The sequence below is a fragment of the Cricetulus griseus genome, chromosome 4, assembly GCF_003668045.3.
Source record: "Cricetulus griseus strain 17A/GY chromosome 4, alternate assembly CriGri-PICRH-1.0, whole genome shotgun sequence".
NCBI classification, from domain to species: domain Eukaryota; kingdom Metazoa; phylum Chordata; class Mammalia; order Rodentia; family Cricetidae; genus Cricetulus; species Cricetulus griseus.
Window position 1 is genome coordinate 161,682,665 of NC_048597.1, and position 144,179 is coordinate 161,826,843.

A 144,179-nucleotide genomic window follows, 5' to 3' on the forward strand; every position below is an offset into this window, starting at 1 on the left:
GGAGAAAGAAGAAGAACAAGAGTGACAGAAACAGACTGGATCAGTCAAAGTTAGGCAGTGACAGACCCACAACAGAGAAGGGAACAAAAGAGGCTTAAAATACTCAGGGACAGGCAGCCAGCAGCAGTGACAAATACTCATCAAGACAGCCACACATTTCCACTGGGAAGTGTCCTGAGGATCCACTGATTGTGCCTGAGGGGACCATTCGTCCAGCATCCTGGGGAACTGCTGTGAACCATGGTTGGAAGCAGAGCCTGGGTAGCGGCTAATGGAATCTGATGGTTGGGAATGATCCGAGCTGCACAGTGAAGCAGCTTAGATGGCTGACTAAGGAGGACATCATCTCTGCAGTCTTTGGACTCCCTGGAGGTGAACTGTCTGGTCACTGGTGCCTGGTGGAAATGTTGCCTTTGGAACGGTGTGGCTGAGTTTGGACAAGTGGATTTAGTTTTTCTGGAAGCTTCTTTGTGATCTGTGAAGGCAGAAGGATAGTGTTTGGTATGGGACAGCTTTACTGTTATCAGGGTCCTAGCTGCTCTTTCAGTGACTCCTTCTCAGCCTGGGGGAATTTGTACAAGGTTGTAGTTTGGGGATCTGGCTACTCATTTGCATTGAATGGATTGTTCATGACCCCATTATGGTTTAAACATGGAATGTTTCCCGTGGGTGCGTATGTTGAAACCTTGTTCCCTAATCAGCTCTGTTTTGGGAGACACTGGAAACACAAGAAGGTGGGGGCTACCTGGAGGAAGCTGGCTGCAGAGGGAATACATTTGAAGGTCACATAGCCCTTGATCCCATTCTGTGTCTCAGCTTTTGTTCTTGTCCACCATGAGGATGAAGAACTTTGAAACTAAGTGACCATGAACAAAACTCTCTGAAACCATGAGCTAGGATAAATATTTCTTATTAAGCTGTTTCTGTGGGCATTTTTACACAGCAATGAGAAAAATAACTAATGCTGACTCCAACCCTCCAGACACAGGGGTGACGCAAATTGACCTTCTTCCTTACGGGGAAGGGAGGCTAATAGGCCTTCTTTATGATGGCTTGGGATGAAATTCTTCATAGGTCTATTTTGATCATGGGTTGTGTTGAATGGAATTTGGACAAGTGAGACATTAACAAAATAATCTGAAACTTGGTTGTATACATCTTAACAAAGTTAATATTCAATCTAACATTTGTTCTAGATTCAAAGGGGAGGAGACTACATCTTGAGAGCTGGTTATGAGCCAGGCACTCTGCATCCATGCTTTCAGATAGCTACCTGGTTCTCCTTTTGTGGACTGATTAACTGAGGTTCACAGGGGTTGAACTCCTTGCCCTTTGTTTCAAACCTAAAGGAAGTATTATGGCACATGCTGCCAATGCTCTGGTGGTCCATTCAGAGGGTACAGCACATAAGGCTATGTGTGGCTGTTTAACACAAGTGGTGAAGGTGCAATATACTTTTGGTTTTCTCTACCATGATTCTAAATTCAAGTTTCAGCGCATCCCCTCTGCCTTAAAAACACACAAAACATGAAAAGAAGAGGCCAACCAGAAGTCAACTGATACAAACTCAAGATGAACATATCTGTGGGCTAGAACTAGAACACACAAGCAAGCTTCTGAACCTGAGGCTGAAAAGCTACAGCTGAGAAGGGGGAATGGGCACCATGCTCACTGTGAGAAGATTGGAGCCAAATGTTCCTCTCCTTGCAACAAGGATGAAAATATGGTCATTGACTAATTATCACCTGTGGTTCTCAGACTCGGGGGTGCCTCAGAATAATCAGAGGCCCCAGGAAAGCACAGATTTCTGGGCTCCACCACAGAGTATCTGGTTCAGCAGGAAGACCTAAGGCTGGGTCAAAAGGTACATCTCAAGCTTCCAAGAAGCTGATCATGCTACTCCAAATATAATCTAAGAAGCACTGATGCAGGTGGCTGAGCAGGTGCAGTACTTGCTCTGCAGGCTCCAGTTCTTGATACCCAGCATAATGGCATAATCCAGGCATTGTGGTCCCTGCCTATAATCCCAACCTATAATACCCTGGTGAAGGTAGGAAGGCCAAAAGTGCAAGGTCATCCTAAGTTGTACATTAAGTTCCAGCTATCCTGAGCTACTTGAAACTGTCATAGGAACAAACAAAAATGAGAAAAGAACAAATAAACAGCAACAAAGGAGATGCCCAATGAACACAAGTGTACTTTCTTTCAAAATTAATTATCTTAGACATTTCATTTCATTACAGTTACAGAAACCTGCCTAATACAAATTACATTGGGGGCGGGGAATAGCTCAGTGGTAGTGTAGAATGCTTGTCTAGCATGTTCAAGATCCTAGGTCCAATCTCCAGAACTAAAGGAACAAATACATATGAAACATAATGAATTTCATTTTCAAATTTAAACTTGAGACCCATCTTCAATATAACTAGCACAGTATATGCTGATATTCCAAAACCTGCAAATAGTGAAACTTAAAACACTCTTGCCTCCAAGTGTAAAGGATGCTCAACCTTCATTTTCTGTCACAGCTTTTCAACTCGGTCACTGATGGTCAAAAGCAGAAAATGGCAGGATGTAAATTAATATACACATCTGTTTTCAATGAAACTTTATTATTCAATAAAATAAAAGCAGCAAATCTGCCCTGGTGATGTTGCTTTGTATATTCCTGCTGAAGATACCAGGAGCAAAAAAAAAAAAAACATGAAAGGAGGAGTATTTGTCATTATTCTGTTACACATTTTACTGCCAATGTGTTTCAGAGAAGACTAGACCTATTAAGTGATTTAGATATATTTAAGATTATATAAACATGCTTACTGAAAAAAATCAAGGATAATCATTAAAATTTTAAAGTATGTATCTTTTGTGCTGCCACAAGGTAGAAATAAAATACAGAGGAGAAGATGGAGAAGGGGAGATCGCATGAATGTAATTCTGTGTTGTATCTAACCCAATTCATGTCAGGAAAGCATATTAGAAAGAAGACTGGATATTGAGCTGTAACTTTTCCGGGGGCTTAGTAAGGCCACAGGAAGCAGGAACTATTCAGAAAATGAATAGTATGAATCCTAGCTCACACTCAGTAGTGGCTATAATGTGCTGAGGACCAGACAGGAGCTCAAACTCTTCAACTGCCATTCAATTCTACCTAGGCATCTATATAATATAATATAAGGCATTTATACGAGACACAGGGGATATAAAATAAATGTCATAAGCCTTCTGTCAAGAAGCTTATTGTCCAGAGGTCAGCCAGTAAGCACTAGTGATACCCAGGATGTGATCCACCAAGCAGGACAGGCTCTTGCTGACACTGGGACACTTGCTCTCAGAACACAATTCTTACTCCTGTCAACTCATTAGCTGAGAGAAATTCCTAGAGAAACTTTCCCAAACCTCCACTCCTGATCAAGCTCAGGAGCTTGTCTAGTCTGCTGGACTGGTGTCACTTGGGCTCTGGTTTCCACCTTAGGTCAGACTGTGAGATCCTAACCGTCTTGTCTATCCCTCTCTTCTGACTTTGCACTTGAGTAAAACCACAGCACATTTGGACTCTGAACATACCAACATAGGGATCTTGAACACTAATCTTACACCCACTCACCACCACACACTCAAATGGATAATTTCTATTTCACTTCTAGGATTCGGCCCAGCCAACACATCACTAGATGTCTACCCCATTACCACCAGCTGCCCACTCAAACCAAGTTAGATAATACCTCTCAGCCGCTCCCAAACATCCTGTGCTTCCTTATCCTGGCACCTGTGACAGCTAATGTTAATTGGCAGCTTGACTAGATTAAGAATCGCCATGTGTTGTGTGACTTTTCCTGGGGAGACATGAACAAATGTCTAGTCATCCTAGATAGGTCACCAATGACAGATGAAAGGAATGATTCCACCCAACTCTGGCTTGGAGAACCAATGAGTTTATTGGAACTGCCCAGAAGAACGAAGATGACTCAAAGACAGCTGCATCTTGGAAAAGCCCACACCATTATGGATGTCCACTCATGAATGCTGCCTCCTTAACACATCCCTACAGGCTCCCCTCCCCAGCAATTGCTACTGCTAATAGAACCCTGGGGAGGAATCTTGTGAACCTTGCAAATTTTGAACATGTTCCATTTACTTCCTGAATCTCATGAGCTTCCCTCTTCCCTCTAAGAGAGAAGATTTCAATTTAGAGAAATCCTATGTAACATGATGGAAGCACATCCCTAGGTGTCTATGAGGCTATGTTTAGGGAAGCTCAACTGTAGAAAGAAGACCCACCCTGAATGGGAATGGCCCCATTCCACAGGCTAGGGTCCTGGGCTGAACACAAAGGAGCAAGTTAGGAGAGCATCCACATTCATCTCTCTTGTTTCTGACTGGGATATAATGTGACCTGATAATGTTGTTGCCTGATACTATAATGGACTGATAACAAAATTAACCATTCATCCCTTAAATTGCTTCTTGTCAGGTATTTGTCCTAGCAACAAGAAAAATAACTAATATAGTCCATAAGACATTTTATCTAAAATGCTGTTTCCTTGCCTGTGCCTCATATTAAGCTCCCTAAGGGCAGAAATTTTCAGTTCCCTGTTACATTCCCAGTATCAGGATTAGTTAATGCTCAGAAACACTGGATGAATAAGAGACATGAGTGAGGCATTCAACCATAAACCTCAGTTCAAGGGAGAAAAAATAAGGTTTGACATTCAGAAGCTGAATTGGTTTAGAGATTTAAAATTCAGCTTAAATGAAATCAAGGAAACATCACAAAATTACATACTAATTGTATGCTTGTTATGTAGCACGTTGCCAGGTAGAGTTGATGGTACCAAAACTCCCATAATCCTCTGGTTCTTCCTGAGGAAGATTCAGACATAAAGAGAAGAAGGGGTAGATTATAGGTATTATCTATCGGAAGGTGGCAGAGGAGCAAAGTCGGAGCCAAGTGCAGTCAGTCCTACAGAATTAGCACAGAAAGGCTCACTCCTCAGTAGACATTTTGTATATGTGCTGGTGTAATTTAGTATCAGCCTTAACAAGTCTGTGAATTTTTAAAATTTCAACTTTAGTTTGTTCTTTGAAATTTTCATGCATGTATACAGTCTATCTTGATCAAACCTACAACCCCCCTTCACCTTTCCCTAGGACCCCCATCATAACTTTCTTTCATCCATGTGTCCTCTTTTGATAATATCCATTTGTTTGTTTCTTAGTTCACTGAGTCCAGTTAATGCTGTCCCACGTGTGCCTAGGTATTAGGTCGTCTACTGGGGTGTAAGGATCCTACCAGTGGCTTCATTCCTAAAAAAATAAAAAAGTAATTCTCCCTCTGTAGCCATCAACTGTTACAAATCTGCTTTTAGATGTGATTCATTCTTGTGTAAGGTAATTATAGAAACTGTAAGGCAACAAGAAAAACACTGACATAGACAGTCCTCATGGTAAGAATACTTGGGAGGCCTCTTTGCATGAATGTGAAGCACATAGAAGCTTCCAGAGAGGGTTGGCCAAGAGTCTTGAGTCTTCAACACATGCACTCTGTGAGTTGTACTCACCAGTTTATTTTTGGCAGCCTCCATGCCTTCCACAGGTATTTCCTTCTTAGTTGATTCAACCACATCATAGAATGTGTCTTCTGATATTTTAAGCAGTTAGTAAAATGAAGGACCACTATTATATGGGTGAGTAATATAAGGCTGGTATAGATGAAGAAATGACTCTTCCAGGTTCCTGATTCTGCCCCAGCTTAGTGTTTGCTGGGAGGAGACAGAATATTTCATCAAAAGTCCATTGACAGAACTGTCAGAACTGTACATCGAAGGACAACTTTTATGCTTGTTTTCTCCATCATCCCTCAATGCAATGATCCCATGCTTACATCTTGAAGGATGTACAGAAAGGAGTGGAGGGGTGGCTTAGTGCAGCTAAGGATCTTGATCTAGGCCTTTTCTGGTTTGGAGATGGAAGTTGGTCAGAAAAAGAGGAGCCTGTATTTGAAAGCCTTGGCCCCATTTGCCCCCACAGTACCTCCTACTAAAGGCCTAAATTCACCATCATCAAAGGTGGGAGGAGAGGGCGAGATGTCTGCAGAATGGATGACAGTTTTCATGTTGTTTGGAAATGCATTTTCTCTAGCATGTGTACCTCAAGTCCTGGCTAGGACTCTGTTCCAGCACCCTCCATTCCTGCCTGAGTTGCGTGTTCAGTTGACTCTTCTACAGCCTGTGGTGTTATTATCAACGTCAGTCAGATTTCAAGTGATGCCCCCACACTGCTTCTGACATAGGAAGTGTTTTACTCATCTCTTGGTTCCTCCTGGAGGCACCCAGTTCCCAATCTGGGCTCTCCAGGCTCACACACAAGCCTAGAGAACAGCAGACCCCTTTGCCAAGATGTCTGAGCCTACACACATCCTCTGGCTCTTCCACTTCTGTGTATGCTTTCTCCATTTTCATATCCCTTCCTTGTCTAAAAAGCACGATGCATCCACCTTGCCAGGTTCTATGTCCTTGGTACTCATTTTTCTGTCTCAACTCCTCTTATCCCATCAGTTGTCACCCTTCCCCACTAAATATTCCTTCCTGTATGTCTGCCAAAATGGTCACAGTATGCCTACTGGACAGCAAAGCAAAAACAAAACTACAAGGCAGCCAACAGAAGACACCTGACTGTTTTTCTTTTGCTCCTTTCTCTCAACTTCCTTTGCTAGTCTGGTCCCCTCTGCCCCTGCTTCCGTGTGTCTCATGTGTTCCCTTCTCGTTGCCAGTCGGCACACAGAGCTTCTTCATTCTCATCAGCAGCACATTTGCCTTGTTCCCAGATTTCTGTTTCTACTACTAAAGAAAAAGTGCCTCTGCCAGCTACCCATTTCTGTATTGACCACTTCTAGCTAACTGCTTTTCTCGTGGATTTGTCTGGGACACTCAGATGTCACCGTTGATAATGCTAATTACAGTAATCCCTCTTAGCCTTTGACTGCGAAGACCTTTGCTATCTACTGAGGCCACTGAAACCTGCCCTGCTTCACCAGTTCACAGATACCACTCTCTACCGTGGCCAATGATCTGTGATTTTCCAAATCCAAGGACTAATCATTAGTCCTCATCTTACTGAATCTTGCTACTTCAGTCTGTAGGCCAGCTCCCCCTACCATGGCAAACTCTCCTCGAAATCTCTGGATCTCTGTTTTGTGCCTTTCTCCCTACTTCTTGAAAGGCTGGTGCCCTCTTGTAATTTAGTTCTCTCCTTCCTCCCCCATACCAATTTCTATGCCCACCAATGATGAGCTCACTTAACAAGGTTTTGACAGGTTGCTTCCAAATTTGTATGCCCAAGCCCAGCCTCTCCTCTGAAGTTCCTTCAAGACATCTCCTTCTTGTCTTAGAAACAACTTGACATGTAGAGAAAACACTTTATATTCCCTCTCAAACATGTCTCTCTTCATTCTCTCTCCTGGCTTCCCCATCCATGCAGGCTCTGTGTCACAACCTGAGAATGCTAGCTGTCACCTCCTTTGTCTTGTCTCTATTCAATGTCAGTTACTCTTCCTGCAAATTTAACCTAATAAATATTTTTCAAAATTCTTCCTTTCATTCCTCCTCAGAACTCCTGTCCCAGTTCAGGCACTCATCATTTCTTGCCTGGATTCCCAATAGGTCTCCCTGCCCCTAAGCCTTCCTCCTTCAATCAATCCCAGGAGCAGGAAAATCTATATTTAAAGCATGAATCTGACCCTGTTATTCTTCTGCTCTAATCACTTGGCTAGAGTCCAATGTGCTTGACATGGCACAGAAAGCGCCCCTTCCTACTCCTTAATTCTTACCCCCACCATGTCCTACTCAATCAGTAACTCTTTTATTATTAAATATCATGTGTATATGTCTGTGTGTGGCTGTGAGCATGTGTGAGTGCAGTGCCGTTGTGGTCAAATGTAGATGTTGGATCCCGTGAAGTTGGAGTTATAGGTATCTGTGAGCCACCTAATGTGGTTGCTGGGAACTGAACTTGTGTTCCCTTGCAAGAGCAATATGTGCTCTTCACTGCCGAGCCATCTGGCTCTTTTATTATCAGCAACACACACTGCTTACAGTCCATGACCGCTGCTTTCATTTGTATCTGTCTGCTCAAAATGTTGTTCCTACCTGGTAAGTGAAATTTCATCCCACCACTGGGGGGTTGTGCTAACCCTACTGGGTTGGATCCTCTCACCATTTCTTGACACCCGATCATGTCTAGGTCTACACCATGTCTCCATGACTGCACTTCCACATAGGGCTCGAAGGTTGGTGCTTATTTTATGTCTCTCTACTATTTCCTGATCTTCATCAAAATGGAAACTTAAGAGTTCCCAGGTTGGTCCTTCCCAGATGAGAAATCTATCTACTGCAAATGGACACCTGACAGGCTCTGTTATCAGAAGCTATAGTTATCCCCCCAGCACCTTTCTCCTTTTTTCACATTCACTAGGTACAAATGCATTGTGTACTTATACGAGCTTTGCTGGACACTCAGGGACAGGGTCTTTTACCCCTTGATGATCCCAGCCTATTAGTAGTACTATAATGCAAACATAATCCTAATACATCTGCATCCACTGCCTCTAGAACCCTTTTAGCATGATAAATTCTATGAATTATTTTATTGTGTAAAAAGTAGTCTATCACAAAGTAGGAACTGGTCTATTTGGAAATGTTAATAGTTCAAACCCAGTTTTCCTACACACTAGATATATGATTTTGGTTTAATTACTTACTTTATTTATAGAAGGGGACTGTACTGGTTGGTTTTATGTCAACTTGACACAAATTATATAGTCATCAGAGAGGAAGAAGCCTCATTTGAGAAAATGCCTCCATGAGATCCAGCTATAAGGTATTTTTTTAAATTAGTGATTGATTAGGAAGGGTCCAGCCCACTGTGGGTGGTGCCATCCCTGAGATGGTGGTCCTGGGTTCTATAAGAAAATAGGTTGAGCAAGCCATGGAAAGCAAGCCAGTAAGCAGCACTCCCCCATGGCCTTTGCACCAGATTCTTCTCCAGGTCCTGCCCTGCTTGAGTTCCTGTGCTGACTTCCTTTGATAATGAACAGAAATGTGGAAGTATAAGTTGAATAAACCCTTTCCTCCACAACTTGCTCTTTGGTAGTGGTGTTTTGTTACAGCAATGGAAACCCTAACTTAAGACAGGGACAACAGGAATATTTCATTTTATGGGCTGGAGAGATGGCCCAGCAGTTAAAAGCACTTATTACTATTGGATAAAACCCAGGTTCCGGCTCTAGCATCTACAGCAGGTAGTTTACAACTGCCTGTAACTCCAGTTCCAGGGAATCCAAAGCCCTCTTCTGCACTCTGTGGGTACCTAAACACATGTGATATTCATACATACACTCAGGCATACATCAGTACACATAAAGTAAATCTAAAAAATCCTTATAAAAGGAGTGTCTATTTCTTAATATATATAAATATTTGTAACAATATGTAATAATAATTGTAAATACAAGTCAGCAGATTGATGACATATATCAATATTTATTAAGCAATTATCTGTGATTACCACTTCATTTCAAAATGTGGTTTAGGAGATCCACCACAATACTCATCAAATTTTTAGTAACATTCCTCACAGAACAATGACAAAAAAAATCCTTAAAATTCAGACAGAAACACAAAAGCCTCTGAAGAGTCGATTTTTAGTAAGAAAGAACAATGCAGGAGATAGCAACATGTTTTTCACAAATCATGCTAAAGAGTCAGAGTAACAAAATCTTCATGAAACTCCCTTAAAGAAGTATATAGACAAATGGATTCAAATAGAGGATTCTGTAAAAAGACTATTTGGCAACAGCCACCTAATGTTTGAAAGAGTTGTTAAAAGCATACTTTGGTTAAAAAAAAATCAGTCTTTCAAAGATGGTGTTATGGAAATGGAATATCTACACATACAAAAATAGAATTTGATCCATATTTCTCATATGACACAAAAATTAATTAAAAATGGGCCAGTGACCTTAATTGAAGAACTGAAACTCTAAAACAGAGGAAAATAGTCTGTTACACAGATATTGGCAAGGACCTTCTAGGAAGGATTCTAATAATGCAGGCAATAATCCCAAGAATTCACAAATGAGATCAAATGAAAATATATAAGCTGCTCTATAGGTAGACAGACATTACCAGAGTAAAGTTAGACCCTACAAAATGGGAAAAATTTATTTGCCAACTGAACAGCATATGGATTAGTATCTATAATATACAAGGAACTGCAAAAATTAAACAAGAAGAAAATAATCATATCCAATCAATATATTGGTTAGTAGACTGCACAGACAATTCTCAAAAGAAAACATAATAAATGAAAAACATTTGAAAATGGGTTCAATATCTTTAACCAGAAGGGTGAGACAAGTTAATGGGATTCTATCTCATTCTGGTTAGAATAGTTAACATCAAGAAAATCACCACCACCAAATGTGGGAGGGATATGGGGAAAGAGGGACCATTACATATTGTTGATAGAAATGCAAGCTGGTGCAGCCATTGTGAAAATCAATACAGAGATTCCTCAAGCAAGCCTGAAAACAAAATCACTATACCACCTAGTCATACTTGAAGGACTCTAAGTCAGCATGTCTCTCCTGGAGATACTCATGCATCCATATTTATGCCATTCAAAATATCTAAAATATGGAGCCAGCCTAGGCCCAGCAAGAGGTGAACTGATAAAGAAATGTGGGAAAATATATGCACCATCCAATTTTGTTCAGCCATAATAAAAAATGAAATCAGAACATTTACAAGTAAATGGATAGAATTAGAAATCACTGTTAAGTGAAATTAGCCAGCCTCATTAATAACTTCTTTTAATATATAGAGCATGAAGTGTGTGTGTGTGTGTGTGTGTGTGTGTGTGTGTGTGTGTGTGTGTGTGTGTGTGTGTGTGTGTAGCCTTGGGAGAGAAGAACAGATCTCAAGGGAAGGACAGGAAGCAGGAAGAAAACAGAGGGTTGTATAATATGTGACATGAAATTAGAAGGTAAGAAGGGACTATTTGGAAGAAAGAAAGCAAGAAGACAGGGGTTTAAGGGGATAAATTAGAACAAAGTACTATGCCTCAATGTATGAAAATTTCATAATAAATGCTATTACTTTATATGATAAATTTTAAAATTAAAGTGTGATGTAAGAAAAAATAAATTAAGATCATAAGCAAAACACTAAAACTCCTTTGGCTTTTGTTTCTTTGCTTGTAAAGTAAGGGGAGGCCTCCCCAGCCATCTTGCTTCTCAGAGGAAAAGCCCATCCACAGCCTCTATGCCTTGCTATGCTAGGTGACTGAGTTCCCCTGACCACAGCTGATGGTAACAGAGCTGAATAACCAGATTCTCTCCCAGGAGTTTGGGAATTGGATGCTAAGACACCAAATCAGGTGATCATGGGAACACGAGGAGAAAGCTGACTGTGGTAGAAGCCAGAAAGCAAAAGCAAAAGGCCTTAGTCTGCATTATGGAAAAACAGGGGGTTATGTAAGGAGTGAGGCTCAAAGCAGATAATAGAAAAGGAAGGAAGAAAGGGGGAAAGGTAAGGGAAGGCCCAGTTCTCCAAGAGGACTTTAGCTAGAAAATTCTAGAACCTGATGGTATAGATAGGTAGGGTTAGGTTATGAGACAGATCAGATGCATTCCACCCCTGCCACACTCAGCTTGCTTCTCTATTGTGAAGCAATAGAGTTACTAAGAATAGAGAGATGGAGCTGATTTAAATGTCTAGACTCAGAAGGGAAACCTTCACTAAAGCTAGCACATGGCTCCAACTCTGTTTTTAAGTTTTTGTTTTGTTTTGGTTTTTTTTTTTTTTTTTGAGACTGGCTGTCCTGGAACTAGCTCTGTAGACCAGGCTGGCCTCAAACTCATAAAGATCCACCTGCCTCTGCCTCCCAAGTGCTGGGATTAAAGAACATGTGCCACCACTGGATAGCTCCAACTCTAACAGGTTGCAATACGTGGGAGACAAGAGGACATTTGGCTCCCACTATTTCTACAATTCATAAGAAAAGACAGTGCCCTGGCCTGTATGTGGTAGTGTTCTAGAAATTGATAAGGGCATGAACCACTTGAGGACTGAGAGTACAAGTACTTACATGACACTAAACCCACTAGCTGCTATTAAGTAGTTGCTGGGTTATGTTGATCATATTCTAGAGCTGGTGGCCATTAAAACCCTGGATGAGTTCTGACTTGATGCAGAGGTCAAGGAGGTTGGACTCAATCACAGATGGACATAACCCTGGAACCATGACTAACCTGACAGCTCAGGCCTCAGGGAGAGGCACACGGATGGAAGTGGTGCTCCAGAGCGCCAGTTTGGCTTTACCATCTACACAGACACTCACTTCTCTCAGTCTAGTATCTTAAACTTCATACTTTGCTTCTGGAAATAACTTAAAGTCAACTAGAAACATGGAGAATTTGTTGGGAATGCCCTTATCAAGATCATGGAAAGACCTTGTTCTAATCTTTCATCCTCATCTCTGTGGAGAAATGATTATCCTTTACTCTTGCCCATTCTTTTCTGCGCCCATTTCTTGGTTCCGACAAAACTGCTTTCCCCTAGTGCCCATCATGCCCTGATTTCTTATAGTCTTTGAAATGGAATCTTGCCAAAGGCTTATTGAAAGTCTGAGTAGATTACATTCACCAGTTCCCTTATCTACATGCCTATTTATTTCTTTCTAGAACATCCATAAATAAACATTGGCTCTGTCCCAAGGTTCAGTCCTTGGGGCTTTGTTCCTGTCTCTTTATTCTCTCACATAGGGATCACACATACTGCTAAAGCTTTAACTGCCTCTTCTCCAAGGATGCTCTCTTCAGTCTACAGTCCCTCACTGAATAGGCATCCCATGACTCTCTCCTGCTGTGTCTAAAGACAAGCACAGCACCTCCCCTGAACACTGAATTCCTCTCTTGGTTCTCCTATTTCTGTCTATTATTTCATGGAAGCCCAATCTGGCACTGTGACTCAGCTATTACTCCTCTTTCTCCCCCTCCAACTCCTGTCCCACAACCAGTTAGTCATTAAGTTCTGTATTTCCTTTGTCATGACTCTCAGATTCCTTCCTTCCTTCCTCCTTTGTGCTGTCATCACTCAAATTTAGGTCCCTGGGGCTTTATTACTGGGTATTGCGTGAGCCACCTTGCTATAGTTCCTGTCCTACCAACTGATCTTACATTCACTCAGCTTGAGCCATTGGGTTTGGAGATATCTAAATCTGTCTTAGAGTCATAGCACAAGCAGGGGAATCTTTTTCTGTTTCTAAAATAAAGCTAATTATAATAAAGAATAGTAAGTGTTGACTAGTGTTACTATGTTCTAGGCAATGCCTTGGACATGGTAGACACAACCTCATTCAACTTCAATACTGTTATTCAATACTGTTCAATACTTGCTTTGTAAATGATGAAGGCTGGGGAAGTTATATAGTTTATCCAAGGTCACATAGTTAATAAGTATCATCGGGGCTGATATTCAAACTTAGGCAATTTGATTTCACTATGCACATCTAACCCCTCTGCCTCCCAACACAGGAGCTATTTGTAATGTTAATTACACTACTGATCAACATTCTAAAATACAGATTCGATACTCTCATTAAAAATTTTCTAGTGTTCATACTTTATAGGACAAAGTTCATTAACATAAAAAAGTGTGTTATGTCATCCACTACCTAAATGATTCTTATTTCTTTCCATTCTGGTTATGATATTTTAAAATCTATATTGATGCTTGAGTTATAATATTATTACATATAGAAGAAGTATAAAAGCTGGGCAAATTTACAAAATTTACTACTTGGACGTATTTGAGAATACCCATAGCATTAAGACATAAAGAGATACTATTTGAAGTTTTAAAGGATTATATTAGAAAAGAAAGGGTGAAAATCAAGTGTGTATGTATCCCTTTCAAAACATCTCAGGCAACAGACAACAATCAAGCTCAAGAAAAAAATAACTGAGAAGACAGCAAGAGCAGAAGTCAATAAACAGGAAATAAATATACACTAAAGAAGAGAAACAGGGCCAGAGTGACAGCTGAATGGTTAAGAGCACTTGCTGCTCTTCTAGAAAACCTGGGTTCGTTCCCAGTACCCATGTGGAGTAGCTCACAACCACCTGTAACTCCAGCTCCAGGGGCTCTGAGGCCCTCTTCTGGCCTCCAGGGCACCTGCACACTCTTCACATACACTGACAGAAGACACACATTTTTTGGCTGAGTTGCACTTGCTAGTGTTTCCAATTCAGTGTTGAGAAGGACTGGTGACAAGTGCTCTGTTCTCCTCAAACTATTATTATTATTATTTGTTTACTTACTCACTTATTCTTCAGTAAGTGGGATTGCTTTTGTCAATTCCTAACTTCTCCCCAATTTTTAAAATTATACAGGTATAAAATGTATAAATATTGAGATTATATATGAATGTTTACTCCATGATTCTGTGAGCATAAAGAATTAGGCTACTTGATTTTCTAATGTTAATTAAGTACAAGTGGCCATGATATGTTATTCTTCATATATATGAATTGAGTTTACAATTTTTTTTTATCCTGAGCTCTATTTTTAAGAGCAGTGTTAGCATGTAATTTTTCCTTTCTTGTAATGTACTTGTCAAGTTGCTATTACAATTATGCTGGCTTCATAAAAATTTAGCTGATTTTTCCCTATTTTCTGAAAGAGTGCATTTAAGATTGCAATTTAAATCTATTTCCCTAAAATTGTAAGAGAACTTACCTACCAGTGAAGTCACTTGGACCCAGAATTTTCTCATAGGTTTGAGATAAGGGTTCATTTCTTGAACTGTTTGAAACTGTTTAGATTTTGATTTATGTCAGCATAAAATGTGTTTTTGTTTCCTCCTTGGAATTCATTCATTTCATTAAAAATTCCCAATCGTTAACTCAAGGTCTGATCATTTATGATATCATCTTGCTGTTTTCCAACTGTTCATAATAGTGACTCCTTTTTTATTCTTGACATACGTTGCTTCCCATTTTTTGATTAACTCACCTAGAGTTTTACAAAATTCATTAGGGTTTTCAAAAAACAAAGCTTAGCTTTGTTTATTTTCTTTAAAAAATATTTAGGGAAAAAGCCTACCTTATAAAAATAGAAAAGGACGGAATAAATAAAGTGATATTATTAGATATATTCATATCAAATAATGCTGGGATTTTGTCTGGCTAGAGCTTGCATGGGTTATGTGCACACTGTCAACAGATGCTGTGTGTTCCTATATGCAATTGACTTGTTGTGTCCAGATCCAGAAAACGTTATTTCCTTGTAGTCAGTCATCCATCATCTCTGCCTTTTGCCATCTTTCCACTCTTTATTTTGGGGATTATCTCTGATCCTTAGGGAGGGGAGTGTGATGGAGACATCCCATTTAAGGCTCAACATTCTTCAGCCTCTCATTCTCTGCACCTTAGCCAACTGTGAATGTCTGTGTTGGTGACCATCTCCATCTACTGCAAAAAGATGCTTCTCTGGCAAGGGATAAGAGATGTCTAATCTGTGGGCACAGTAATAAGTCACAAGAAATCAGCTGAATACTGTTTCCATTTAATGGAGTTATAGTAGGAGGGCAGGGGACCACAAGGTTGCACCCCTAGCTAAGGAGCTATTGGTAATTGATAGTAGCTGGGAGAGGGAGAGTCATCATGGCCACTGTAGGTGGACCATGTTCCAGTGGAAAGTCACACATGCAAGAGCATATAGGCAGCATAAACTGGTCTTATTTTTTTATTTAAGAAAAAAAATAAAAAGACATGAAATTGGCTGGGTAGTGAAGGAAAGGAGGATGGGCCTAAAAGGAATTGGGGAAGGAGGTGAATATGAGCAAAATACACTTCAGGAAATTTTAAAATGACTAATATTAAAACCTATCAAATAACTTGAGACAAGTTAAATTAAATAAAGGAAACTACACATTACTGAAAAGAAAAAAGAAAACTAATGGAAAATGTCTCATGTTCTCATATTTGATATTACAGTTTACAGATATTTGATAGCCAGTTTGTCTTAAACTACTCTACAAATTCAGTAAGATGCCAGTGAAGATGCCAGCAGCACTTTGTATGCAAAAATCAAGAGACTTATTGTTATTTATGTGGAAATGTATAAATTGAAAAATAGCTAGCACAGCCTTGAAGATCACAAGAGAAGTAGAAGGAAAGATTGCTCAGGAAGGCTTGTTATAAAAGTAATTACAGAAATGTGTCATCGATGTAGGAAAACCAAGTAGATCAAAAGAACATGATGGGCAGAGTCTAGAAACAGACTTACATGTATGCTGTCCTCTGATGTTTTGGGCAAAGGTGCTCTGTTGCACAGGAGTAGAAATAATATTTCACCAAAGGTAACTGGATATGTAGAGGAGAGGAAGCTTGGCTTCCGTCTCACTCTAGAATCAGAACTGATCAGAGAGGAAGGGAAAACCTCAGGTGAAGCAAGAAAGGTTTCAGAGGATAACATAGAAGTCTATTCCCATGATCCCGGCATAGAAAGGGATTTGCTGAGATACACAAAAGTTAGCCATGGGGAATGACTAATGTACACTAAATCACACATATGAAGCACTTTTTTATGTATGCATATTCACATGTGGCAGAAATCAATTTACCAATAAAAAGAAATCAGAGGCCAGGTGGTGGTGGCCCATGCCAATAATCCCAGCACTTAGAAGGCATAGCACATAGATCTCTAAGTTTGAAGCCAGCCTGGTCTACAGAGTGAGTTCCAAGACAGCCAGGGCTACATAGAGAAACCCTGTCTTGAAAAGGGGAAAAAGAAACAAGCTAAAAAGAAGGAGGAGGAGGAGGAGGAGGAGGAGGAGGTGGAGGAGGAGGAGGAGGAGGAGAAGAAGAAGAGAATAAAAAGGGAAAGAAGTAATAAAGGAATGAAAAATAAATATGGAGAGAAGAAACAGCAAGAGAAAAGACATGGAGAAAAAAGAAGAGGAGCTAAAGGAAGGGGAAAGGACTGCAGGTGAGAGAGAAGAGAGGACTGAAGAGAAGGAAGAAAGAATAAAGAAGAAAAAGGAGAAAGGGTGACTATTGTATGAGAAAACATTTCCCGGGGAGATGCTATACACCTGTCTATTGACCCTAGATAAGGAGCTCAAGACAGACCAAAGTGTGGATACCACTAAAGCCTAATGTTGTGAACTAATGAGTTTTATTGGGGTTACTTACAGGAGCAGAAATGACCCAAAGACACTGGAATCACCAAAGCTTACCTCAGCAGGGGTGACAGATCACAAAGATGGGAGCCTGAAGCACACTGCACAGCCTGTAGGCAGCACAACTGGTTGATGAGTGTCCTTCCCAGGTGACTCAGTTAATCTGACCCTCTTCCAGAAAGCTAGTTGGTTTCTGCTCCTTCCCAGCAGCCTTTCTTTGCAGCCTGGCTTGTCTGAGAGTGGCTCCTGGCAGCTTGGCTTGTTTATTCTTCTGAAGAAGGGGCCTAGAAGGGGTCAGCTTCAGGAACTTCCTGAAGTTATGTTAACTTGTTTACTTTCCTGCTTAAGTAGCTTCTCTGCAGGATGGAGTGTTTCAATCTTGGAAGAAATGTGTACACAATAATGACCATAAAATAACATAAACTAAAATGTCTCTGAAATTTTTTTATTCTAAGTATTTTATATAAGTGAACGACAATGTATTCAAAATTTGTAGTCAGTGTCCTGCATATTTAACATGGAAGAGTGTTTTCAAGGTCTGTACACTGTCTTAGATGGTGCTGTAGTTTGTTCATTTTACATTGCTATCTAGGATTCCCTCTTATGACTATGCCATATTTTATCCCAGGAGGGTGTGACTAGATGAAGGCCAGCAAAGAACAGTCTTAGAGACCTTGCATAACATCTAAGGTTGTTAGTCCAGGGCTCTTAGTACACCAGAGGATCTGGTGGGTTCTGTATTTCCAGAACACAGAATTGGTAGGGCTACCCTTCCTTCATTTTAGATTGAAGTAAATAATCTGGGCCTACCTTCCCCAACTCTCCTGGATTAGAGGGAAACCCAGAGCCATGAAACTTCCATTTCTCTCAGCTTTAGGTTCACTGACCTTCCTTTCCTTCCAACCTCAGGGCCTTGGCACATACTTTTTATGCTTTGGGGAATGTAGTTTCTTCTCCCATCAATCTGATGCTTATGTCTTCAAGAAAGCCCACCCATTCTAACCCAGCATAGCACTTGTCATCATTTAAGTTAGGGAATACCAGACAAAGCTCTGAGTCTCTTGTAGATCACTATAAAGACAAAATCCATGTGGCATTAGCTTAGCCATTAGAATCCAATGGCTAGCACAGTGCTGGGAACAAGTACACACTCACAAAGGATCATGGAATAAATGAATGAGTCAGTGAAAGAGCAAATGAGGACTTCTAAAAGCAGCTTTCAGTAGCGTTTCAGCTGTTTACGCAAACCATCATTCCTGTCAGCCCTTGTAAATTGCCTTTGGGAGGGATGTCCAACATGTACACCAACACACACACACACACACACACACACACACACACACACACACACACACAATTGAAAAGCAAGAAAAGGAAAGGAAAGGAAAGGAGAAAAGCAAGAAAAGAGATTTCCTTTAGCCTGTGGTTTAGAATCCCTGGGCCCACCCAGCTCAGGTGAACCCATTGCTTTTAGGTCTTTGGTGTTATGGGGCAATGGCAGAGTGCCAATGGGAGAACAAAATGATTTATCTCATGGACAAGGAGCAGAGAAGCATGAAGCAGGAGCCTCACTTTCATAACTCCAATAACCTACAGATCCTTCCACAAGGCTCTACTTCTTAAAAGCACCACCCTTGATGCCATGCCTTTAACACACTGGTCTTTGAGAGGCATTCAAGATCTTAACTATAGCAAGCCTGTTGGTCTGGATGACATCACAGTGCTATGGTAGAAGTTTTTGGTGGCTTTCTTTGCACACCAACCATGGTGGTGAAGGATGGGATTGGCCAGGCCTGGCTGGCTCTGCTTTCCTGAGACTCACTGCTTGATCGATCTCCTGTGGGATCACTAGCATGGATGGTTATTCCTGTCACCACCTGGACCATCCAAGATGCAGCAAGAACCTTTGTGAGCTGCTGCTGTGACAGCTAAAGTGAGTTTCCAGCCAGGTGTGAGCAATTGGTGTTTCTCTCAGCTTCACCCTGCTATTAAAGTCTGGGCTTTCCAGGGAATGCATTTGCTGTTCTGGGTCATGGTTTCTTCATTCCAGTCAATTTCCCACCCATCACATGGCCCAGTGGACTGGAACCCATAGCCCAGCATCTCAGCCTCTCCCTGCCCCCAAGGAACCAAAAGTGATGGGGTTTCTAAAACCAGAAACTGGAACAGCAGGGATTAAAGGAGCTAACAAAGGGGCAATTCATTATTGCTGTGCAAGGGGAGGGTGTTAGTGGGGCTCTCAGGGTTAGGTGTCTTCTTTAGGAAAGTGGTAACTTTAAGGATATAACCATGAGGTTGTCCAGGTTTTGCACTGGGCAGGACACATCCAATAGGGTGAATGGATGGATGGGTGTATGTATGGATGGGTAGGTGGATTGGTGGTAAGATGGATGGATGGATATTGGATGTACAGATGGATGGATGATTGGTGGCTAGATGGTTGGATGGTGAATAAATGAGTAGAAGATATGTTATGTAACACACATGTATGTATCATTTATATGGTAGGGATAGATAAACATATTCATGCATACATAAATAGAAGTAGAGACTTATTAAGGAACTGGGTCATGTGGTTATCAGGGCTAAGCCCCACAAAAGGCCTTCTAAAAGCTGAATAACCAACAGAGCTCAGCCTATGTCTGAAGACTTCAGAACCAAGAAGTGCAAATAGTGTGATTTTAGTCTGAGGCCAAAACCGTAAGAATTCAGGAGACTTCCAATTCAAGTCTGGAGATCCAAGGTTAAAGAAGCTCAAACTCTGCTCTGAGTGGCAGTGAAGATGGGTGTCTCTGCCCTTCTTTGGCTTCTTCACTTGATTTGGGCCACAACCTTCTCTTTCATTCACCTGACTCAAATGTCAGTTTCTTCCACGCATATTCTTTTTTTTCTTGTGAAAGAATTAAATCTTTATTATTTCAAACTGAGGTTGTGAAATAACAAACTTAAATATAATTCAGCAGGAATAAAAACAGGATATAGACTAACCTGAACTACCTGGTGTTTACCATTACCATTTCTGTAAATACGCATAACAAATTTATGTTTGAAATTATTTTCTGTGGTTGAAATATTTCTTTTTTAAGTAATTAATCAATTTTAAATTTTATTTTACATTCAAACCACAGTTCTCCCTCTCACACTTCCCCTCCCATACACATTCTTGGCAGCATCCATAAATAATGTTTGACTGACTTTTTGGCTGTCCCTTAACAGGTTGACACCTAAATAAACCACCAGAGATTCCTCTAGCCTCACCCAGAACACTAGTTATAGATCAATCACATTGTCACCAGTTCCTCTAGAAGTTATCTGAGCCCTACAGTGGGGAAGTTTACCCATCACAGTTCCACAGACTTCCTTTGCTTCATTTTAATGTTTACTCTGGCTCTCACATGCCTGAGACAGAAAACTGCTTCAGTCCCTATCTGTTCATTCATGTTTTCATGCATTCCACGAGGATTTACTGTGTGAACACTGCATGCAGCTCCCTGGGCTGAGGATGAGGGACTGTGATAGGAATGACTCCTGCCCTCACCTAGCTTCAGACTCGGAGACAACAAACCAGCACATAATTGCAAATTGCAGTGAATGCTACCATCAGGAAAAATTAGTGGCTGTCAGAGAGCAACAGGTGTGCATGCATAGGGGCAGCAGGCTGCTTTAGACTCGGGGTGGGCCGGGGGGGGGGTGGGGGCAGGATGTGACACTGGAGAAGAAATCAGACACGGAAGGAGAAAAGAGGACCTAGGGGAAGGAGCCGCATTTATGAGGACTAAGCCACAGCAGCTCTGGGTTTTCAGCAGAGCACATTGTGTCCCCAGAGTGCCCTCTGGCCTCTGACTTCTCGCCACTGAGGACCAGGAATCCTTCCTCCATAACAAGTGCCCCTTTCTCCTGTGGCAGAAGCATCATGCCAGCTCACTCGGCCCTGCCAGCAACATCAGCTGATCTCTAGGCGGTTACAATCAACAAAGAGGGATAGAGGAGACCAAGACAGGAGGGAGCTTTCTCGCCGAAGTCTATGAGGTCATCTGGCTAGGGAGACACATTGCAGGTAGAGTACTCTTTTCTGTTTCCATTGCTTTACCCATGCCACAAGCCTAAGTGTGGTACCAATTGGTGCCCGCCTAAATGTGTGTGAGTTCTGAGACAGTTTGCTGTGTAGCAAAGACTACCCCATTCATTTGCACAGCAGCTCCTTGGTCCACCTCTGAATGAGACCGCCACAAAGAATAGCTTCCTTCCTCTGATGAGCATACCCAGGAGGTCTGATGCTGATGTCCTGCCTCCAGACCTCCTCTATCCTCTAAGACCTTTCCTTTATGTATGTATGAATGTGTGTGTGCACACCCATATGTGCTTGTACATATGCACACATGTGTGCATGTGAAGGTCAGAGAAAGATTTCAGGCATTATTCCTCAAGCAGCACCCACTTGAAATTTATATTTATTGATTATTATTGTTGTGTTGTTTGGCGTGGGGGAGGGGTTGCGTGTGTCACAGTGTGCGTGGCACTCATGTTGAAGTTGGGGCAACTTGTGGAGTTAGTTCTCTCTTTAAGCTTTATGTGGATTCTGAAGATCAAACTCATCATCATCAGGCTTGCACGGTAAGGGCATTTATATACTAAGCCATCTTGCTGGTCCCGCCTTTTTCTGCAGACAGTACCTCTTCACTGGCCTACAATTCACTGAGTAGACTAGGCTTCTTGGCTAGCAAGCCACAGGAATCTATCTGCCCCTGCCTCCAGATGTCATAAGCACACACTACCATGGGCAGCATTTTTCACATAGATCTTGGGTATCAGGGTCAGGGCTTCCCCAGTGCAAGGCAGGTACCTTAACAGCTGTGCCATCTCCCTTTCTCCTAACCTGCCCAAGACCGTTTGATGTTGCTTCTTTGTTTTCTATTGATCTTCTCGCTTTTCTCTTCCTTTCCCCTGAAGCCTTCTTCCTAGAGAAGGGCAAATGAGCCAGAGGCTTGCAGGATAGTTGGGGCCCACCTGGAAACTGTGGCTGCTAGATACATCTTACCTGTTTCCCTTCTTGTTTTCCAATGGAGCTTTTAATCCAGATAAGCATTCCTCAGTCCCATGGGTTAAAAAAGGATGGGCTTAACTAGTCGTGGTAACCTGACTCCACTAGATAATGACTGGTCCAGGGATGCTCAATGGAATAGACACAGCTCTAGCCAGTGAGACATAAATCAGAGATTGAGGACCTTGAAATAATTTTATTTTCTGAAAGTATAGGGAAATACTCTTCCTTTCATTTTACATCCTTTTTTCCCTGTGAGATCTGGTGCTCGGAGCTTTGGTTGTCAGTCATCTTGGGCTGATGAGGTTTCTAGAGAAGATATTAGACACTGGAGATGACATCCTGACTTCTGAGCCAATCCTGGAAGCAGAACATTAGCTCTTGGTGTCTTATAAACAAGGAACACGTATCTGTGAGGACTAAATCTTCAAGTCCTTGCTATTGAAAGTGTGGGTGTTGAACCAGAGGCATAAGCATCAGGTGGGAATTTTATGTGACCGACCCACCTTGTACCATTAGAGTTGGACACCTGTGGGCATAAGTTAGAATTTCCTAGATTTTTCTGGATCTTCCATCCTAAAGTACACTGGCTGGTAGAATGCCCCAGGCACAGGTGTTCCTAGGGCTCTAGGAGTGTTCATCTGGTTCCACATTCTGGTAGGGAAGTGCCCCTACCCTGACTGCATCCATGGGCAGGAGAGGAAGGGTGTTTAAATGTTTAGGTCAGAAACTATTATAACCGTGGAGATGTCCTGAAGATAAGGTAAGGGTGGTCCCTGGAAAACTGCAGTCAGAAGTCAACTCAAGGCCTAAATGGAAAGTTCTAGGCAATGGTAGGCAGGAGCCATGACTGCCATTTTGCTTAACACAGAGATAACAAGAGTGGGAACTACTCAATAATGGATCTTCACAGAACCTGGCTCGGTACACTTATCACTTAGTGACTTGGAGCACACATGGGGGGGGCTGGAGTTGAGAAGAGGCTCTGAGGCCACTGTCTGATGGTACAGACTTGGAATCTGATTATCTTCTCAACCCTTGAGACACACCTGGGTTTTCAGATCTATTCCCTGCCCATTTTTTCCCCATCTTTTGAGGAAAGGTAAGAGCCATGTTCTTTTGTTTCAGGTCAGATTGGAGAGAAGTCTATCTGTCTACTTTCTCATTCCCAGTTAGCCAGAGCTGCTGACTCAGGGAAGAAGTAGTTCCACTCCAGGGCCATAGAAGGAAGTCCTGCTATGGGGACTGGATGTCTTACAGCACCACCAGGGGGATGTTAATCATGTATGCTGTAGTGCCTACTTGCCTTCTGTACAGTAGACTGTGGCCAGGTGTCCTCTCCTTCCTGCCACTTCCTACAACACTTAGAGGTTTGTTTATCCTGGAAGCTGGCGAGGATGGAGTATGAGATGAAGTTACACAGCTATCTGGCTCCTGGTTCTAATGCTTTCTGGCTTAGTCGTGCTTGATTTCTTAGACCTTGGCTTCTCATCTGTGAAAATAATAGCACCTACCTCACTCACCTAATCAGGTTGGTTTTAAGACTTAAGGAAGATCTGGTGGCTGGGTGGGACATGCCTGTGCTTCCAGGCTGATGATCAGTATGGGCTACACAGCTTCGTCCTGTCTCGGAGTGGAGTGGGAGGAAATGAGAGAAGAGAAGGAGGGAGAGACCTGTCTGTGTGCAGCATTTAGGAAGCAACATGTAAATGGTGACCATCTTTATTAATGTTATTAAAAACAAAAACCAGTTACAGTGGTCATGTGCTCTGGAGATCAGGTTTAAGATTGGTCTGGCAGCAGCATGTGGGCTGCCAGGTAGTGAGGGAGTCTGGGATGTAGACTCTAGAGCTTAGATTACCAGGCTGGATCCATCCTGACACCTGACTGGGTGAACTGAACCAGGCAGGGAGCTGGGAACTTAAAGCTGCCTCGCTGTCCCAGAAATGAATTCCCTGGGCACAGCCCCAGCCCACCCAGCTGTGAAATTGAGCTTTATTACCTATTTCCTCCCACTTCCTTTCCTGCCTCACATTGTATCTTTCTTGAGGTTGGTATGTGTGGAGCAAGGGTGGGGTACCGCCTCGCCCCTCCATCCTGCCTGAGACCCCATCTGTCAGCTCTCTACTGTATCAACTCTCTTTCGTATAGACATCTTTCTTTGAGCAAGGCCTTCCATGTTCTCCGTAAGTCTTCTCTAGTGGTCCCTTCCCCATCTTACTTCTAGCTGTTCATCCATCTGTTCACCATCAACTATTAATTAATCACATGCCCAGGATGGCACAGGCTCAATGCTAGATGCTAGTGACCCATGAGACGGGTTCCTGGTATTATTCAGTGGTCTGGAAAGAGTGTGGCTAAGTGTAATGAGCTTCTGAGATGGGGGCTTCTCTCCACTGGAGATGACTCATGTGGAAAAAGGAAAGGGGGCACTCTCTCCCTTTTCCTTGGACCCAACATGGTGTGGGGCTATAAACAGCCCCTCCTGATATTCTAAGTTTGGGTACACAGTGCCCTGGAATGGAAAGTTGCTGACTCTGTGTGATTCTGAGGGTCATGGCAAGCAGAATGTGAAACGACTGTATACAGTTTAGTCTTTTGGGATTTTTATGGAGTTACCAGAGAAGTCAGTGCTACAGCAGAATCAGGCTGAGACCCTGCAGTTCTGGCACTCAAGTTCTTGGGCATCCATGCTAATGACCCTTCTTGGCATTAGAAGCTGAGGAAGCCTGTGAATATAGCTTGCCCCAATAGAGAGCCACGTTCGGTTCATGTAACATTGCTCCATACTCAGAGCAGAGAACCACCCTGCTTCCATTTCCCCTCTTCCGCTACCCCAGAATACTCAAAACTGCTAGCACTAGAGCTGAATGCCACCTACCTTCTAGAAATATCAGCAACAGCAAAACCCTACAAGCTACAGTCTGCAAGGAACTGAGCCCCCTTTCTCTCTGGAGTGGCAAAATTTACATACCCACAGGCATTTAGAGGGTGTGACTGTTCTGGGGTCTTGTGGATTCCTTCCAGGGCTCTATCCTCTCCTCCCACCTTGTCCCTAGCTCATCCCAGTCTTTGACCTTAAGTCAACCTCTGTTATGCAATGGCTCCATGCCCAAGCTCTTAGACCTGACAACCATCTCTAATCTAATGTGCTTTTTAACTTGGCAGAGTTCGTCATTGAACTTCCACACCCCAACCTCTTCCTCCCAAACTTCCTCCAAGCTACAATTAGTATCCCCATGTAGCCAGTGGTTGAAGATACAACTTCAGAAAAATCCATTCTTTCCAACTCCATTCTTCTCTCCTTCATCCTCCACTTCTAACTCATCAACAAGTACCATTTTCTCTGCCTCCAAAACAGTGTCCTGGAAGCTGGTACTGATTCCCCATCACTACTTTTGCTTCTTTGAATGGCACTCCCATCACCCTCCTGGGACCCTTTAAGGCCTCTAGACTCATTTGCTTCCTTCCACTCTTCCCTGCTTAGATCCACTCCAAACAGCACTGGGTACCACTTTTCAAAACACTCCATCAGACAACATTGCTTCCAGTAACTTCTCATCCCATCTAAAGACCAGTGTACTGATGTGGCGCCTTCTATCCTGTTCCGTATGCACCACCCTCCACTGTGCCTTCTACTCCTTCGGCTTCCGTTAGCTCTAACGCAGCCCTCCCACTTCAGGTTCAGCACAAGTGTACCCCATTCAGAGAGAGCTTTGTGGAACCAAAATCAAATAGTTCCCTTGGACACCTCATTCATTTTCTCCCTCATTTCTTTGCTGCAAAGGTTTCCTTGGGCCATTTATTCCTTTTGCAATGTTAGTTGTTGTGTTAAAGGCAGCCTTCCTCCTAAGTCCTGTGCACATATTCACTACCCCTACAGTATTTAGAAGAGACCTAGGGAAGCCTGTAGTTAGAAATACTTACCAATGCATGCAAGCATTATGTGAACATGTTTTAAAAGTTGAGAAAGATGGGACTGGAAGCCAAAAATTGTGGTTAACAGGGAACTTTGTCTAAGAAGAGCTTTATCTTAGTGTGGTCTGTATGCTGTTCTTTCACAAGTAGCCTCTGGGAGTCTTAGGACATCCTAACATATGTGTGTACCATTATCATTTCCACTTTGTATATGAAGTGGGGTAGATAGAAATGAAATAATTTGCTTAATGGATGTCAGAGATGGGACCAAGGCCTCTCCATTATCTGGCTAGTGAAGAACTTTCTCTGATGCATCTGTGTGCCTCCATGAATCTGAAGAAGTCAAGTTTGCCTTGTGCTAGCTTTGGAAGGTTCCAAATTCTGGTCAAGAAGCAAAGAGGACAGCAGAGCTCCAGCTTCTGCATTTTGTGATTTTCTAGGGCTAGAGATCTTTGTAGAATCATTAAGCTTGCCCCACAGAGGAGTCAAGATCCAGTGAGGAAGCTGGTAAATGGCTATTTCCTCTCTTCCCCACAGATGTGAGGCAGCCACGCTGATTTGAGGACAGCAGGATGATGGGGTATGACCTTCTGTATATATGTTTCTCTTATTGGTTGATGAATAAAACACTGATTGGTCAGTAGCCAGGCAGGAAGTATAGGAGGGGCTACCAGACAAGGAGAGTGATAGGGAGTGAGGAGGTGGAGAGAAGCCTCCAGTGAGATGAGATGCTGCAGAAGGAGTAACATGCTGGATTACAGGTAAGCCACAGCCTCATGGCAATATATAGTTTAATAGAAATGGGCTAATCATTAAGAGCGAGCTAGACAGTAAGAAGCCTGAGCCATTGGCCAACCAGTTTACAAATTATTATAAGTCCCTGTGTGTTTATTTGGGGCTGAAGAGTGGTGGGAGCAGGCAGAACTCCAGCCACAGCAGGAGAGTCAAATGGTTCTTGCAGACTTCCATAGGACCACCTGTGCAAAGTGCACATGTATAAATCTGCTCCAAGGCTTCATGGAGTTTTGGCTGCAAAGGGATCACCAGTAGCACAGTCACCTACTCTTGGGCCATCTTAGTTCTGAATGCTGCTTGGAGCTGGGGCTGATGCCCATGACCTTGGGTGGGGTCCCAGGTCAAATTCAGGAGGTATAACTTTGAGTAATGTAAGTTTCCTTGTGATAGATCTGTTTTCAGCTCTCCCTGTTGGAGTGATTGATTCCCCTGGAGCCTGTATCCCTTTTCTTACTTATTGAGTGTGCGTGATGGATTTTTGACAAGATTGATTTTGACCTGAATACTGCTGAGCTAAATGAATCAACATTGTCAATTCCTCTGCCTGATCCTGAAAAATAGTTATGTGGATAAGAACATTTTTCTTTCAATTGAAGTGCTTTTTAGTTCTCATGGTTGCCTAACTGAAGGTCTCCGCCTACCAGGGTCCACCAGCTGCCCTCCCTGTACTTCCTTCTTGTAATATGGATGCTCAAGCCATTTTGCACTTTTCCACTCCACTCCAGCAAGTCTCCTTCCCACATCAGGCCTTTTCTCGGTGCCTGCTGGGCTACGCTTCTCTCACATGCTCCAGCCAGAAATATGAGCTGTAAATTGGGCTTGGCTGTGTGATGAGAAGAGAAGGATTTTCGTCTCATCTCTCTTTCCCATAGCAGTGATTTCTGAATCGGCACATTACTTATTTTCCCCCAAACCTAGAATAGTTGCAATCTTTAAGGCACAGCTGATGTATAGCTATGAGGGACTCAAAATGGGATTTCACATTCATCTTTTTTTTTTCCTTCAGAATCTAAGCAAATGTTTCCAGGAGCAGTTCTATGGCACTGCAGTTCTCCTGCATCTCTCTGCCTTCTTTATAGGCTCACAGATGGATCTGCTGCCAAGCTCACCTGTGGCTCAGGCTCCCTGGGTCCTGTGTGAGAGAGGGTGGGTGAGCAGGGTGGAAGAGCTGCACTGGGGCAGGGGCTATTGAGAAGAAAGAATCCCCCCACACTCGGGTATCATTCTCATATTGTTGGAGCTATTTATGAATCTACAGATTATAAATGAGTGTCATGATGACTGACTAAGATAACTACTATTTGGTGCTTATAATCATACAAGGGATCACTCATTGATTGCTTCAGACCCTAGAACAGTTCTGCACAAAGCTCTGACGGGCTGGTTGGGGCTCGTGGAGAATAACTTGCTCAGAGATACTCACTGTCTATGGGTTCAGGGACCACGCTTGAGCTTTCTACAGTACCTTTGTCTCTAAGAGGAACTCAAAGTAATGCCATCAGATAGGAAGGCTAAGGTGTGGCCACAGCTGGACTCCCCAATATGGTGGCCAGACTCCACCTGACTCAGCTGAGCCAAGATCAAAATTTCCTGGGAGGAGGCTGGGCCACTCACCCTTGCTCATAGGGATCACCCAGTGAGCTTTTCTCCAGGTCTGTCTCTGACTGTCTCTTCTAGCCCCTTGGCCCCGTGGACACAGTGTTGCTTCCCAGGCTTGGGGCCAGCTCCCACCCTGTGTCTTGGCTCCATCACTCTGTAGCCTGTTCTCAGCTTGCTCTCCAAGCTCATTATTCTCTATCAAATATTTTGACAATAGCTTTAGCTCCCAAAAGACTTCTCTAGCATCTACAGAGAGATCTCTGTGCTCAATGGTATAGCTCATCTTCTCCTTCAAGTGCAAGCTGGCCTTTGGCCCAGGGTCCAGGGCTTACCCACAGCTCAGGGTGGGTCTTAAGCTCTCTCTGTGACACCAGATTTCCACATCTGGCCATCATCTCTTTCCATACAAACAAATTTTGGTGTTGACATCACCAAAATTTGATTAAGCTTTGCTTTCATTATTCCCAAGCTGGGGGTGCTTAATTTGATCTAAAGAGGTGGGGTTTCCTAAATCCTCTCACTGTAGGCTAACATGAGAATCATTACAAGACAGAATATTCTAGAAAAGCGCAGCTATTGCTGGAAAGGGAACTACAGTGAAATGGGCAGTCTTGTGTGTTTATTTTTCATTGACAGCCTCTGAGCTACTAGCAGGTCACAGACACTCAAGTTCCAGGAAGTTGATGCCTGAGTGACCAGAGAAAGGAAAGACTCCTTTGGGCTGAGTTTCTCTCTATTTAGAGGTCAGCCTTCCCTTCCTGCCCCACCCCCACTACTTGCAATTCAGGGAGGCTGAGAGGGCATCATGGAGGAGGGTGCTCAAGGGCTGTGAGGGGGCAGGAATGGTAGAGATGGAATGTCTGCAGCTGAGAACTATAAATCTGCAGGCTTTCAAAAGGACAAAGCCTTGTGCAGAAGAGCCAGTGGGGTGCTCCAGGAGGCTCAGGGCATTCTCTCCTAGAGGGAAGGAGCTGGGGGCAGGGAGAGATAGCTGAGACTGCCTGAGTGGAGTGGAGGAGTCTAGTTTCTATCAGGTCCTGGGATTTGGATTTTTCCACTATTGTTCAAATCTGACTTCTCTGTCTTCTTTCTTGTCAATACAGCACCTACATGGGTCAAGGTCAATGCAAGCTGTAAGGAAGGAGGCAGCATTGCTGTACCAAACTAAAGGAAGACAGGACAGGAGGCAAGGCCTCTCTGTGAAAGCTAACAAGGTCTCAGGGAGAAATCACAGAAATTCCAGACCCTCTCACAGGAACCAGGCAGGTCACAACCAGAACATTCTCCTATGGGTCTCATGGGCTGAGGTTCGAGCCTGGGTCAGGTCCCTGCTGTGCCTGATGGGGCCAGAGGGTTGTCCTGTCCCTGGGCCTTCTGCAGCCTGCCAGTCCTCACTCTGGGTGATTTGATTTGTGCTGTGAAGAGTACAAATGCCCCCTGGGATCAGAGTGGTTGATTCTGGACTCCTTCCACTGGGTCATTTTACTGACTGGCTATTCATCTGGGTCCAGTGAGAGAAGGGAGGGGGGAGGAAGGAGGCTAGGCTGTCATTAACTCCTTCATTGCTAGCAAGTCCTCTGCCTGCTTATTGGAAGCCTTCACTTCCAGTCCTTTGGTGTACATTCCACCCACCCCTCCTCAACTTGGGTGGTTCTTGTGCTGCTAGGTGTTTGGTCTCTCAAATGGGCACCTGTGGAGGAGGTGGGTCCCAACTGCTTTGTCATCCCAGCCTACTAATGTAGTCTCAAGCATCCAAGCAATGGCCTCAGCGTCTCCATTGCCATGCATTCATCTGACACTGAATAGGCAGGTTATAAAAAAGACAAATGTTTCACAGAGAAAAACCTCTGCATGCCAGGAGAAGAAGCAGACAGAGACAAATGGAGGGAACTCCTTTCCAAGCTCTCTAGCACTTCCTCTCCCTTCCAGGGGCCAGCCAGTTGATTTTAAACCAGTGCCTCCTCTTCCCAAGATGCAGGTAGGTGACAGCAAGACCACAGCAGGAGCTTCCAGACAAGCAAGATGTAAGACAAAATACCAAAGATGACATAAGCTATCATAGTTGGGGGGAGGGCACCTAATAGTCCCCAAGGATGCTGGGGGAGGGGAGATAGGAAATGTCCCTGGGCCTCTGACTTGGCCTTGAAGGCCTCTGTAGTCCTTTTCCATGTAAGGCCTCCAGTAGCCAAGTCACCTGCTTTTGTAGACGGCAGTTCACACAGAAATAACTTGTTCCTGAGGGAGGTGGTGATCAATGGCTCAAATTAAATCCTAGAAAAGCTTTTCTTCTTGTGTGACACTTTATAGTTTCTCAGCTTATCTCACCCTGGGATGGCTGTCTAGGCCAGATGATAACTACCTGAACAACCAAGAAAAGGTGAGTTCACTGAGGATTTAAGGGGCGAATTAGTTCTTAGAGGGGGGGGGAGGAATTGTACCTCATAACCCCCACCTCCCAGCAAAACCCTGTGTGGGCGACTCTTGAGTGTCTTTCTGCCAGTCCCCAATCCTGCTTAATGCTTAAGCACCCCAGTTCAGATGGCCTCAGTCTCTGAATCACTCCATCTCTCCTGTCTGCATTCTGCTTAACTGAATTATCTTTGCATGAATAACAGCGGTCTGCACTGGGTAGGAGGGGCTGTCTGGCCCAGGGACTGTCTTCCTGGCTTCTCCCCAGATTTGATAACAACAGTTTCTTAAATGACACCCCACACAAACCCTGGTCATGCCTCTCCCTCCACAACACAGCCTCGGAGTCCTCCAGAAAAGGTCCAGCGGGCTTTAATGATCCACCTACAGCCCAGCTGGGCTGAGAGCCAGGATCAGAGAGGCCAGCACTGTTCTTGGCAGGAAATGAGGGGCCGTTATAGAAATGCCACCCAGGCTGGGAACAAGATCTATGGAGCATCAGCCATGAGTGGGTGAGGTGCTAGGGATCAAAGGGTACACCAGGGCGCCCTGGTCCGTGGCCCTTGCCCACAGAATCTGCAGAGATCAGCATTCCAACATGCTGGGCTGGGTAGGTTCTGGCCAGGGAAACTTGTTCTTTGCCCGTGAATCTCAAACTTCGCTCATCTCTGGATCGCCTTGGAAGGGGCCAGTGTTTAAAGGCTGTCTCCCAGAATCTAATACAAGTTAGAGGTAGGATCTAAGAATCAGTCTTTAGAACAAACCTTTGGAGGGAGGAAAGGACTTTGGGGTATACGTCTAGTGATTCAGACAAGAAAGCTAATAGAGTCATTGTAACCCTTTCACATACAAGAGTGGGGTCAGTATTTATTTCCCTGATCTTGAAGCTAAGACAACTCCCTGGAGCTACCTCTTCTCCATAAACTCATTGGTGTCCTTAGTGAAATTTTCTAGCATGCAGACTATTGGATCCCAGCACAGCTACACATAGTAATGGTGTTATTACTATGGGTTCATTTAGCACACATTCTGTGTTGGGTTCTATTGTCTCATTTAATCTGAACAATAATTATTGAGGTAGATTGTATTATTAATCCAGCCAGCACAGGATGAAACTGAGCCCTAAAGAGATAAAAATGACCCCTGATAAGATCATAAGAATAAAGGATTAACCTGGGATTCAGGCTCTGCACAGCAGCTGTTGGGATTGGTTTTCCATGTAGAGGAGGAAAAAAACCATTCTTCTCTCTATTTTGTATAGGACCTGAGGCCTGTGAACTAAACATTCCAAAGACAGATCAACAGGAGGAAATAGCCCAGCTTATTCATACCTGTGATTTACATGCACATGGGGAATTCCCATAAGTTATAGTACCCAAAGGACTGATTAGGTTTGCGGGTTAATAGAACATCTTAGCTAGAGCAGATAAAATACGACAAGGAAACAGGAAGGGCTGGGCTGGCTTGCAGGGAAAGGAATTGAAGCCAGGTCACTTTTGAGCCTAATGGTAGGGTTTTGAACCGTTAGCTGTGTAAAGATATGCTTCAAGTTTCTCTTTGGATTCAGTATCATGAGCTTCCACTGCATCTATCAGCAAGTTTACTAACAGGGATGTGGTACTATGAATGAGAAAAGACACTCATAGTCTTGGGAGTTTAAATACTTGGTTCCTAGTGGGTGCTGCTGTTTTGGGAGTTCTAGATGACATTGTCTAATGGGAGGAATTTTATCACTGGGGCTGAGCTTTGAGAGTAAAAAGTCTCACCTATTTCCAATTTTCTCTGTCTGATTCATGCTTGTGGCTCTAGATACAAGCTCTCAACTTCCAGTTCCTGCTGCTGGAATTGCTTCCATGTCATCCTCGCCATTATGGACTCTAATCCTCTGGGGTCATCAACTCAAACTCTTTCTTCTATAAGTAGCCTTGCTCATGGTGCTTTATCACAGCAACAGAAAAGTAACTGATCCAAAGTTGGTACCAGGAGGAGGGTGTTTGATTAAAAAGAACCTGACCATATTGTTCTTGCAGAAATGTGGAGTAGAAAAGTGGCTGAATGTAAGCAGAGCTTAACAGACCACCCTGGAAGACAATAGAGCTGAAATTTTCACAGTATATGGAGGCTCAGCTTAAGTGGTATCAGAGGAAAACAGGATTTTAACAGCTACTGGGATAGAGGCCATTCCTGTGATACTTTGGCAGAGAATCTGGCTATGATAGTGATGAACTTTTTTTTTTTTTTTTTTTTTTTTTTTGGTTTTTCGTGACAGGGTTTCTCTGTGTAGCTTTGGAGTCTATCCTGGCACTCGCTCTGTAGACCAGGCTGGCCTCGAACTCACAGAGATCTGCCTGCCTCTGCCTCCCGTGTGCTGGGATTAAAGGCTAAAGGTGTGTGCCACTAACACCCAGTGATAGTGATGAACTCTTAGTCTTCTGGAACTATAGCCCAAATAAATTCTTTCTTCTGCAAGTTCTGTTGGTCATGGTATTTTAATCACAGAAAAGTAACTAATACAAGAGATAAGAAAAAGAGGGTTGATTATTTTCCATATGGATGGAATTTGATAGGGTAAGATAGGCATACCTCTGGAGTCTGTTGTGACCAAATTTCCAAGGACTGGGGACATTGATTAAGGCAGTATTTTCCTGAATGTTGAAAAAGTAACTTCATTGTGGTCATTTACTCTTGCTGGAAGGCTATGTAATAAATATATCATGTAGTATGGAATAATGTAATGCCATCTAAAATTGGGATCCTAAGGGCAACAAAATAAGTGAAATTGGTGGGAAAGAAGGATTAGTTTAGTGAGGTTTATTTCTGCAGAAACTTGGTAGTACCTCCTGTTTCTGTTTCCATTCCTTAGGTTATTATTCAGATACACTTCCAGGAAATAAATGTATACATTGCTCCTAGACAGATAAAGCAAGAGTGGCAAAACCCTCTGCATTTGTTGTATTTAGGTTGATTTCAGTGGCATACTTTGTGGTAGCGAATTCTGGGCCCCCCTTTCCCTAACTAGTATATCATACAATCCAGCTGCTCAGGTGGAGAATAAAGCTTCAGCTGTCATCAGTCAGTCTTAATGGTCAGGTTCTGACAGATCTTCAGTGGAGGGATGGCCTTAAGCAGGTGTTACTACTGTGGCCACAAAAGGGAAGAAAATGACATGAGATTCTAAGTGGAAGACTGTCTTGAGAATCAGAGACCCAGGGTAGGCTTCTGTCTTACATCAGGGACCACCAAGTCACTGTACTCTGACTCTCTTTCCTGATGTCCCATATGATTGCAAGACAGTTTTGGCTCAAACATGGCTGGTGACAAGGCAAGAACTCCAATGCATTCAGAGACTGGGCATCAGCCAAGTACCCCATTCACAGGGTTGAGGGATTGGTCTTCGGCCAGCATCTCTTGAGGCATGATGAAATCTGCAGCCCTGTGGTCAACTGTGCAATCAGCATTTGCTGATGGATCAAGGCAGTAGGTGGGGAGATGGGGAGGATCTCAGAAAATGGGAAGAATGTTGCAGTGAGCTGAGAAGGAAGCCTCTGCAGCAAACATGACCAAGTAAGTCCCTTCTAATGGAGCAATGATTAACATGTTGGTTAAAGCTTATGCAGTCCCTCAGAGGCAGCATCTGTGCCAGCTTTGCATCATGCAGCACCAGAGTTGTGGTCCTTCTTCAACTCAAAGTCTGTTGTTTCAGAGAGGGGACAAGAGCTAAGGGTACCAGACCTCTCTAAGAGAGGGATCTGTTTAGAATTTCCAGCTTACTGATTCCTCTATAAAGCCTTTCTTGGTACCCCTCATCTGACCTGGGTAGCCCTCCCTTACACTCATCTCTGGAGGTCTTCTTTACCATATTGCATCATGATGCTGCAGGTCAGTCTTATTTTTATATAATATCGGGAGGTTCTGAGAAGAGCCCTTAACATAAAGGTGCAGTTCCAGTGGTTGAATGGATAGTGAGTAAGTCTATGTCTAGATGAGCTGCCCCAAAGCCTTTTCTAGGCAGTCCATCTTCTCTCAGGCCTGGTGGACCTGCACTGACCTCAGAAACTGACCCCTTTCAGAGGGAAGAAGAAATGGCTGAACACACACAGGGATGGTTGGGGCGGTACATGGGGCTGACAGCTGCTTGACTGAATCATGAAAATGGCATCTCCGGTGGAAGAGGACTCCGATCACTGCACTCCACCCAGGGCTGGAATGAAAACCACAGCCTCCTTTCCAGGCCCCTGGAGGGAAGCCCCCATCTCCATCCAGGCAGAGGGGAAGCTGGAGTCTGGCACAGAGGGTTTCCTTGCCATGAGTCAGGTAGAGAAACAGCTTGTGTCTCAAGGAGAAAGTGGAATTTCAGAGTACACAAGGGTAAATATTGAATGTGAGATGCTGCTAATTAGCTGCACAAAGGCCGTTAGCATTAATGAGTTCCGTCCCTTTGCAGTGGGAAGCAACCATTTCTTTGGTCCAGGCTCACTGGCAGGGGCCCAGTGTTCTAGCTGTTGCTGTGAGTCTTTTGTGGCACTTGAATCTTAGAAAAAGCAAAAAATAATAATAACAACAACTAGGAATGCAATGAAGCCCCTTCCTTTTCAACATTTCCTGTAACACATATAGAAACTTCAGGTTGAAAATATACTAAAAATACATCATTTGTTTCCCATTAGCAAATTTAATTGTATCTCTCCTCCAGACTTTGGGCTCACAAAGTCTAGAAGAGAAAAAAAAAGGAGTAGGGTGGAGAAGAGTTGGTAACTTGGATTTTTTTCTTGCACACTTACAATATGCCAAGTATAGAGCCATGAGTATCCTTTTGTAAACTTCCAGTGATCTAGGCTGCATAGATGGCTCAATACTGAAGGGCACATACCATACTTCAAGAGGACCAGAGTTGGAGTTCTGACACCCATGTCAAATACTTTAATAATCACCTGTAACTACAGTTGCAAGGGAATATATATATATATATATATATATATATATATATATATATATGAGACAGACAGACAGATAGACACAATGAAAAATAAACATAATAAAAACAGGAGGTCTATTCTATTACCTCCATTTGCCAGATGAGGGGAATTGGGGCTTAGAGGGGCTAAGTACTTGTCCTTGTTTCCTAGCTGATAAATGAGAGAGTCGGGATGCCTCAGCTGTGCCCAGGTCCAAAGCCATCCACATCTGTGGTGAGAATCTCGATGCTGAACACTTGGAAGGAAGCAGGGGTGATCATTACGAGTATTGCTGTCCCTTCCATAGTGGGAAAGGAGCATGGAATCAGCCAAGGATGTGTTCATTACTTATTAATACAGTTATTTCTTGGAAGTTTATTAATGTCTGTGATGAGCTGGGCTGGGACACAATAGATTGTGCTTGCTGCCATGGAGAGTGCCATTATGAATGGATGCAGATAGCGATAAGGAGTTTGATCAATAGCAAAGAATGGTACCTTATGACAGCATGAATTAGGGGTGTCTAAGTGTGTATGAGAGGGATGAGAAAATGGAAATATTATCTTCATACTTTGGAAAGCATTTTTAAACTGTGAGGAGTTGATGAGGCATTTTTAGAGCCTCATTGAGTCTAACCTAGGTTAAATAGAGTGGAAGGGTATTGCTCCTTGAGGGGTCCCCTGGACCAATCTTGTGGAGGTGAGCTACAGCAGGAGCATGAGGTGAGAGCCACATGCTGGTTTGTACAGATAGAGCATGGACTTGGAATAAACTGCATTGAGGAATAAAGCTGTGATCCAGCTTTATTCCTTTATTGAGGGCAAAGGTGGGTCACAAAGGGTGTGATAGTTCAATTCACAAGGAATTGAACTTAGACAAATAGGGCCAAGATAGCCTTCTCTTCTCCCTTCTTTCTGTGTGAAGTTCCAGGGATTGAACCCAGGGCCTTATACATACCAGGCAAGTGTTCTACCACAGAGCCTCTGCCCCAGCCTTTTCTTTACTTTTTGTCTTGAGAGAAGATCTCACTAAGTTGCCCAGGCTAGCTTCAAATTAATTTTTTTAGTTCTGAAAGGCCTTGAACTTACAATCTGCCTGCCTCAGCTTCCTGGGTAACTGGGTTACTGGTCTTTGTCACTATCCCAGGCTCCATTTTAGTATTTCCAAGTACAGGCATGTTATGAGAGATGACAGATCTGGGCAGGGCAGGGGTAGAAGCTGATAAATTGATGATAGCTGAAGGCTGTTATGGTAACTTAGATGAGGTTGGTAGCGGCCTGAATGTGAGGATGGGGAGTGCTTTTGGTAAGTACTGAGTAGATACAATTGTCAAACCTAATTAGGTTGACTAAATACCAGGGGCTTAAAGGAAGATGTCAGGGTTAGCACTCAGGTGCCTGGCTTTGGAAATTCTCTGTGGGCAATGACTTGCTCTGGCTAACAGATGCTTGGGAGAGTAGATCCAATTGGGAAATGTAGAGGTTAAAACAGCTGTGGTCTACCCTGTTGGTGTGAGGAATAGAGCGTAGGAGAGCCACTTGGGGAATTCTGAGTTTGGTAACAGCTGAGACCCTTAGGACGTTCGTGGTGATATTTTGTTTAGGATCTAACAAATAAAGCTTGCCTGAAGATCAGAGTACAAAGCTAGCCACGGCCATAGAGGCCAGGCAGCAATGGTACACATCTTTAATCCCAGCTCTCACACTAGTTAGCCATAGAGGCCAGGCAATGGTGGTACACACCTTTAATCCCAGAACTCGGGAGACAGAGACAGATGGATCTCTGTGAGTTCAAGACCACCCTTGGCTACATGAGAGTGAATCTGTCTAAAAGAGAAACAGAGCTCACACCTTTAATCCCAGTACTAGGGAGGAGGAGACAGGAGTGATATGGCTGGGTGCAGAGAGGAATAAAAGGTAAGAGGTGACAGGAACTCATTGCAGTCTGAGGTTTGGTGGACAGCTGTGAGTTGGAGGAACAGTGAAGTCTGGAGATGAAATCTGAGGACAGGATGGTTCCTTTGGTCTGAGGTAGAGATAAGAGCTGACTGCTTTGCTTTTGATCTTCAGCTTTAACCCCAATATCTGTCTCTGAGGTTTTTTTTTTTTTTTTTCCTTTGAGACAGGGTTTCTCTGTATTGCTTTGGAGGTTGTCCTGAAACTCACTCTGTAGACCAGGTTGGCCTTGAACTCACAGAGATCTGCCTGCCTCTGCCTCCTGAGTGCTGGGATTAAAGGCGTGAGCCACCAACGCCTGGCCTGTCTCTGAGTTTTTATTATTAAGACCAACTAGAATTCATGCTACATATGTTTGGGTCACTCTGAGTGGACATTAGTGGCCCCACCCCTTCACGTCTTCTCATCCTCTTGTCTAACGTGGCCTCCAGGGTGGCATCAAAGTCATTGGGTGCTAGCCTGGGCTCCTCATTTTGACTCATCCTGAGCCAGTGTTTTCAATCTATCTGTGCTACTAGAAGAAAGAAAACCTAAACTAGGTGATTTATATGGGGACTAGGGAGTTCAAGACCAAAGTGACAGCAGGTACAGACCCAGTCAGTGTCTACTTCTCAAGATGTCAGGCACCCTGGTACTTTAGAGGAAGAATACTGTGTCTTCACAGGGTAGAATGGGTAGAAGGAATTATTTCCACCTGCACTTTAGAAAGGATAAAAAAAAAAAAATCCAAGCTACAGCAGCCTGGAATTTTCAGTTCCTCCGCTTCACAAGACTGATCCTCTTAGCATTATCTTGGAAGCATGAATCTAAGGCCAGAGCTCCCTCCTCACATCCTAGGCCTGGAAACTGCAGAGTGGCTGGGTCTGGCAGTGACGCTGGTGGAGAGTGTTATAGCCTAATTGTTGCCACCCTCTCTAAGCTGCATGCTCTTTCCCGTTCTATCCAGTTCTCTTATGGCTGGGTCCACACTGTGGCAGAAGCTGAGCACTTGAGTCACACTGCATAGGCTATGCTACTGATTAAAGAGAGGTAGGAACAGCCTGCAGTGTAACTTGTTCGTTTTTTTCCCTGATTCTCTCGTTCCACAAAATTCTATCAGTCTGATCACAAGTGACTCAGGATGCACTTCCCTCATCCCCTGCCCCATCATGGCTTTCTCAGTAAGACTCTACATAATGGTAAAACTGAATTTTGTTAAAATGAATCTTTGTTTCCTTTTTTATTCTTTTCAACAAAGTCTCCTTCAAACCCAGCTAGCTTTGGACTTGCTATGTAGCTGAGGGTGACCTTGAACTTCAGATCCTCCTGCCTCAACCTCCAGAATGCTGGGATCATAGGCATATGCCACCATGCCCTTGCTTGCTTGCTTACTTTTTGTTACAGTGGTGGAACTTGAACCTCAGGCTTTGTGCATGTGAGGTAAGCACTCTGACAACTGAGCTACAACCCCAGCTCTCCAGTCCCTGCCTTCGATGACAAATCTAGGATTCTATCCCAGGTCCATCTGGCCAGATAGGAAGAGAGGAGCCATAGAGGAATTATTAGAAATACCAAGGAAGTCGCTACAAAAACAGTGTCATGAGTTAAGTCTGAAGGTCAAGCTAAAAGCAGAAACAGAGAGACTGATAGCAAGATTAATATTTGGGAGAGCCAGGAGGAAGGCAGACCAAAATTAAGTGAAAATGTGCAGTGATGAACTGAGACCAACCCCTGCCAGCCTCTATCAGGAGAGAGATTTGAAGACGGGAACAATCTAACAGGGGCTGGGTCAGCTGCCCAGATGGTTCAGGCTCAGCCACTCATAGCTAATGTGATGGCTCTTAAATGTAAGCCAGGCTCAGGATGGGGTCAAAAGCTGCTTAGGTAGTAATTCAAGGATTTTTTTTTTTTTCCTTCAGGGAGCAAGGTCAAAGGCACACTGAAGGGAGTTCTGCTTTCCTTCAGGTGAGGCCAGACTGAGAGAAGAACAGAACTCATCAAGTCTTTTACTAGTTTAGGGATAGTGATCTGAACACCCATCGTTCCCACGCCACCTAAAGCTACAGGAAAGCCTTCTCAGCATTATACTAAACTTCAGGGCTCAAGTTTACAAGACACCAAAAGCAAAGGTGGAGATGGCATCCTCCTTCAGTGGGAAAAGGAGACATGGGAATACAGATGGGAAGGTTCGGGAGAGGAAAGCAAGGATTTCCCAGGTGGGACACACCTAGACCTTCTTTTGATGTCTGATGAACAGTAAGCAAGAGAACCAGGTGTGGTAGCCCACACCTTTAACCCTAACACTGTGAGACAGAGGCAGATCGTCTTAGTGAATCTGAAGCCAGCCTTGTCTACTACTATAGAGAATTACAGGCCAACCAAGTCTACACAGTAAGACCCTGTCTCAAAAACAAAAAGTAATCAAGACAGGAAGAGCCAATATCTGGGTCCTGCTAGGTCAAACTGGGCTGACTTCAGCCATAGTGCTGAGACTGTAACAGCTGCAGGCCAGCATATTGGAGAAGAATGGTGAGGCAGGAGACAAAGGTTCTGTGCAGTACAATTCTAAAAGGCCCTGAACACAGAGAAACCAACCTGGAGGATTCCATGTAGTGATGGTCAATATGGTAGCCCTGAGTCAGAGAGATTATGCACCTCCTGTCCAGCTTATAAGGCTTGTTGGATACCTGCTGGGTTTGTCTGCTCTGGACACCCTTCTCATTCTTTGGGATGGTGTGATGATGTTCCTTTGGGGTCTTATTCATTCTGCTCATCTTACCCCCTTAATGAAGCCTTAGTGACACTATTTGTCAGGGATTTAAACTTGGCATTCTCTTGAGATCAGAACTGTGGCTAGAATGCTGGAGAAAATAATCAGCAGTTGTTGAAGCAGATTCGTTTTTAATGACAGCATCCTATAAAGATAAGCCATTATTTCCAGGGCACCTGCTGTCCTTTGAGATGCTCAGAAAAGACAGCGAAGACAACTATAGCATCTTTGGGCCAAGAAAAAAAGTCACCCTGTCCTTTCTCCAGATAGATAAAACTCCTGCAAAGAGACAAGGCTTGGTGAGAAGACAGCAAGCTCAATTCACCCCAATCCACTTGTCTATCCAGATACTCCTTGGACCCCTAAAGTAGTCCTGTTTTCTGTCTTTCCTGAAGCTCATTGTTCACCTTTTCATTCTGTTTTCTAACTGCCCATGTTCTTCTACTTAAGTTAATCTGGTGGATGTCTTTGCTGCTTGTCAAAACAAAGGATACACAGGATTAGCTGATCCTTCTGAGTAGTATTGCATTGAGACAGCACTGGATACTGGAAATCTTGGGGATACTGTTATGAACTGAGTGTCTCTCCCCTAAAGCTAAGATTGAAACTAAAATCTCCAATGTCTTGTCCTAATAGTATTTGGGTGTGGGGTTTTAGAATGTCTTTAGAATTACATGAAATCATAGGGAAGAGAACACTTGTGATGGAATTGGCGGCCTTAAATGATGAAAACCATAGACCAAGCCTGGAACACTTGTCCTGTCCTTTTGTAACATTCTTGTCATGTGCTGTCCTCTGATTTCTTATGATACTGCAGGAAGGCATTTGACAGCTGCTGGTGTCATGCTTTTGGACTTCCCAGTTTCCAGAGCTGTGAGCCAAATGTATCTCTTCTTTATAAATCTCCCAGCTTATAGCATTTTGTTTGTGGAAAACAAATAGTCTTAGAGAAATAATTATAGATTATCAGTGGCCAAGATACTGATAGAAGCATCAAAGATTATTTTAAAATGCCAGGCCAGGGAGATGGTTCAGAGGGTTAAGAGGCTTGCTGCCAAGGCTAATGACCTGAGTTCTATCCCAGAAACCACATGCATAGTGGAAGGATAGAAATGACTCCCGGAAAGTTGTCCTTTGTTCTCTGCACATGTAGCATGGCATACACATACATATATAACCAGTAAGGTGTAGTAAAAGTTAGAGTCAATGCGCTATTTTTTATATAAATAAACATAAGGACACAGCACACGCGCGAGCACACATACACACACACACACACACACACACACAAAAAAAAAAAAAAATGAAAGTAGAAGAGGGCCTGCTGAGGAAGAGGGTCCCAGCTGGTTAGGAAGGAGGATGACAATGGTATTAAAGGGTGAAAAATGACCCAAATTCACTATATACTTACATGAATCTGTCAAATCATTTAAAAAGCCATGTATTACTGTATTAGTTTCTTGTCTATTGTTGTTATAAAATGCCATGAACTAAAGCAACTTTAAAAAGTTTATTTTGGTTTTCAGTTCCAGAGGTTCCTGAGGGGGCATTCATAATGGTGGGAGAGGCATGTCAGCTGGTAGCCAAAGCAGGAAGCTGAGGGCCTAGAGAGATGGCTCACTAGTTAAGAGCACTGACTCCTCTTCCAGAGGACTCAAGTTCAGTTCCCAGCCCCACATGGCAGCTCACACCTGTCTGTAGCTCCAGTTTCAGGGGACGCAACACCCATGGCAAAACATTAATTAACATAAATATAAAATGAAAACCTCCAGTTTCAGGGTATCCGACACCCACGACAAAAAACATCAATGGGTATAAAAATAAAATAAAATACTTTTAAAAAGCAGGAAGCTGAGAGATCAAATCTCCCAACTACACACTCAAAGCAGAGTGAGACAAGGTTCAAACTGAAAACCCTCCTCCAGTGACATAATTCCTCTAGCAAGGCGACAGTCAAAGCTCCACAACCTTCCCAAACAGTGCCACCAACTGGGACCAAGTGTTCAAATATGTGAATTTATTGTAAACATGTCTCATTGAATCTACATTTACAAAAACTATAAACAAACACAGCACCCCAGGAATGATACTCTTACTTCACATGCATGCACATTCACACACACATACTTACACATGATTTCTGTTTAACACACACACACACACACTTTCTGTTTTGTGATGAAATGGACAAGGTGGCTTCTGGGATTCATTGCTCAGATTTAGGGAGGAAGTCAAAGTGTTGATAGGTTTAAATTCAGAGATCACAAGCATTATAGCCATGAGTGAGTACAATCCATATGTTGTCTTTTGTATCCTTATCTGAGATATCTCTTAGAAATGGAAATATTGTCTTCATTGACAATCATGATTTTGTCCCTTGTGTTGAAGGTTTTGCTTCTCAACCACTGAGCAATGCAAACTGCATCCCAGGGACATGTGGTGTCTTTCCCTTCCAAGAGTCCCTTAATGACTATGTCTTTCTACTGTATGGTACCTCACTTGTCTCCTACCCTGTCAATCACGCTTCCTGAGAGAGGTGCCAACAACAGGTATTTCAGCCCTGTGACAAAATCTCAGGGGAAGCTTTGCCTTAAAGTTCCCTGCTTTCTTCTGCCATGGTGGAGCTGCCCTCAGCACTGTGTACTCTAAAACTGTGCCCCTGAAGAAATGCCTAAACCACAAGCCCTTTTTCCCTTCCCTCAGGCAGACCGGTCTGCATCATGGACAGGACCTGGGATGGTAGGACTGGGGGTGGAATGAAGAATTAAATGAGCAACATGCTAATTTCATGCAAATGAATATCTATTTTGAATCAACAGCTTGGGTACTTTTTCTAGGAGGCCTGAGGCAGCAGGAATCCAAAAAGAGGGCAGACGGAAGGAGGAGTGTGTCTCTTGGGGTGTTGAGGAGTGTATAGGGACTCCAGTCTGAGCAGAGTCGCCTCCTGACCATAGTCTTAATGTTATTAGATCCACTCATTAGCGAATATGAAACATGGAAAGAAAAAAATCAGAAAAGGAAAGAAAAAAAAGTTCCATTTCTGAAATGAATAACAGATGGAGGCTTAATTCAATTTGCATCCAATACACCCTAGTACCAGGGACTTCGTTTGTGTAACAATGGAGATCCTGGGGATGAGGAGGGGTCCCTGCTGCCGAGGGGCTGATGGGATAAGCCCGCACCTCCCCCACGCTGCCCTTATCTCTCTGTGAGAGCCAGATGGGTATTCTTGTTTTAAACCATCTCTCCGTTGGGCTGATTCTGAATTCATTCTCTGATCCAAAGACAGAGGTTCTTGGGTAGAAATGAGGGTAGCATTGGGGGAGGGGCGCTGTAGAGAGCAGCAGGAGAGGGAGATGAAAAGTCCTGTGGAAGCTGCGGAAGGAGACACCAGGTGTCTCCAGCCCTAAGCCCCTTCCTCTACCACGGAGTAAATCAGAAGACAATCACTGGGCAGCTGGATTCCCAGGGTATAGTCTCTCCATATCTCTTGCTTTTGAAACGTGGGTCCCAAACTCACTCCGCTTTGGCACTAAGTAGCTTTTTTGACTGATCTGATGGTTTGTAGCTTCTGAACATGGAGATTCTCCCTTTGCTGAATGAGAACAGTAGGCAAATCAATTTTGCTGTGCCACAGGAACCTGCAGTGTGAGCACAGCACTGTGTTCTCTCTTGGGGGAGAGCACTGTCAAGGTCCGTTTGGTGTCACTCTTATCACTCCCCTCCGGGAGATGGGGTGTGTGCACAAAAACCAGTTACCAAACAGCAAAAGGAGTCCCACTTTAGCAAACAGCACGGTGTGGCCAAGCTGTAGCAGCAACTAAATTGAAGTCTACACCCTGGGCCAAATCCTGAAACAGGATTCTGGAACATGAGTTAGTTGTACTTTCCCTAGCCCATTAAGACAGGAAGATGCTGGGTAGCTAGCTATCCATGTATATCCTGCTCAGCCTCAAGGTGTGGGATGCAGGCCTGTCTCTACCTCCTGGATGCAGAGAGGATCATAAAAAATTTGGGCTGATTAGGCTGGTTCTAGAAGATTCTAAGTTTATGAAGAGGGAAAATTTTTTCCTCTTCTCTTTTAAATTATAATGCCTAGACCTGAAAATTCGGGAGAAAAAGATATAAATGTTGTTTAATATACTACAAAGATATAATATACATATGTATATAATACATATATGTTACATATTGCATATTGAGGTGCGTAGCCTTCATAGGAAACTCAATGAATAGGCTAGGAATTGGAGCTTCTAAACAGGGATGATATTTGTAGAGAGAAGCAACAAGATAAAGGTGAAGGGGTTCCAGCTTCTAAATTTTAGTGACTAGGAATATATAGGGGTGCTTTATTGGAATGAAGCAATATAAGTAGACTTGTTTATGCATAACCAGTTTCTCCTTGACTCTCAGTCTCCCAGAATAAGAATACTGTTACTGTAAATTTAGGGAAGTATCATTTTCAGATTCTTAGTCTCATTAATAAAGATATTTAAGAGTGGACTCCAAAGGAAACTCAAAGGCAATTATATTAGAGTTTAAAAAGAAACCCCAGGTCAGACACACTGGAATCTTGGAAGCTGCCCTAGAGAGGAAGAGAGAACACCATGCCGTTTGCAAGCATCCGCACAGCAGAAGCCGATGGGCAGCTGCAGAGTGAAAGGTGAGAAAGCCAGAAGTGTCAGGGAAAGCAAGTCCAGGCCCTGGCCAGAAACCAAGAGTGGGAGGCACAGCTCCCTACTGTTGTAGCACTCTCAGCTGTGGCCCCTAACCTTTGAGGGGACTCAGGGTGAGCCAAGATTGGTGGCCTCAACACAGAAAATCATTTCAAGACTAATAGAAAGTGGATTTGGGGTTTCATAAAGATGTCTTAATGTAGACTTTAAGCATGAGGGTTCTGAGAAAGTGAAGTGCTGAGGAAAAACTGGATAGACTAGATGGAGAGCATGGGAATGGGTTTCCAGAGGAAGACTCGCTTGCAGTTTACTGTTTTCACAAGTAAAGGGTTGCTAAGGAACCTAAATGTGATCACTGGCGGTCCAGAGGGGGCACCTGAGAGGAGTACAGGTAATATTACCTCATTAAATTGCCTCCTATTTAAAGGTAATTGTAAGGATATGGTGAAACTCTACATTACAGGGGTGTGGAAAGATGGGATTTCTATACACAAAGCAAGCATCTTTGGGGTTCAAGGAAAGGTCTGAGAGAGGAATGGAGCCCTACTCAGTGTCACATATGTTAGCATAAAGTTTGAGGGGACAATACGTGGGATTACATGGCAGGCAAGGGTAACTGAGGTGGAGAACAAACACACCAGGCAGACAAAGCTTAAGTGAGAAATTTTATTAGAAAGGGAGGGCGGGGAAAGAAAAAGAAAAAAACGGTAAAGAGATACAGAGACAAAGAAGACAGAAGAGAAGGAGACAGGAAAAGTCCTGTCTGCCCCAGTGGAACAGTGGGAAAGAGAGAGCAAAAAGAGAAGAGAGTGGAGAAAGAGAAGAGCCAGAAAGAGAGCATAAGTGGGCAGAGGTCTTTCTTATAAAAGGCGTTCTTTCCACCTGAGCTGACTAGGGTACTGCCTGAGTGCATTCTGCCAGGTGACAGCGGCAGGCCAGCGTAATGCCTGAATCCTTACAACATGCATACAGGCCTTTAGCTTGCTTCACTGATATTTAAAAAATAAAATGCTATAAATATAAAAGAATATTATTTTTATGTAGGTGACCTCAGTAGCAAATCATACTTGCTCCCCTGTTAGAAAGGGGATTCACTAAGACTCTGGGCTGGAGGCTTTTCTCCTGGATGTCCCCAGAATTTTCCTTGTCTTTCTGCCCTGCTTTAGCTCCTGACAGGTTAGACTTGGCCTACCAGCTTTCTACCTTTTTTTGCATTTTTTGTTGTTGTTGTTGTTGTTGTTGTTTTGTTTTGTTTTATTGAAGGTGGAATGGTACACTTTAGCTCATCTTTTTTTCTGTTCAAAGGGCCTGGGCTAGGCAGGAGACCTTGTCTCTGCAGTATTAGATGTCAGAAGGGTTAGTCCTAAAAGACCCATCCCTTAGATTTAGAACCCTCAACTCAGCCTGTTAGTATTGGGTGCTACTGGGTATCTGTCCAGGAAGGGCTCCTAGCTGCCTTTCAAACATGGGGAGAATAAGAAGGACAAGAGAGGGCATGGGGGAGGGAGTCAGGTATGGGAAATCAAGTCTACCTGCCAAACATCCCATCAATTAGTGTTGCTCAAGTTGAAAGGCTGCCCTGTTGGACAACATCCTTTGTCATCTCTTTTCAGTAGCAAGAAAATGAATATTGATTGATTCTCTTCTTGGCTCTATGCTGGCCCCTTCAGATGAAAATGATTGGGTTTCCCTCATCTAGTGGATGACATTTCCGTTTAGAGGCAATTACATCTTCTCAGAACTCAGCCCTTGGACCAGAAAATGTTGCTGTGATTCTGGAGTGTTCTGGGGCATTTCAGGCAAGGAAACAGAGCCTTAGCTTTCCAGTGGTGTCCAACTAGCATTCTGCATCCTGGAGGGGCAGGCCTTGGATCTGAGTGAATTCAGATCTGGCTTGATAAATGAGACATGACAAAAGGCTAAGAAACGATCCCACTGAATCTTTGGAAAAGGTCAAATCTTTACACCCAGTCTCAGATCCTAAAGAGGCAGGAACTTCTGGGAGAAAGAATGTCTCAAACTCTTTAGTGTAATACTCTAAGTGATGGTCTGGAGTACAGTATGAAGTTTCCACATAGGGATACAGATACAATACCCCTTTAACCTTGTGGAGTGTTGTAAGATTTCTCAAGAACACAGGTACGCATACATAAGCCTACATATGAACATACAAAAACATGCACACAGAAAACAAAACATATTTTAAACTTTTTAATTTAATTTTTGAAAATTATGTTAGTGTGTGTGTATGCCTGTGCAGATGAGTGCAGGTGCCCTTAGAGGCCAGAGTCATCTGATTCCACACGAACAGGAGGAGTTTGGGGACATTTGTGAGCCCCCCGATGTGGGGCTGGAAACTTAACTCAGGTCCTCTGTAAGAACAGTATGTGCTCCTCGCCACTGAGGCATCTCTCCAGTTCCCAAATAACACCTTTGAATCAGTCATTCAGTAAAGCTGACAGGGGACAATGTACCACATTGTAGTTTTAGGTCCTCCATGTCCTACCTCCTTGGTGTGCTATGTAGGCTGCTTCCTTCTCTCTGTGGCTGAGACTGGAGAGACTGTGTACTCATGTTTCAAATCTTCCTGAATACCAGACATTTGTCTCCTTGGATGTTTCAGAGACATTGTGACTGATGTTCTACCTTCCTTCTGACATCCCTTGTCTCAGACAGGCCTCTAAGATGGCAACATGATCTCTTCTATTCTGAGTCACAAGCACAACCCCTGAACTGGTGAACTAGTGGCTAGTACAACTACAGCAGGAAGCAGAGAATGGGGCTAATGAAGATATAGCATTCTTCATCAATAGAATTGTTCCTCTTCTCTCTCCAAATGACATCTACCATGAATTTTTATAGTTACAGGTCGAAAAGGGTACAAGGAGAAACTAGGGAAAGTAACTGGAAATTCTGTCTTTGCTCTCAAAGCTATACCTGGGCATGCACTTGACAGTGGCTTTCTCCCAACATTCTCTCCAGCTCCCACATACATTTTTGGATGAGGGAGGTAGAAAAGAAGGGGTAAGAGACAGAGAAAGAGAGAGGGGGATAGAGAAGAGAGGAGAAAGAAGGAAGAGAGAAAAGAGGAGAGGAGAGAAGAGACAGAGGAGGGGGGAAACTGATTTAGCATGCTAGGGAACATAGAAAAAATAGAAAGGATTAGCTTCAATATTTTCTGTCTTCAGGTTACTAAAAATGCCCTAACTGTTTGCTTCAAAATGCTCTGGGGCCCCAGGGCAGTGAAATAGCGAGTGTCAAATCTTCCTTAGGATTTGTTGTTCAGAACAAAGTGGGTGATGGTGCCCCACAGATTTAGCAGCCTGAACTAAGCTCTGTGGCTCAAAGGACCCCAAATAGTCGAAAAGGACCCCAGCCCTTGAGATTAGAAGGGCAGACTATCTGTCTGCCACGCAGCTGAGTGTCAGGGTGCACTTGCTTTGTTGGGCTCTCATCACAGGGAAGCAATTTCCGCTCTCTGTCATCCTAGGTCCTGGCCAGCCAGCAGGGTATGCAATGCTGCTGCATTGCTCCTGTGTAGACAGCATTTAATTTCCGTTGCATTGGGCTGGGATTCTGGCATAATGAGATATAGATCTCTTTGACCTGCACTGCAGGGGGTCTCTGGTGCAGAAGGGATTCTGGCTGGAAGCAGACTGGTCACCTGGATGATAACTAGACCCCAGAGCTCTGAAACCAATCTCAAATGCTCCCAGAGCCCTTTGTCCCCCTCAGGTTCAGAGGCTGTCCTCCAGGAGCTCTTATCTGGGCAGCTGATGAGAACACCTACCACACATGTGAAACTTTGTAGTGTGAAAACACCCACCATAGGAGCAAAATTCTAGCAGCCCTTTCTTCCCAGAGAGAGCTGGTATTCCTCAGTGCCCAGCCACGGACACATATTTCTATATGATCTTATAACCTGATTGCAATGAATTGCTTCCTCATCTGCTTCTACTGAGAGACTGAGCTCCGTGAAGGCAGGGCCTATATCTGCCCGTATCTGCAGGTGGTGGGAATCCTCCAGCTCTTTGGTAAGTGAAGGAATAAGCAAGGCTGAAAGAGTAGTAGCTGGCAGTGAACTGGGAGCTCGTGTTCATTTCCGTCTTTAGAGAGGGGCTTGTCTGATACTTCCAATATTTACTCAGCTTTTCCTACATGAGAAAGTCTGTCAATTTGAGAAGTTAATGCATGATAAAAAAAACAGGGACCTCGTGAGTCCTGTGTTTCTATAAAGTTCTCTACATTTTCAAATCACTTTCATGTTTGTGATTACATTTGATCTTTATTAACAATCAGATAAAAAAGATACAAGCAAGAGGAAGTTTGGGAAATAGTCAGGGGACCTGTCCAAGACCATTCAGGTAATTGGAACAGAGCCAGCATTATGATTCTAATCTTTTGACTTCCACTTAGATACTCTAGAATATTGTTTAATTTTTGTTAACTAAACAGCTCGAGGAAGAATCCACCAAGTGCACAAGGCTTGTCACTTTGTTCATTTATTTTTTTTGAATGAACATCTTCTGTTTCAGTCCCTAACAAGCAATGAAAATACAGAGAGGATATGAGTGTCTCATGGGAGAGGAGACACACAGGCTGTATCAAGGGCTGGCATGCTAGCTGAGGTCTCACAACTGCATGGTAGGCCAGGATAGCAAGGAAAACGATCTCTTTGAATGTGTATTTCCAGGCCTGGTGAGAGAACCCAATGGGTAAAGACTGGGCAAACCTGGTGATCTAAATTTGAATTCCCACACAGAAGCAGCAGCACAAGCGTCTGTAAGTTCAGTAAGTCTAGCAAATAAGAGGTAGAGGCAGGGGGGTTGATGAAAGCTCATGGGCCTACTAGTCTTGTTTATTCAGAAGTAGATGATAGGAAAGACCATGTCCCAAATAAGATGGAAGGCAAGGATCCAAACCCTATTACCAGGCTATTCTCTATCCTCTTCATGCCCAGGGTGAAATGTACACACACACACACACACACACAAACACACACCAAATAAAATTTTTTAAAGATTTTATATGTTATACTTTTGGTGGTTGGAATGAGAATGGCCCCCATTGGGCCATTGGTGAAATTGTTGGGGAAGGATTAGGAGGTAATGGCTTTGTTGGAGGAGATATGTCATTAGGAGTGGGCTTTGAGGTGTCAAAAGCCCTTGCTATTCTCAGCTCTCTCTGCTTTATGGTTGTTATCTCAGCATGTAAGCTCTCAGCTCCAGCACTGTGCCTGCTTTGCCTGCTGCCATTCCCCATGCCATGATGGGCATGGACTCATCTTCTGGAACTGTAAGTCAACAAATTCTTCTTCTAAAAATTGCCCTGGTCATAGTGTCTCTTCAGAGCAATAGGAAAATAACTAACACAATTCTCTCAAAGATGGAAGTGTTAAGACAAGATGTGGTGACAAGGGGGACTTAGGATGTGGCTCAGTGGTAGAGCATATGCCTATTATTACACAGAAAGACCTTGGTTAGCTCTCCAGAAGCATATAAGATTGGCCCATGAACATGGAGTGGAAAGACAGCTGTCTGTAATCCATCAAGAGGATTTTTAGCCCAGCAATCAAGTAGTTGAGGCAGGATCTGAAGTCATGTTGAGTTACAAAGAGATATCCAGGCTGTCTGAAACAAACAAACAACCACACAAATAAAAATATGGACAGAAAGAGAACCCTTACCAGACACTATGACACCTAGTGTATTGCTAAGAAACCCAGTGGATGATATTTTGTGACAGCAGCCTAAGATGACTAAGGCAATAGGCAAATGAACATTGCTAACCTATTCAGAACTGAATGAAGAAATTTCAATAGCTTAGCACTACACAGATACATTGCTCATTCACGTTATCTGTGCAAAGCTACCTGGGACTTGAGGAGGATGCTTCATGAGGTCACTGAAGAAACCAAGTTGAGAAGAGTCCTCATATCTTCTGTGTACATCATGGGAAACATGAGAAGTACACAGATGCCACTGTGGTGAAATGGCCGAGAAGTGCAGTAATCCTTCAGTGCCTCCTGTCAATCCATCCCCAGCCCTCTGGCCTATACTAGGTAATAGCTCCACTTCACTGCAGGATGGTCAGGAGCTGGAGGAACAGACGATTATACAGTGAGCAGTAAAAGTCTTTGCTATTTCAAGAACACTCCATACACTTGTTCCATTCATTGATTCAATAAACACCTGAGTGTCCATTTATATCAAATGCTGGGCCAGGGGCTTTTGATACAAAGATAGTTGAGGGATTAGATTCCACGTCATAGGAAGTGTTTGCTACTTCTAATTCCTTCTTTTCTCTTCAGGTTTCAAACTCAGCCTTCATTGACTAGCTCATTCCTATTTGCACTCATTGCCCCCGCTAAGTCTGCCCATATCTGATTCTAGACTCTGCTGGGATACCACATTGCACTGAGAAAATAGTTGCAAATCTGGTTCTGTGGACCATGACTCTTCCAGTTTTTCAACTGTAAGGATGTGGGAATGAATATTTATGGGACACTAGGCTCCTAGATATGGAGGGTAAGACTTAGACAGGTCCAGGACACTGTTCCAATAAGTCCTTTTCTTACCTTATCTTGTCTTCTCTGATACTTACTCTGGAGGAGTGGGTGAGGTCTAACGAACAAGGATTGGATTGGTTCCCTCACAGGCTGGCTGCTTCCAGGCATGTAACACGATTCCATAGGCCATAATTGAAAATCTATTAACTCTGGAAACTAGTATTTCACATAAACCTCTCCAACCCTGGCTATCCTGCAGTGAGCGCTCCCTCCTGTTATTCTCATAAATCACCCGAGATAGGCTGGGAACCGATCGATGAGAAAAAATTATGCCACAGCATTAGATTTCATCATATACAACTTGAACTATTACTTTTCTGTCCTGTGGTATGAGGAACCATGAGAATTAATAGTCTTCCTCTTCCCAAATGATGGGTTTATGACGCAGTGTTACCTACACTCCATTTCTTCCTTAAAACCATCAATTAATTTAAGGAACTTATAACTACTCAGTTACTTCCTGAAATTAGCAAGCATCAACTTTCCCGCTCCCTAGTAGAGTCTTAGTGGGATTTTTAAATACTGATTGGCTTTTGCAGATTTTGGCTATCTAATGCCTAAACAAGTCAACCTTATCGAACTCATCCCTCTGACCTTCTCTTTAGATTTGTCTCGGTTCCATCCTCTCAGTGATGTGTCTATACTCCAAGCTGCAGATAAATAAATCGAAGTTCAAGGTTATTCTACAGTGACTCTCCTCTTCTTCCTTCAGCATCCCCAATTTCCCTTGCTTGGAATCTGAAGTCTGGTTTCTTTGAAGGCAAAATGATTTAGGAGTAGAAGACTTTGAAAGCATAGCTCTGAGAAAATCCCAGACCTCAATTACTAGCGAGTAGACTTCAAGTGAGATGATGGAAGGTAGAGAGAAGTTTCCACTTGGTGGTCTAGGACATGGGCATGAAGCAGAAACAACACAGAGCAGAATCCCATGAGTCTCTGAGCCAATTAGCAAATATTTGTTGAGCAATTCTCTTTATACCTGTTGTGCTTAGTTGTCATTTTAAACTTTAACTGTATTTATGGCTAACTCTTGGGTTTTCTTGGAAGGACAGTTTTAGTGGGTGTAAACAAAAGGACACTGTCCTCTGGGACCACTGATTCATTTGTTTTTATAGATAGGATAGCACTGGAGATCATTTAAGGCATAAAATAAGAAAGTGACAAGACATAACTCTAGAATGTACATATTTTCAGTTTTGTTTGTGAGACAGGACTGTCGAGAAAACATCTAAATATTTAAAGAAAAAAGCTTAACAAGCTTTATGTGTATGAATGCTATGTCTGCACGCATGTATATGCATTACATGTGTGCAGTGCCCATGGAGGCCAGAAGAGGGCCTCAGAGTCCCCCAGAGCCTGTATTACAGGCAGTTGTAAGTTGACATTGTAGATGCTGGGAACAAAACTCAGTTCCTGTGGAAGAGCAGCAATTGCTCTTAACCACTGACTCAAGAAACATTTTTTAATATATAGGAAAGAAGCCTTCATTTGTAAAAAGTGACCAGAAGAGGGAGCTTTTCTAGCTGGCTTGATTTCCATGTCAGTTGTACAAACTAAAACTAGTTTCTACCTTCCAGTGCTCTGGGAGCTAGAGTTTGAACTCCTTGGCACATTTGCACAAGTCCAAACGGCTAAGCAGCTGGAAGATTGCAGATTTCCAGCCCTTCAACCTATTCTGCCAACAAGAGAGGTTTCCTCTTCTTCAGCCTTTTCTGTGACCCAAAGTTGCAGGCAGCTGTGTCCCTATAAGGACACCCTGTCTACAAGCTGACTGATAGGGCTAGGCTAGGGCTCTGAGACTCCCCTTGGACTGGGAGTCTGGGTGATTGGCATGAGAGGTTTGAAAGTTGTGCTCCCTCCTTCTCCTTTTTAGCTGGGCTATGAAAATGATTAGATGAGAGAAGTGAAGAAGTCAAATCATCATCATATTATAAATCAGGAAAAGGATAAACCAGAAGGGAAAAAAGCAAGACCATGAGACATGGGGAGAGTCCTGGAGGAATCGGAGGCCTTGTTCTGACAGTAATCTCTAGACTCCAGTGAGTTCAGGCTCCTGGGTCCCAATGAGGTGTTCTGATATTGTTGTAATAAATCCTTGCTTAAATAAGAAAGCAATCATATACTGTCAGTTTGTTGGAACTTAAGAGAGGATTTAAAGGGACTGGAGACATGTCTCAGCAATCAACAGCATGACTTGTTTTTGCATAATACAGGAGTTTTGTTCCCAGTGCCCACATTGGGCAGGTAACACCTGCCTGTAACTCCAGCCCCCGGGAATTGCATGCAGACAACTTCACTCATGCACACATATTCCACCCCTCACATACACATAATTTCTTTTTTAAGAGAGGGTGGGGAGTTAGAAGCAGGTGGTTCTGGAATAAGCTAACTCAGAGCTTTCCTTCCCCAGAAGAGGGAGGGGTGTGTATGCTTTGCTTCAGTGGAGATCTTCCCTTAGAAAGCCAGGTGTTGTCCACTGCATTGAGGATAACACAGAAACAGGTGTCTGAGTCCTTCATGCCCATAGGAGCATGAGGGCAAGTCATACACTTTAGTTATGAAACTGAGTTCCTGCTGTATGAATGTGAGCCCACTGGAAACAAAAGTTCCTAGAAGAGAGCCACACCCTACACTGAATCTCTATAAAGCTGGTTAGTTGACTACAACTTCAATGTGATGGAGAGGTTGGAATGTTACAAGTCTAGAGCCAAGTGATCTTGGGCCATCTTTAGCCCCCTTAATACCCATATATTGCCCTCCTCTGAAGCCTTATCTAATCATTCTTAGTCAATAAAAAATCTGGAGTCAGGTGTCGGGTAAGAAGGAGCAGCCACCAGTCGCTGCCTACCTCTTCCATTCCTCTGTCTTTACTACTTCCTGTCACCTCACTGTCTAAAGTCCTCCAAACCTCTATGGTTAATTTTGGTCAGCTAGTGGCTAGCACCACCCTCTGACTCCAAGCAAGCTTTGTCAGAACACAATCAAAATGTCACACAACACTCTTTTGTATGTGACCTAACACCCTTCTGACTTTGTGGTAAAAAAATCTTTGGAGCCTACAAACAGCTCCCTAGCTTCCATCAACCCAAAGACTAAGAATGCCATTTAAGGCCTATTGCAGTATTTCTCTACCCTACCACCTACGGCACTCACCGAAGTTCTTGAAAAGTATGTTGATTTATGACTTTCTTCATTCTGTTGCTGTAAAAACTTCATAAACTGCTACAATATTGGAACATTGGAACATGGTCTTTGTTGCAAGAAACCACTCTCACCTCAAAAGGGATAAAAGATGGCTTATTCTGGAGCCAAATATGAATGAACATGACCTAGAATGCAGATTCCATGGTGGACTGACTTTACATAGGCCCCAAATCACTTTGTGTGAATATTATAAAAATATATTACACATATGTAATAAATTACCAGATAATACATTAAAATTTTCATAAAAATAAAAATAAAACACATGTAATTATAAAAAGAAAATAGAAAACTGAGGAGAGGGTGGCTAATAGTAAGGTGATGCAAAACTCAAGCCATCAGAAATGCTGGCAGTTTCCCAAGGATCCTCTGACAAGCCATGATCTCACCCATTTAAGGCAAGGCAGCTTTAGCCATCTCCAGACCTACCCCACTTACAGCCCTCAAAGACTCGACTGTCAGGAAAAATCTTTCCCTTTTTTCTTACTTTTCTTCTCTCCATGGATCCAAGTCATTGAGAGGAGATACCTCAAAAGGAAGGGTAATAGGTACCATAGCTGTGTGATAGGAACCATCTACACCAGCTAAGCTAGGCAAGGGTTACCTTGGTTGAGGCAATGTCATAATCTCATCAAATTCTCCTGAATCATATTTACTTCCCAGGTCCCAGAAGTAGAACATTGTGGCTGGTTACAGGGAGGTAAGTGTGACTGAAAGCACTCTTCATATCCAGATTTCCGCACTGGGAGTGTTCTGTGAGGTTGGTTACATTCTCTCTTTTGCAGTTGTCCAGGGCTAAATCACTGGTTAGTAATAGAAGCATGGATCAAAGTGCCTGGATGGCTGAGTCACCACATGGAGGACAGCTGCCCAGAAGCATCTCCTGACCTTCAGTGGACCCTGAATGAGTGAAAATTAATCACCAAACGCTCAATGTTCTCTGCAAGCACAAAGCCACAATAGCTTAATTAGCATATCATTGTATAAAGATCAATATGGTGATTATTATGCCAAGCCAGACACTTATAATACTAATTTGAGAACCTATATTGGTGACTTCAAATGGTTTGCATCCCCTTAGAATGAACAGAGAACTTAGAGATTTTACCTAGTGCCAAGAGGAAAAGCAAACCTCCAAATACATTTAAAAGGACAGTGGCAAACAAAAATGCATTTTCCTTCTGAATTGATCTCATGGGTCCTATTGACTCAACATACTGGTTACCCTTGCAATGAGAATAATAATCCTTGTTTTGCAGAGTTGCTATAAATTGAAAACATCTTGGCAGATGTTAGGTGCTTAATTAAAGTCAATGTCAGGGGCTGAAGAGATGGCTCACTGGTTAAGAGTGCTTGCTGCTCTTCCAGAGTTCGGTTCCAGTACCAATAGGTAGAGGCTCATAGCCAACACTAACTTCTGGCCTCGGCAGACACTCACATACATGTACACATAACCCCCCCCACACACACACACAAATAAAATCAATCCTTTAAAAAATAAAAACACAAACAAAAAAATAAAACCTTCCACTCAATGTCTTTCAGAGGAGTGAGTGGAAACTATAAGAATAGAGGTGGGCAACCTCTATTTAGAGGTGGCCTAAACCTGGAACATGGAAGGCAAGAGGCAGATGAAAAGCTTAGCCCGTTTTGCTCTCTGTTCAAGGCAGGACATTCAAACACACACACACACACACACACACACACACACACACACACACACACACACACACACACACACACACAGTTAGTAAATCCTCTGAAGACATGGAAGTGACCCTGTGGGCATGTAGAGTAAACCTATTTTGACAGGGAATCTGAATTGGAAGAATCCACAGCTTCAGGCTCCTCTTTAATCCAGGCACAGAACCTGTCTTCACCCTCAAGTACAAACTGCATCCTACAATGTCACAAGCAAAATACTTCTTGTAGTTCACACAGCATGACTCTCCAATTTCCCCAGGTCTGGCCATAAAGTGGGCTTAGGCTCCAAGCTGTGCTTGCGAATATAACACAAATATTTACCCTGCCCATAAAATGCTGTGACAAGCTGCCCGATGTAGCTGGGCCCCTGTGGTCTTGTAAGGCACAGACTAGCTACAGCAGGCAGCTCTAGGCTCTGGGCTCCACTCAGAGGAACCATGTTCAAAATGGACCCAGCTGTGGGAGAGTATTTGCTACACCTGCAAAGGACAGATTCTATTTCTGGCCTGTGGTGTGTATTTTTCTTACTGACTTTTTGTTTTCTTCAAAGCCAAATCAATATCAGGCCAACAGGAGATGTCCAGGGATATAAACCACCAGGCTTTAAGGGAACAGGACGGCCTCTGGTAGGCTCCACAAAGCATAGCTCTCTGAGAGGCCCTGATCCTGGCTGGCATTAGTGCTCACCATGCTGGTGATAAAAGCAGAAATGTTAGACCATTCACTCCGAGGATCACAGCCTCCCTGTACCAGGTATGCTCAGGGAAGCATCTCACTAGGGAGCTGGGGGTGGGCTGGCTTAGTGATTGGGTAGAATGGCTTTCTGGAGAGAAGGAAAACACACACAGACACACACACACACACACACAGACACACACACACACACACACACACAGACACAGACACACACACACACACACACACACACACACACACACACACACACACACACACACATTGTCAGAGCCTGGCTTCCTTTCCTTTGACAGAAGGCTTGTGTGGGGCAGGAGTTTCTTCTGGTCTCTCTGAACACTATCACAAAGAGACAGATGCCCTCCCAAGTGCAGTAACAGAGGGGACTTTACACCACCTGAAAATGCCTTGTGCATGTGTGGTAGGCTCTACGAATTGGACTTGAGAATCCACATAGCTTATTAAGTTATTCTCCAAAACCCCACCATTAGAGATCCCCATTCCTTGAGCCTCTTATGTATCTAGAGTCCTGAGATAAACTTCCCTCACTGTGTATGATTTGCCAGACTGTTTCTTCGTTTGTTTACTCATCCAACAATTCTCTTGCGAGTACCTCCTAAGGATAGTGGCTGGGAACTGTAGAAAAAGAGGCATCGAGAGATGGTGGGGGCCCAGGTACCTGCCTGTAGAATTAGGAGGAAATGCTATATGAGGGATTCAAGGAAAGGGCCCAGCAACAAAGACACCTGGGTCCAGTTCACTGCTCTGAGTCACCTGACCTGGGTGACTTTCTATCTTTCCTGATGAGATATTCAGAGACTTTGGCAGAGGCTCCAGGCAATGGGGGTTCCTACCTCCTTAGTTAATCCCAGAGTGCTAGCCCATGGGAATTTGGGACTCAGACATTGAAGTCCTGCAGAGACAGGCCTTTAGGGAGGGTGACATAGAACTGGGGATGTGGAGGACAGAGGATGTTAAAGAGCATTCCAATTGTGTGTTTTCATTCTTGCGCCCCAACATGGCATCTATTATGTTCCTTTCTCTCTTCCCGTGTAACTCTGTCAGAGGGCTCTGATGGTAGACTTAGAAGGCACAGGGCAGCATGTCATCCCTTGGTTTCTAAGTCACTCTACCATCAAAGTCCAGGATTAGAGTTTTCCAGCTCCTATGCATAACTTTTTCCTGCTGTGACTCCTCAGAGGCCCCTTTCTCGTGGGAAACAAAGCCAGGAGTCTCTCCCAACCATTGTCCACCTCCCCCAGGGTAGATTTGAACAGAGTCAATTTGTTCTAAAAGCAGTAAGTTTGTGGCCAAGAGAAATCAATTGGCCAGAAATGTGACAAAAGGGGAAATACACTATAGCATATAAGTAGATGAATTATGGATGCCTGTGGCTCCCAGACTCTAGCCCTTAGCTGGAAATAGCAGAGTGCACACCTCTCCTCAATCCCTACTTCACCCAGTTTGGAGCTGCTAGAGGGTGTGTCCTGCAAACAGTGTGTGAGTCCGTGACTAAGCACCTGGACAAGGAGAAGGAGGGGTCAAGTACAGAGTTGATCAGCTCCTTGGAGTTCCCACTGTTGGCCCGATGGAGCCATTTGGGGTTCAGAGAACATTCTTGAAGACTACCTGAGAGTGAACCTCTGATGCCCACTTCCACCCATTCCATAAGAAGAGCCAGGGCCTCCTTCAGGACTTGGGACTGTGACATCTGTTCTTTAGTACTCTTGGTAGTTGTTTGGACAAGGTCTTGCTATGTAGCCTGGGATACCCTGCAGCATATCATCCTCCTGTCTCAGGAGACTGAGTGCTAGAATTACAGATGAAGACAGTACACAATATGCAGCTTCCCCCTACCCATTATTTTTTGAGGTAATTTAAGTTTCTTGCAAACTCTTGATATTTACATGAAAAAGGAAGGAATAATCTTTACCTGTGGCAAAAAAAAAATCAAAACAAAGAGGACAGCAACAACAAAAAGCAACAAAATCCTTTCCTTATAATCTTTAAACCATTAACTCAAGCGTTAATATTTAATATTAAGAACTATCCTGTGTTCTAATAATTCTTGAAAGGTGTGTTGTGAGTTATGCTGTGGTCTAAAAATTATTTTTCTGAAGGCTCCAAGAAAAGCTAAGTCTCTAGGGGCTGTCTCCAGCCCCTACACCCTTCTGTTGCTTCTATTTTTCATCAGCCATGGCTGTTGCTCAGAACTCTGTAAATAATCTCATTGCCCCACAAGCACTGACTCCCTCTAAGAGGATCTAGTAAATCCTGATTATGAATTCGTGCCCCATACTTCTAACCTGCTTGCCCACCCCTCCTGCCTGCCTCATCCTCAGTGGGTGGAAATACACAGAGAAACTTGGGCTGACTAACTGAGAAAATGAATGAGCACATTTCCTGCCCACTGGATAGAATTTCACTTGGAAACTACCTCTAGCATTGGTTTGTGCATCAGGTAAGAGGCCCATACCAGGATCCTTGAAAGGAGGAGGAGGGACAGCCCTAATGCAAATGAAGTGCTACCTGCTACCAGTGTCTTTCTTTAGCTGCTCACATCACCTTCCCTGCCAGGCTGTTGCCCTTAGTCTCTGTCTGGTCCCATGCTTCTGACTGACACTCACTAGGTCCAAGAGTTTCTTTTGATTTCCGAGCACCTGCGAAAATGAATCTCTCATTCAGGATTCAGGTTGGGTGCTCACTTCATTGGGATATCAGAGGCTTCATCTTCATGAAGACAAATCATAGAGAGGTGAGGTCAGGTGGAACACACGGGAGGCATACAGACTCATTCAGATGTACTGCAGAGAAAGAGCTAAGAAGGAGCTGAGAATTTCGGTTGCATGTTCAGGGAGGCGGAAGAGGAAGCACAGCCTCAGAGTAACTCCTACAGTCACAATGAAGGTCTTGTTGGACCTTGACATACAAGCAAAAGGAATTGGGGTCCGAGAAGCCAAGTCTTATTCTGGGCACAGGCATAAGGGCAGTGAGGGTCTGCAGACTTTTCTACCTCTACTCTGTTCCACCCCTGCAACATTTCTCTGCTTCTCTAGACATCTGGGAATGGCTGGCCACTTGGATTATCAACTTGAGTTTCCATTGTATGGGACAGGGTGCAAAGAGATCTATAAGCATCAATTTATCAACTTCCTTTGGACTTGGGAGCTAACTCTCCAGTTTTGTTTTGTTTTTCCAGCTGTGGTTTGCCTCAGTTTCCTCGGGAGGCTGAAGGAGGTACAGAGAGAGTAATACTACACTAAAGGTGATGCTTGAATTCTAGGAAGGAGCACTGCTGCCTACACAGAGCTGTTGTTATTATACCGGCAATGGCCTAAGGCACTATGGACCAGGCTGGTGGCACACACGTTGGCATCTTGTTCCTCACGCATCAATGACTGAACTGGTCATAATCCAAGAACCAGCCAAAGCCCCACATCACTGCCTAGGCTGATGCTTCTTTGCCAGAGAAGCAGTTACATGTCTGGGTCTCTAATTTCCCTGGAGGATTCTGGGACTACTGCAAACAATACTGCAATTTGCCTGTAAGCCACCAAAGTGGCAGCTTTCCCGACATGTCACACTGCAGCAACAACATGGGAAAGGGCACAGGCTCTTCAAACACTCCATTGGAGATCCCACTTGCCTGGGCTAAGACACTCTCTGCTTACTTGATTTCTTGTGGGAGCCACCTTAGTTGGCTGGTGTCTGGCACTATCACACAGGAATCTTTCTGAATGGTTAGTCTGCCTTAGTGACAGATTCTGGCTGGTCCATCAGGCTTACTTCAGACGTCCATTCTCCACGGAGGCAAAGAGGAAAAGAGGACCTGTAGGAGGGCAGCCAGAGGAAAGATGGAGTTAGGGCATTCAAGAGAAGCAGGGCATTGGTGCCTGTAGATACCAACAGTCTTGGACTCCACTATAGAATTACTACCTGATAACACAATATGACTTTGAGCAAGGTTCTTAGCATCTTTGAAATTGGTTTTCTCACTGTAAAACAGGAATTAAAAAAAAAAGCCTCCCTCATACACTGTGAAGATTGAAGATAATGTGTCCAGTGTATAATGGATTTTCAATAAATGTTAATTTACCTTTCCGTCCCTCCCAACCTGATGTGGTGATTCTAAGTGAGGTAACGATGCCCAATCAATATTTGTCTATCCAATCAGAAGCCTTTTACAAACACAGTTCTTTAAACAACCATTAGAAGTCGACTCAGCCAGCCATCTTTGAGTGCTTGATTGCTGGTGTCTCTTTCTTATAGACATCTTTGAGCCTCTGCTTGAACACCCAAGGGATCATGATCTCATGAGCTCCCAAGATAGCCTGCTATTTTTAGAGAGTGCTGCCTGTTTGGATCTTCTTCTGACCGAGCTGCAGCTCACTTGCCTATAATTGTCATTAGTGTCAATTCCACCTCAAAGGCCACCTGGACCATTATTATTATTTTATTGTTCAATTGACAAAATTGTATATACTTATGTTAGGGGGATTCATGACAAAAAAGGGCTTGTTTGTTTGTTTGTTTGTTTGTTGGCTCATGGGTATGGATGGAGGTTTTAGCTCATGGTCACATGATTCTGTTGCCTGTGAGCCTGTGCTGAGACACAGCAGCTCTTTTCATGGTGCTCAGGATGCAAAATTCAAAAGGATCAGGGGACCAGACATACCCTTCAAAGACAAGCCCTCAGAGACCCACCTCTTCCAGCTAACCCAATCAGCTCTGAGCTCACTGATGGATGATCTACCGACGATGATCCAATCACCTTGCACCAGCACCACCAGCTGGGAACCAAACTTTTAACATGTGAACCCTTGGTGGGCATACTTTATTATATCTTACAGTTATAAGAGCATTTATGTTATACAAGATGATCATTTCCTGTCTATGTGTGCTGTGGGGTGGCTGAGCCAATGGTTTAGCATATACATTATTTTATAGTTATCATTTTTATAGTGTTTGTTAGACTATTTTTCACTAGTATATTAAAATTATCAAAATGCCTGAAGCAAGTTACATAGATAGATAGATAGATAGATAGTTTGATATATATGGTTTATTAAGCTTATCATTTTAAAAAACAAAAATCCAAATCAGGGTTTAGGCTCTGATGAGGGTCTAATGGCAGATGGCATTGTAGAAGATTGTATTCTAGAAGGAGAGCTCACATAACCAGAAAGGAAGCCATGGAGCCAATATGGGTCAAGCTCTCTTTCACAACTCTTTCTAGAGAGAACTCAGGGTCCATAAGAACTGCATTCATCTATTCAGAGAGCATCACACTTGTCAATACTGCAATACTCCCACTAGGTCCCACCTCTTAAAGACCCATACTCCCTCCCAATACCACCACACAGAGGACTGGAATCCTAGCACAAGGATCAACCAATGTGCAAACCATAGCAGTGTGAGAACACATAGCATATTCTATTATCTATTAAGAACTCTTAATATTATTTATTTCAAGTTGCAATAATCCTTACTAACAATAGTCACTGTGTTGCACAATAGATTTTTGAACTTTTCTTATCTCACTAAAATCTTGCATCCTTTGGCCCACATCTCTCAGGTTCTGCTTCCTATGTGATGGACTAGTACCCTGAAGTCCCTGCCCACATGATCAGCTTGACAGCACTCACAGTAACTTTATAGAAGCAGTGTTTGAGATGTATCTAGTCCTATGTTCCATGTTGAGTTCATGGCGGCAGGGTCCGCTTGGCAGTAGGCAATGGCTTGCTCTGAATTCTCTGTAAAGGGACCTATAAGGTAGGAGACAAGGAGGCTGGGGCTAGGTACCGTTGTGTCTGAGCTCCAGGATAACAAATTCTCTTTAAGAGTGAAAGGCAGAACGATGAAGAGAAGTGAGGCAGGCTCCTCCATAATAGGTTATGTTGATAAAGAAGAGGACCACAGGACCATCTGGCCTACAAAGAGCAGGAAGAGGATGCCAACGGCTCTGAGCTAAGATGGAGTATCTATACATGAAGGCCTTGTTTCTTTAGCCTTGACATAGAATGCAGGGTGGCCTGCTTGAGAGAGCTGTGGATAGCTGGTCCTAGTGACCCTGTATTGTGGCCTGGCCATACCTGCCAGCTCTGTGGAGCACCTGTGACCACTGGGAGAGTGGTGCAGATCAGAGAGGGGCCCACTATCAAGTGGGTTCTATGGGTTCCTGGCAGTCCAGCCGTTCTGGAGCATGTCTCTGTGTCTCAACCACTGCCCTCCCACTCCTCATGCCTGGCAGTCAGCCCCATGGAAGCAGCCTTTCTAATGTGACTGTACCCCAGAGGCATGTTGGCTGCGAAGGCTGTGCCAGCCTCCCAATGCAGAGGCGGATACATGCATAGCCCAGATATGTCAGCTCTATTCTACTGGGGTTTTCCTCACTCTACCCCCACCCCTTCTATTTCTGAGACTTTGTCTCTCCAGGGGTATCTTTTCATTGCATCGGAGGTGGAGGTTACTTTTCTGTACCAGGCCTTGGTTCAGTAACCCCCATGCCAACCCCAGAAAATTCTTCTTATTGGTCTCTGTCTGGGAAAAAGGCACAGCAAGGAATGAGGAATCAAAACGCCTCTTGTCACAAATATATTTCCTTAGACATGCTAGACGCAGGTGTTGGAATGCTCCCAAGCCCAGTCATTTTGTTGTTAAGAACGATTTTTCTTCAGAAAGACCCTGTCAGAATGCAAATGCTACCAGGAGGGGTAGCACATTAACTTATTACCATCCATTATCACCGGAGTGCAGTTTATCAGCTTCCTAACTGAGAACAGGGCCCTGGGGACAGAGATGCTGAACAGGTAGGGGCTGACACAGTGGGGGACAGGGGGCAGGGGAGAAGCTGCTAGAGCATCCTGGGAGAAAGACTGAAAGAGGGAGAGGAGGGGCAGGGAGCTCAAGCTGGCTATACTAGACTGCTTCCCCAGGCCTTGCTATTCATGGTGCTGGTTTTTTAGAGGGGCATCCTCGGCTAAAGGCAGGGCATTCCCCTTCTCCAGGATGGATGGAAGAGAGTTCTTTTCCCGTGGGTGGTTTGGAAATCATTCCACTCAGTTGTGTTCTACGTCGTTACCTTCCCAACCATTTGTTACTTAGGCTAATATTAATATTAATTTATATTCCCTGAAGACATACTGCCTGACAGGGAAGAAGGCCAGGCACACACTAAGTGGCAGGGAAAGTCAAACTGAGATGAAAACCAGGCCACATGTAATCCGCAAAGGGTGGAACTCACACATAGATAATACACTGATGGCAGCTCCAGGCAGGGTTCTTTCTGCCCGTCTCCTGGGGTGGGGGGAACCACAGCATACACTCTCCTCTCTTACTTGTAATGGCCGTGCCAAATAGGAATTTTGTGCTTATTTTCGGAAAAAAAAAAAAAAAAAAGAGGCACGGCTATTTCTACAACCACAATTTCCAAGAAAAGCAGATCCCCAAACATGCAAGGCCCATATTGCTCTGCTGCAGTCAGTCAGTATAGGGTGTGGATGTAGAAAGAGTCACAGATGCAGAAGAGTTTAGCTTTCTTGATAATGATCTAGAAGGTAAGGGGGGATGGTTGAGAATGAGGAAGTAGAGTGAACAGTTTTAACAAGGGGAGGAAACCACTGGATGAAGCAAAACTTACCTGCCTTGTACTATTTCTCGAGAGGCCGGTGGGAACCTTTTGTAGAGACCTAATATGCATTTTAGATCATTTTGTTGAACGTGCTCCTGTGTGTGTGTGTGTGTGTGTGTGTGTGTGTGTGTGTGTGTGTGTGTGTGTGTTAGCATTTTTCTCCGTTGCTGCTGCCAAGCTTTGACCTTTTACACACGGATCAGCATACAGTACAATGTGAACAGAGCTTGTGCTCATAGATTATATTTAGATTCTACTTATGGGAAAATGCATTATCTCATTAAAGGACTAAGTATTCTACCCACCTCTTTAGCAGGACTGAAAGTTAGTCTGACTGCTCAGGGATGGTCTATTGGCCAGGTAATAGGCCAACTGGCCCAACTGGAATGCTAGGTCTCCACTCAGGCTGGAGATGCTATTGTCTTAACCAGTTTGGCCTCAGTGGACCCTATTGCTCCTCTAACCGGTTCATAGAAGATAAGATTTCCAGCCTCTGAGCTGAATTTCCTCACTTCTGAATAGTGAACTCAGACCCCAGAGCAGTGAGGCCCCTTCTCTCCTTCTCTCAGTTCTTCTGTCTAGACCTCAGAGCTATGCCATCACAGAGAAAAGGACGAACCAGACCCAATCCAGCTCTTAGGAATCTTATGGCACCACAGAAAATGCCCAGCCAAGCTCCAGGCAGAGAGTGACTCACCATCAGTGACAAGGGGCAAAACAAAACAATGACTAGGCAGTCAGAACCATCCAGCTGTTAGCAGAGAGAGAAAAAAATGTCAATGAAAGAGGAGAAAATGGCTTTATAACAGACACCATAGATCAGGGTACAGAACTCAGGCCACCCCACTTGGCAGGTAGTCAGTCCACACTCATTGCAGGTAGGTAAGAGTAAGAGAGACCTCAAAGCCTTCTCAAGTCACCTGCCCTTGGAAGTTGTAAATGTGGCCTACAATCTTGACTGGTGGTTGGCTTTTCCTTCTCCATCTTCTTTACTAGAGTGTGTAGAAAATGCTTTTCTTTGCCCCCCACCACCAAGGAGATGGGATGCCCCCACTTTGTGCTACAATCTTGTTGCCACTCCCAATTCTCTTTGGTACCTTTCCCCTTGCTGAGTGGGTGCCCTCTAAGAATAAGCCAATTTACAGCCTGTTGTTTGCCCCTATGGCTACTCTTGTTTTTGTTTCTCTGATTTTGGCAGCCCAGTTCAAGGCTGGAGAATATTTCCCACACCGCAAATGCTTTCTGGCCAGGCTTTAGGATGTGAGAGACCAGAGAATGGGAAGTTTCTGCTCTGAATCCCCATCTAGGACCTTTACCTCCATAACCAGGAAGAAGTGGCTGGTCCCACCCACCCTAGTATCAGCCTAGCCATGCCTCCCTCCCCAAACACTTCTTCAGAAGGTTCCCAGCCCCCAGAGGTCAACCATTAATCACCTTCTAGAAGCCTGTTGCAGGGATTGTAATGGAAATGACTCCGTTGCTATGGTAACTCTGACTGGCCTGGCCAGGAGCTGCTCTTGGCTGCCTGGCCTTTCTGGGTCTCAGGTTTATTTACAAGCTGTGAGTTGCTGCCTGGAAGTATTTAAGAGAAGTCCTATAATGTGAGGCCTATGTGGAAAAGGCCAAGGATGACCATGTAAACCTAAACTAGACCTCATTTAAAGCGGCACTCATGTGGAGAAAGAGGAGTTTTCACTGTATTGCTACCCAGCTTCCAGTCAGTTTGTTGAAAATGTCGCAGATGGGCACAACTGTCCATTTGGGCTTTGAAGTGAACAAACTCGATTTTAGGCTTGCCCTTCCACTTATCATTGTGTGACTTGAGGTAAATTACTAAAACATTCTGTCTCCCTACACAGTAGAGTAGCACCCACTCACAGTGCAATGTTCAGAATTGAATACTGCAATTCAATAGCACACTAGTGGCAAGCCCTCTCTGTAAGGGGCCAGGCAGTAAATCTCCACAGACCATACTAGCTGTATTACAGTTACTCAGCTCTGCCCTTGTAGCCTGAGAGCAAAATGCAGCTGAGTCCCATAGCGCTGCAGTTGGCTGTCTTACCGGTGGCCTTTGTTGGGTTGTCTAGATGAACATGCATGAGTTCTGGAGAGGCACTGTGTATAATGATGCATATAACTGGCCACCTCAGAGAAGGAGTAGAGTGGGCACAGCAGCATGGAGACAGCAGCAACAGCATGAGAGCGACCAGGGCTGGCGGCACAGTCTTGGCTCTGGCAGACTCCATGGCCACCACTCCTGTGTCCAGGCTGGCATGTACAATGGCCACCTGCCACACTTAGCTGGGATTTAATATTCCTTCTCCATGAGGTTTGCTGGGGAGAGGGGGGATATGTGAACACCTAATCCACTCTGAATACTCAGGCTTACCGGCCCCTGGCAGTGAGGGTTTTCTGAGACTCTCCAAGCTATGAATGCTACACATTTTGAACTCTGTTTTGAACTGCGCCTGCCCACCAGTTCCAAGCAGCCAGCGGTAGAGATGGGCCAAACTTACCCTACTTGATGAGCTCTCAACAATCCCTTTCAAAGACCTGAGTGAGGTTTTGTTTTTGGAGCCAGGAGGCTATTTACTGAAGTTTCATCTCTCTGTCCTTTTAGAATAGTCGTCTATAGCAGGTGACCAGGGCTGAGTCGGGTCCATCATGCGATTTGAGGCTGAGGCCTCAGGTTTGCGCTGAGTAACTGTTGTCAAGGGGATCCTGCAGGAGGAAGACTGTCCTGTTGGTCTGAAGGAGTCTGGGGATTTTCTAGTCTATGATCACATTATAACCACAAGAAAAAATTTCCCAGGAACTTGTGCCTCAGTTTGCCTCTCTGTAAACTAGGGCTATCCTTCCCGCACCTCCAGCCTTCATGAGTGGGTTTGGGGTAGAAGCAGCCTAGTGGCATCTATGAGGACAAGTGATATATGACTCTGAGAGAGCCATAGTTGTGTGGCTTCTTTGGATGGTACTCAAGCTCAGAATGCCTGACAGTGTCCCCACTCACCCTAGATATTGAACTGCCAGCTTCCTTCTCATGAGGTTTTAGTTAGCACCGGCACTTACATGGGGATGGATGGAGCTTCACGGTTTACAGCAGTTTCAGAGGCATCTTCTGCCTTTGCCTGCTTGTAGACCTCCAGGGCTGGCACAACAGACAGCTTGGCCCAGAGGTGAAGATGAGAAAAGCACCCATTCTGTGACTCTTTGACCCCATGCATACTTTCTTCCACTTCTAGGTGGCTTTATGCAGGGCTCTCCTCTCCGTCTCTGTATCCCCCAAACATCTCAGGAGACTTATTTATTCCCCTTTAAACAGTTCTGTCTTACTTATATCGTATCACTATCTAAAAGGCGCAAGGAAATTTGCTTTAGAGAGGCAACAGGAAGGCAATTAAAAGCAATGGGCTGAAGAGGGCTTTTATTCTGGAAAGGCACCTTCTATCCTTAGCCTCCTGTCTTCGTCACTATATTAGTCAGTTTTCTCTTGAGGAACAAATTGATAGAGCAGCTATATAGAGAAAGGCTTTGTTGGAATGGATTGCAGACTGTAGTCCTGTTAGTCCAACAATGGCTGTCTACCAACAGAAAGTCCAAAAATCAGTAGCTGTTCAGTCCATGAAGCTGGATTTCTCAGCTGATCTTCAGTATATGCCAGGATCCCAAAGAAGTAGGCTCCAATGCCAGTGAAGGAATGGACTTGCCAGTGAGAGTGAGAGTGAGGGCAAGCAGGCAAAGAGAGCAAGCTTCCTTCTTCCATGCCCTTTATATAAGCTGCCAGCAGAAGGTGTGGTCTAGGTTAAAGGTGGATATTCCCACTTCAAAAGATGCAGAATAAAAGTGGATCTTTCTACTTCAAATGATTCAATTAAGAAAAAAATCCCTCACAAGTGAACCCAGTGCTTAGATTTTAGTTAACTCTAAATGTAGTCAGGTTGGAAACCAAGGATAGCTATCATAGTCACCAAAATTAATTTAGTTTTCACACTATTTTCCCCTCCAGGCCATTCTTGAGCCAGACAGGTGTGAGGGAGAGTCGGAGCTGTTTTATACCATCTTCACCTGGTGCTCTTTCTACTTATCAGGGGAATGGAGACAGCTGGAATTCATAAAGATTTACTCTGGCTGTGATTGTGTATCCAGCTGTCCCCACATGTCTATACTCACCAGTGCCCAAATGCTACACAAAGCCAAACATGGTTCAACATTTGTGTCCTCTTTTGCAGACCTGGTGTGTGTGTGTGTGTGTGTGTGTGTGTGTGTGTGTGTGTGTGTGTGTATTTTAGTGGGATGTAAGATTCCCCAGACATTCTGGGCCAGGCAGAGTTTTGTCCCTAGAATCACTCCTTTGGTAGTTATGGAGTAGAGGCCTTTTTTGTATTTCCTTTGGAGGCCAGCTTCAAGTTCCAGAATTTCTCATGTCTGCTAAACACACTAACTTGTCAAGAGAAACAAATTGTTGCATCTCCCTTTCAACTATCTTCTTCCCTACCATGGCTTCAGTGTAGGGTCATGGTTCACAAATGAAACCTTGTAAAGGTCTTTCTTCCCCCTTCTCCTTCCCTTCTGTTCTTTGCCCTTTCATCTTCTTCCTCCTTCCCATTTCTCCTGTGACAAATCCTACTTTACTGACCAGGTAGCTAGCAAGGTTTGTATTTACTTTACCTCCAGGTTCAATTCTATTAGAGAAAATAGTGAATAAAGAACTACATTTTTCCTATATTTTGTTGTGTTTGTTTTTGCAGTGAATATTCCAAACTTTAAAAAAATATCTTTAGGATATTTGGTATGGTATTATCCACTTTCTCATTGTTGTGACAGAATACCAAATAAAAGCATTTTATGGAAGGGGGAATTTGGTTTGGCTCACAGTTTGAAGGGGTACAGTTCATCAATGCAGGCAAGTCAGCATAACAGGAGTGTGAGGCAGCTGGTCCCATTGCATCTGCAGTTACAAAAGCAATGGGAGATTAATTCAGGTGCGCCATTCACTTTCTTCTTTTCATTTAGCCTGAGACTGCGGCCATACATGGTGCCATCCACAATCATGGTGGGTCTTTCTACCTGGTCCCATCTCCTTGGAAACATCCTCATAGGTGTGTTTAGTAGCATATCTCCTAATCTAGTGTGCTACATCTGGCACAGTCCATTTTTAAGGAACATTTATACTGTTATTGAATGGAAGACAATGCCTAAGGATTGATACCAGACAATAGCTTGACTGCCCTCCTGTATGGGATTCATTACCACATCATTATCTAATGTATTCTTCCATGATGCATAAGGAAAGTCACTGGTGCAGAGGACTCGATGACCAGCTCAGCTTAGGCACTCCTAGTGGAAGGAAATTAGAATCCTGAGGGCAAAACATAGGGCAAAAATCTAGTTTGAACCAGTCAGAGGTGGAAAAGGGCCCTACTAGGTCCCTCTCAGACCCATCTTTGAAGCAACCGATGTCTTCAATTTAGTTCTCTGTAAGTTGTCATCAACACCCACAGGTATCTTTCCCTTCAAGACAAGACCCTGACAAAGGTTGCAGGAGAAGAAAGGGCTCTCTTTGAGGGCCCTGTCCTTTGCTCAGCGAAATATGATCTATTAGAGGTTTGCAAATCAATAAAGGCAATTTAGGGCCCCTTCTCAGAGTCTGTGTGACTTAGAGGAAAGGAATAGTGTACTGCCATGAGCCCCCTTGCTCCTTTTTGTCTCTGCAATTATAGTAAATTTGCCTAATGCACTAAAAGCCAATGAATCTTGTAGACTGATGATGGGGCTGGGGAAGGCAGGAGGGAAGATGTCAGATACTAGCAGATGCCCTGCTAACCTTGGTTTTAATTAGGCTTTAGTGAATAACAAACAAAACAATCCTTCATTAGTGACAACTAACCACAGTGACTGAGGCTCATATGTAGTTGGTTGTTGCAAAGAGCATCGCCCTACACCTTGTGAGAAAAGTCAAAAAAGCTTCCCACCTCTGGATCATGTCTCAGGAAAGCATGGGGCCTCTCTGCTCTGCCACTGGTGGGTACAGACTTTTGTCCTCCAAAATGAAGTCTAGGCTTAGAAGCTCTTGTATGCCCTTCCACTACTTGCAGCAAGGTATAATCCTAAGGTGACTGAACTCATCGGCATTAATCACAAGGTAAAAGTCACACCAATCCTTTCTCTCTGGCTGTGGATAGAATATTAATGGTCTAATAACTCAATCTGAAATCGTAAAAAATAGCTTGGCTGTATTTGCCAAGCTGTCATGGTCAAGAAAGATAAGCGAAGACTTCAGAACTGTTCCAAGAAGATGAGACATCGTGACAACTGAACACGTTTGTATCTAATGATGCATGAGTTTTCTTTGTCTATATACAGCAGTATTTGAATAACGGAGGAACTCTATTATGTCTATATATGTGTTAGCAATGTTATCACAATGCTAATTTTCTATTTTTTATTATTGTACTATGCTAATGTGAGACAATTCCTTATTTTTAAGAAATATGCACTGAAGTATTGATGGCCAAAATGCATTTACCCCCAAATGATTTAGAAAAAATCTTGCTCTCCTCTCTCTCTCTCTCTCTCTCTCTCTCTCTCTCTCTCTCTCTCCCCTCCTTTGCTCCCTCCCTCTTTTTGTCTCTTTCCTCTTTCCCCCTCTCTCTTATTGCTGTATCTGTTGAAAGCAAATGCAGGGGCCTCCCTAGTGTGGGCATTAGGTGGAAGGCATGTTCCCTCTGCATCTTTTGTGTAATTCTTAAATAATGACGAAGTTGAAAGCAGGAAGAAAAAATTCAGTCCATGTAAAGATTATAGCAGAGAGCGAAATGTTTCAGGCTTCTTCCCTTCCCTCCTCCACATGGCAAAAGATGAGCCTATCTTTCCAAATCATATCTGGGTCTGTGATTTAAACCTTCAGATCCACAGGACTGTAGCCACCAGCGCAGCTTTGCAGATGATGAGGTTTCTTACATGATGAGATTAGATGAGATTTGCACAGAGAACCAGAGAAAAATGAAAGGATTTGGCCTGATGATCACCAGGCTCCTTTCCAACCCAATATTCTGTGACCTCCTGATCCTATGAAGTAGAAAATAAAATACTGCAACAGTTTGTAGCCTTTAAAAACCACTTGAAGAAAAACTCCTGCCTTCATTGTTGCTGCTTCTTAAGACCACATGTGGCAAGGTTAAGTGGCTATTCCACCTGCCACTATGTGGTGGGCAGAACTTGCTTTGGAAGCCCAAGGCAGTCATGGACTAAGACTGGTCTCAGAGTAACCTCTACTCCATTTTGCTGACCTAATGGGATGATTTCAGGGGTCCCTTGGACTAAAATTGTATGCATGCACAATTAGAATGAAGGAGCTTGGGGGCTGTAAAGATGTATCAGTGACTGAGTGAACAGTTCTTGCAAATGGTCTGAGTTTGGTTACCAGCACTGGTCAGGCAGCTCATAGCTGCCTGTAACTCTCTTGGGGTTCCATTCTTCTGATCTCTTCAGGTACCAGCACTCATGTACATATACCCCCACACAGACAAACAGGCACACACAATTTACAAAAAGAATTTTTCTTAAAACATGCAAAAGCTTTACACTATTGTACAGTGTACCTCAGTATGCCAAATGGGGCAACGTTCTGTGTTCTAGCATCAATCTACAGAACTGTGATTCTAAAAAAGATTTAGAAATATATCCTATCATTAAATTAAGAATATCCAATGACAGTCTTGGTTAGGGCTTCTATTGTTGAGATAAAACACCATAGCCAAAAGCAACATGGAGAAGAAAGGATTTACTTTATCTTACATCTTCACATTATAATCCATCATCAAGGTAAGGCAGGACAGGGACTCAAACAGTGCAGGGACCTGGACCCAGGAGCTGAGGCCATGCAGATCCCATGGAGGAGTGCTGCTTACTGGCTTGCTCCTTATGGCTTGCCCAGCACCCATAACACCTAGGACCACCAAGTCCAGGGGGGAATCTGGGCCCTCCAACATCAATCATCAATGAAGAAATACCTCCCACAGGCTTGCTCAAGGTATGGTCATATTCTCAATTAAGGTTCACTATTCCTAAATGACTCTAGCCTGTGTCAAGCTGACATAAAACTAGACAGTACAATAATTGTCACCAGTTCCTAGTTAAAGATAAAATATCTTTCAAGAAGGTCATGGCATCTTTCACATGGGAAGGTGGCTTATAATTTTTCTAGAAATAACTGCAGGGAAGCTTTGTTCCATGCCACCAACAAGGAGTTGAATCTCCTTCTTGAGATAGTCGTTGTGAAGTATCTTTTAATGGGGAAAGGAGAAGTGACTGTAAGAGGTGGCACGTGACCCAGCATATACTTCTTGCTTGTGTTTCTGTAGTAGATAGCTATTGCTGACATTGCTAGATGCCTACCTAATACCCATTCCCTTCTTTGTCATCAGTATCAGTGTTTCTATTTTGTTTGATATTTCAATGTCCCTAGTTTAAAATACTCCCATTCCCCAAATGTCCCAAAGTTAGAAATGATTGTATGACCCAGTTTAAGTAGAAAAGATATAAAGAGAAAATTTAGGGAAAGATGCTTTTCTAATTAAAAAGTAGATCCATCTGGCCTGGCTTTTGCCTCTGTTCATGCTTGGGATGTGTCATCATGCCTGGATGGCAGAGTAGCCATAACTGGAGCCATATGAATTATGTGGGGCCATGGTCTGGAAGGGGTCTTAGTTGCTTCCTTTTGAACTTTTTGAACATGTAAGGGTATGAGAAAAATAACTCTTTCTGATAGAGGTCTTCTTCCATTTTCCTGTGTGTAATCCTCAATGGAGACCCCAGTGCTGTGACCCCCCACCCCATCCCCAACCCTTAGTCCTTGTGATTTTCCATAATCCTTAATTCCATGACCAAAACTACTCTGATAACCTGCTATTATATTCTCTGGTCATAATGTCCTCCGATTGCCTTAGTCCAGATCCAGTTGCTGTGATGGAATGCCTTCACCTGGGGTAATTTATAAAAAAAGAGAAATTTATTGCTCAAAGTTTTGGAGGCTGAGATGTCCCAGATCAAAGTGACAGCAAGTCCTTATAGATGACAACTACTTCGAATTACCATATAGTATTAGGAATAAAAGGGCAGGTTCAAGCCTTCATTCAATACCACTTCCCAACCAACATCTCCTATTTCTTAATTCCATCATCTTTGAGACTTTTGTTTTTTGTAACATGTGAATTTGGTGGTGAATGATCACAAGCATTCCAATCACAACTCTAGTCTATACTCTTGGTTCAGAAATACATCCAAACCCTGGCTGGAGAGAAGGCTCAGTGCTTAAGAGTCAGTACTGCTCTTGAAGAGTACCTGAGTTCAGTTCCCAGGTAGCTCCTAATTGCTGGTTAACTTTGGCTCCAGGAATAGGATGCCCTCTTCTGGCCTCTGAAGGTACCTGCAGTTCTGTGCATGGCCACTACACACACACACACACACACACTTTAAAAATAAAATCAGTCTTTTAAAAGAAGAAAAGGAAGGGAGGGAGGGAGAGAGAAAAAGGAAGGAAGGAAGGGAAGTGAATGGCCAGCCCAGAGTTTAAAACTATAATAATCTGAAGATAAAATCTGTGTTTTTATGTAGAAGAGATGTACTTTGTTTGTAGATATGGAATTATGATAGTACAATCTCTGCAATTGTGTCAGCCATGTAGTAGCAAGGAATAAAAACCTTCTGAGAGAGGAGCTGACATATGAGAATGTGAATCCCAGCTGATGATGAGACTGGATATGTATGACATCATTTGTACCCCTGCATCAAACAATGCCTGAAGCTGGAAGTAACTCTGGGCTTCCTAATTCTATACGAGATGCCTTTCTTCCTTTGTAGCACTAGGGAGGAATTCCTGGATCCAGAGAGTTCACAAGAAGCCTTATTAATGCAGAGACCCAGGGTGGATGCTGACTCAGGGTTTGGCAGCTGCTCTCTTAGAAAATACCTCCTGGTTAATGAGCTGGGGTTTGCTTTGCTTCCTAGGAGCAGGGCAGCTTAGTTTAAGAAAATTCCCCGTCCATGTCAGCGTTATCATTTTTCATCCCTGTTGAGAACACATTCTGATCTCTGGGCCCAGCAAGAATAGTTTTGTCGGCTCTGGAAATGAGGCCCATCTGGGAGAGAAACGGGGGTCTATTTTATCTGGCTTGGGGGAGGGAAACACAAGCTAATGGAATGTCCTGTGCTGAGTTATCTGCTCATCTTTCAGGAAACACAATCACTCGGGACAACACTCACTTTCATAAAATTGTCTCTGACACCATCTTAATTCCACAAATTACTGTCAACCGGAGCTGTGAGGAGTTATTTTTAAACTAAATCTACTTGGCAGGCCAAGGGGCAGACTTTCAGAGTGTAACACATAAATGCTCCCAGAATTACCTGGTGGTTTGAAACCCAGAGCAGAGAGGTAGCACTGCCTTCTGCAGGGGAAGGAAACTATAGGGCTTGATGGACGAAGGAGAAACCAGGGTCCTGGTGAGGCCAGAGCGTTTATCAGTTAATGTTGCTATTTCCTAGGGCTGAGATGCAACAACTTGCAAGCAGGTGGTGAAATGACTGGAGGAAATGTAAGAACCTCAGCCTACAAGGCACACCAAGGTGGTCCCTAATATACTTAAGAGTGTCTCCCTATGTGTGTAAGCCACTCTCTGGGAACAAAATATACATCAGATTGATTGCATCAGTCTTCTGAACTTACTAACCTTAGTCTCCTAGCTCAGCTTTGACTCCCAGGAACAGCCATGTCTTTTGTGGCAGTATGGGTCATAGTGCATCATTTGGCCTTTTGAGACCAAAAGCTCCCAGATTCTAGACTCAGTCTTTGGGATTCTAGACTCTCAAAGCCAAGCTTCTAGAGCAATACACATGACCTTCCTCCTCCCAGAACTTTACCTGTCCCCTTTTTCTATTGGCCTCCATTCATTTCCACACCACCCAAAATTGGTCACTTTGTGTGGAAACGTTTCCAACACTCTGGTATCAAATATATGAAACTGAACAAGGCAAGGACGCAAGCATCTTGACCTCTAACTAATCCTGTTTGCTTGCTTGCATTCGCTTTCCTTCTTTCCTCCATATTTTCCATCTTTCATCTAAAACATTGTCTTGCACCCAGTTCTGCCAGGTATTGCTCCAGCTGTGGAGATGAGGCCTCCTGAAGAGCCACTTCTTCCTAACCTGTGGCAGATGTGCCATAGGCCATCAATGAGACCCCGCTCTAGCCTGTATGGAAGCCCTGTGAGGTACAGGTAACAGCCCCTGCCTGATAGCTAGGGGAGCTGAAGCTCTCACAGAATGGAACATCTGCCCTGGCCACCCAATATTTGGTCCTGTAGTCACCATTCCCATCATTGGCTTTTTACATTAGCCTATTCTTCTTTAGCAACCACATGTCCAAAGCAGACACATATCCGTGTGACATACAGCAATTTGGCTAGGCTAGGGCTCACTGCCTGTAGGTTTCTTCTCAAGGTTCCACTTGTATCCAACACTCTGAAGGGCTTTGAGGAGGTGAAGGGACTAGAATGTTCTGACTATAGCCCTCCCCCCACCATGTCCTTTTTCTTAACAAAGTAAATAAAGAGAGCATTATTGCCTTTGTCCCTGACCCCAGGCCACAGCTGGAAAAGAATACAACTGAAATAGAGTTCTTGTGGCTCTGCAAACCTCTGGCTGCCTTCCTGGGCTTGAGTCATGTCTCCAGGAGAGCACCATTAATTTGGTGCAAGGCACGAAGAAAAAAAAAAAAAAACAGAGTGGTGCAGAGCTCTCAGCACAGACTGAGGAGTTGCTGGGTTGTATTCACAAGCATGAGCTGAAATCAGAGATTATAGAGGGTGTGGATGGGTCCAGAGTCAGCAAGCATTCCTTGGAGCAGCGTACCAGACAGCCCAGAATCTAAGTTAGATGGTTTTTTAAAGATGTCTTCCATTGGGCCAGGAAGGGTTTTTCTTCAAAGAATGCCCTTTTCAAATCATAGTAAGTTAGTGTTGTTGAGACAAGGGTCAGACTTGGGCTGGAAGGTTGTTACCCCAGGGACGTGCTCAGATGTGCACAGATAGCAGGAAAGAAATAGAAAATCATCTTTGGGTCTTCTGTCTTGGAGATGGCCGGAGGTGCCTGCTGTCACAAAGATGGCAACGCTTTCTTTGTTTTTTCCCTGGAGAGTCTGAGACTGTGAGCAACAATGCCTAGAGAGGAGTCAGAACTCCTCTGCAGTGGGGTCATGGGAGTGGTGGGACCTCCAGGAAGTAACTGCTTCCCCTACAACCTTCTGGGAGGAGGTCCTGGGAATTTCTCCATGTAGCTAAGACTCTTGCTTAAATGTAGAGAGGAAGCTATAGCTGATTGGACCAGGTGCCTAAACCAGCGATGACCAGTGCCAGGAGTGATAGTACCTTTTGAATGGAGGCGTCCTCCATTGGCTCCAGGAGGACTTCAACTTATAGGTCCCCAGAGGTAACTGTTTTTCACTGGAGCAAACACTCTTGGTTGCAGAGGGACTGGGACAGGGAAGCAGAGTCATGTGAGACTGGAGTATGGTGATATATTATTTATGCTTTATTCAAGCTTGCTTGAAGTATCAGAAAGCAAAGCCAGCCACACTAGTTAGCTCTAGAAGCTAGGCAGTGGTGGCACATAACCTTTAATCCCGGGACTCAGGAGACAGGCAGATAGATCTCTCTGAGTTCAAGGCCATCATGGCCTACACAAGAGTGAGCTCATGCCTTTGATCCCAACACTTGGGATCACACGCCTTTAATCCCAGCACTAGAGAGGAGGAGAAAGGAGATATGGCTGGGAGGAGAAAGGAATATAAGAAGGAGGAAACAGGAACTCAGAGCTTTTGCCTCTGAGGATTCATGGAGACAGGATTGCCATTTCAGCTTGGTAGAGGTTAAGATCTACTGGCTTGGCTGCTTTGCTTCTCTGATCTTCAGACAAGCTTTAATAAATCATAAATAATATATCTCCACACTGGGGAGACAGCTCAGCTGGTAAAACACTTGCCTTATAAGCATGAGGACCTGATTGTCATTCCCAGAACATCCGTTGAAAACAGATAAACAACTAACCAGGTATAGTGGTGAACACTTGTAGTCCAGCCCTGGGGAGGCGGAGACAAGTGAATCCCGGGGCCTTTCTGGCTACCCAGCCTAGCTTACTGGTAATGTCCCAGTCCAGTGAGAGTCCCTGTCTCAAAAAGGGGGTGGTAGTGTCTGAAGTATAACAATCAAAATTGTCCTCTGGCCACACCCACATGTGCACCCCACCACATACAAGTACACCCCCCCACACACAAACAGAGCCCATGCTGGAAGGGTGGCATCACTCTTCTCTCCAGCCTCAGTAAGAAAATGGACACAAGCTCCATTCGGAGGTGGGCGGAGGTGGGGGGGCAGGGAAAGAGTGAATCTCATCCCTGCTGAGGAATCTCAAGCTACCTTCATCCTTCCATCTCCTCTCACTCACTCCCCATCTCCTCTGTTTGTGACTGCACTGCTGAAGGATTCTTTCTGTGTCCTAAGGGACCCATCTTCCATCCTTTCTGCCCCTTGGCTGCTTTAGAAAGCTCTAGAAGGGCAAGCCTTCCAAATGCCTCCAAAACGAGTCCACTTGAGGTGCATTGACGGGTTGAGCAGAACACTCTGCATACACTCGCTGCAACCTGGCACTTACTGACCTGTCCCAACAGGCACCATGAATGGTGTCAGATCCAGACTGGTGCTCCATGGATCTGGGACAGGGATGCAGCCTGTGCTGCAGGGACAGCATGCAGAGTTGCATTTGGCACCAGCCACAGCCTCCCTCCCGGGGAACTCTGAGGTTGAGTGTGCCTGCTGCCTTCTTCACACTCAGCAGGCTGAACTGGCCACCTTCCAGGGAGTCTCAGGCCTGGAATCCAGGCCCTTCTCCTCCCCTTCCCCTACCGCACCCCAGAGAGCTCTGATCAAAGTGAAAAGAGAAATGAAAGAGTCGCAAGGAAGCACAGTTGTGTGGGAAGGCTGGGAGAGAGACATGGTTAGCTTATCTGTCAGCAACTGAAACCCAGAGGGGTTCCAGGAACAGCCAGACTGGGGAAATTGACCCCAACTTCCTGGCCTTGTGCCAGCTGGAGGAGACTTAGTCAGAAGACTACTGTAGCCTATCATCCGGAACATGAGACTCCAGGAGAATTGGTCCCCTGTCCCAAGGTATCTCCCTCAGCTATGATTATCCGGCAAAAGGCTGGACCCCTCTGTGAAAACACAAGGCATGCTCAGAGGTTGGCCCAGACCTTGTAGCAGTGGATAACACTGTCAGATGAATAGGAGGTGAGATGAAGGCTGCTTGGAAAAGTCCTGAGTGTCTTGATGTGGTGACAATCATTGAAAGCAAGATTTAGGTCAGTTTGACAGTTCAGTTAGTAAAGTGCTTGCCCGTGCAAGCATGAAAGTTTGAGTTCCATCCTCATGGTATGCACTAGTAGGGCAAGGATGGTAGAAACAGGCTGACCAACCACACTAGCTGATTTGACAAGTTCCAGGCCATTAATAGATCATCTCAAATAACAAAAACCAAAAACCCAAGGTTGGAAGTGTTTTGAAAAACAATACCCAAAGTTGATCTCTAATGCACCCATGTGTACATTCTCTCTTCTCTCTTCTCTCTTCTCTTCTCTTCTCTTCTCTTCTCTTCTCTTCTCTTCTCTTCTCTTCTCTTCTCTTCTCTTCTTCTCTCTCTCTCTCTCTCTCTCTCTCTCTCTCTCTCTCTCTCTCTCTCTCTCTCTCTCTCTCCTCACTTGTCTCTTCTTTCTAGTCTTTTATTCACTAAAGCCTGGCATATCACATTTGAGTTCAAGCCTTAACACTTAATGATCTCGGGAGCATTACTTAACCAGAACTCCAGCTTCCTTATTGCAGATAGCACTCTTGTCTTCCCTATCACTTCTGTTGTGAGGAGTGAGATGCTCCACGAACAATTCTCCATATGTCGCCTGACACAGAATTAAACTCTCACACACTCTGAAAGGCACTTAGTATTAGTTAGTCTTAAAAACTACCTTGCATTTAAAAGTAAACTTTGAACACTGGAGAATTTTATTGAAGAGGATATAATTCCTACCTGTAGCTAGGAAAGTGTTTCTCTCCCTTGATGAGGTGGTCTCTTGAGCCTGGAGGACATAACCCCCACTCTCCTTGCTATGGCTGCTAGAATATGTGCTAGAATAGTATACTATTTCAGTATACTACCTCAGGAATACTTGAGGAGAGATTCAACTCTTAATTTTCTGTCTCTTACTTATCCTCCAGACTGTTATTAGCTATTTCTGTGATGTGTACTATATTGCCTCATCTAGTATATATTAACCCCAGGATGATACAGCATCCATTTGTTCATCCACCCGTCATCCACCCCAATGAATCAATATTGATTACCAATTGTGTCCACAGGATGAGCAAGCACTTGAGACACACCAATAAGTACACAGTTTTTATCTTTATAAGTCTAATTGGGGAGAGACAAATATTGAATATGTAATAATGCAAATATGTAATTACTGAAGAATAGTAACTAGGAACACCTACAATCTATGATGAACCCTATACTCTGTCCTTGTTAGTTTTTAGTGCCAACTTGACACAAACTAGAGACACTAGAGAAGGTGTAGCCTCAATTGAACAACTACCTTGATCACAATGGTCTGTGGCCATGTCTATGGGAGATTGCCTTTATTGATTATTTGTGTAGGAAGACCCAGACCACTGTGAGCAGCACTGTTGCTAGGCAGGTGGGTCTTGGCTATGTAAGGAAGCTAGCTGAGCATAAGCCAGTGAGCAAGCCAGTAAGCAGTGTTCTGCCATGGTTTCTGCCTCAAGCTCCTGCCTTGAGTTTCTGTTCTGACTTCTCTCAATGATGGGTTGTATTCAAAACACATTTCTTCCCATAAGTTGAGTTTGATCACAGTGTATTATCACAGTGACAGAAAAGCAAACTGTAAGCACCTCAAATGCCACCACTTACTGCCTCTTCTCAGGAAAGAGGGAGAGAGGAAGAAAGGGAGAAAGGGAGAGAGAGAGAGAGAGAGAGAGAGAGAGAGAGAGAGAGAGAGAGAGAGAGTCCTATAAGTCATGGTCTTCATAGCCACACTCCTGATTGTTCAGTACGTGGATCACCCAATTCTTTTATGTATGCTATTGTTGATCCACACATAAACATCTGTGCATGGACCAGAGCCCTCCTCAATTTCTGATTTGCTGATATAAGGCAATTTGTGGGCTATTAGATCTACATGTGATAGACAATCAGAATAGGACTTTCTTGTAGAAATCTCCACGGCTTCAGATTGCACATTAAAAGTTCCCTTTTCTTAAAATAGTCTCCAGAAGTCCCAACATTCCACCACACCCCAAAACTTTACTTATTTAACCACCTCCTTCCAAGACTGTCTCCTAGAGAAATAGAAATGTCTCTCAACTCCTCAAGGAAAAGTTTGCTATTTATTTTGCCACATATGCTCCTGAAACTCCAAAGGACTTTCATCTATTACTTGAAGGTGAAGTAGCACTCACTGTGCTATGATTTATTTAATATCTATTTATCTATCTATCTACCTATCTTCTATTTATTTTTATCTTTCACCTCTCTTTTTCTTATTTCTTCATTTCCTTTCCTCCCTCCCTCCCTCCCTTCCTTCCTTCCTTCCTTCCTTCCTTCCTTCCTTCCTTCCTTCCTGTGTGTTTGTCTGTCTTATCTCCCCTCTCCCCTTTACTATCCTCTTCCTTATTTGTGAAAAAGGGTCTCATGTAGTTCAGGTTGGCCTTGAACTTGTCATGTGGCCTAGGCTGGTTTTGAACTCCTGATCACTCACCTTCTCTACCAAATGCTTGGATTGCAGGAGTGTGCCACCACACTTAGCACCACAGTATGTTCTTAAGTAGAGGAATTTCTACCTGAGAACTTGATGCCACCAAGTATTATCATATCCCCAGTCCTTGTCACACAGTGCAAAATGACAAGTTTCATGAATACATACAGGATGGTGGGGTGCCTACCTTAGTGTTAAACAAAATGGGGTGTACGAAGCTAGAAGGAAAGAAGGAGGCTAGAGGAGTTGGGAGGCCAATATGGCTGGACCACAGAGTGTGAGGAGTACAAGGGGTAAGAATGAAGCTAGAGAAAGATGTGGAGTTCTATTTACTCACCAGAAAACTCATCAGGTCCTAGGAAGTCCTGTAGAGAATCTTACCAAGTACCAAGATAAAATTTGTCCGCCTGTTACATCCAACCCTCAGTCCTGGTCTCACTCCCTATGGCTGCAGGAACTTCATAACTGGAGAAAATGCCCTTTGTCCTTTTCCTGGTAGGAAAGATTCTCAGTCCTAATACCATTCTTTAAGGTATTAATAATAATTCTTGGAATATAGTCTTTCAATAATACATTAGCCAGTTCTTTCTTCCATGTGTTCTGCAGCCTCCCTCTTTCCCACCCTTGATTCTGCTTATCCACTCAAACCTGGTTAGCTACACCTGTGTGTGTGCACCCAAATAACAGCACCTGGATAGATACAGGAGTCAAAGGAAACCACTTAGGACCTGGCCAGGAGCTTTGACTACACTAAGATGTTTCCCTTGAAAGCCTTCCAAAGCCTTTAAATATTCTTAGTTTCTTAAAACCTAGCCTTTCCTATCCTTTATGGAGATCTTTTTGCATTAAAAAGAACAAGACCTCCCCCATGGGGCCAATGCAGAGTTCGGCCAAGGAACCTGGGCTGGAATTCACCACCTTGGAGTTCACCCAGGTCCATTCATGCAGGCAGCAAACTGTACAACCACATAAGGCAGCCCTGCTTACAAGAAATTGTGAGGTCAGCCAGGAACTAAGGACCCTAGCCTCATTCAGAAGAAATGGGTTCCAGTTGGTGCAGGGCTGGAAATGTCATCTATACCTCCCCAATCATGGTCTTGGCAGATAGGCCATGGACCAGACTGGCAGGATGTAAAGGGGCCAGACAGATGTATTCCAGTGCTGTCTCACTAGCTATGTGAACTAGGGCTTTCTGAAACCTCACTTTGTTAGCTACAAAAGGAGGATAGAAACTGGATGTTAAGTTGCCCTGCTGCAGCTGCCCCCTTGCAGATGTTAGTTGGCCCCTGGCCTCTAGCCAGAGGTGGGGGCAGGGACAACCTGAGCTGTGTGTTCCAACACCAGGAGATGCTGAGGAGTAGCATGACTTCTTCCCTCCTTCTCATGACTCACTGATGGTGACTAGGGAGGCTGGGAGGCAGCCCATTTTGGTTGGAAAGAAGCCGCTCCACAGCTCCTCCGTGCATCAAACATACTGCAGGGGGTGGAGGGTGGCCTGGTAGGCAAGATGGGGCGCCTAAAAAAATCTGTCACAGTTTGAGAAATAAAGAAAACAGGAAACACCATGGGTGATATCAAAACAATGTTTCTTATAATGTGGGGACTTGTAGATATGATTGGGAGCCTGATGAGAAATTGGGGATTCTGCTTATAGAGAAGCATCTGTGATAGAAACCAGGAGTTGGTTTCTAGCTAGATGTTCTCTAAAGATAAGGGAAAGGTTAGGTGTCCCTGTCACACTATCTGGAGTTTTGTCCTCTCTGTGTATGGGGCAGAAGTTCAATTTCCAAGGATTTCAACTCAGACTGGAGTCCAAGGAATGTTGTCGGTCACTGGTAAGCTCCATACATTCATCCACTAAAAGCGAAAAGCACACTCACTTTATCCAAGATACTATTCTAGACGCTAAACCTACAAGTAGAAATAAGATAGGAGGCAAATCTTAATTACTAATTCGAATGCAGGTGTGTGTGTGTGTGTGTGTGTGTGTGTGTGTGTGTGTGTGTGTGGCGGGGGGTGGTGGCAGTCTTTTGGCTTATTTTCTTATGTTCATGCATATGGGCCTGCATATGTTTATTGAACTCATATGATATGTGTAAATATAAATCTTTCACTGTGCTTGTGTGCATCCTTTTCCTCCAACAGCCAAAGGCCAGGTGTAAAATGAATTCTCTCCATACAGTTGAGGTTTAGTCACTGGGGAGCCTTTTTGCTGCAGGGATCATGGGACCTGCATCCTTGCATCCTGTTCTCCTCATGAATGACTGGATGGACTCAGGTAGAAGTGAGGACCTGAGGAGACAAGGAGGTTATAAGCGACAGGCAGAGCAAGGAAGAAAGGGGACACAGAGACTAGAAGGCAGAGAGGTTAGAGCTCCTGACAATGGCAGAAGTCTCCTAGTTATCAGAGAGTTGGAGAATGAAGATGATAGAGACTTGGGTACCCTGGCAAATCCAGAAAACGAGGTCATTTTCAAGACCACGGCCATCAGGTAGACCCTCATCCACTTTCCAGTGATTGTCAGCTAATGCTACAGGTATTGATTTGAGTCTGGGGACACCTGCTGAAACGTCCAGGTTCTTGCAACACAAGGCAATGAATTGGACCAGGGACTCATGGAGAAAAATAGGAGTAGAGACAGTTTATCAAGAAAGGGAAAGTATCCTAAGAATGGTGGTAAGCCAGTGAGTTGGTGGAAAAAGCTGTGCTTACAAGTGGTATGTCAGGAAGGGAGGGAGGGAGGGAGGGAGGGAGGGAGGGAGGGAGGGAGAGAGGGAAAGGAAAAATAAGGATGGGTAAAAGTTTATTAATACATTTATATTTTAAAACTAGATTTCATCTTACATGAGGTATGGGTTCTTTTTTAAAATAATAATTTATTAGGATTCATTAATATCAGAAGATACACCCATGAAGCCTCACCCACATGACCACACAATTGTGAGGTGAACATGGATGCCACAAATGGTCATGCCAAACTGACCAGGTAAAAGCCCACAAGGCCTCAACCCTACACAAAAAAACAACCACAGGCAACCGAAGGAAGCTGGGAGTGTGAGAGGTGGCCTTCTCCAGGGAAGAGCACATCATTTGGCTGCCCTGTGCCAAAGGGTCACCCCTCAAAACATACATACAAATAATGCTATACATATGAGCCAGTTATATTTAGGAATATATAAGTATATAAGTATAAATATATACATGTAATGGCAATTTAAAAAGGTCATAAATTTAAAGTAGAGTGGGGAGGGGCATATACGAGGGTATGAAGAGAGGAAAGAGAAGGGATAAATGTCATAATTAAATTATAATTTCATAATAATAACGATAATTTCATAAAAGCACTATATATTTCCTCTGTTTTATAGTGGTACCGCAGTTAGTTTTGGAGTTTTACAACAATAATCATACAAAATTTACCTTCATCATTTTGGTTTTTCATCTCTTACTGTGGTTTTAAAAACTACAATCAAATAACATCAGCAATGGCAGGTAACCTTAGATTTATATTTTCCCTCATATTAATGGGATGCCTCTAGACTTCCATCATAAGCATGATTTGGAAGATATATTTTCTTGGCTGAGGAAACATTTATGTATTTATTTCTATTTTAATACACATCAAAAAATGAAGAATGGATAATTAAGACAATTGGAATCATTTTTCTCCATAAGCGATATTATTGCATCCCCTGTCCCACCCTTCAGAAAAAGCTATGGTCAAGATGCCACATGACCCTTTGAAAGACATTTATGTGGTACCTGCCTTTCCTGCATTGTCTCCCAAATGTTCTGTTTGTCATATGAAGGGCATCCAGTTACTCTCTGGAAACTGGCCTGAGCTGGCTCTGTTGAGTGAAGTCTAAGTGGAGAAGGGTTTCCAATCCTTCTCTGCTAGCCAGCTTCTTTCACAGGTTAATCTTGATGCTGTAATCTGTACTCACTATTCTCCTGTCACCTCAGGGCCTGACTTGGGTACCAGTCAGGGATCAATATCTGCAGGTAACTGGTTCTTTCTGAGATGTGAACTGCTGAGTGAAGATGGAGGAGGGCTCTGATAGGAGCATGTCTTTTTTGGGGGGGGGGGTTGTCAGACAGGACACCAAGGTCACCTAAAAATATGACTCTTGTTTACTGTGATCTTTATGATGGTATGTCACTTAGATGGGTCTCTTTGAAATTTATGTTTACTTAATATCATTTTTATTATGCAGTTAATCAGCAGAGGGAAAGGAAAAAGGGAGTGTCTATGAATGCTTCTATTTCATTTGCTTAATGGAGCGCTCAGAGCAGGAGAGAGAAAGTGCCCTAATCATTTATTTTGGTAATTGGAGTTCTATTTGAGAGTTTCTGACACTGTCAGGCAGCCTCTCTGGGCAGGGATACCAACTGTCTTTATCTTAGTGCCCATGAACCAATCCAGTCATGCTTTCAATGCTGTGCTGTCTTCTGGGAGAGCAGATAAGGGTGTGGATAGAAGGAGGGTGAGGAAGACGGCACAGCACCCTTGTAAAGTCTGTCAGGGCTTGGAAGAGAATTAAATCTTATTTCCCTGCAGTAATCCAGATTGTTGCTCTGGAAAGGATTTCAAATATTAATTCTAGGTTTTTCTGCTTATCACTGGATTTGCTTGTGAACTTGGGTTGACTCAAACCGTTGCGTGAGTCTGTAGTCAGCAAGGGATGCTGGGAAAGACCTCAGAGCTGGGTGGTTCTTCTCAAGACCACTCTTTGGAGATGATCACTGGGCTGTGCTGGAATGAGCGGCAGCAGCATGTCTGTGGGGGGAACACTGGATAACTAGGGCTCCAGAACACAGATCCCCTCAGGACACAGGACATACATGAGTTCATATTCTTGTCATTTTGACTGAATACTATCAGTGACACCTGAAGGGATGAAGGATTTGTTTTAGTTCCTTGCTTCAGGAGATTCAGTCTACGGTGGCTGGGTTTATGGTTTCTGGGTCCACAGTAAGGAAATAGAAACTACTCACCTCATGGTGGACAGGAAGCAGAGTGACAGACACAAGGTGACCAGGACAAAATACAGTCCCCAGGGATACATCCCCAGTGACTTCCTTCCTTCCAAGGTAGCTCCAGCAAGTGAGGACCCAGCATCCATCCAACACATGAGTCTATGGGGTATGCTTCATATTTGATTTATAACAGTTGTGACCATGGAAATCTCAGTGGCTGGAATAGTGAGAAGCAATGGAGCAGAGTGCTTAAGGGTTGGTTCCATAGCCTGGTGTCCTAGCATGCAGTTGCTGTGTGACCTTGGACGTGACATTGACCTCTGAGTCTAAGCTTACTGATACAAACCAAAATAGTACCTACCTTATAGATATGCTATAAGGATTAAACAAATCAACTTATGCATATGTTGTATGCACATTAAATATGGTTGTTCTTTGGTATCCATGAGGAATTGGTTCCAGCACCCTCATGGATACCAAAATACCTAGAGGCTCAAGTCTTTTACATAAAATAGCATGGCTTTTGTACATAAGGTGTACATATCCTCCCATGTATTTAAGTCTTCTCTAGATTACTTAGAATACCTAACACAGTATAAACGCTGTGTACATAGTTGTTATAGTGTGTTGCTTGGGGAATAAAAAAATATGTGCATGTTCAGTGCAGATGCAATTTTCCTCTCATATTTCCAGTCCCCAGATGGCTGAATCCACATATGCAAATCTGTGGGTATGGAGGGCTTGGCTCAGTGACTGGCACATCATTCAAGCATCTGATGTTATTAACTTGGCCATATAAAGTGGAGGTTTGGTAGTATCGCCCATAGAGAGCTCTCATGAAGATGAAGTGAGGTGTTGCTTACAGTGTCGGTCTAGTACCTGGCAAACTGAGAGCCTCAGTGAATGTGGCTTGTTGCTATTGCTAATGGACACGGACTGGATGGCCTGGTCAGAGACTGGACAGCATAGTGGTCCCAGTGAGATAGCCTGCCTATTACCTCTCCTGGTGGGGGAGGAGGGCTGAGCCTGGCCACATCCTAATGGCTCTGCAGAGAGATGCACCCCCTCTCTTAAGCTGACTCCAGGGCTGGCTGAGCCTGAGTCTTATCGACCTAGGGAGGCGTCAGACTGGAGGGGGTTGTTTCCTTCATGGAAGAAAAATGCTTGAGCCTCTGAATCCCTGCTGTGTGTGAGACAGAGGAGAAGTGGGCCAGCAGTGGGCATGAGGCCAAACAAGTGGAAAGGAGGAGGAAGGGGTGTGTGGGAGGAGCGAAAAGATGGCTGGGCTCCCACCACTGGAGACAACACACCCTGTCTGGAGGTTTGCTGAGTGCTGGATCCCTGCCCAGTGCTTGCTCTTAGAGACATCAGACATGTGACTCAGCTGGCATCCTCCCTCAGGTCCCAAAGATGTACTTGCAAAAGGTCTTAGGAAGAACCATATCAGAAGCCAAGTGTCCTTGCAAGTCCTGGTCAGGGGTTGGATGTCCAGGTTGACACCTGCAAAGGTGCAGCTTCTTACTCAGTTATCAAAGGATGGCAAATCCGCACGTGTCTGTGCAGACATAGGAGACTACGTAGAGAATACATGGAGATACAGGCTTCCTGGACAAGAAGCCAGAGGAGTGCTATCCTTCTCGCAGCTGATAGCAACAAGCCCCCAGGCTAGCATTATATCCCAATTACCTAGAACCTACTTTTATATTTCAGTCAGCTCTTCGTATTTGAACGGCATGCTATATTTCAATATTCTGCAGTCTAACTACTTAGCAAATGATGATAAACAACAACGATAGTAATAATAATGCACCATTTAGCTAATGAGCCAGACTGCCCTGGTAGTTTATGTTGTTCTACCCTCAAGTTGCCTACCTCTGCTCTCTTCTTGGCTCTAAAATCTCAGAAAGCTCTAAACCCTTTCCCCACCCCTTTAGTGGGGACCACCTTGCTGTGACATATTGTTGTCATGTGTATAAATAAGATACCTATGTACATTATTCAGGTCCTCTTGCTGCCCTTTCAAGAACTAGCATCCCTGCCTGAGGAAAATGGTCTGAGCTGCCTTCAGTCATCAGACCTGAAGTGTCTGCCTCAGCTGTAGAGGCCTTCCTGTGGTGTTCCTGGAGGCTTTGTAAACATAATGGTGCAGAATGTGACAAAAAAAAAATCTATGAAGACCATGGGGCCAGTCAAACCCATAATAACTGTTTTAGAGATCAGTTCTAACTTCTCTGAAAGAGAAATCCATGAACCCCAGATCATGACAACTGAAGCATCAGCTGGGATTAGATGAGAAGATGAGTTACCTTCTGCTTGAGGGTGAGATCAGAGGAGGCCGAGCAGAGAGTCAGCACTCTGCCAGCCTCTATGAAGTCAGAAGTAATGTCAGCCAAGCTGACATCAGTAAAGACCTAGGGAGAGGGGAAGTCTACTGCTATACAGCAGCGGCAAGGAGCCCCTGTGTTCCAGGGTGTCCTGAGTGTGACCGAACTTCCGTTTTTACATGGCAGCTGTAAGGCAGCACATGCCCCTTTCCAACTATCCAGGGGTCAGAGGAAGCCAATTCACACACTTTAAATACAATCCAAGTTTTCATAACATCCCAAACTTTCAGGTTTTAATAGAAATGCCAGACATCCAGGTCAGAAAGGAAGAAATAAAACTGTCTGAGTTTGCAGACAACATGCTTCTCCACACAGAAAATCTCAAGGAACCCATAAAATTTTCCGAGAATTAATAAATCAATTCAGCAATGTTATAGGGTACAAGACAAATACATAAAAATCAATTATATTTCTATATACTAATAGGGAACACATGAAGAGAAAAATGTAAAATGTAAAACCATTCGCCATCACTCAGAACAACAAAGGAAGGGTAGGTGTTAACCTAACAAAACATTCACAGAACTTGCAAGCTCCTGAAAACCAGGAAACATTGACTAAATAAGTAAGTAGATAGAAAGAGCATGTTCAAGGATTGAAAAACATCTTAGAGACTGTATCAATTTTAAGTTGATGCATAGGTTTAATGTAATTCCTTTCAAAATCTTGAAAAGATTATGGGTATGTAAACATACACACACCAACTAGAAGCTAGAATAGTTAAAATTATTTTGGAAAAAAAAAAAGAACAAAGTAGGAGTAACCAGTCTACATGATTTCATAAAAGTTTGTTTTATTTTAGGTTGTGTGCAAGTGCCCACAGAGGTCAGAAGAGGCATTGTATCTTCTGGAGTTGGAATTATAAGGTAATTGTGAGCTGGCTGACTTTGTTTCTAGAAACTAAACTCTGGTCCTTTGCAAGAACACTAAGCACTTTTAACGACTAAGCCACCTCTCCATCCAAAGAAATATTATTTTATTTGTGTGATGGGGGCATGGGAGGTGGGAGGGGTGGGGCAGGGGAGATTCAGAGAGGAGGTTGGATGTTCTGAAACTGGAGTTATAGATGGCTGGGAGCTGTCCACTGAGGGTACTGGGAACTGTTTGGGTCCTCTGCAAGAGTGCTAAATGTTCTTAACCACCTCTGTAGCCCTGGTCTGCCAGCTTTTATGCCTTAACTATTAATCTAATGTTATCAAAGCCATTGGTATTAGGCAAGGAATAAAATGACAGAAAATAACATTGTGGGGATAGAAACACACAGATACGTTCAGATGAGTTGTAGGGAAACTGCAGGTGCAGTTCAGTAGGAGATGGTGGCCTTTCAGCAAATAGTGCTGGAGGAATTAAACACTTCTATTCAAAACCCCAAAAGCAACCAACTGAAGAACATAAAACCCTTGCATAAAACCTCACAAGTTCCAAATGAGTGAACTCAAAGTGGACCATGGACTCTGTGGTGGTTTGAAAGAAAATGGCCCACATAGGGAGAGGTACTATTAAGAGGTGTGGCTTTGTTGGAGTGGGTGTGGCCTTTTTGAAGGAAGTGTATCACTGTGGAAGAGGGCTTTGAGGTCTCCTTTGCCCAAGCTATGCTCAATGTGACACACAGCTGCTTCTGTTGCCTACAGATCAAGTTGTAGAACTCTCAGCTCCTTCTCCAGCATCATGTCTGCCTGAATGCCACCCACCATGATGAAAATGAACTAACCCTCTAAAACTGTAAGCTTGCTCCAATTAAATGTTTTCCTTTATAAGAGTTGCCATGGTCATGGTATCTCTTCACAGCAATAGAAACCCTAAGAAAAACTCACATATAAGATGTAAAACTCTCATTATTTTAGAAAATAAAAGAGAAATATTGTCAACATTGAATAAGAAGTTCTTGGATTTCCTGTGAAAAACACACCCCATTGCTTTTTTCTATATTCTATAATTTTTATTCTCTCTTTCATATATATATATATATATCTGAGAGAATATAGAAATGGTATTTCAATATTCTGTTTTCTATATTCTATATCTTTAAATTGGCCTGTTCTAAGTACCTCATTAAATAAAACCATCCAAAGATAATTTTATGAGCATAATACTTTCAGAGTTCTTTGTGGTAGCATGTATTGGAAATTCATTTTTACTAAACAAAAGTCCACTGTATGTGTGTGTGTGTGTATACAACATTTTTGTTTCTTCATATTAAGGGATATTGGGTATTTCCACTTCTTTGTTTTTGTACATGGGTGTACAAATGTTACATGGATTGTTGATCAATTTTTTGACATTTGTCTAAGAAGAGAATTACAGAAACTACTTCCACTCTCAAGTCAAGATTTTCCAGTTACAAGAATTCTTACACACATGGTCCCCAGATCATAGGAAGGGTAGATTTGGAGGACTTAATAACACAAGAGTAAGAGAGAAGCTCTTGGCCTTTGTCACTGGTGACTGAAGCTTACAAATACCAACTAGAACCTGATTTCATTGTCCTCCAGTCAGTTCCAGTGTCTGCAATTCAGTGTGAGGCTCCCCTGTCTTTGCTGAGAGAGCCCACTACTACATAAGAGCGAGGTCTCTTGCTAGTGAGGAAGAGAATAGACAATAAGTGGGAAGGGAGGGAGATAGCCAGAAGCTGTGGACACAGAACAAGATGAAGAGAAACAAAATGGTGGTGAAAGAAGACAGCAGATAAGGGGAAAGAAAGGGAGAAATTGGCATCCAAGGCAGCACCCCCCCAGGTTTCAGAGGAAAAATAACAACCCATCACTCTCAGTGATTGGCACTCCACTTTATGGGGCCTGAAAGCATAAATGTAGCTTCACTGACAAATCAGGCATATTTAAATCAGTGAAACAGAGCAGTCTGCAGCCTGACCCTCCTGGAGCACCTAATATATTATTGACAAGGCTGGCTTTTATCAAGACATTCGGGCCTACTGTGTAATAAATGTGTATCGTTTGCTCTTTATCACCCATTACCTCATTAAAATAATTGTCTTAATTTCATTGTTAAAGTGATTAATAGGACAAGTGTTAAAGGAAATTAATATTCAAAAGGAAGAATAACTGTAGCTGAAAAATAACTCTTGTGAATCAGTCTGGTGGTAAAGTTAGAGGTTTTGCAGTTAATGAGGCTTAGAGAGTTAAATATAGAATAGTCTAGTAGAGTAGCCAACTGTGAGAGACACAGAATAATCCAAGAGGGGTGGAAAGCATGAAGAGAGAGACTCTTACATTTATCCCCACTCACTGTGAGTTTATGCAATGGGACAGGTCCTACTGGCCTCTGTGGCCTCACATGCTAACTACAGTAAGCAACACTTACACGATAAAGGAGAAACTACTGCACCTTATGCCATATGGCATCCTAGATTAAGGCTGAGAAATTGAAAATAGAATCAGGACAAGTTCTGGAAAGACTGATGTAGTAATCCCTGCTTTCTGAGCCACATAAAGTAAGGCTGTGTCCCTCCTCTGTATCCAGCCATAGTCCTAACTCAGTGAAAGAGATCTGCAGAGTTCCTGCCCCATTGACTAGGCCAGTGAAAGGGTGGCTCTGGGGAAGGATTGTATCCAGTTCCCAGAAGGCTGTACCGGATCAGGTTTTCCATCCCTAGAGGCATGGTTCCTTTTGATAACCCTTTATCCTCCATTCTTCTCATGTTTATGAGCCTCCTTAAACACAGCAGGTTCTACTTTAAGAGATGAATACAGGGTCTGAGGCAGTAGCTCAGTGGTAGAGCACTTGATTAGCACATACAGAGTCCTGGGTTCAATCACCAGTAGTAATAAAAGACGAAGTAGAGTTTGCCTCCAGTTTGATGGGGACAAAGACACATGAAAGCAGATAATCACTACAAGTTTATTGTTTGTTTAATGAGAACTATTTTTGGAAATTATAAATATATAGCAATACATGTACATCTATATGTTTTCTCAAAGTTGCCATGTATGTACTCTCAGCCAAAGAAAACTTCTCAGTAGACCTTTCTGTGTGCCTTTGCCATTAGGTAGGTTATAAACTCTCGTATGATCTTTGGTGTGAATATCTTATTCTGCCCTGATGTCCTTCTAACCCGAAAACAACTATGATACTCAGTGGAGGTCAAAGCTGTTTGGTGCTGAAGGTTGTTCTGTAGAGAAACAGGAAAATGAATGCCACAACAGAAGCTCCACCGGCCCAGGATGAAATGAATGAATTCACCTTCTATGAAATGAATAATGATAAACAAGCTGTGCAGGAGCGTAGAAGGCCTTCCTATTAGAGAGGGCATCATAGGTGTCATGACAGCCTCGGGGATGGGGTGACCACAAATTGTTTGAAGGAAGCTGGGAGAAACTCTGGCCCAAGACAGATCATGACTGTAGAGGCTGAAAAGACAATAGACTATGCTGAGTCCATGGAGGCCAGTTGCCCTGATGCCGTACCAGCGTGGTATACCACTTGGGGTATTACCTGACATTGACCTCCAACTCTGGCCCAAATCTCCCAACATTGAGCAGGCTTGTAGTCCAATGCCCATTTCAGTCTCACTCTGAAGTTTTTGCAAAGCTGCGTGACCATATATAAGTTGTTAATCTATAAGTCCTGCATTCTAACAGGAGGTAATGCAAACAGGAATTGCATCAAGATTTGCTTCTATATCTAAACATTCCATTTGAAATGTAAATATGGAGGCAATCACATATATGAAAGTTGTAATGCCAATTCTCCTATGTGATTTGTGACAATATTTCTCCTATGTGACAATATTTCTATGTTGAAATATTGTCAGTCTGTCCAGGAATATACATTTATAACTGCAAGGCTAAATGTTCCAACAACTCACAACCATTGTGAAAGCTGTTACTTTTGGTTGCAAATAAAGATTATATACCCTTGAGGAGTTAAATGGAAAAAGAAATTGAACACACATTGCTATTTTAGGAAGATGCTTATATCTGTCTCCAGTGAAGAAATATTTATAAAAGTTTTTATTTATTCAGATTTATAATCTGAATATAGAGATTAGATAGGCAGAATTATTTTCTGGTTTAAAATTTAGTCAAAAAGACAAAAATTTGTGGGTAGTGTTTCATTTTAAAAGTCCATTTAGACCAGGAGCCCCTCCTTTCCATTTACAAATTCTTTGCAGTTTTGAGCTTGAATTAAGAGAAATGTGTCAATCTCAGGATTCCAACTGAAGAAAAAAACCCTCAAATATCATGAGTAATAATATCCATGATAAACTATTTTCTGTCAAGACATAATAAAAAATATGAACACGAAAGGAAAAAGGCATTGGGAACAAATGAGGCACACCCTTACATAATTATTCTGCTCTCCCATTCACACCAGTTGAAAATGAGCATCTATCAGCGGCGCAGGGACTATGACAGCAGCAGACAGCTCCTCGATGCTGAATGACAATGCCAAACCTTTGAAACTTAACAGCCAAAGCTGTTAGTGATGCAGAAGGAAGTTTGATCATTCCCACTAACATTGCAGATTTATCTCTGAATTCCAGATGTTCATTTTATGATGGTGATGCTTGGTTCTGGATCAATATTCATTTTCGCGTGGGGCTTGGTCCAAATGTGAATTCAGTTAGCATGCTTCCGTTGGGTGATGTGTGGTGAATGTGGATGCTGTCGTGACTGAGGTGCAGGAGGAGGAGCAGGAGGAGCAGGAGGAGCAGGAAGAGCTTCTTCTAGGAGCCAAAATGAAGACCAGTAGGGTAAATCCAAGTTTTGTTATGAGAACAAGCCAGAGTTGCATCTTCCAGGAAAAGCAAAGAGTTGTTTTGTTGTTGTTTGGCTTTTGGTTTTGTTTGTTTGCTTTTGTTTTGTTTTTGTCATGAATGCCTTTTGAATGTTTAGCACCATGATGGAATTTTCCATGTTATTTTCTTTCACCCTAACAGGCTGCAGTAGGTACACTGTTCTCTTTTTTTTTGAGAGGAGCCGAGTTGCTCAGAAAGGGGAAGTGATGACTCTCTAATTTCCCAAGAGTGGCTCCAGAAGATTCTCCCAGGCTCACAGGACTTGCTTGAAAATGCCCACAAACCTGCATCCCAGCATCTCCTGCTGGCTAGCTGGGAAAAGAAAGGGACTGTCTCGAGCAGGTGGAATTGCTGAGGGAGCCTCTATCCGTTACCTTATGTCAGAATCCTTGGCTCAGTGCCCATGACCTTATTCCTAGCATGGTTGTGTTTCTAATACACCAGAGCTGTCCACAGGGCGTAGCCATTTTCTATTCCCAAGCAGGCCCTGAGTACAGTTTTCTCAGGACCTTCACTCCTCCCATAATCCAGTAATCAAGACCTTCCCAGCTGGTCACTTCTACCAACACATCCCCCCGACACACACACACACACATACACACACACACACACACACACACACACACACACACACACACACACACACACACACACACACACACCACACACACACACACACACACACACACACACACACACACACACACACACGCACACACACACACACACCATGCCTTGGTTTTCCACTGAGTCTTCTTTCTTTGGGTTTTCTTTTCTCTTTATTTTCCTCCTTTGTCTTTCCTGAACACGGCCTGCTGCCTGACACAGCTATTGTGTTTGGAAATGAGCCTCTTATACTGGTGAATAAATTGCATTTTATCCTTCCCTGTCACTTCTGGTTGGGGAAGCAACCGGGAGATGAAAGCGAAGACTTCAAAAGCACTTCTGACACAGAGCAGACTTTCACTTCCAAGCCTGGCTGTCCATGCTAAACCCGGATCCTTGGGGGCCCTGGCAGGAGCCACACCTCAGCTAGCTCAGAGAATCCTGCCTCCCTGGAAGTGCATCATCACCCACTGTCTTAATTGAATTACTGCAAGGACAGAGCGCCAACAGAGACTCTGTCCTCCAAGGGAGAAATTAGCCTTCTGTTTGAAGTAGCCCTGTCGAGTACCTGAGCATTTCCTTTTGTATTCTGATACCAAAACTGATACAGTGTCCACCAAGGCCATTCATTTGGGAAATGCTGTGATGGAGCCAGTCCCCATTGAATTTTTGGGATCTTCATTCCCCACACTGCCTGGCGCTTGCCTTCATATTCCAGACTGAACACATGGTCTGTGATCTGTTTTCTTCCTTTACAAATGGGTACCTGCCAGGGTTTGAAGACAGGATCATTAGTCCTCCATCAACCTGGCCCATGCATACCTGCTGGATAGAGAAAAGTCTCCCCAGTGCCAGGTTCTGAAGGACAGTACCTTCTCAAGCATTCCTATCATCCAAGTATCTGGAACATGTCGAGGAGCAAGCTGGCTTTGAAAACACACCATGTTCCTGAGAAGTCATCAGACTCATGTTAACCTGGCTTGGCTTCCCCAATACTCAGGAGCACCCAATCTCTGTCATAACCCTCAATGACTTCAAAGCCGATTTAGAACATAGTGGGGTGTTGGGTACAGAGGCAACAAGCTGGGTGGCAGTTGGGATGAAGTCCACAGTTTGATCTTGATACTAGAAAATGGAAAGATACAAGTTTTCTTGTGCACTTACTGTCTGGAGGCAGATAATAAATATGCCTTACCAGTCAATTTCAAAGTCTAGAAATAAAGAGAACAGCAGCAGCTACTCTATGGCTGTTGAGGAGGTTGGAATGGCATCATGTGTAAAGTGCCAATCCCATGCCTTCCATAGTGTTGATGCTCAATAAATACCTATTCTTATCGTGTCAGAGTCATCCATATTAGAAGAGCATAACCCCACAGAAAGCTCACAGACTCTGCAAATAGAGGGTTCAGCGTCACATCCCATTTTAGGATCAGTGGTAAGAAATTTACTATAAAATTAACAGCCACCATCACCAGCAGCCAACAATGAAGTGTTTACGACATACAGTGTTACCTGTGGGGCTGTCTCACTATTTCTCACAAACAGGGGTAAGTTTGTTTGCTCAAAATTTTGCTGCTAGAAGAAGAGAAGAAACTTAAAAAGTCAGCTTCATGTATTCAGCCCATGCTTGTTGCCACTGCATCTGCTTTCAGTACAAGTTTCCTCAGATGTAAAGTGGGAATAAAGTCCACTTGTGAGGCCTAAGACAAGAAAAGAGATACTGTGAATATCGTGGATCAAGAAACAATGTTTTGTACTAGCTATTTTGGGGTGCAGAGTCCCAAACCCTGAGAGGAGACTTTACAGGTCACTGACTCTGGCCTCCCTCAGGTCTGATAGAATGGAGAGCAGCTGGCAGCCCTGGCATGGCCTGGCTGACTTCCCAGAAAGCAAAGAATAGAATGTTCCAGAAGATAAAGACATCCGATTTGGACTGGAGGATTGTCTTAGCTCAGGTGCCAGAGCTTCCTGTTTTTAGGTTCCCACTGCACTACAAAACTCATCCCTTTAGTTCAGTGTTGTGAGTTTTCTGTCACTTAGGGACATACCCCCACCTGCACTCACTCTTCTTTGACTTCCTCATAACCAGACAACAATGAAGCCTCATCAACTCTTTTCTCTCAAGAAGTCTCTCCCCACTGGAACCATGGCTTCTGTTTTGCTAATGGGTAATTATGAACCCCCTTGGCAGGGGCCATCCAAAGTGTCCTTGGGCTCCTTACAGATGGGGTAGGAAGCTGTGGACCAGAGAAGAAGGTCCATTCCACCACCGGGCCTGACCTTCCCTTTGATCATGACTTATTTCCTGAGAAGAGTTGGACCCTTGCCCAGCCTCAGTCGCCTGAGGTTTGCATGGACAGCAAAAGCTATGAGAAACCAGAGAGTTTCCATACGTCACAACAAGTGACAAATGCATGAGAGTGGAAAGAAAAAGAACCCTGAATACTGATGGCTGTGCAGCTGTGAGAAGTAAAGTTTCCGGAATTGCAATGAGAAGCCTTGTGCTGGAGTTTTATGTCATTTGCTTTCAATTCCATTTACAGTTATTTCTTGTTTTTATATCATGTTTTATTGAAATCCATTTTTTACTTTAATGCTTGAGGCTCAGTCATGGATCTCTTTGCCCCTTCCCCCACTGCTTGTCTCCTGAGCCTGTGAAGGTTTCACATTATGCAAAAACCACAGAAAAAGGTTTGAAGCATCATGGGGCTTTTGTTCCTGCCTGTCTGTCTCGACAATGAGTATTTACTTTTCTGAAACCAGTTTGGGGATACAGCTGTGAAACCTGGGCTGTGTTTCAGAATCTATGGACAGGTTTGTTGGCCTGGAGTTGAAGTCTGTGAGTCTCTCCGACAAGGCCTGGGCTCACAGTGAACTCCATCTGTGAGACTACCTGATGGCTAGCAGGCTATCATTTTCCTACCTCCAGCAGCAGGTCCTTGAAGGAACAGCAAATAAGAAACAGAAGTATGGTCTTGGGATCTCTGTGCCAAGCCAAAGAGATCTGAAAGGAACCCTAAAACAGGCACAAAAGCCCACTCCATTTCCTACTGGCCTATTCAAGCCTCATGATCTCTTTCCAATGGGGCTCCCCACCTCCTTCCTTTCCCCTGGCACTGGAAGATGTTCCCAAATGCCTTCGTTATCAAAGCCTTCTTCAACTCATTCCACCATGGCTCATCTCCTCTGTCTGGGTCTCAGGACCTCCTCACACCCTCTGTGGGAATCAGGTATTCACAGTCTCACCCATCCCAGATCACTTCTGCCTCTGTATTGTTAGTCTCTGTCTGTGAAAGCTTTCCATCCTGGTCTGACTCCCTGGAGACAGCTCTGCCCTTCTGCTCTCCAGAAGCCTCCTGACCACTCTGGCTTCCCACACTCTTTTCCAAACTGTGACCCTTTGGGCATTTTGTTCCATAGGTTATAATGCTATAAACTACAAACTAAGCAACTTGTCCCTTGATGGAACTTTCATAAGTAAGTTGTAAGTAGAATCTCAATATGGATTACAGAGCTGCATAGCTTTGTGTTATTTGACCTATATAAAAATTTGATATTTGAATCTTCTATGCTGTCATTCCTTTATCTTTAAATTAGAGGTCATAACAGTACCTATATATATAAGGGTGCCATACACATCTCTCAGGAGGCAGGGGCAGGTGAATCTCTAAGTTCAAGTCTAGCTTGATCTACAGAATGAGTGCTAGGACAGCCAGGGTTACATTGGGAAACCCTGTCTCACCACTGTCACCCCAAAATTAAATGAGTTAAATATTTAAGGAGAACTTAGGAGAAAAAAAAAGTGTCACACAAAAGTCAACAACATATAAATGTCACTGTCATTGCCAGGCCCCAAATTACAGAAATAAACTCAAGGAGCTCACATTTTTAAAGGATAATTGGTGATTCTGAAGCTATACAAATGTGTGGTAGAGCCCAAGGACAAGGGTGTATCAGCACCTCAAGCAGACACTGGTGCCAGAGGGGAGATTTGTTACTGACCAGACCTTGAAAATGCTACTTCCTCTGTTTCATGGTCCTTCAGGAGGAAACACCACCCCTGTAACCAAGTTATCTATCTTGCCATGTGAAAGGGGTGAAAACCCTTTATGACAAGCTCTTGGGGCATGTTGCTGACAAGACCACTATCCTATCAACTCTGCTCACCAGTGTGTGGCAGGATTAAGTATATTCAGCGTGTGAGTGACTATCACTGAGAAGAGTAAACCTATCAGTTACCTCAAGGTAGGCCTCCACTAGTGCTGCGGCCTACCCGTACCTCTCCTGTGTTTTATAAGCATTTACTGCCTCACACAGCTGGCTGAGGATAGATGAACAAAAATTGAGATGTAGACCCAGAATACTAGGATAGCAGCTCATCAGGTCTGGTCATTAAAATTGCACATGAATTAGAGACAGAGAAGTTTCCAGAGCTCCCTTGAGCTTGAAGCAATGAGTTGAGAGTCTGTCCTACTTCTTGCACCCCTCTCCCCACCCTTGCTATATGTATGTCAAGATACTGGTCAATGTGAACAGCATGAATGAACTCAAATTGTAATGAGAATTTTTCAGTTCCCAACAGTCTCTTTGTCTGGAGAGCCAGCAGAGGCCAGTCCCGCCCACTCAGCAAGGCCTGACCTCCCCTTTCTCACAATGGATGGTCTATCAGGCTAAGGCACGATGGTTTCCTTCTGGTACTGAATGCGTGGGTATCAGCCTAGGGGGTGGAGGCTGGCATTGAGACAACAGGGGAAAAAGGGCACTGGAAGTATGTCTAAGCTCAGATCCCCCTTAAGGCCAAGCTCAGACAGTAGGAAAGAGTGAGGAAAAAACACTTAGGACTCCATCTCTTTCACCTTTGGCTTTACAGTCCCAGATCGGTTACATTAACAGAGCAAAAGCTTGTAGACTTCCTGCTCTTAATCTATGGCCTTTACCATGTAGGCAAGAGGTTCTCAGAGTCACAATCCCAGCAGCCGCAAGAAATCTTCATTGTTGGGCTGTATCAATGAAACCAGACTCTGTAGAAAGACCACACATCTATCAGGACGTTTCTAAGCTCCCTAGAGTTTCCAAAGTGCAACCAATAAAAGCCCCTACATTAGAATATTACTGGACAAATGACCCCAGACATCCTTAACTGGCTGGAGAACCTCCACCACCATGCCTACACGCCTGTGCCCTCTTTGGCTTGGGACTTTCAATGTACAAGTATATCCACTCATGAGTAACTCCTTAGCACCACAAGAACACTAGATGCTCAAAAGCAGTGGTTCTCAACATGTGGGTTCTACCCCTTTGGAAATGGAATGACCTTTTTAGATTATGATTTATAAAGGTAGCAAAACAGATGTCAAAGATACAATCTACCTTTGTCTGTATATAATCATGATTGTAATAGTGGCAGCGTTTTCCCAGTTAATTAGATGCCAGAATTAGAAGCCAGCTCAAGCCAGCACAGGGGAGCAGGCGAGCTGCACCGAAAAGTTGCAGGCTTTGTCTTCTAGTAGCTAAAGGAAAGACCAGGCCTGGGCCCCATCAAGTGGCTGAGTACTGCCTGTGTGCTCCGTGTCTTGTTCTAATGATGTCTCCTCTGACTTCTACAGGCGGGCCTCCCTTTTTCCATTTACACTCTATAATATTGAGTTCTAAACTACAGTCCCGGCTGTGTGGCAAGCTTAATTTCTCTCTTACATTTTCAAACTTGGGGAAATGACCCCAAATGCCCCATGTTATTAATATGATTCCAGGTGGCCTCTCTTTTCTCACTAAGTTGGACAGTTGGAACTGGGGTGAGATACCACCTTGTTAGCTATGAACAATATTGCTAGAAAAAAAGAGGGTGATTAAATACAAGAAATATGTCGTGACTAAGAATACTGGCATGTGTTATAATTTATTGGTGCAGATACTTGCAAGGGATCTGTTTTACTCTAGTCTCCAGCAGTTTCTCCAGGTAGGCCTTGGTGTTCCTCTTTTATGAGATGTAAAGTGTGTAACACTGGGCATTCTAAGATCCCAGGACTCTGTTCCTGGCAGTGGATGCAAGTATCCTTTGAAATCTTTTCCTCTTGGAAATCTAGCTAGACTATTGCCAGATGTGCTTAGTCTCCAGTGTCTGCTCCTAGGTGTGTGTGTGTGTGTGTGTGTGTGTGTGTGTGTGTGTGTGTGAGTGTGTGTGTACACTCAGACCTTTGTATCTCTGTGTGTGCATGTCTATGTGTGTATGTGTGCATATCTGTGTATATTTGTGTCTCTGTGTCTGTGATTATGTGATATATGTCTGTATATGTTTGTATGCATGTGTCTATATGTGTGTAAATGTATCTCTATGTGTGCACCTTTATGAAAATGTGTCTGTATGTACTTGTGTATGTCTGTGTATCTGAATATGTATGTCCATTTCTGTGTGCATGTATCTGTGTGTCTGTATGTGCATGTTTGTGTCTGTATGTGTGTGTGTGTGTGTGCGCGTATGCATGTGTGTGTGCCTATGTTTGTATGCCTCTGCGGGTCTGCATGCTCACTCTTCCATGACTGAGTCCTGAGATTCTGAACTGCTCATTTTTCAGTGGAGAGGGAATGTGCAACCAGAGCTTGGCAGCCTGAGTCAGCTGGAGCCAGAGGCCTGGCAGCCTTGGACAAAGACTTTCTGTATCAGCCAGGAATGTGGTGACCTCACTGTGGCTTTCCTCTACTGGCTTGGGTTTATGTTAAGTAGAAGGGAGGGAGAGCTGGGGCTGCAGTTCTGTGTCTGTGCCTTCAAGACTGCCTGGTCACGTACTTCATTATTTCAGAACCCCGCTCCCCTCCAGGCTTCTCCCTCGACAACTGTGGCCTGGAACTATGGCTCTGGTCAGTGCTATGTGGGTAAAGTGGAGATTCGGCAGAGCTGGAGGTCCCAGGTGACCAAGAAGCCAGGAGGCTAGAGCATCAGGACCAAGGAAGGACTGGAGATGAAGCCTTGGTTTCAGTCTTGCTTTCCCCAGCTGGTTGTGGGGGTTACATCAGCACTTGAGATTTCAGTTCTTGGCAATGTGAGATCCTGATGATTCTCATGAGACCATAAGCAGAGCTAGGAGACCCAATGTGTCTCTATTCCCATTCTTCCCCTATCCTATGAGGGAACTCTGGCTTAGGATAGCTGTGTTGATGGGTGGAATGGTCTTCCTGGGTCATGAACAGAACGTAGGTCCAAAGGGTGTCATCTGAGTGTACTTTTCTGCTGGAGCTGGAAGATGTGTGTGAAATTGTCTTTTCTCTGGTTTTGAGAGGGTCATAGAAGGTCATACCTGGGTTACTGCCATCTTTGGGTCTCAATTTCCTCTGCTTGAGAAGTCTGGGTAACCTCCACTATACACTTCTGGTATGCATCTGCTTCATATAGAACCACTGTCTAGCCTATGATGTTCAATTGTTATGCAAAGAATATTTGGGTGCATGTGTGTGTGTATGTGTGTGAGAAGGGAGAGAAAGGGGAGAGAGAGAGAGAGAGAGAGAGAGAGAGAGAGAGAGAGAGAGAGAGAAGAGTAATAAGAATGGCATTCCTGGAATGTGTCATGCATGTTAATTGGTTCTCATAAACCAAAGCCATCAACCCTTCTCTAGAAAATAAAAGGTTGGGTAGTAAAGCAGGCATGATAGTAGGGATGGTTTAAAATCCTTCTAGTTCAGGGCACAGTCACTCTATTTGATCTCAGAGTTTGACACAAATGTTGGTCGAGACAGCAGCAGCCTGTTCCCACTCCATCTCTTTGCCAGTTGGGGACGTCAGCCTCAGAGGTGCAGGCTCTTGCTGGTCTGTCTACCCTGCGCATGCCGTGCCACTCCCAGTCGTCCCTCATCTTAATTCCGAATCATGGTGATCATTTACAAAGCATCAAGCTTTTGGCACAAAATCCAAGGTAGCACTCTTTTGTCATCAACAAAGGGATTGTGTTTGTTCAGGTGACTCCTCATGGGGATTATGTCTGTTTGTGCACCCACACTTTGGGTGAGTGTAGTAAGAGATAGACATAATCCACTGGGGGTGTCTATTTCCTTTTAATTTGTAAGTGGCATTTTACTCAGACATCTAAAAGGATTGGTTGAGAACTAAGTTCATGTCTGAGGATGAATTATATGCAGACACTGAGCTGCAATGAACCAGTTATGCAGAATAGTCTGGTATCTGTCTAGGTGTTGAGTGAAGCAGGAGAGGAAACCAGGGTGGTCCTCAATATACAGCTCTTTTCTTTTACTTGGTTCTGATCATGGGTCTTTTGCACCCTGATCTGGCCCCCACCAGGAAGGCCGAATGTAGACAGGGGACTGATAGCAGACAGTGCAGTTTACCCATTGTCACCCTGTGCATACCAAACAAGATCCACCCGTCACGTCCCCTTCCTCTTCCACCTACCATTTTCCCTCCTGATTGTCAGCACACAGCCCTCCATCACCAAGGGCTCTTTACAAATGACAGCTCCAAATGGACAAGCCTCTGTGAAAACCCCTTTGGTTAGGATGTCTTTATTGGAGTTTGAGGTGGTGACTGATGACTGTCATTCCAGCACTCAGGAGGCTGAGGCAAGAGGATTTCCCTGACTCTGAGACCTGCTGTGTTACAGTGAGTTCCAGGTCAGCCTGGACTACAGTGTGAGACTTTATTTAATTTTTTTAAAGACAAAGGGCATTTCTATTTTTAAAATGAAAACTTTATTATAAAGAATTTTCAAATAAAACATCACACAGCAAGATTAGCCTTATCTTGACATTAAAGAGAGAAAAAACGTGAAAGAAAGCAGGCAGGCAGGAAAGATAGATAGACAGTCTTCCTTGGTAGTGGGAGATGATTTTCTGATCTCTAGGATGTGGCTTAGAGCACTGTCTGCCTTCTGAGTTTGATGATGCATTCAAGGACCTCCCATTTTATTCAAAAGCCCTTTCCTCTACAGCTCTCTTTTCCCCTCTTTTGAGTGGGTCCTCTCCCCCTCCCATCCAAGCTCCCCTACAATATAAACCTGTTCTCTGCCTGAAGTGGAAATTGCACAACCACAAATACAAGATTGTTTATTTAAAATCCTCACATTTCAGTCATATGAAGAAAGTTATCTGGAAATGCAGTGAATTTCCACCAACAATCAAAGTAAGGTCAACTACACAAACAAAAGGAGTAAAAGTTTTGCTTGGCTTGAACGAGGCAGTCAGAGTAGCTCTTTTTTTTTTCTTGCCTTTTCCCAAATGTTCTCAGCAATCTCCTGGGCCTCTCAGATGAAAGAGACCTGGGTGCAGGAGGCATGCTAGCACACACTGGCCAATTGACAGTCAAAGTGAGAGCCTTTGGACTCATTTCACAATTGTAGGATCAGGACGATTCTCATCTCACTTGTTCATTACCTTTTAGCTGTGGGCACCATTTCATAGGCATATGGCTTCTTGATTACTTAATTACCAAAAATATTATTTAAAGCCCAGCAGGGCATTGCAGTGAAGGGACCCTCTCTCACTACCTCCCACTCATATCTTGCTTTTCTTCCTACAACTGAGGATATCTTCTTGTGGATAAAGTGTGGGACTGAATGATGCTGATGTAGCAGTGTGTCAGACCATGAGTGATAGGGGCTACAAGAGCAGTGAAAAAACCTTCTGTGATATACCTTGGGGACAAAGGAGTTAGAAAAGAAAACAGAGGGGAAAAGATGTGACAAGTGGCATTAAGAAAAATCCTACTGGAAAGTATTGATTCAACCAGGGGCCAAAACATCATTGAGCAGGTAGATGAATTGGCATCATCTGGGACCTGGAAAGAGCCTTTGTTCCGACCACTGCTGCTTCTGGAGAAAGGGGGAATCCTAATTCTCCTGAAGGGCGGGGAGCAGTTGTGTAATGGGAGCTTCAGCCTGCTACTTTCCGACAGGTGCCTGACTTCCTGAAGTGTGAAGGTGGGGAAAGCTAGTTGAGGGATTGTAGTAAAAGGGGGTGGAGTCCCATAGACTAAAATCAATTGGTCCTTGTCATGCTCAGTGGATAGAATGAATCTCTTACACACACAATTATCTGTATCAATCATGGGAATTCTCACTGTAGGAAAGTCATTGCAAGTGAGCTTGTTGGTTCTCTACTCTAGGAAGCTTTCCTTCAACCTCTTCTCCAATCTTCTTTTTAAAAGAATTACTCTTTATTTTTACCACAAGGGTGACCAGATATTCCAATTGGCTCAAAACCGCTGTATCTGACGCTTGTTGTCCTGATATGGTCATTAATAAGGTTCTCTTTCATTTTCCTAATTATTTTGTTTTAGACAACTCACATAGGGTCATCTGATCAGAACCCTCTGCACTTCTTCATATCATAGAGTTTATTGCTCTGCATAGTAACCTATTTATACCTGTGTGACCCTTATTAAACCGAAAGGCTCCTGATTGCAGGCATCTATCTGTCTTGTTCACTCCCTGGTTCTCAATTCCTAAGACTGAACTGGACACACTGTTGATGCCCAAACTGTTTATTAGATAGATGGATCAATGCCCAGGATCCAGCTTAGAATCCCAGGGGTTGCTTAGCTGGAAATACTTTATTGGTGGCTCTTAGCAAGAAAATAGTTACACAGAGAATAGAGAAATTGACTAATCGCACTCCCCTCCCCCGCCCCGCCCCTGTTAGGTAGATCATGAACATTGGCAGAGTCTTGCTGTGTGTGCTGCCAGGCTGTTGCCTGCATGTGAAGCCCAGGTTACAGTCATTGCTCAGTCTCAGAGCCACTGTGTGCACATGAACGATTCCCTGGAAACGACACTGTCAGAGAGGACAGCATCCTGGAAACAAACAGAAAGGAGAGAGAGGCACTGATGGCTCAGTATAGCTTAGCCAATCACAGACTCTTCAGTCTTGATCAAAACCCTTTGCCCCTAGCCTCTCAAGAGAAAAACCCTTCCAACTGTAATCCGGCAATGTTGGATCTATTCTAAAATTCCTTAATAAATTGTAGCTAAGGGCTGTGAGTCATGATTATGATAAAATGGAGTGCTGGTGCACAACCTTGTAAAAAAGCTAAGAACTAGAGATTGACTTTGAAGTTCTCGGCCTTCATTTCCTCCCTTGCCCATCATACCTCCTGTTCAAATCCATTAAACAGCCTGTATTAGTCTGTGTTTTCATGGCTACAACAAAATACCCAAGGCTGTATAATAAGCATGAAAAAGAGTTTGTCTGGTTCACAGTTCTGGAGGCCCAAGGATACAACCAACATTATCTTGGCTACAGTGAGGGCTCTCCTAGTCCCATCTGGCATGGCAGATGCATGTGTAAGAGGGAGAGACAACAGAATGATGAGGCAGAAATAAAGAACGAGTGGAGTGGTCCAACTCATTTCCTTAATATAACTGCTTCTCATGAGTCCTTGTGGGGTCACATGAAAACTAACTTAACCCCTAGAAAAGACTGTTTCTCAAAGACTTGTTGATCTTTACTAGTCCTCACCTCTTAAAGTCCCACCATGTCTTGATATTGCCACACTGTTACAAGACTCCCCACTCATGAACCCTTGAGAACAAACTCAAACCATATCTAGACCATGACCCAAGCCCTGAAGCCCTGCTGGCTGGGAGGGTCTACTGCTCAGCAGGCCCTTCCTTTGAGTCCTTCACTCTCTCCTCGAAGATCTATTATCTAAGATCTCAACACTGAGATCTTAGAATTTCTCATTCTTTAAAGGCCAAGCAACTACGGGAAGCATTTGGAGATGCCCTTTTTTATGTGTATGTGTGTGTGAGTCAGTATGTATGTAGCATGTGCTTCCCTGTGCCCTCAGAGGCCATAGGTGGATGTTGAATCCCCCACAACAGAGGTTACAGGCAGTGAGCCGGCCACCTGATGTGGGTGATGGAAACCAAACCCAGGTTTTCCACAATATCAGCAAGTGCTCTAAAACCACTTACCCATATCTCCAGTCCACGGGAAATACTAAGCTTATCCAGTCCCAAGTGACTTGGCAGGCATCTACCCAGGAGAGTATAGAGCAGAGCAATTGGAGAAAATCATCCTGAATTACGGTGAAGAAACAAGCACAGTGTCACTCAGACATGAGAGGTGAAACAGAGAGGGGGAAATGACGGCATTAGGTCAATTGAGAAAACTCAGTAAAGTTTGTGATGATAGTAAAGGCAGCGTAAAAACAGTGCCAGGGAAAGACCCAAGCAGTGTGTTTTCATGAAGCTGTGGGAGACAGACAGACAGACAGAGAGAGAGCGAGAGGAGAGAGAGAGAGAGAGAGAGAGAGAGAGAGAGAGAGAGAGAGAGAGAGAGAGAGAGAGAGAGAGAGAGGCACAGCTGCTATGAAAAACCTGGACACAAATGACTGCAAAGGAGTCACATGTCATAACTGGGGTCAATGGAAGTTTAATAGGAGTCCTAAAAATACAGTATCTTTTCTCCCAAAGGGCTCCTTCAAGTGATAGAATTTCATTTCAAAAATTCTTCCAATTTGTTTCACGGAAGAGGAGGATGTATGCATGTGCTCACACACATGTGAGAGTGCATGTACATGCATGTGTACACATGTCTGTGTGTGTATGAATATGGGTGTATACTTGCCTGTGTTGGTGTGTATGTGTGTGAATGTGTGGGTGCACTTGCCTGTGTTGGTGTGTGTGTGTGTGTGTGTGTGTGTGTGTGTGTGTGTGTGTGTGTGAATGTATGGGTGATCTTGCCTGTGTTGGGGGGAGCATTGCCTGTGTTGGTGTGTGTGGAGGTTAACTTTGGGTGTCAAGAGGTCTTAGAGTTCTTACTCAGTCACACTTTTTATTTCTAGACAATCTCTAACTGAACCCGGAGTCCACCATTTGAGCTAGACTGGCTGGATGGTTAGCCTGTGGGATCCTCCTGTCTCTTTCCCCAGTACCAAGGTTTTAGGCAAGCCACCACCCAGATTTTATATGGATTTTATATGGTCCTGCATCTTGTGCAGCCAGTATTTTACCCCACTGAGCTATCTCTCCAGCCCCTCCAAATTTTAGAAGGTCTGGTAAGCCCAGAGAAGACCTCAGAAGCTGTGAAAACTGGACTTTAACTCTCCTGGTTCCTCTACCTCCTACTAGAGCCAGTGTGGGGAAGATGACTAGTAAGAGCTAAGGGAATTGCTAAGTAAGGTGTGTGAAAGGCCTTACAGCTTTATGAAACGTCTTGTGACTGACTGATAACGGAGGACAATGACAAATACAACCTAAAGGTATATTTCTTCCAGTATCCCTAATAACATAGAAGGATGAGCACAGACTCTTGAGTAGCAGGGGAATAACTCGATACATTTTCTTTAAGAAACTGGAGATTCTTATGGGACTTCGTTAACTACAGTATGTGATGGCAGCTCATATTCTGAAAACTAAGACCCAGTCAATCGATAATAGGCCTCTATCTCCTCAATGGTGTCCTGAGTCCATGCGTAGTAGCTTTGTCTTTTTTTAGTCACTAACATTAGCATATGCCAAGTGCAGATCCTGGCATGTGTCGGCACCCACCAAGCTGTGTCTGAACCAATGGTTGGATGAATTAAGTCACCTACATGAGTCAGACAACCACCAGACGCCAGGCACAATGCCGGGTTCTGTGAGTAGGACATGTCCCAGTCATCTAGTCACTCAGCCAACATCTGTGCCAGCCTGCTGGTGTTCCTTGAGAATTTTCTCCTGTACCCTTGATTCTTGCACTGCTCATAAACCATTCCTCTGTATGTGGGCTATCCTTACTGCACAACAGCAGATGGTGGCTTTACCAGGCAGGATTATTTAGAGGCCATCGTCTCCCAACCACCTTCCTTCCCAGCTCCCACTTAATTACCCAGCATGCCTTATAAATAAAGGAGAGGAGGGATTGCCTTCATCTTGGGAGCATAAATGTTTTCTAAATGATATTGTTACTACAGCTTCTGAGAGCCTCATAAACATGCCTGGCTTTGGATTTATGGTGTTACCATAATCCCGCTTAGCCAGCTGGTGAGGGGCATGGCCCTGGCCCCCTTTCTCTATCTTGCCACATGCAGAATTGAGCCAAGGGTGAAAGGTTGGGAGATTGGGAGCAATGACTTAATTCAACTGCCTACAACTAATGCTTCTGACCGAGTTGGAGAACTATGGCCTATAATCTTTTATTGGGTCTCAAATTTACCCAGTCTGTCCTGTCCACTCCCTAGCAAATCTCTGGGGAAATTTTGGGAGAGAAGCAGGTATCTCTGCAGGAGTCAGGGAGCCACAGAAATGTGACTGTTCCCCTCTACTGTTGTCCTGAGACAAAGAAGCCTCTCTAGTTGGAGCCAGCCCACACTGGTTCATACTAGAACAGCCACAGGTATCAACAGCTGCTCCAAGATTCCTTTAAATCACTGGCTTTTCACCTGCTTGGCTACTCCTGGTTGCAGCTGTTCTGTGGTGTAGCTGTCTCACACTTAGTTTTTATCTTTAACTCAAATTCTCTACCATTATGTCCTAATTTGCTTTCTATTGCTGTAATAAAGATCACTGCTAAAAGCAGCTGGGGGAGAAAAGAATTTATTTAGCGTGAATGTCCTAACCACAGCCTGTCACTGAGGAAAGCCATGGCAGGAATTCAAGCAGGAACCTGAAGACAGGAACTGAAGCAGAGACCATGGCCATGGAAGAATGCTGTTTAGTGGCTTTTCTCTCATGGCTTGCTCAATTTGCTTTCTTTATTCAACCCAGGACCACCTGCCCAGGTGTAGTACCATCTCTAGTGGCCTGGATTCTCACTCTTGGGTCACTAATCAAGACAATACCTCACAGACTTGCCTACAGTACAGACGGTGGAAGCATTTTCTTGATCTTGGTTCCCTCTACTCAGGCGACAGCTTGTGTCAAGTTGACAGAAAACCAACCAGCATACCTTATAATGATACCCTAGCTTTGAAACAGCATTTCCAGTCAGTCCACAGCCTGATCTTATCCTTTTGTCCTTTCCAATTAAGATTCTGACACTGAGACCTTGGTAGGAGATAATGCAGGATAGACTCAGAAGTGCCTGCTCTCTTGATAGATCTTAGATTTTAAAGACTGATGACTGACATGGAAGCCAGCCTGGCATCAGTTTTAGAGTACACACCCCAAGCTTGTTGTCTGTGCAACCAAATGGAAGTCATCCAAATCAATCTCAGCTATACTGCTCCGGCCTTAAGGCCTTGCTGCATACAGTGACACATTAAAAAGAAAACAAATCTAGCTCCAAAGGCTTTGAAAAAGCAATGCAGTTTCTCCCCTAAAGGTTCTTGAGAAGATGACAAAGGAGAGACTATATTACATGCCACAAAGAAAAGAACTCAAAAGTCTTGCTTACCGTACAAGGTCCTGCAACAACCAGGAGCTGTGGTATACCCAACTCTAGGCATCACTGTTCACATTAATAAGAGTAATGGAACTTTCTAGTATATACTTTCTAGAATGTCTTTAAGAAGGGATGGCTTTTGACACTTTATATAATGATATAGTTAGTTATTGGTCCATTCTCTCATTCCTGTTTTGCAACTCTTTCCTCTCAAATCTCAAATCTCCAGGCTGTTCTAGTTGTTCTGCCTTATTTCTTTTGCACAGCCCCCTCACCACCATCTTTAGTTTGGACAATAGTCTATATTCTCACCAACCCATGAGCTCAACTTTAACTTTTTTTTTTTTTTAGATGTTTGTGTCTCTTTGTCACTGTCATTACCCTGGGATAAGTCTGCAGAAATAAAGACTTCTTGCAGAATGGCATGAATTATTTCTCACCAGAGAGATCTGAATGCTAATGTCACTCTTAAGAAGACTTAAGACCTTAGGGGAGACATAAGAAGGAACTTCACCACTACAGGAGAACCCCTGGTGCTTTAGCCAGGCATTGCCAATGGCTGGAAGGTTCCATGGATAGGTTCCCTGATGTCCCCACCCTCATTATATCTGGTGAGTGATTTTCTTTTGTTTCTCATACATCCAAACCTCGGCCCTGATGGTAGAAGGCATGGCTTCATTCAGAGCCGCATAGGGAAGGGTGCATCACTAGCTGTCCCCAACTCCCCTCTGAACAAGATTTCTATATCAGCCATTTTCTTTCTTGGTATTTCCCCCAAATGAGGAGTAAGAAGACAAGAAATCCCTTTAAATACACTCCCACCCCAGTTGCTACTTAGGGAGAGCAGTGACAGTGAGGAAGATCAGCTTCTGTCATCCTTCCTCTCCCTTTTGAGCAGCTTGTTGAGTGTCTCTCCATGACAGGAACCCTCCCTAAATTCTTCCTGATTGCAGGAGGAGGATGCTTAACCAATGTACCACACTTAGCCAGTGCTTCTATGAGCACTTGGCTCCTTGTTGCTTCACCATGTGATCCCCCTCTGTGGGGACTCTGTCCAGTCCATGCACTCCTGGCCTATGGTATATCCCAGCTGCCTGTTCTTCAATGCAGTTGAAGCCAGAGCACCAAGCCATGACAACCACAGCATCTGCTGAAGGGTTCCCTTCCAGGAGAGCCTCCAGAACGGTTGCTACAAGAAGCGGCTCCCTGCCTCACCAGGTTTCTGCCTTCCATCCTGATGCAGAGCACCAGAGTCCTCAGCCACATGGCGGCTGCTTTCTCTCCCTCTACTTCCTCCCCCTTCCATGCTCCCAGCTCCCCTGTCTTCTCCCTAAATAACACATCACAATCTAACCAAATCAATCACCTTCTCTCAACATCCTCCCCAGGGGGCCTTTTTGGAGATTGTGGTACAATCTTCCTGTCACTTTATCTTCTGCTGAAACCCAGCAGCGGTGAGCAGCAGTTCCTGTCAGTACAACATTATAAACAATCTATTCGGGGAAGGGTGGAGGAGAAGGAGAAGCCAAAGCTAGTACAGGGCCTGCTCCTGGCTCTGTCCCCACACTCTTCCTCACTGCACACATGCATGTATCCTGTATCCCCAGAGCTGAGAATTCCAGAGACAGGGCTCCAGTCCTAGTCCTCAGGGATCATCTGGTATATCTAGCCAATGCTCCGGGCATTAGAGGTGGAATCAGAAAATAGGAAGGGTGTTGGGAATAGAGGTTGGGGCAAAGGAGAAGGTCAGTGCTACAGCCAGAAGCAGAGGATGGAGGAGAAGTCCTGACAGACAATGAGAGCAGGGATGCTGGGAGGACAGTGCTGCTAAAGCCCACACACAGGGAGGAGATGGATAGGAGGCTGCAGAAGATCATGCAATGCTCAAGGAACTGGCCAAGAGGTGGGTCCTTCGTTCTGTTAGCAGCTGGGACTCTGGTTTCTGTAGGTGGCCTCAATTGCTAGTGAGCAGTGTCTTGTGTGGCTCTAACCAAGTACCTAAGGTCAAGAAAGCAATAATGAACCAACGTTTATGTGCCTCGTGAGTCTAAATGCCAGGATTAAGATAGGGCAATTTGGTGAGGACCTTCAGCTGGAAGGTGAAGTCATCTTGTGCTGGAAGGTGAAAGGTGAGAGGAACCCAATTCTTCAATACTGGCAGTAATTTTTTCATGTGCTCATACCTCTTATAGCTTTTCAAGTCAAGAGTATCTGCTTAGTCTTTAGATAAGATGTGCCTATCTCTGACCCTATGCCACTGCCCATTTCTGGGCTTCCATCAATTCCATTGCCCTTGTATTATATGCCTCCTCCCCCCAAGCCATCCACACCCTACTGCCATAGAATCCTATCTCAAATTCAGTTCCAAATGTCATGTACACTCTGAGTCCATTAACAGATCCCCACTGGGTAAATTCTTCATGCCCTCTCTCGCTTTTGCCTTATTTCAATTTTGTACAATCTAGGATAGGTCTAAAACAAACTACTGTGCTATGTTCAATAACCTGAGCAAGTTTAGATCCTCTGCTATTACTGCCATTATTGAAGAGATGTGTTTTCTCCCTCTCCCTATCCCCATCTCTCTAAGCCCCTACCTCACTCCACCTTTCCCTCCCTCCCTCCCTCCCTCCCAAGCAAGTTTCTTTGATGGCCCCACCTCTACTGCCATAAGATTTGGTTTTTGCCTCTTAATTATAGTTATTTATGTCCCTATCCTGTCATCTTACTACACACCCAGAGGGTCAGGGCCCACATCTGGTTGCTCCTGCTGAGTTCAGAGCCCTACAGAGCTCAGACAATCCATAAATATCATGTAATCTCTTCCCAGCTGGGGACTTCCTCTGCCATGGGTTAGTAGACAACAGTGTTCACCTTTCCTTCCACAGGAATGAATAAAGAGGGGAAGGACAAAGAGACATCCACGGGCATCAAAGGCATCTCCAAGGGACAAAAGAAAGAGAAGAGCCAGCTGTTTATTTCTGGATTCCCGAGTTGTTTGTTATCAGCTTCTCTCAGGTACGACATACCCTTCACAGCCTCACCGACAATTACCAAGGAAGCATTCAGCTAATTTCCTCAACTCCAACTGCCTCCAGTGCGGTCTAATTTTAACATTACTCTCAGTTGCTTGTTTAAGGATGCAGGGATATTGAAGAGACAGGTGCATACTTGATGATGTGTCTGTCTGTCTGTCTCTTGCTGCATAGATCAGGAAATGTATAGCATTTAAGGTCTGACACTCAATCTCTGTTCTTGACAGCTTATCAGATAGAGTCTATCCCTGGCCCATGCTGGGAAAGTGGCCCTAACACAACATGTACTTTCCAAACTATTATATATTTCTAAAAGTCTCAATAGAGAGCCAAGAACTTCAGCATTCAGCCTGGAACATTAAATGTGTTAGTGATGCTGCTTGTTGGGGAACAGGCAAGTCTAATTTGTTAAAGCGAGGGTAGGGGGTGGCAAGAGCTAAGGGCAAGTTTCAGCTATCTTTAGGAAAACAGCTAAATCTTTCCTGCAAGACACCTTGGGGTGACAAGGCTACCAGGCTGTTTAAGCCCTAGCACCCTACCAGGGAAGAAAGCTTCAGGCTTCATTGTCACCTACCCCCAGCTGTATAGTGTCCATACAAAGAACTGCTCCTATCTGCCTAACCTTCATCCTCCTTGCTCTAGCTCTAGCATATGCTTGCTCTGTTCTCAGTAAAAACAAAAGGCTGCTTGTTTGCTCAATTTTTCTGTCTATAAAAATAAATTGCCATTTAAGTGGTTATACATCACGAATCTCTCCCAACTTTGAATAGTGTATATATTGTAAAAATAAAATGAATACACTAAAAAGCACATTTTAAATATTATTGTACTATGCCTCCCAATATACCATTTCTTCTATTTACTTTGCATCATTTATACCTCATAACAGCCTTATGATTTGAATACATAGTCAGAGTTCCTTGTGGTTAAGCAACTCCCCAGTGTTTTGGTTTATAAGCCATCCTGAGATGGTATCTCAGAGTTCATGAGTCTACATTTCTACCACGCTGTCATATCTCTCAGCATATCATAAAGGCTGCTTTGAGATGAGTGGCATTGGCCTCTTACCATTCCAGGCCTCTCCCAGTCTTTAGAATTTCTCAACCATCCACTGATTGGTCCTGAATGTGTGATAGGCACTGCATGGATGTGAGTTCCATGTGCACTCTGGTTACAACTGTACTGTAACTTGCTAATTGGTCCCTTCCCATTTCCTTATGTTTCCCCTCTAGAGTCAAAGTCTCCCTCATTCCCCTCTGTCCCCCACTTCAGAATCACAGCCATGTGACCCTCAGCAACTGCACTAACCAAAGAGCCAATGCCTAAAAGCTAAATGTCTCTGCTTCCTGACAGACTTTCTGGAAAGTATTATTATTATTATTATTATTATTATTATTATTATTATTATTATTACTTTGGTTTTTCGAGACAGGGTATCTCTGTGTAGCTTTGGAGCCTATCCTGGTACTTTCTCTGTAGAGCAGGCCGTCCTTGAACTCACAGAGATCCTCCTGTCTCTACCTCCCAAGTGCTGGGATTAAAGGCGTGTGCCACCAATGCCTGGCTATTATTTTTATTACTATTTTTATTTTGAGTATCAAGTCTCCAAGCCAGAGGCACATGAAGGTTTTCTAAGGGTATTTTTTTTTGTAACAACAATGAAAACAACAACGCTGTTCCTACCTTCCAACCACCTCTTTCCCAGAAGCTTTTCTGTTTTAATAAGGAAAACAAACTTCACTCATCTGTCCTAAAACTTACAATGACACTTGATTTGCACAAAGGTCACAAGTCTCTTGAGCACCAAGGAAAGAGAATATTCAAAATATCAGTGTACCAGCCAGGGTGTAGACATTACTAGATTTTTTAAACCAAAAGAAATGTCACACAAAGAACCAGTACAAGGGTGGATATAAGCACAGGTTCTAGACATGGTCTCTGGGATGACCTCTCAAGCACCAGAGAGCTAGTCAGGGACTCCTCTCTGAAGCTGAAGCCACCACCATTTCAGAGAGCTTCTGTATACCAGGAAACTGGCCATTCCAGGTCTTAGAGAAGTGGTTGTCAACCTTTCTAATTCTGCACCCCTTTAATCACAGTTCCTCAGATTGTGGTGATTGCCCCACCATGAAATTATTTTGTTGCTATTTCATAACTCTAATTGCATCAGATGTTACATATATAAACATCTGATATACAGGATATCTGATATGTGATGTCCAAATGGGTCACAACCCACGGGTTAAAAACTACTGTCCACCCCCCCCAAAAAATGGCTGGGTGGTGGTGGTGTACACCTTTCATCCCAGCACTGGGGAGGCAGAGGCAGGCAGATCTCTGTGAGTTCGAGGCCAACCTGGTCTGCAAAGCTACACAAAGAAACCCTTTCTCAAAAAACAAACAAACAAAACAAGAGCTACAGTCCTGGAGAATTAGAGAATGACATCAAGAAGCTATTGGCACCATGACCCTTCCTTGACACACAGAGAGATGGAGAATAAATGCTAGAACCTGGTACAGGAGTCTGCAGGAAGGTCACTGGGAGCCTTGAAGAAGACAATTCTCTCTCAATTCCATCTTCCAGATCTCAAACAATTGCATTGGATGGCAGGTGTCAATCACGCCCCCATCCTGTGTGCCAGGGAACACAAAACATGTGTTGCCAGCTTTTGTCATCTGCAAAAAAGGGTCAGGTAGAAACTGAAGAGTCCCCAGCTGCCTCCAGAGGATGTGCATGAGCATCCTTCATTCCAAGGCTCTATGAACCTAGAGAATGCTACTGTTTTGCATATTTCTTGTGTGTTTTTCTATCAAAACTCAGATACTGCGTGTCTGGGTATTCTGAATTCAAGGGCTGTTGGGAAAGATGAGTTTGATACAAAAGCCCCACAGTTTCCTTTGTGACTTCCGAGGGACAAGGCCACAAGCAAAGGGCAATGAGAGCATTGTTAAGAAATACTGAGTTTGCCTTCATTTATCCAGGCAATAAAAGCATGGCATACCTCCCTAGGCCTTAGAGTTAGAATGCACCAAGTTTTCCAAAAGTTACCTGGGAAGTCTGTCTCCCATAAAACACCCATTGTCCTCACGGTTATTAATAAAAGGAAGGGGCGAGGTAGGGCATGCTAGGCACCTCACTCAATGGCCCAGATACACAGCATGCATATGTATAATTTCTCGAGGGGGAGAGGATACAAAGTTCCACACCTCACTCCAGCTACTCAGGGCCACACCCACAAGGTATTAAAGGTATACCCGTATTCATTTCTCCCTCCTCCCTGTCATCAGCCATGTGTCTGCACCTTTACTCCTACCCAACATGAGCTTGTAAAATTTAGCTTAACAAAATTAAACATAACACAGTTCCATCACAAACAATGCTCTTAGCAACAATCACCAATAAATATGTGATGCTTAGCCTTCCATTTATTAGTAACTCAAATTTGTTATGAATGCCACAGAAATTTTTATATGCATCTGTGGCCACATCAGTTAATCATGAAAGGGAGCTTCAAGTCTCTCAAGAAGAGATGATTTTCCAAGACTGTTTTTCTTTACATATTTAAGATTTTCATCAAAAATATTTTTGAGGGCTGGAGAGATGACACAACCATTAAGAGTATTCTGCCGAAGAACCCGGGTTCAGTCCCCAGCACCCGCTTGGTAGTTCACAACTGTCTGTAACTCCAGTTCCAGGGGATCTGACACCCTCTTCGGGCCTTCACTGGCACCAGGTACCATTTGGTACACAGACATATATGAAGACAAAACACTCACACATGCAAAATAAATATTTTTAAAAACTAAAAACATATTTCTGCATGTATATTGTTGTGGTCAGGGACACCAACATAATACCAATTACAGAACATATTTCAAAGAAGAATACTGTTTTGCCACTCAGTCCCTTATGGCTACAGGCATTTTTCAAGCATTAGCTTTAATATACATATAAAGTTCTGGAGGAAGTCAGATGGAATTCAATAGAAAAGGAAATAAAAAAATTCCCAGTTGCTAAAGAACTTTTTTTGTATTGTTTATTTTTGGCCATTGTTGTATTTTTCCCACGACGTTTATGACTTTTTCCCCCTGTATATAGAAAATGGTAGACATCAGTGCTTTGGTATTTAATTTCCTTTTGACACATATAAAAGAAAGCTGTAACGATTTTACTCCAGAACGGCAATATTTATAAGAACCTGGAAATAACACCTTATGAGACTAAATAAAGGTAGATGTCAACTTAAAATATACAAGGGTTCTTTCTCATACTTATAATGGGTCCCTGAGCCCAAATTCCTTAGGATTCATTTTCTAAATGAGTTAGCAACAACCAAACCCAAAGAGTGAGCTTGTAATAAAGAAATCAGTATTGGAGGGCAGAGAGAACTGTGACCAAGGCAATGCAAGGAGGTGCCACCGACCCTGCAGACCTACTGCTTGCAGCATCTCACTTCTGTTGTCTGTGCCTGATGCAGAGGAAATGAGACATTCTGAGTAAAGAGGAGGGGCTCTGGAGTCAGATTGCTGCACCCTACGTCTAGCTCTCCCATCCTACCAAGGAGAACACTGTAAGCCACTTAAATCCCCAATCTCCTTATATACCATATGATAGCCCAGACCTGCCTTCCAAGTGCTAAGGGAACCAGGTGTTATCACCCACAGAGAGTCCTCAGAGTGACCACAGCACCAGGAAGGACTTGGCAAGCACAACCTTCTTCTGACTCATTCTCAAGGGGCAGCTTGTGTGCATGTCCCTTGGGGAATCCATCCTTATCCTTGCCCTAGTTTGGGGGCCTCTGGCACCTGAGACCACAACCGAGTCAAATGATCATAATTGCTTGACCTTCTCCCCGCCCCCATTAGGCTCTGAGTCTACCAGGCTCACTCACTGTATTGTCTTTCTATCTAACCTCCTGCTCACAAAAGAGAAACATGAAGAAAAGGCTGGTTTATAAGGAAGGTGTGATTCCCCAGGGGGAACATCAGGGAAGGTTCTTCTCATCATGTACAGACACTTAAGAAGCCTTTCACGGGTGTACAGGGGACTCTGACTTGCAGAGCTTTGCCCCTTCTGCCTCTCCTCTGCTTTGACGTCTTTCCTCACAGAGCTAGCTGCTGTGACCACAGATGGTGAGAAGAAACACAATTTATATTTCATTATTTGGTGTGGAGAATGCTGTGTCAGATGGAGATGAGTTATCTCCTCACCATCCACCCCCCAACACCTTCTCCTTTGGTTTGGGAATCTTTGAAGACAGCTGTCTGAAAGGGGTCCAAATGCAGGCGTGTAAGATGAGGAGCAGCTGGGGAGAAGGTGTTTTGACATAGAGGAGAGCTACTAATATTTCCATGGCTGTCCCCAGCACGATGACAGATATACCTGTGAGACCTCTGGGGAGGAAGAAGGATAGAGAGGGAGGAGAAAACACTGACCTAGGTGCCAAAGCCAAAGGTCTGAAGACCTTGGAACCTCATACTGGCTCTAAAATTCTCAAACAAAACACTAGGAGCAAAACCAGTTCTGTATGAGCCTGGAGGTGGGGGCTACAAGCTGGCTTACCAATGAACTGAGCTACCCTGTACTTCTGGTTGCTCCTTCTGTAACTGGCCCTGAAGATCTGCCAGTGGAAATTACATAGGACTGGGAAGAGGGCTTAATCTATAAAGTGCTTGCAGTGCGAGCATGGGGAACTGAGTTTAGATTAACAGCATCCACGTAAAAAGGTGGGCATGACAGCATGTCCCTACAGGGCCAGTACTGGGAAGGCAGAGACAGGAGGATGCCTGGGGCTTGTTGGCCAGTCAGGTTAGCCAAGTTGGTGAGCTCCAGACTCAATAGGAGATGAAACAGTGGGAGAAACCTAACAACATTTGTCTGTGACCATACATAGACAGACATATGCACATGTCCCCCCCTTCACACACACACAAAAGACATCACTAGACTTAGTGTGTGGATCTCCTTTCTGTCCTATTGTGATTATGAGGGCACTTTAAGCTAGCTCATATCTACCTTCAAAGCCCAGTTAGTGTACAGTGGCCCCACACCACTCTCTTCTTTGTGTACAAACTTGGTATTATTTGCTTCCATTTCAATGGGAGCACTGAGAATGTGGCAGAATCAAATGAACCACTGGACCCCAGAGATCTGCATCGAGAGAGGCACATTCCAGACAACAGTACACACAGCATAGAAGACATAGAAGAGAGGGATAGAGAAAGAAAAAGAGGAGGGAGAGAGGGGAGGAGAGGGAACAGGAAGATGAAATGGAGGGAGAAGGAGAAGAAAAGGGAGAGAGAAAGAAAAGGGAGGAGGGAATGTGGAAGGGAGAGGGAGAAGTGGGGGAGGGAATGAGATTGAATGTGAAACCAGAGCTGAAGAATGTTAGCTGACTCAGCCATGGCTACCAAAGACAGGAGGGCAGCATGGACTCACAATTCCGCACTGCCCTGTTGGTCTCTGCAGAGGTTACACACCCTTGGGGACAGGCAAGTAGAAGAACCACAGACAAGAGCAGTTAGACAACCTCTGCCATCAAACTCTCCTAAGGCTGCAATTCTAGACAACCCCATTGCCTTCATTCCTACAGGGCCCAGTCCTGTCTCTGCCTACCCAGGCATACAGACACCAGGATCAGCAGCTACCATTTTTGCAAGGCAGCCACACCTGGTCGTTTATGTGCTCCAGCTAAAAGAAAAAAGCTTCACCTAGTCTCAGGCCTAGCTCTATCTCAGCCCCATGAAGATTTGCAATCACTGTGAGTCCTTACCCAGCCCAGAAAACAGCAGTCAGAACAGCTTGTACGTATTCAGAGCTAGCTATGAGTAGGCACAGTGCTAAATACTGTAAGACTTACCCTCCATAATCCTGCCTCTAATTCTCAGAGGCAGTTTTGGTTATTAGCTCTATTTTGTGGGTGATCAGAAAAGTATAGATGCTAATTTGATAAACAAATGGAGCTAGCCCAAAGTCATACATAGCTACTAAGTGTCTTAACCCCCAGCTTGCTTCTCCAATTCCCAAAATTGATTTACATGCTTCTTTTTTGGGTTCTCGGAAGGATCTTAGCACTCATCACATAATATTAGAAATAAAGGTTTGTATATCATGAGCAAATCCAACAGAATGTCCGTGGAAAATACATGTATGCTTAGCAGGTGTGTGTGTGTGTGTGTGTCTTCAGATACATAGATAAGGACAATGACCTCAGGCAAAGGTTCTCAAACTTGCCTGCCACAGGATTTAATATGTAGTCATATTAGAAAACTGTTGTTTTTAAAGATGACGGAAAACAAAATAAAAGGAAATCTGAGTCTTTGAATGACGACATGAAACAGAATCTCCTGCTAGCTGGAAAACTTCCCCTTGATAGTAGCCCAAGAAGGACACAGCAACCTGTATCTTATTTGCTCCCCCAAAAGCTACAGAAAAGAGGAATGAGTGGAAGGAGCCTGGCACTTGGATGCTTGGAATGTCAGTGTTCAGGCAGAAGTGCAAAAGCAACAGCAATCACATGCTTGCAAACACACACATGCACATAGCCCATACATATGCACAGCTCATACAGTTCTGTTGGATAGTGCTCTCTCTCCAAGTCACCATCAGAACAGCAATCAGTCACAGGCGCAGCTTTCCTGGCTTCCCACCAGGCTCTGATTAAGAAGGAACTTCTCACCCACCTTCCCCACGCCAAGGCAGGCTGAAATCCAGCTTCCTTCTGTGTAGCCTCTTTCTTCTCTAGCACAATAATGACAGATTCCCTGTAGGGCCTGCCTTTTCTGCTATCTTTTCTGGAACTTGCCTCATATTTTGTCAAGTTCTTGGCCCATACATTGAAAACCCTGTGATTCAACTGACCAATTGTGGGCACATGGCTCCATCATAGACCTTTGGTATAAGACTCAGGTAAAGTTTAACTCCACCTATTGCCAGGCAGATGGCCTCAGAGTTTTGGCAAGCACAAGTCTCCTGGGAATCAGTGGCCTCTGGGTGAGGAAGGGAAATTGTGTCCATTCTCCAGAGACACAAAAAGGTTCTGAGTGCAGGACCATGGACAGAGGAGAGAACGCTCAAAATTCGCAGGGACAGAAAGCCAGCATGTTTTTATGAATACAGAAAAGAACTTATGACCCATCGTAGGAAGTCAATGTTTAGGTACCTGGGCATTTAAGAACACCTTTTGGGAATCTGGAATAAAAAACAGGGGTGCCAGCAAAATATCCATGTGTACAACAACAAAAACAAAATAGAAGACTATCTCAGCCATGCCTTTCATCATAAAGAATGTTACAGAGTTCCCCAGGGAGGTATGATACTAAGTCCTCTACCTTTCCCTATAGGGCCTAGGGCAGGTAGCTGGGTACATGAACATATTTATTTATCCATAAAGCAAGTACCACGTTATGCTGGTTATTTTTTTCTAATACAACACAAACTGGAGTTGACTGGGAAGAGGGGACTCCTGCTAAGGGATTGTATCCATCAGACTGGCCTGTCAGTATGTTTGTGAGACATTTTCTTAATTAATGATGTGGGAGGCCATCTCTACTGTGGGTGGTTCACCCCTGGACAGGTGGTCCTGGGCTGTATAAGAAATCAAGCTGAACAAGCTATGGAGATCAAGTCCGTAAGCTGAATTTGTCCATGGTTTCTGACTCAGTGCCCCCTTTATACTCATGTTCTGAACCCCCACTCTGGCTTTCCTTGATAATGGACTCTAGCCTGTAAGAGATAATAAACCCTTTCTTCCCCAACTCATTTTTGGTCATAGTTTTATCATAGCAACAGAGAACAAACCAAGCTAGGTGGTAACATCATCCCTCTTGACTCTACTATGTGATGTTAATTAAATGACATCAGACAATATATATGAAAGTAAAGGGTAAAACATAACTTGTGATTAATATTTACCTGTGTTGGTGTTCGACTGTCTTGAGATGAAATTCCCGTGTCAAGTAGAGTGATTTTACTCTGGAAGCTACTCCTCAAATATTTGCTAAGGCATTGTTGATTTTGGTTTTTGAAAAAGAAGTAAGGCAAACTCAGTTGCTTCTATTTCAAGGCTAACAGAAAGAACAGGAGGAGGAGGGGGACCAGGTTAGAGATTCAGATGCTGTGCTGGTGGGCAGGTCATCAATAGGCTTCATGGCCCTGCCTCTACATTTTCATGGTTAGCCTGGGGACATCTGCAAGGACAGAACAGAGCAGGGAGTCAAGGGACTGAGCCCAAGGAGGGGCTCTTGGCTTCCAAACTTCTCCCATGACCTCCTTTCACTGCTGTGATATTTGGCACCTCTAAGCAGTAATGAGATCAAGGCAGCCTCCTCTCCAGTGACTACAGTTGAGTGACAGACATCTCGCCAAGGATCATTGTCTTAATCCATTTTATGCTATTACAAACAGAATAGCTGAGATTGGGTAATCCATAAAGGAAGAGATTTGTTACATTCCTAGAGGCTGGGAAGCCAGAGTTTGGGAGGCTGCATCTGGTGAAGGCCTTCTTATTATATCACCCCACTGTGGAGGGCAGAAGAGCAAGGAGTGCACAAAGGCATGAAAGGACTGAACTCGCTTTTATAACAAACCCTTTCCTACAACCACTACATTAATGCATCCACAAATCGGAGTCCTCATGACCTAGTCATTTCTTAATGATCTCAACTCCAAGATGCAGTAGCAATGGGGATAAAACTTCCAAAACATGGACTTGTACATGGAGAAGAAAATGTTTAAACTGTAACAGACAGGCGGTCTACAAAGCGGCCCATGACCAAGGAACTGGTTAGCCTTGTATAAAAAGTATAAGAGAGTTAGCTCTGGAGCTAAAGGGCCATGGGTTCAAAAGAGGCTGGGTACAGGATTCCAAGGGTCCATGGGTAGATCAAAGTTCTGAGCAGGCAGAAGCAAGAACAACTCAGAAGTTAGAGCAAGAAATGAAGAAGCTGAGTGTTAGAAGGAGGTGAAATAGATGCAGAGTAAGGCAAAAAAAAATCATGTTTGAAGCGTTAGGACCTACAGGACTCTGCTGAATCCCAGCACCTGTTGTGTCTCATGGGATTTCTGCTCTTATCCCTGGCTTCCACCCCTCAGGCTCAGCTCACTGGAGCCTCCTCCTTCTAGAGCCTGCTTGCTTTCCCCAGAGCATCTTGGAAGTCTGGGTGGTAGTTTGTTTACTCTTTTCCCATGCCTGCTTCTTGCCATTCAAAAACCTAAACTAACAGTCTGCCTTGAGAATCCAGCAGCTTGAGTCTCCATGTCCGGAGTCATTGACAGGTTCCTCAAGTCTCTGTCTAGCAAACCTGGGGCAGTGAGCTGAAGCTAAGAAGTGCTAGAGCCCTGCAGGGAGCCCTCCACACTAGGACTGACAGTGATCCTGTGGGCTGGCTGGTGTGTGTCATGTCTTCCCATTGCCCATATGTTCTAGTTAATTAGGAACAACCCACAAGTGAGTGCCTCTTCCCTGCTTTGGCATCAGAACTGTCATAAACTGAGTATACCAGGAGGGGATTGGTGCCCAATCCTCTGTCCAGCCTCTAAAATTTATAAGGCCTGAAGCAGAGGTTGGGAACCTCCCCCACCCCACCCCTTCTCTTTAGACATCACCAGGGTTTCATGCATATGAAGATGAAGTCCCAGCCAAGTTCAAGCTCTAGCTGTTCTTGCTGGTACTCTCTTAGCAATCCCCATGGTGGACCTTCAGGACTAGGGGTTTGCTTACCAGTGGTGAAGTCCACCCAGGAAAGAGGGCCCAGTAAACAGCATGAAAGGTGGTTCAAGTCAGTTAGGTCCTTTGTTCTAAACAATTTGATGTGGGTATGTATGTAGATATACTGACTTGATTCCCTACATACAGCCCCCAGCAGGAGCAGAAGCTTGGCATCTTCCTAGGCTAGAGAGATGACTCAGCAAAGTGCTGGCTGTACAAGCATAAAGACACAGAACCCAGGTAAAAAGCTGTATGTGGCAGGAGGGTCCTGTAATTCTACACAACTGGGCATACACACTCTATACACATGACATACTACACACTGTGTAATAGTCTGGCAGTCTTCAAGGAGATAAGCCCGAGCATTTCCTGATGATGGTGTGTGTGTGTGTGTGTGTGTGTGTGTGTGTGTGTGTGTGTAGAGATCAGCATTGCTGAGGGGCTGCAAAGCACTGCACTGGTGGCAGCTTTCTCTGACTACACCCCTTCCAACAGCTGTTAAAGAAGAAACATCTACAAATAAATATTTATAAAGCAACTTAGCCACAGCCCACACACTTGGGCACACACATGCTTAGTCTCTCTGGGCACTCACATGACCCTGAGCCTCAGAAATTCTCCTCCTCTCTCCCCAGAATGCTGAGCCAATGCAGACTAGAGAGTCATTCACTGAAGTCGAGGGCAGAGCTTCCTTCAGACCTCAGGGAAGTGGTACTAGCTTGTCTCTTGGCCCCTTTAGTGGCTTCTCTAAGTCAGGTGACTCCACAGACCTATCAGGCTCTATGGAGAAGGCTTTCTGTATTTTCTTTTTCATATTAGACAGCACTGAGCTGCCTGGAATGTCTAAGCTAAGAAAGGCTGTAGGGACTGCCTCCTGTCACTCCATTTCATGCAACATCTAAACAGTCTAAAGCCACAGGCAGTTCCAAACTCATTGTGGTTTGGCTGAATGTAAAAGTCTGGGTGGGCTAAGAGTTATGACAGACAACACCAAGTTCTCCGCAGCTTGACACAGCAAGGCAGTTCCTAGGAAGCCAGGGCGGGAAGGCTCTGTTCCACAGTCACACAGGGACCCAGCTTTCAGCATCTTTGCCATCTCCAAACAGCTCACCCAGATGGGTGAGAAGGTAGAGGGGTCACACATGGGAGGTATTGATTTGCCAGACCCTCAAGTAGAGTCTGTTACCCAACCCACACCCCTGAATTCCACTGGCCAGAAGCCATCATGTAGACACATTCCCTTACAGAGGTTGTCCCTGAAGTGGAGGATTATCTTAGTAGCAAGGAGCAGAAATCTCTGTTGTTCTCTGGAAGGAGGTGTGCCCCTCTTTCCCTTCTCTGTGAAGTCCCACACATAAACTGTCCAACACGTGCCAATAATAGAGACGATAAATAAAATGGAGACAGCACGTTCTGAGACAATCTGTGCAAAGATTGTCTCGTTTAATCCGCACATAAGCTCTTCATGCTTTCTCTGTCCAGAGGGTAGAACCAGCTGAGAGATGTTCTAGCATCTCCCAGGTCACACAGCACATGATGGGTGGCCCTGCTGGGATGTGAAGCCAGCTCCAGCAGATCACAAGAGCCCGGTACACGGGATGGAAAGCTAAGGATGACTGAGCTGGAATTCAGTGACAGCTGGGTCACTTCAACCTGAAGCAGACAACAGAGAAGCTGGACCATTGTTTCCCACAGCAGTATCCTCACCTCTTCCTCCCAAGCTGGTTGTGAGTGAGGCTCGGGGCCTCTGAATCACCAGGCATCTTGACAGCTCATCCCCTGCTGAGCAAAACGGCTTTTAAAAAGCACTTACTTTTTATGATCTAATTCAGGATGACATTGAATGTGCTCCAGCACATGCCTCTGCCCCTTTCCCACCAGTTCCCCGTGCAGTTCCTCCCTTTCTTGCTGTATCACCTGCCCTCTGGATCCCTGTGGGTACCAAGGCCAATGTCTTCAGTCTAAAGTTTTTGTTGTTCTCCACTGGTTTGGAGAGGTGGTCCTTAGGTTACAATCCAGCTGATTCTCTCCCTCCTTGCCCCTCACCCCACTACGTTCCCACGTGGATGAGCCTGTGCTGCATGTAGGCAAGAGCATAGTCACAAAAGTCATGGGCTGTGGAAGTAGGCAGATAGTAGAGTTCAAGGCTGATTCTGTAATATATATATATATATATATATATATATATATATATATTAGCTAAATGGTCTTGGTCCATCAATAAGGTGGTTCTCCACCTTCAACTATGTGTTGCAAATAAGGGGATATGATGAGGGTCCAGTGAAGAACAGGTCTAAAGCTGTACCCAAAGAGCTGGAGATGCTATGGTGCTATGGTAAAATCTACTGATGGGACGCTGGGAGATAGTTCAGTTGGTAAAGTGTGAGGACCCTAAGTGTGGATCCCCAGCATCTACATAAAAGCCCCAAATACTGGGGCAAGGGTTTAGAGACAGGTGGATCTCTGGACCTCATTGGCCCACCAGGATAGTTGAATTGCTGGTCTCTGGGAAACCCTATCCAAACAAACAAAAAGGGTAGGATGCGACAGAAGAAGGCACTCAATAATGACATTTAGAATTGACCTCTAGTCTTCATGCCCACATGCATACCCACATGGACACACAGACACACACACACACACACACACACACACACACACACACACACACACACACGAGTACTGATGAGTGGATATTCCTGACAACATATATCCTCATTTCCTGAGTGAGAGGTTCTGTTGTCACAGCTCAGCTTCTCACCTGCTGTAGATCTCTGAGACCATCTCAGTGTACCCTGGGTTCTGCACCATGATGATGCTTAATTGGTGTGAAAGGAGCTCAGAAAATCTGAGCTGAAGAGGCAGAAGTGATCTATATCCTGAATGAAGAGGGGAAAGGGAACTCAGTCAAGTCGTCTTGATAGACACAAAATGGGATTAACTACGCTTGGCTGTTAGGGAGGAGATTCCTGGGGACAGGAAATAGAGTGGGACTTTGGAAGCCATGGAGAACCAACAGACCACAGTGCAGATCTTTCCTGAATAAAGATGAGATGGAAGTTGCTAAACAATGTAATAGAAGTTCAGTGGGTCCTGGGGCCAGGCAGCTGACAAAAGGTCATGCTGTTCTCCAGGAAAGTGTCTTCATCACCCTTAATTCTCACTTACTCACTGGAGAGAAGAGAACATGGAAGCAGAGGGTGATGTAGAGTCTTGGGCCTCTCAGTGCCCAGGGTACAATACGAACAGGAGATTCATGAGACGTCTGGCCACCACAGAAGGAGAGAAAAGGAGCTGTGTACAGAGGCCGGAATTTTTCAAAGGTGCTGTGAGATGAAAGAATACAGTTCGAGGTGAGACAAGAGGAATATAAAAGCTCTTGGACATTATGTATTATAGCTTCCTTAAAGTTTCTTTAAAGACACAAGTTGTAGATTTAGAATTCCCTCTTACTGTTTGTAGCTACTTGGACTTTCTTCCTCCAATGTGCTTTATGGTTAATTTCAAGCTAGTTCTGATATTCAACAAATGATTTAATAAAATATGATGCCCATGAGGCAATAGACATGGCTCCAGATATTTTTATTATTATTTATGTTATTTTATGTGTATGAGTACTTGCCTACATATATGTAAATGCACCATTGTCTTCCTGGTGTCCTTTGACACTGGAAGAGGGCATTGGATGTCTGGGACTGGAGTTAAAGATGGTTGTGGTCTTCCACGTGAGTGCTGGGAACTGCAGCTGGAGGATCCTCTGCAAGAACAGCAAGTGATCTTGTCAATACTGAGTCATCTCTTCAGATTCCTGGTGCTGTTGTTTTATGTCATATGCATGTTCATCTGTGTGTGTTCATGTGTGTGGGGTATCATGTGCATGTGTGTCCATGTGTATTCATATGTGTGTGAGGGTATCATGTACATATTCATATGTGTGTGTTCATGTGGGAGGGTATCATGTGCATACAAAGGCCACAGGACAATCTTGAGTGTCCCTCAAGAATGCTGCAAACCTTCTCTGAGTCATGTTTTCTCATTGGCCTGGATCTCGCCAATCAGGTTACACTGGCTGGCCAGTGAGCCCCAAAGGTCTGTCTCTCTCAGTCTCTCTGGCATTGAGGGAAAGTGTCCACCGCCATGCTCAGCAGGTTTGCATGGGCTCTGAGGACTGAACTCAGGTCCTTATGTTTACCTACTGAGCTACTTCCCCTGCTCCTACATGCTCATACCTAGTAACTCATTTCACCTCCATCACAAACCAACAGTGTGAATCTGATGATTGCATGCCAGCTTTATAGATAAGGAAATGTAGGAACAGGGAAGGTTTCTTGCCTGAAGCCACAGCCAGGAAATGGCTTCCCATTCGTCTTCCCTGCATTATGTCCTTATGTCAACCCACCAGTCCTGCACTATGTAGCCACTCCAGACTGATCAGATGCCCTGCAGGCAGACTTATACATAGAATCAGAGGCTAAACTCAACTCCACAACTCTGATGGGTTTATATAGGACGCATACCAATGGGACAAGGATACCTGCAGGGTTAGAAAACGAAGCCTACTCATGATTCCTTTTGTGCCAGAGCGTTAAACCTACCTTCTTAGGAACTGAGAGGCCAAATAGATGATTTTGATAGCAACACATGGACATTTGGTCACTCAACACTTTCCCGACTCTTGAAGGCCCTAACTGGAGCTCTTTCTAGGAGGCTTTTGGGTTTTCAGAGGGCAGGGATCCTAAGCAGAGGGCACACTGTGCTGTACCCCATACTAACTCAAGTTAATGTTTACAGCTGTGCAGTGCCCCTGGAAATGGAAGTTGTGAGATGGACTCACTGAGGGTGGAACTATGAGGGCCAATGGAGGACGAGCACTGGCTACCACTCTACTTTCCTGGCATGATGCCCACAAAAGGCTTCTGCTGTGTCACCAGCACTCCAGGCCTGCTGACTGCACGGTGACCAGGATCATCACTACAGTGAGCTCAAAGGTTTCAGCATCACACCAACACTCCTGTCTGCCGTCCTCAGCAGTGAAGCTGGCGTCTGGACTCTGCTGGGGAAAATTGATTTCGATTTCCTCTTGTTCTTGTGGGGCTTGGCTGATGTGACAGGAAGCCGAAACCTAATAAAGACAGCACTGGAGCTTCTGGGCCCTGAGCCCACTTGAGTGTTGCATTAGGAGAGGGGAGGAGGAGGAGGAGATAGTAGCCTACTTCCTTGAACAACCTCAGCTGCAATGGCTTGGGGAACTCACACACAAAAGGCTGGAGAAACAGAAGAGTGGGTTTCCCAAATGCTGCCTTAGCAGCTGTGCCTCTAAGGTGGCCTTTTCACAGGAGACCAGCTTCAGGATACATGACTGGCATGCTCACATGGGCACCATGCTTACCAGTTAGTGTTTGACTACTGCCATCTTGAATTACTGAAGGACTTATCTATCTATATATTTCTTAGTTACTTATTTATTTTTTGAGACAGGGTTGGCCTTGAACTCATGTTTTTTCTTCTACCTGCCTAGAGCTGGGATTATAGCCATGTGCTACCATTCTCGGCTAATTAAGTTTTAATGTTTTAATATCTATTTTATAACTGAAACCTGAAGGAACACTGTAATACAACCAAGATTTCTTTACCATGCACCCCATCACCTGGTGGCACCTAGACCCTGCCCAAACTCCCCCATTTTCAGTAGCTATCATCACCCTCCAGATCTGGCAGAGGCAGGGGTGGAAGTACAAGGAAACAGTTATGTGTGGATGAACAGCCCTTGAAATTGATCGAGGTTAGACAGAGGTAACCGTCCATATCCTGGGCTGGCAACATTACAGTGCATTTGAGGTTGGACAGGGGTATCCATCCCTATCCTAAGCTGGCAACATTACAATGCATTTGAGGTAGGCACAGTTTGGCCACCTCTGATCCAGATATCAAGGGTGTCCCATTATAAGAACTTCAAGACCTCTAGAGTCACCCACTGCCCTCTTTATTGGGCCCTATGTGGTGATTTAACACCCAATGAACAGAATACATGCCCCTATGCCAAGTCACCTCAAAGCATGGCCCTATGATCTTATGATGATGGTCTGTAATTGTCTGAAGGACATCATGTATTAACAGATTGAAAAGCATCATGGCAGGGGGAGAAAGATAAAGAAAGAACAAACCAAGGGTTTGTTACTTGTTACAGTTACATGTTACAGTTTCTTACAGGCTATAGTTTTTAACAGGACTTTTATCTGTCTTTTGGGTTTTTTTTGTTTTGCTTTGTTTTGTTTTTATAACAATCCCCACATTTCCATTGTGCACCAGGTTTTGAGTGTATGAAGTCTTGCTATGTTCACTCCCCAGACATGGAGATTTGCCTCATCATTGTGTATCTCAATGGGCTTGTAACTAAGCATAGCCAGGTGCCATGACTACAAGGTACTCCAGGGCTACACTGAGGGCTCCAGGGTTCCGTCTCTAGCCCCAGGCCCACGCATCTCTCCTTGCATTGTTGGGCTCTGTAGGACCTGGACATTTTAAATATTCAACCAGCCTGTTCCCACCCTGTTCCCATCTCTGCTTGTCTGACTTTCTATCCCTACCCCCTGGTGGGAGTGACATTTAATGCTCTGTGTCTCACTTTCCCTTCCTTCATCCAACCATATCCACTCCTGTTTCCACTCTTCCTTTGAGAGATGGTGGCCAAGGCCATTCTCAACAGGTCCTATTTTCAGGTTGCAACCTCTTGCATCTATATGAAAAGTACCCCATTCTCCTCTGGACATTCATCCTTGACTTGACATGCTGAATATGAAAACTGTTTATTTTTTCTTTGGCCATTTTCCTTCTCCAACTTTTTCTATTTCAGGCTGTAGTATCCTCATTCTTACCACTACCCGGGTCTCAAACTTTCTATTCATTTTGTGTGTGTGTGTGTGTGTGTGTGTGTGTGTGTGTGTGTGTGATTCATTTTCTGTCATCTACTAATTCTAATAAAGCTTGAAAGTCTTATCACTCCTTCCTTAAACGTGTGCCACACATTCCTTTTTACCCATCAATTTCAAGTTCAAGCCTTTATCATCCCATGACTAGACATGGACTTCCAAGTGGCCTCTCATCCTTGTCCCTCTCCCTGCCAATTACACACACACACGTAGCAGTGAGGGTAAACTTAGTAAAACATGTGTACTGATGCTACCATTCTGTGGTTCCTGATCTGAGAGCTGGTTACCCTCTCACAGTTTAGCATCAGGAACATCCCAGTAATCCAATAATAAGCATATCACTCCCTTGCTAAATCCTCCATGACTTTTCATTGTTAGAGATAAATTATAACATGATCTGAATGCATGCGCACATATATGACGTGCATGCATGTGTGCACATGATTGCAGTGGGGAGACTCACTTTCCTTGGCTCGCTGATTCCCATTCATCCCTCAGAGCTCATCCTCCTCCTTGCTGTAAAGGTTCTCTCACTTCATACGGCTCTCGAAACCCTTCTTTCTGTTGTTATTAAACTGGGTAATACATGACCTAATTCCACTTTTCCCATATAGAACACAAACTGCACAAGGGCAAGGACCGGGTTAGCATGAGTTAGACAGGTCCCTCCCCCACATCCTGCTGATATATAATAGACATTTTGGAAATAGCTGTTGAACAGATGAATGGACTACCGTTTATGGAGTGCCAGGGGTTCTGCCAGGTGCTTTGTCTCATTTAATCCTCAGAATAGCCTTTTCAGTGTTATTTCCACTCCATAGAAACCTAAAATATCAAAGGTCAGGTTATAGACACAAAACTGTTCTGCACCCCAGCTTGGCAGGTGCTTCCACTATGCTCTAAACACACCCTGCACTTGTCAGCTTCCACCTTGACTCTGACACTGCCTCCTGCTGAAATGTCCCTTCTCCCTCCACCTGCTGAAATCAGTCACCTGATAGTAGCGCCTACTACCTTCTCACCTGGCTTTAACACATGCACTAAGTCAGAGCGCAGGATCTGAGATTGGAGACATTTGAATTTTAACTACTCATCCATTTCCAACCTTTACAACCTCATGCAAGTTTCCTAAGCTGACTCTGATGGTAAGTATATGCTTTATGAGCTTTAACATGAAGCTGTGTAGATATAAGGATGAACTCAAACAATGTTTCCTCCTCTCCTCTTCCTTCTGGTCCTCTCTCCCTTCTTCAGATCTGACCTGTTTCGTATTTTACTTCCATTAATTCATCATTATCTACCAGACTCACGTGGGGGGGGGGACTTAGAACTCACAAGTATTGCCTAACGACATTAATGCCAGCCTCATTTCACATCTCATCCTATGGCAACAGCATTGGCTGTCAATCAGTTGCTGGAAATATATAAATGCCTGGGATGCATTGGTAGAACAGTTTGGGAAGGACTGGGGCTGGAGGAGGTATATCACTGGGGATGGGCTTTGAGGTTTAAAAATCTCATGCTATTTAGCCCTCTGCCCCCTCTCTCTCTCTCTGTTTCATAGTTGTTGTCTCAACATTTAAACTCTCCACTCCTACTCCAGTGCCATGCCTGCCTGCCTGCTGCCATGCACCCCACCATGATGGTCATGAACTCACCCTCAGAAACTGTAAGCCAGCCCCCTCTATACTCTTTCTTCTATGAGTTGCCTTGGTTCTGGGGTATCTTCATAGCAATAGAAAAGTAATTAAGACATTACACACCCTCCAAGAGAATGGTCAAGTGTGTCCATAATATTCTAATCACTAAGGCAGAGCCTAGGAAGAACTTCAGAGATAAGGTGTTTTGTCTCTGGACAGAGACATCAGAGCCAGAAAGAGTTCTTTGATCGGTCCTAAACAGGCCCAGCACTAAACAAAGCATTCCACACAGTGCAGGTGATGTAGCTAATTCAACAAAGAAGCTGTTTGCTGTGGTAATTTTTTCAAGGGATTAATATGAGCAGCCATTATGAAAAAGAATTAAGGTGTAAAAGGAGTTGTTTGGGCTTCCAGAACCTGCTGGGCTGTTTTTGTTGTTCTCCAAAGCACTTAGGATGTAGAAGAGGTGTTTCATTTTGCTTTGCCCCCCATCCCACGCGCTTTGGTTTTTTGTTTTGTTTTGCTTTGTTTTTTAAGTAAAACAGAACAATATGTAGAGATTTTCCTTGGAGGGGGCAATCAGCTTTGCATAATCCCTCTGGACTGTGCTCAGCATGGATACCCACCCTAGAGAGCACGCCTCCAGGAGAGTCCAGGTAAGTCCTGATGGACAAAGTGGACTGAGAACCCAAACATCTGCTCAGAGGCACCACTAGCCCAAAGCTGAGCCTCCAAGCCTGCTGATGCATTGACATCCACTCCCACCCAACTCCTGCCTCCCGAGTGAGAGGAATATTTCACAACATCCTATCTACAGAGAGAATGACCAAACTGATTTTCTTCCGTGATGGCAAGCTCCTGGAAGATCAGTGATTGACAGAGAGGTGAATAGGAAAGAGTCCTCAGGAGAGACTGATTATGTGGGAAAGAGGGCCAGACTGAGTGGGCACAGTGGGGATGGGCTCTGGAAAATGGAGATCAAGGAACAAAGTTACTGAATCTTGCTTTGCCTACTCTACATTGGCCTTCTCAAACCAGCTCTGCCAGCTTCCTCACCCAAAGATTCTCTCCTTTCACACCCTGCCCTGTCTTTTCTCCAAGCCCAATGACTTCCTGCCAATCATGGGTGCTCTTCCTAACTGGGAATGGAGACTTTTATAAAACAAAAAATAGCCTGCACTTTGATGCAGGCCTGTAATGCCAGCTGCCAGGAAGGCAGTGGCAGGAGGATTGTGAATCTGAGGCCAATCTGATCTACAGAGCAAGTCCAAGAAGAACCCGGGCAGCTTAGAAAGATCCTGTCTCAATAACAAAAAGCATAAAGAGTGCTAGGAGTATACCTCAGGGGTAGGGAGTTTGTCAAGCAGGCACAAGACTTAAATAAGAAAGAAAGAGAAGATGGTGCAGATGATGGTGACAACATTGAACACTGTCATCCTGAATCTTAGCATCCCAAACACCTGCATTGGACTGAGAGAGGTACTGATAGCACTTGTTGCAAGATTCTGCTGTCATAGCCTGAGCCATGAGACTGGGAGGCTTGGGCTTAGATAGACTCAAACAACTCTAGGAGAAGGCTAAGATGAAAGTGGATGACTCTCCCTAGAGGGACATAGAGGTCCAGCTTGTGAAACCCTTATGACTTGCATAAGATTTGCAGTGTGGATTTGTGGAGCTGTTTCAGAGGCAAAGGAAGAATAGTGGATTCCCAGAATAAGAGAGCTGAACAGCAGAAAAAGCCTGGAAGCTGACTGGCTAAAACCCTATCTGTTTTTATCCCCCATGATGATGTGGCTTGGCAAGTTAGTCATCTGAGTTTAGAAGGGAGAGTGGGCTTTGTAGAATCTTGTAACTTCTACTTCTTACTGTTTTTATACAAAGATAATTTTTCCAAGAAAGCTGTTGGAATTCTCTAAGCAAAGTCTCCAAGGGGAAAAATAATGTTTTCTTTTTACCCAAAAGCTTCACACAACATTTGCCAACTCCTGGTCCCCTGTGATACCTTAGCAAGCACAGGAAGAGTCAACTCATCGCACACATATAAGATGGCCAAATATTTATTTATCATGAGGTCCTAATGCTGCTCAGAAGGCATCAGCAGTCAGGTCACAGGCCATCAACACAGATGGCATACAGATAACTCATTACAGCTTCCTTGACCTCGGTTCTGGAACTTGTTTGAAAAACAAAGCCCTTCCCTCTAGTTGGTGGCTCCCACACACCACAAAGGATGTGGCTGGTTGCTGGAGCTCAGTTGCTAGTGTAGCCTCAGGCTCACACTGTCTAATTAGACACCATCCACTTCAACATAAAACTTTGCACTGTGGTTTGAAAACAAGGAACAAAAAGAACAGTTAGTTTCAGCTAGACAGGCCTTTTCACTGCCTGCCTCCTGGGACTCCCACCACACAAATGATCTGTGATGAGGTTAACACAGCCCTGGTTTCTTAGGATTCCCTCCTCCTTTTGGGAGAAATTCCTCTCCTACTCTGAGCCAAATGTGTTACCTTAAGTCTGCCTTCACATCAGCTAAAGGGAAGAAAATCAAGTATGAAAGAACAAACAGCCCTGACGTTGCCATCCATGGTCCACATCTCCTAACCCTCCTAAAGTCCCATATCTAACCAATGCCTCATAGTCATCAATGCTTCTGCTGCTTGACTTTAATGCTTCTAGAACATTTGATTCACCTGCAGACGGTGGGCATGTCAAAGGATATCTGAGGAGGCGTTTGGCACCATCTCTATCAACTTCCCCAAACCCAATTAAAAAGAAACTACTACTATTGGAGAAGGATAGCTGACACACTATCATTGAGATATAAATAACATCCTAGTTACATGCTAGACCTTTTGTTGATTTGCTAGAGTCACTGAGAAATAATGCAAGACTCTGACCCATTTCCAACCAGATGCCCTGTCCCTAAGTAAGTGCCATTCCTGTGTAACAAATACCTTTCCTCTGCATAGACCTTCCCAAGGGAGGTGGGAATATTATATTCTATTTGTTTAAAAAGTCCTTCTGCTCTTGCTAAAGAAAAGCAGCCTTTGTTGACCATTTGTTCTAGCTTCATTTCTTTGGCTGTGACAAAATACCCTGCCCAAAAGCAGCTCCAGTGGAAAAAGGGGTGTATCTAGCTCACAATTCCAGGTTATAGTCCATCCTTGTGGGAAAGCCAAGGTAGGTGTTTCAAAGTTAGTCACATCACATCCACAGTCAAGAGAAGAGAGAAAGAAATGCACAAATACTAATCTCAGGTGCATGTACTCGGCTCAGTTTCTCTACTCCTGTACAATTCAGGGCCCCCTGCAGAGGGAATGGGCAGGGTCTTCCCACATCAATTAGCTTACTTAAGACAGTACCCTATAATTGTGCCCACAGCCCAACCAATGTATATGTAGACAATACTTCATGGAGAATTCCCAAGTGACTGTTGTGCCACTTTATGTTAAAGTTAACCATCACATGATTCTAGTTGCATTTCTGCCAGCAAGCAGCATAATTTACCTGGCCCTTGACTTTTCTATTCACTTGTCTTACTTGGCAAATATGCATAAGAAGAAATAGCATTTTTATATGGTTTTAAAATTTATTTCTATGGGCTCAAAACACAAATGTTGTGCCAAAACTGGGTTCATGATTAGAATTAAGATGTATACTGACCAGCATGTTTTATCACATTTAGTTGCTGTAGACTACTCTAATATGACACATTTCATCTCTCTGATTGCGTAGTGTTGGCTCATTCCAATTAATTTGAATACATTTTCTTTCTACAAAGTGTAATGCAAGAGACTTCTCCAGCCAGCCAAGCTACAATGCCACAGGCTGGATTTATCATCTTGCCCTAAACGACTAACAATAGGTGAAAAGTAGTAGAAGACAGTGCTTCTAATATAACAAGACTCAAATAATGTGATGTGGATGTCCTAGAAACAAGTCAGATGAGCTAAAAGATGGCCCTGGTTTCCTTCCTTGCCAAAGTATAGGAATCCAGGCAGAGAACTCCCTGACTTAAAATGAAGTTGAGAGGCTATGGGGGAAATGGGCTGGAGTTCATCTAGCACAGTATAAGAAAGGAGGGAGGGAGGGAACACAGAGAGAGGCAGAAACACAGAGACAGAAAGAGGAGGAGCGATACAGAGAGCTATAGATGGAGAACTACAGAGGGTCCCACTTGACAATTCAGTAGAGATCTGATGGCTTATACATGATGAGAAGAAACCAGTATCAGTGAAGGACTGTCCTATGTAATGGGAAGGTATCCATGCCTCATACGGAGATCTGACAGTTCATGGGGCATGTGTCAGATATTCAAAGATTTGCTTCAGTAGTGAGAATAACTTGCTCTAATTTAAGTGTTGCTCTGGGCACATTTGTGAATCCTAAAAGCATAACCAGAAAGCATCAAGCAGTGTCCAGAAAGCTTAACTGTATCATAGAAAGAAGAATTGAGAATATGTATCAGGGTACAAAAATATGCAGCACCAGACATGGTAAAACTTAAAATGTCTGGCTTTTGATAATAGGTTATCAAGCATGTGCAAAGTGGGAACATCTCAACAGTAAGGAAGAAATGAGCCCATCAGTCGAAATTGACCCAGGTTGAACATAGATGTTAGACCTATGAGGTAAGGATGTTGAACATTATTTATAAATATATCCCACATGACTAAATATAACCCACATCATTAAAAGTCGAAGAAGCAAGGCTATAGAGAACATTAAGTGTTCCAAGGAAAAACATAGAAGATAATGTTTAAGAGTCAAATTAAACTGGTACTAATGAAAACTATATTATCATTATTTTAGATGAATTTATTGCATGGGTTAATAGAAAAGTAGACGTCAAAGAAGAAAAGATTAGTACACCTGAAGCCTAGCAATAAAAAAAAAAAACTATACAAGTTGAACCTGTTGGAGGCATATCTATAGTCTTAGCTACTTAGACAGCTGAGGGCATCCTGGGCAACTAAGAAAGACCCTGTCTCAAAATAAAAAGTGAAAAGAGAGAGCTGGGGAAATAGCTCAGTGGTAGAGTGCTTGCCTAAATGTACAATGTTATTCATTCAATCCCCAGTGCAGGAGAAAGGGGGGCGAGGGAGTTTTGAGAGGATAGTCTTGCTCTGCAGGCTTGACACTCTGAGTTCAAGACCCAGAACCCATATAAAAACCATTTGTGTGGTGGTGGTGCACGCCTTTAATCCCAGCACTCAGTAGGCAGAGGCAGGCAGATCTCTGTGAGTTCAAGACCAGCCTGGTCTACAAGAGCTAGTTCCAGGACAGCCTCCAAAGCCACAGAGAATCCCTGTCTCGGAAAAAACAAAAAAACAAAAAACAAAACAAAAACAACAACAACAACAAAACCCAGATGTGATGGCATGTATATGTAATCCCAGCATTCCTAAGGCAGGAATGGAGGTGGAGACAAGAGACTTGTCTAGAAGATTGTGAGTCGGCTGGACTGGACTAGGCTACAGCATGGCAGAGATGCTGCCTGGACAAGGTGGAAAGAGAGAGTCAACTCCTGACAGTGGTTTTCTGACTTCCACATGCATGCTGTGGTTCACAGCCCCCCTCCCCCAATGCACACTAAATAAATTTAAGAAGAAAGATAAGAAGGAAGGAAGGAAAGAAGGAAGGGAGGGAGGGGGGAGGAGGGAGGGAGGGAGAGAGGGAGGGAGGGAGGGAGGGAGGGAGAGAGGGAGGGAGGGAGGGAGGGAGGGAGGAGGGAGGGAGGGAGGGAGAAGGGAAAGGATCTAAAATAAAAGGAAAAGAGGAAACAAGACTGAAACAATTTGAAAATTGCATCTGTGAGCAGCATGCCAACACTAATTCACATGTAAATGAAAACATTACAAAAGAGTAGAAGGCAAAAGACCTATTCGAAGAATAATGAACAAAAAAATTCCAAACTTGATTAAAAGTGTAAACCACATATTCAATAAACTCAAAGAGCCTCAGGCACCAGAAAGCAAAGCACTTATACCAAGGCACATCATCAAATTGTTCAGGAGAAAACCTTATAAATGTGCAAAGTAGATGATGCCAGTGTGGAGAGGAACAGAGAAAAGCATGGCATTAGGTTTCCAGTTGAAATCTGCAGGTAAAGACCTTGGAAGAATGTCTTTAAAACACCAGAGAAAATCTTTTCAAGTGTGAAGGCTAAATAAAAATATTTTCAGGCATCCAAAGGCTGAAAAAATCAAAACTACCAACAACAGATATATAAAAAGCCAACCCTTGGGAGGCAGGCTGATGATGCCAGATGAAAGTATTTACAAAGGAGTGAAGGACTCCAGGAACAGTAGCTCCCTACATTAGCAAGCGGGATTCCTAAAGTAAGTTAGTGTCTTTAAAAGACACCTCACCTGGGCTGGAGAGAAGGCTCAGCAGTTAAGAGTGCTTTCTGCTCTGGCAGAAGACCCAGGTGTGGTTTCCAGCACCCATACAAGCAGCTCACAGCTAACTCCAGTTCCAGGGGATCTAATGCCTCTTCTGGCCTCCAAGGGGATACACACACACGACACACATAAACTCACACAGGCACACACATGTACAATGACTAAACAATAATATTTAAAAAGGGGAACTGTTTATAATAATTACCATCATGTAGTATGAAGATTACAACATACACAAAGGTGAAGTATTTGATAACACGTCACAGAATCCCGGGAGGGGGAAGCTGTACCTTGGCACACTATCGCTTGCAGATACTTGGAAAAGCCTTCAAAAGTTTGCTCTAACTTCTAAATGATGGCAAAGTTCTATCAGCTGGAAAGTCAATAGAAGAGAAAATACAAAATTAAAATAATTAAACTGAGAGAGAGAGAACCTCAAAGTAAGAAATAGAAGAGAAAAGGAACTTATGTGATAAAAGAAAATAAACAGCAAGATGTTAGATTAAAAACTACCCATATCAATAGTCACAATAAATAACGGGCATATTCCAATTAAAAGACGTAGATAGTCAAATCATATTTTTAAAAAGTAAAACCCAGCAATATGCTCTCTACAAGAAAAAATAGGTTAAAAATAAAATGTTGGAAAAGATATTTTTATGAACACTAATCAAAGACAGATGGAAGGCGATATTAATATCAAAGTCGGTTTCATTGCAGAGAATATTAACAGTGATAAAGAATATCACTCTGTAAGTAAAAATGGGTCAATCCATTTCAAAGACATAATCTTAAACATTTATGCACCTAATAACAGAAATTTAAAATACATGAATCAAAACTGAGAAAATTATAATCAAATCTACAATTATAATGCAAAAATTCAACTTCAATGCCCACTTTCTCAACTTCAACTCCTTCTTAGGAGTTGAATAGCTGGTGGAACAATAGATGGGAAATCTCCAATGATATGGAAAAGTGAAACAATACAGTTATCCTTTGCCACCCATTGGGATTAGTTCTAGGAATACGCCACTGACACCTGACTTCAGAAGCACTCAAATCCTTTGAATAAATAGAGTTGTTTGCATAGAGCATGCACACACCTTCCAGGATATTTTAACTCATCCAAAGATTACTTATAATTCTTCATACTGTGTAACTCCTAGGTAAGTAGTCACTGTAATGTATCGCTTTGGGGACAATGGCAAGAGATAAAAGTCTGGACATACTCGGTACAGATGTAAATTTTGTTTTTTTTTTTAATTCAATCCACAAACACAAGGGACTAGGTCTGCTATGTCACATATATCAACTGATATTTATCTAGCCTACAGCAGGAAACAGCACATCCTTTCAAGTTCATGGGCATTTCTAAGAGGTTATGTGCTTAGACCATGAACTAAATCTCTCTAACTGTAACAGTTCAGTTTCATTCATTCTTAAGGAAGTGCAGGGTCAAATTAGAGCGAAGCTCTGTATTAATTTTTTTGTCAGTGTGACCATGATACCTGAAAACAAAACCATCCTATGGGAGGAGAGGTCTGTTTTGAATCAGTCTCAGAAGGGTCCTGTCCATTACAGCAGGGATGGCATGAGGGAGAACCTCAGGTCACAGTTCCAGGGACTTGCAGCTGAGAGTTTACATGGCCACAGACCAGGAAGCAGAAAGTGAGGCCAGAACCAAGGGCCTAGGGGCATCTTAAAAGGCCCTCCCTTACTGATCTACTTCCTTTGATTAGGCCCCACCCCCTGAAAGTGCCATAGCTTCCCCAAATGGTGCTACCAGCTGAGGACCAAGCATACTATGAGAGACATTTTAATTTCAAGCCATAACGGGACACATCTACTTGAGAGGCTCAAGTTGAACATTCTGACCATTCCATGTCCACCATGTATTTGACAGGATGTAGAAAACCTCCAATTTCCAAACAATGTTGTTGGGAATCTAAAGTTGTACAGCCACATTGGAAACTCAAATTCCTTAAGTGTTAACCAGGTACCTACCATGTGATCCAAACATTTTACTACTCTGAACGCAATCGAGAGAAATGATAGTACATATCCCTACACAGACTGGTATATGAATAAGCATAAGAGTTTTTACTTGGGATAATCTATAAGAGAAAGAACCCAAATGTCCATCAAAGAATGACTGGGAAAAAATAACCTTAAAGGTATTTTGTGAAAAACTCCACAGTAGTGAACAGGAATGAACAAGTGATTCTCATTGCACTGTATAAAAAGACAGACCAAAGGAGCACAAAATGTATGGTTCCACTTACTGAAAATTCTAGAAAATGTAAGTGCAATTATAGTGGCAGACAGGTAGTTCACTAGAGAGGGAGAAGGTAGAGTGGAGGAGGAAGGATTAGGATGCAGCACTAGGAGACTTTCATGGATGACACATATGCTTAAATCTTGATGTTAGTTTCACTACAAGTATAAACACACACACACACAACTACACACATATATACACACGCACACTCACAATAATGCATACATGCACATATAAACACACACTAATTTTTTAATTGTTTTATTTGAATTAGATTATTTTACATGTCAACCCCAATTCCCTCTCCCTCCTCTCCTCCCATGCCCCCCCCCCAACTAACACCCTACCTATCCCATACCCTTTCTGCTCCCCAGGGAGGGTGAGGCCTTCCATGGGAGGGGGGTCTGAAGAGTCTGTCATATTCTTTGGGATAGGGCCTAGGCCAACTCCCTTGTGTCTAGGCTCAGGGAGTATCCCTCCATGTGGAATGGGCTCCCAAAGTCCATTCCTATGCTAGCGATAAGTACTGATCCACTACAAGGGGCCCCATAGATTTCCAAGGTCTCCTCACTGACACCCACATTAAGGGGGTCTGGATCAGTCCCATGCTGGTTTCCCACCTATCAGTCTGGGGACCAAGAGCTCCCCGTTGTTCAGGTCAACTGTTTCTGTGGGTTTCACCAGCCTGGGTCCGGACCCCTTTGCTCATCAGTCTTCCTTCTCTGAAACTGGATTCCAGTTCAGTTAAAGGTTTAGCTGTGGGTGTCTGCTTCTACTTCCACCAGCTGCTGAATGAAGGCTCTAGGATGGCATGTAAGTTAGTCATCAATCTCATTATCAGGGGAGGGCATTTAAGGTAGCCTCTCCTCTGTTGCTTAGATTGTAAGTTGGTGTCATCTTTGTAGATCTCCAGACATTTCCCTAGTGCCTGATTTCTCTTTAAACCTATAATGTCTCCCTCTATTATAGTATCTCTTACCTTGCTCTCTTTTGTTCTTCCCCCAACTCAACTTCCCTGCCTCATCATGTCCTCCTCACCTCTCCTCTTCTCCCCTTCTCATTCTCCTAGTTCCCTCCTCCTCCCCCCATGCTCCCAATTTGCTCAGGCAATCTTGTCCCTTTGCCCTTCTCCAGGGGACCATGTATGCCTCTCTTAGGGCCCTCCTTGTTTACTAGCTTCTCTGGCAGTAAATACACACTCTTATACACACATACCTACACGCATATATACACATGCACACTCACAAGCATGTATATATACACATGTAAATACACACTCATACATATTCACATACATAAACACATAAAAATAAATATAACAAATTACCACTAGCATGAAAACTCGATGAAGGCAGTTTAGTCTGTTTGCTGCAGAATCCCCAGTGTGTAGAGTATCCTTTCGTGAACTGCATAAACTCAACAGATGTTTGCAGACAGGACGAATCGATATTTGCTGAATCAAAGTATTTGTGTTAGTTTCCTAGAACTTCCTTACCAAATTGCACACACATGTGCTTTAAAGAACAGAAATGTATTGTTCCATGGTCCGGAGGCTACAGGTCAAAGATCAAGGAGTTACCAAGTCTTTGTTTCTTCTGAAGCCTCTGATGGAGAAGCCCTCTTTCTGCAGTCGCCGGTGGGGAACATATTTTTCTGGGATTTCTGATAGAGAACATCTCTTTGCCTCTTGAGCCATTGGTAGCCCAGGCATTCATCAATTCACAGAAGCACAACTCCAGTCTCTGCTTCCAGTCCATGAAGCTTCCACCCAACCTGTGGCTCACAAGCCACATTCCTGTCTGCTTCTCCTACTTTCTTCTAAAGACACCAGTCATAACAGACTTAGGGCCTAGCCTACTCCAGTGTGGCCACAACCGAGCTTAATAAATCTATAATGACCCATCCAATAAAGTTCCATTTTCAGCTGGGTACTCGGGTTAACACTCAGACATATTTTTTGAGGGCCACAATTTACCCCATAACTGTCATGCATTCTCTTTTTTAAAATATAATTTCCTTTTTGTCCTTCACTAACAACTATAAACATCTCTTCCTAAATCTCATCTGTCTTTTGGTAAGTGTAGATCTAGGCAGCCCTATAGCATAGTCATTTTCATTGTGGAACTATTTAGAATT

At 43.8% G+C, this 144,179-nt stretch overlaps 2 long non-coding RNA genes across 3 annotated transcripts; both read left to right on the forward strand.

Moving 5' to 3' along the window:
* The first annotated feature begins 34,464 nt into the window (after positions 1-34,464).
* Positions 34,465-91,067, forward strand: LOC118238684. Of its 2 annotated transcripts, XR_004769611.1 has the most exons (5): positions 34,465-34,570; positions 55,777-55,813; positions 55,899-55,919; positions 57,368-57,570; positions 60,710-61,611. It is a non-coding gene; the product is annotated as an uncharacterized LOC118238684 (long non-coding RNA). The 2 variants fall into 2 exon arrangements; XR_004769612.1 differs by lacking the exons at positions 55,777-55,813; positions 55,899-55,919; positions 57,368-57,570; positions 60,710-61,611 and adding exons at positions 90,181-90,244; positions 91,010-91,067.
* A 20,313-nt stretch (positions 91,068-111,380) lies between these two features.
* Positions 111,381-129,946, forward strand: LOC103160922. The gene is made up of 3 exons (XR_003484748.2): positions 111,381-111,659; positions 113,934-114,063; positions 129,581-129,946. It is a non-coding gene; the product is annotated as an uncharacterized LOC103160922 (long non-coding RNA).
* The last annotated feature ends 14,233 nt before the right edge of the window (positions 129,947-144,179 follow it).